At 48.4% G+C, this 123,433-nt stretch overlaps 3 protein-coding genes and 1 long non-coding RNA gene across 7 annotated transcripts; 3 read left to right on the forward strand and 1 right to left on the reverse strand.

Annotated features, from left to right (window-relative positions):
- Positions 1-268: 268 nt before the first annotated feature.
- SHCBP1 (SHC binding and spindle associated 1) lies at positions 269-26,237 on the forward strand. 2 transcript variants are annotated; one of them, XM_025420017.3, is made up of 13 exons: positions 269-496; positions 3,321-3,488; positions 3,863-3,978; positions 5,421-5,629; positions 8,165-8,257; positions 11,930-12,163; positions 12,254-12,422; positions 12,766-12,886; positions 16,194-16,325; positions 17,002-17,120; positions 22,434-22,520; positions 22,898-23,039; positions 25,040-26,237. In XM_025420017.3, the coding sequence occupies exons 1-13, from the start codon at positions 412-414 to the stop codon at positions 25,363-25,365; spliced, it is 2,001 nt and encodes a 666-aa protein (XP_025275802.3). In that variant the 5' UTR covers positions 269-411; the 3' UTR covers positions 25,366-26,237. The 2 variants fall into 2 exon arrangements, with proteins under 2 accessions (XP_025275802.3, XP_025275803.3); XM_025420018.3 differs by lacking the exon at positions 22,434-22,520.
- Positions 26,238-33,892: 7,655 nt separating this feature from the next.
- LOC112642447 (USP6 N-terminal-like protein) lies at positions 33,893-50,293 on the reverse strand. Its single transcript, XM_049094549.1, has 17 exons — positions 50,233-50,293; positions 45,496-45,640; positions 45,136-45,208; positions 44,465-44,541; positions 44,082-44,141; positions 42,741-42,794; positions 41,679-41,718; positions 41,327-41,407; positions 40,885-40,992; positions 40,320-40,429; positions 38,385-38,433; positions 37,524-37,644; positions 36,777-36,871; positions 36,506-36,571; positions 35,907-35,981; positions 35,488-35,639; positions 33,893-35,192 (listed from the first exon to the last, which is right to left on the reverse strand). Exons 1-16 carry the CDS (start codon positions 50,291-50,293, stop codon positions 35,628-35,630), a joined length of 1,227 nt encoding a protein of 408 aa, XP_048950506.1. The 3' UTR covers positions 33,893-35,192; positions 35,488-35,627.
- Positions 50,294-65,861: 15,568 nt separating this feature from the next.
- Positions 65,862-70,204, forward strand: LOC112642448 (uncharacterized). 3 transcript variants are annotated; one of them, XR_007402163.1, is made up of 5 exons: positions 65,862-66,009; positions 67,987-68,161; positions 68,323-68,457; positions 68,857-68,932; positions 69,823-70,204. It is a non-coding gene; the product is annotated as an uncharacterized LOC112642448 (long non-coding RNA). The 3 variants fall into 3 exon arrangements; XR_007402164.1 differs by lacking the exon at positions 65,862-66,009 and adding an exon at positions 67,428-67,463; XR_003125254.3 differs by lacking the exon at positions 65,862-66,009 and having other exon boundaries at positions 67,470-68,161.
- A 41,395-nt stretch (positions 70,205-111,599) lies between these two features.
- TBC1D29P (TBC1 domain family member 29) lies at positions 111,600-115,160 on the forward strand. Its single transcript, XM_049093887.1, has 4 exons — positions 111,600-112,414; positions 112,535-112,600; positions 113,129-113,227; positions 113,890-115,160. Exons 3-4 carry the CDS (start codon positions 113,197-113,199, stop codon positions 114,687-114,689), a joined length of 831 nt encoding a protein of 276 aa, XP_048949844.1. The 5' UTR covers positions 111,600-112,414; positions 112,535-112,600; positions 113,129-113,196; the 3' UTR covers positions 114,690-115,160.
- The last annotated feature ends 8,273 nt before the right edge of the window (positions 115,161-123,433 follow it).

Here is a 123,433-nt window from a genome sequence, read left to right on the forward strand (position 1 = left end):
AGGTCACCGGCACAACCGAAGGTGACCTTGTGTCAAGTGGCTTAAGGCGATCCCACCGGTGGTGGCAGAAACAAGCCTACACGCTGTGTTCTGATCCCCAGTCCGGTGCCTTCCGTGCTAGGCCGACTTCCCGGCGCGGCTTGCTAGCGTTTCGGAAAACACCCCAAAAACCATGCTCCGGCTCAGCTTCGTGCACGTCGCTCCCAGAGAGTAGAGGACCCGGGGCCTGGCGAGGAGGCGGTCCGCCCGCGCGGTAGGTGGCGCTCTGCGCGGCGTCAGCGGGGCGGGGCTCGCCGGGGCCGCGCCGCGGACGCCTCCCTCTCATTGGCCCGCCGCCTCGGCCCACGGCCCAATGGGAAGCGCCGGCGTCAGCCTGTTACCGGGCGAGGAGACAGCCCGCGGAAATTTGAAATGGCGGACGGGCCGCGGGCCATGGCTGCGCAGCCGGGGCGCCGGGGCCGGGAGGACGCCGAGGAGCCAGTGGCCGCGGAGAGGGGTGAGCCCCGCGGTGGGCCGTGTCGTGGGCCTGGGGCGTGGGTGGGCCTCCCGGCGGCGCGGAGGGGACGTGAGCTCGCGGCGTGGGCGGGCACAGCCCGGCGCGGCCCCCTCCTGCTCCCTCTCGCTTTTTAAAGATTTTACTTATTTATCCATGAGAGACACAGAGAGAGAGACAGAGAGAGGCAGAGACACAGGCGGAGGGAGGAGCAGGCTCCACGCGGGGAGCCCGACGCGGGACTCGAACCCGGGACCCGGGGTCACGCCCTGGGCGGAAGGCGGTGCTGACCGCCGACCCCAGGTGCCCCCCAATCACTGTCAGCTGCGCAGCTTAGAGGCGTTAGAGACACTCCCGTTGTTGTGCAGCTGCCCCCCCCCCCCGTCACTCCCCCTTGTCACCGGGAATGCTACACCTGGCGATGACCCCCAGCCTCCCCTCCCCCACCCCCTGGCCACCGCAGGGCACTTGCCACTCTAGGCCCCTCGGGTCGGTGGCTTCCCGCTGTACTTCTCTTGCTGTGACTGTGTCCTCAGGGCTCATCTGTGGTGTGTGGGGTGTGTGTGTGAGCATTTCCTTCCTTTTTTAAGGCTGAATAATGTTCCTTTGTGTAGATGACACCTTTTGCTTATCCGTTCATCCACTTTAGTGTGTAGATGACACTTGGGATGCTCCTGCCCTTTGCTGCTCTGAACATGGGACGTACAAATGTCTTTTGGAGATCCTGCTTTGTTTTTTCTTTTTTAAGATTTTATTTATTAGAGGGGCGGGCGGTGGGGCAGTCAGAGGGAAAAGCAGATTCCCCACTGAGCAGGGAGCCCGATGCAGGACTCCACCACAATCGGAGCTGAAGGGACACGTTCAACCTCCAGAGCTCCCCAGGCGTCCCATAGTAATTCTATTCTTATATTATTTTTTTAAAATTTTATTTATTCATGAGAAGGGGGGCAGAGACAGAGGCAGAGGCAGAAGGAGAAGCAGGCTCCATGCAGGGAGCCCAACACAGGACTGGATCCAGGGACCCCGGCGTGACACCCTGGGCTGAAGGCAGGTGCTCAACTGCTGAGCCACCCAGGCTGCCCAGTAATTCTATTTTTAAATTTTTGTAAAAATTTATTTATTTATTTATTTATTTATTTATTTATTTATTTATTTATTTATTTATTTATTTATGAGAGAGAGAGAGAGAGAGGGAGGGAGGGAGGGAGGGAGGGAGGCAGAGACACAGGCAGAGGGAGAAGCAGGCTTCATTTAGGGAGCCCGACGTGGGACTCGATCCTGGGTCTCCAGGATCACACCCTGGGCTGAAGACAGCGCTAAACCGCTGAGCCACCCGGGCCACCCATTTTTAAAGTTTTGAGGGACCACCATACTGTTCTCCATTGCCCTGTACCATTTTATTTTATTTTATTATTATTTTTTAAAGATTTATTTATTTATTTATTTATGATAGAGAGAGAGAGCGGCAGAGACACAGGAGGAGGGAGAAGCAAGCTCCATGCCGGGAGCCCGACATGGGACTCGATCCGGGACTCCAGGATCGCGCCCTGGGCCAAAGGCAGGTGCCAAACCGCTGAGCCAGGCAGGGACCCTGCCCTGTACCAGGGTTCTGTTTCTCTACATCGTCACCAAGACTCGTTTCCTTGATATTTTTCTTGTTGTTTTTTGATAATCCCATCCTAACGGGTGTGAGGCAAAAGTAGTATTTCTTTAATAAACATTTATTTATATTATTTAACAGGTACTATTGTGATCATGACCAACAAATTGATTAATCTTAATTTAAGTGAAATAGGCATCTATTTCCATCTTACCTTTATAGGACAGGAAACTGAGGCACAGAGACATTGCCACGCAGCTGGTGAGGTACTGATGTCCTCCGAGGCTCATGTGCATTGGCATTTGTGAGCAGTAGAGCCCTGAGTACCCTGTGGTCACTAGTGGGGCCTGAACAGAGGCAAAGAAGTTGAAGGAAGGAGGGAATACGAGTAGCAGGGGGTGCCAAGGTGGGCTGCGGTGGAGAGAAAGATACCCTCCCTGAAATAAGCTGTGGAGACCATTTTGCCAGCGTAAATGCTATCCTCGGCATTGTTTATTTGGTACTTGTTTTGTCTATTAAGAACATCGTATTATACAGAGTTAGATATGCCCCTGACCAAATCATGCCTCATGAAATGTCAATTACAGCCCAAACCTAATGTGATGAGCATTTTCTAATCTTTTCTCTAGACACAGTCACTGAAATTAGTGAGGAGGAACTTTTAACGAGGTGGCTTTAGTGAAGTAAACCTCATGCATTATTAAGAATCTGTTTATTGGAGGGCCATTGACAGACTCATATTGCAGAAAACAAAGGACGGCTTCACCTCATTTGCGAAGGAATGTAGGATACCAGCTCCTAACTTTAATGCAGCTTTATGGAATTATTTTGGGAAAAAAAATATCTGTAAGATATTGGACCATTATAAGTTGCTAGCTATAGTAAGAATCACGGCTTTATCCTTTAAAGGAGATCTTTAGTGATTGCCAGTGAATCAAAAACAACCCTTTCCCTCTGCCTTCTGAAAAACTTCATAGAACAACAAAGAATTAACCTATGAAAGATTTTAAGTTCTTATTGTTTTGAAGTAGAGCTTGGATTTTGAGGTGTTTTCAAGTTTGGAAAACTGATTTCTCCTGACAATGATAAAGGTAAATAAAGCATCACACCCAAATCCTTGTGTGTATTTTTTTTTAGGAATTTCTAAATGAAAATATGAAATTAGGAGCAGTCTGTAAACACTGAAGTGTCTGGGATGGTTAAGCCTGCTTATTTTCATTCTTTTAGGTCTGTTTCAAGATGAAGATTCATGCAGTGATTGTAGCAATCATGATAAGCCAGGTTCTAATTTACAAAGTTTTGTGCCCGAGGGAAAGACTCATTTCCCAGAAATATTCCAGACAAGTCAACTTTTGTTCTACGAGCGATTCAGAGCTTATCAAGATTACATTTTAGGTGAGTACGGTCTTGGGTTTTTTTTTTTTTTTTTTCTTTTTCTTTTTCTTTTATCTTTTCAGTTTACAAGTAGATTGTCTCCGTCTCCCAGACTGCCAGTTGGTTCTGGGAAAGTGGATTTATGAACTTTTCTCTGCTTTATGCAGTCTCAATTTTTTTTTAAAGATTTTATTTATTTATTCATTCATGAGAGACACACAGAGAGAGGCAGAGACACAGGCAGAGGGAGAAGCAGGCTCCATGCAGGGAGCCCAACGTGGGACTGGATCCTGGGACCCCGGGGTCACACCCTGGGCGGAAGGTGGCGCTAAACCGCTGAGCCACCTGGGCCACCCTACAGTCTCCATTCTTAACTGTGTTTAATTTGTTTGTAGCTGACTGCAAGGCCTCTGAAGTAAGAGAATTCACAGCTGAGTTCTTGGAGAAGGTCCTTGAACCATCTGGATGGCAGGCAGTCTGGCACACTAACGTGTTCGAGGTGCTGGTTGAGGTAAATTTAATTCCATTGTTAAAGACATTTGGCTCTAGCTAAAAGCACTTTCCTTCAGACTTACAGCCAAAGTGCTTATTTTTAATTAAAGTTTATGAGCTGATTGAAAATAACATGTTTTTCACATCTAATTGTCATGGTGTCTGAAGTGTTCCACGAATTTTAAAGGTGGCCAAGGAGGAGCTAACAGGGAATTGAGGTGGTTAAACTTTCAGTGTCCTTTGACAGGCAGAAGTGGATTATAAACCTATGAGGTGGAGGAGGTATTTGAGACCATTTAAAAAATAAAGAGGCCTCATTATGAAGTCAATGTAGAAAGTTCAGTTAATTTTTTACCTTCTTAGTTGTAGCCCATTAAGTAGCTCAAACCAAGCAAGACTTTTAAAACTGGCTTATTTCTTGCCTAACAAATTTGTAGGTACTTGGTTAATTTCTTGATAATGTGTCGCATTGTCAAAAGTAAAAACAATCTTATTTTTCACCTGACTGGGACTTTTACAGTAAATTTGCACTCTAATTACAGCTGTGAATTTTTCTCAGTGTTAACTGGACCACAAAAAACCCCAGTTAATCTAAAATGTTAAGCCAGGGAGTGAGAATACAAGTTGTTGCTACAGCTCCTTTACAAAATGGCATCATTTACTGCAGTGATTATGGGCGAGGCAGTGGGTGGCAGCTGTTCCTGGTGGCTTAAATTTTTTATTATGTTACTATCTTTGGTGGCAGTAAAGTCCTATTAATTTTGTTGCCATAGTGTCGTCAGTGCCCCAGTCGTCCTGTCCACGTGCAACCCCCCACCTCCACCCTGACCTATTCCCTAAAAGTTGTCTAAGTCATGGACTTAAATGTGTCCTACCCCTGCTTAACACCTCTAATGCATTGCATTTACCGAAGCCCTGATGTTGGCTTCGTGGTTTCTCATTGTCTAGAGAACATAAAGTCCAAGCTCCTTCCAATGTCCTTTCTGTCCTGATCTCTCTGCCCTTTTCTCTCACTTCATCTCCTGCTGCCCCTCCCCTGCCCATTTCTTTCTTTTGATTCCAGTAAGAAATATTGCCTGTCTGCTGCTCCAGCAGCCAATCTTTTCTCTGCCACAGGGCCTTTTCACCTTCTTGCTCTTCAGATGGCTGCTTCTCTTTCATCCCGTACATCCCAGCTAAGAAGTGACTTCGCCAGATCATCCCAGCAAAACCAGACCACCACCCCTCTGGTTATACTTTGTCACATGCTCAATACTGTCTTGTCTTGTTTGTTTGTCTCTTCAGTTACAATGTAAGCTCCATTTGGGTAAGAGCCAGGCCCTTCTTGTTTATTTTTTATATAATGGAAGAAGGCTCCCTGTTGCCATTACATACTTAAAAAAAAAAAAAAAATCAGGCTGTAGTGTTTTGTGTGTATCTTAATTTTGATTTCCATGTAAGTCACATTATTTTAATTTTCAGGTCACAGATGTGGACTTTGCAGCCTTGAAGGCAGTGGTGAGGCTTGCCGACCCATACCTCTGTGAATCTCAAGTGAGCTCTTTTACCTTGGAGTGTATGAATGAGCTCCTCGATCTGAAGGAACATCGGTTGCCCCTGCAGGAGCTGTGGGTGGTATTTGATGATTCTGGAGTATTTGACCAGACAGCCCTTGCAATTGAACATGTCAGGTAGGAAGAGAGGAGAAGGAGAGTTGATGAAAATAACCTCATGGCCAGAAATGTCAGATGAAGGGCAGTAATTCTGGTCTGCGTTATGTACCCAGATTTAAAACTCACACTGTAAAGCTGGTCATTGCAATATTTTAAAATATTCAAAGATAGAGAATTTTTTTTTTTTTAAGATTTGATTTATTTATTCTTCTTCTCTGATTTCATCTTGCTTTCCCTCTCAGTCACATTATAGTTGTTTGATCCTTCTCATCTCTTAACACACTCTCCTTCCAGCTTCTTGGTCATCCTGGCCTGCTCTTCCTTTCCTCCTCAAAACTTAAAATGTTGGAGTTACCCAGGATCCATCTGAGGCTATCTACCCTTCTCTCTCTTTAATCAGCCTTGGAAGCACATTAGAATCACCTGGGAATTGTTTTTATAGGTGTAGTCTAATACATGAAAAAGGATGATAGGATCAGAATATCAGTATTTTATAACCTGTAATAAATAAAATAAAGGTTCTAGGCGATGGTCATGATTAGCTGATTAAAAACTCATGGTAAACTTTGTAGTAGATGCATCAGGCAGGCTGACAACACCTGAATCCCCTGGTCATTCTTAACCTCATCATCAGAAGAGATGACCAGGTGTCATATACTTCCTGATTGGAAGTACATTGTGTCCCCCTTTAAGTATCCTTGCCAAAAAAATCTTCCCTACAGCTGACCAAGTCTTTAGATCTTACTATCTGTTTACCAGAAATAAAAGAAACAGATGCGATCAGTAAAATTCAGAGTATGGAAAACTCAATAAATTGCAAGGAGACATCAGGCTTCCTGCATGGAGCCTGCTTCTCTCTGCCTCTTTGTGTGTGTGTGTGTGTGTGTCTCATGAATAGATAAATAAAATCTTAAAAAAAAAAAAAACAAAAAACAGGGGGGGATCCCTGGGTGGCTGAGTGGTTGGGGCCTTCAGCCCAGGGCATGATCCTGGGTTCCCGGGATCAAGTCCTATATCAGGCTCCCTGCATGGAGCCTGCTTCTTCCTCTCCCTGTGTCTCTGCCTCTCTCTCTCTGTCTCTCATGAATAAATAAATAAAATCTTAAAAAAAAAAAATAAATTCAGGGAGAAAAGGAGAGGGGATAATCTTTAGAATAAAAGTAATTTAATTAAGTACAATTGGATACCTATTTGAAAAGCCAATGATAAAACAATAGCAATAATATCAGAAGGGACAAACAGGGTAAATTCAACACTAACTGGATATTTGGATAGGAAAGAATTATAACGTTTTCTTAGTATAAAGATTTATTTTAGAGTTACACATTAAAATGTGTGAATGATGTTATATGTTTGACATTTGCTTTAAAGTAATCTGGTGTGCAGATGGTGGGGCTGGGGAGCAGAGAAGTAAATGGGTTAGGGTAGAGATGAAGTAAGATTGCCTGTGTGTTGATAATTGTTGAACCTGGGTGATACATACATGGTATTCATGATACTATTTGCTCTTGTATATGTTTGAGATTTTCCATAATAAAAATTTGTTAAATCACTTGAGGAGGTTTAAAAAATATGGATTCTGTATCTGATATCCTCCCCGCTCCCGATTCTGATTTATTGGTCTGGAATAGGTTTGAAAACTAGTTTTTGAAAGCTTCTGAGGGGACTCTAACATGCAGCCAAGGTTGAGAACATTTAATGCCATCAATATGCCGACAACTCTCAGATTTATATCTTTAGCCCTGACCTTTCTGGTGAGCTCTGGGCTTGTTTATTCATCTTCCCTCTTGACGTCATCCACTTGGAGGTCAGATAGGCATCTCAATTCACACGTGGAGAAAACAACTCTGTTTTCAACCCAAATCTGTTTCTCTCCCAATCTTTTCTATATTAAGAAATGGCACCACCATCCAACCAATTACAGATGGTCAGTAAACAGTTCTTATTTTATTTTTTTGTTTTATTTTATTTTAATTTATTTATGTGTGTGTGTGTGAGAGAGAGAGAGCATGAACTGGGGATAGGGGCAGGCAGAGGGAGAGGGAGAAGCAGACTCCTACTCAGTCAACCTGGGGCTGGATCCTAGGATTCCAGGATCATGACCTGAACCAAGGGCAGATGCTCAACCAACTGAGCCACTCAGGTGCCCTAATAAATAGTTCTAATTAAATAAAGGTCATAATGGAACCAATATTATAGAAAAACTACTTTAGGGGCACTCAGATCATGATCCCGTGGTCCTGGGATTGAGTCCCAAGTTGGGCTCCCTGCTTAGCAGGCAGTATGCTTCTCCCTGTTTCTGCCACTCCCCCTGCTGTGCTCTCTCTCATTCTCACTCTGTCAAATAAATAAATAAAATCTTAAAAACAAAAACAAAAAGCTTTAGCCAATCCAAAGAAGTTCTATTGACTCATAACTATCAAGCCTAGCATTTATGCATCATTCTCTATTGTGGCTAATAAGGTTGTTTTGATTTACTCTTTAGCTTGCACCTCTCCAAATCCCTAACGCTGAGCCAGTGATTGAATTTGAATGATATGAATTTCCTTTTAGGTTTTTCTATCAAAATATTTGGAGGAGCTGGGATGAAGAAGAGGAGGATGAGTATGATTATTTTGTCAGATGTGTTGAACCTCGATTGAGATTGTAAGTTATTTATTAGTGACCTTGTACATGTTGGAAAAATAGCTACCCATGGTTTAATTTTACCTGTTTGGTGTATACATACTCCAGGGGCCCGCCCACACATAGAGCAAGCCATCATACAAATAGTTTAACCCATTGACAAGTTATTAAATGAAACTTGTGCAGGTGCCAAGAAGCCTACTTTTAGTTTAAGTAGTCTGCTGAGTCTAACAGCAGAGTTCAGGGACATTGAAGTTAAAGAGTTCACTGGTTTATAAATAAATAAAACTAGTTGAGCTAACATGTTTAAAAAAAACAAAAATCCTGTGTTAAATTCAAAGACAATTGTTTGAAAGATAGTGAAATTAGTGGAATTATACAAGACTTGTATACAATTATACAAGACTTCTTTTGCTTTATTTTTTAAAAATAAATAAAATACTTTAGAAAATAAAGTACTTTAGAGTACTTTAGAAAATATTTGGCTTTATTCTAAGTTCCTACAGCAAAACACCTGGTTAAACAGAATTATTTGAGGATGTACAGAATTATTTGAGGATGTTTTTGTCAAGTTCTTTTTTTTTTTTTTTTTTTTTAAGATTTTATCCACTTATTCATGAGAGACAGAGAGACAGAGAGAGAGAAGCAGAGACACAGGCCAAGGGAGAAGCAGGCTCCATGCAGGGAGCCCGACTCGGGATTCGATCCCAGGTCTCCAGGATCACGCCCTGAGCCGAAGGCGGATGCTCAGCTGTTGAGCCACCCGGGCGTCCCTGTTTTGTCAAGTTCTTGTCCCTTAAGTCTTATTTGACAAATGAATGAAAATGCTAAGCAGTTAATATCGGTGATGCATAAAAATTTCCGGAATAGGGAAACACATTCTTCTAATTTGTCAGATTATTTTATTTATTTATTTTATTTTATTTTATTTTATTATTTTTTAAATATTTATGTATGTATGTATGATAGACACACACACACAGAGAGAGAGAGAGAGAGAGGCAGAGACACAGGCAGAGGGAGAAGCAGGCTCCATGCCGGGAGCCCGACACGGGACTCGATCCTGGGACTCCAGGACCACACCCTGGGCCAAAGGCAGGTGCCAAACCGCTGAGCCACCCAGAGATCCCCTAATTTGTCAGATTTTAATAGGGAAAAATGCTTACATTACAAAAAGCCTAACTTAGCCATGCAGCCCAAGCACTGATTTTGTTAAATGTGGCATTCACATTTCCACGAGATGGAACTCTAAGACCAGGCAATTTTCCATGTATTCATGAGTGGTAATTTAAAGGCAGTGCTTCAATAAGAATAAAATTAGAACTTGCACTAAAAAAAATAAAAGAAAAATTGTAGAAGGTAATGTTTCTTTTCCCTATGTGAAGGATGATTTGGTTACATAAGATAAGGCAGTGATCCTTTACATTTTATGGAACCCAATTAGATTTAGTAAGTTTCTCTTAGTTTATATAGTAAATAATAAGTAAAAAATATGTGAGAAGTCTGTTTAGTGGTTCTACCTGATTTAGAATCATGTATAATTTCTGTTTAACCTTTCCAAGTTTTCCATCGTGCATTCCTATTTTCCCATAGTGTGTTCTATAAAATGCCAGAATTTCAAAAAGCTTGCATATCTTCTAGTTTAGGTTTTGATTGGAGTGAAATGTAATGGTAGGTGACTGTTGTGTATCTAGCAAATTTGATCTTGGAAAGGACTGTATTCTGACTTGACAGCTTTACATGTTCAAACAACAAATGATTTACATACACTGGCAGATGGGAAGGCATAAGGGAGTAATTGTTTTCAGTTGCGGAGAAGAAGCTATGGTACTCGATGGGGAAACTGGAATGTTATCAAATGTAGGGCAGACTCTTTATAAAAGGTCTCTGGGCAAAGATAGGAAGTAGTGTTATCAACAGGCAGGATTTAAAGGGAATCAAACCATATTGTCTTAATTTGGGAAGTAAATGTTTTTCCTTTTTAATGCAAGACGCTGTGCATCAAAGCTTATGGGTCTGAGACACAGATGTTGGTTCATGGCTTCCAAACCACAAAGTGTCACTTTAATGAGAAGAAATAAGCGGATTGGCATGGATATTGGAAATGCTAAGAAACTCATTTTAAAATTTGAGTCTTAAAAATAAATAAATAAATAAATAAATAAAATAAAATAAAATTTGAGTCTTAATCTTCATAACTTAATAGACCTGATCAAGCAGTCAGTGCAATTTTTTCTTTGCAAAGTGGATTTCTAGAATATCTTTAAAAGAGCATGGGTTAACCAAAGCTGACAAAATCCATGCTTTTCAAGCTTCACCTAATTCATTTACTTGAAAAGTGGAAAAAATGTATTTTTAATTCATTTTAAATACTGTTTGAATGTTAACTGTGATTTCTTGTAAATTTGTTTAGGATGTGGTTCTGTTTTTTTCCCCCCATCTTATTTAGAGCATGACTAAGTTAAAAAAACATCATCTAAGGCAATAGTTTTCAACCTTGACTGCACATTAGAATCCCCAAGGAACTTTAAAAAAACTTCTCTACTTCTAGAGACCAATTTAATTGGTCTGAATGGGGACCTGAGCATTTGTATTTTTAAAAGCTCCCAGTGATTCTAATATGCAGCCAAGGTTGGAAAACTCTGGCTTCAGGCCTAGCTAATATGCATACTTTTAACTGAGAAATAAGGCAATTATTGTAAAACTATATATGGGTAATGACAATAATATTGCAGTTTATTTTCAAATCCATTAATTTCACGTCCATTAACTTGATTGTACTACATTCATAAATTATTGCATCTAGAAATGCTTTTTGTTCTATGTATTTGAGAGGGTATATAAACTAATAAGTTGTAAGTGCCAATAAGGTTGTCTGGTACTTGTTTTAATCACTCTCTAGGAATGGCAGCTTTATGTTTTTTTTCTGAGAATCTCAAAGGCTTATGTTTTTGAAACATACTGTAATAATCTTCCTAAGGGAATATGCAGCATAATTTTGTGCTGTAGTGCTTTAAATGTGAGGAAGGACTAGAGCCAGTGATTGAATCATTAAAAATTTTGATTCTATAAATATGGTAATCTGCAACAATGTTATGAAACTATTGGGATACTTCCCTCCTCCCCTACCCCTACACCTCCAGTTTGCTCTCTGACATCTGCTTATGATTAAGATTTTGAATCTAATATATGAGAAAATAATTTTTCATTAAATAATGATTACAAATGGTAAAAAGTGAACTTTCAGTGTTTCTAAAGCATACATGCTTGGATCTGTGCAACTTCCCAAAGCAAGAAAAGTTAGTGACCTTAATGAAGTGATCCTTAAAACTTTCAATAGCTTCCACTTATAATAGAGTTCTATTCAGAAAGACGTTACGTGTATCTGAGTTGTGTAAGATAAAACGCTTTTCTTCCTGGTCTTTGAGGACTAAATGGGCTGTTTCAATGATAGGAAAATGTGTCAGAGGGATCCCTGGGTGGCGCAGCGGTTTGGTGCCTGCCTTTGGCCCAGGGCGCGATCCTGGAGACCCGGGATCGAATCCCACATTGGGCTCCCGGTGCATGGAGCCTGCTTCTCCCTCTGCCTCTCTCTCTCTCTGTGACTATCATAAATAAATAAAAATTAAAAAAAAAAAAAAAGGAAAATGTGTCAGAAAGTCAGTGGATTTCAATTTGCTTTTAAACTTTCAGGCATTATGACATCCTTGAAGACCGAGTTCCTTCAGGACTTATTGTGGATTACCACAATCTGTTGTCCCAGTGTGAGGAGAGTTACAGGAAATTTTTAAATCTGAGAAGCAGTTTGTCAAATTGTAACTCTGATTCCGAGCAGGAAAACATCTCCATGGTTGAAGGGTTAAAATTGTATTCAGAGATTGAACAGTTGAAACAAAAGCTAAAACTCATTGAGAATCCTTTGTTGAGGTATGTGTGTCTTTGTTTTTCTTAGTTAGTTGGCATCTTTTCTAACCAGCTATCTTACTAAGAACTGATTGGTCTTTTGGTTTCTCTAAGATACGTGTTTGGTTATCAGAAGAATTCAAATATCCAAGCAAAGGGCATTCGTCCAAATGGTCAGAAGGTCATGCATGTGGTCTCCTCCACCATGATGACTGGTCTGCTGCGGTCTCTGCTCAGGGACAGGCTTTCTCAGGAGCTTTGTAAGGAGGAAACAGAAATTCAGGTAAAAGTAATTTTTTGCCCACGTGGCTTTTTTTCTTCTACTTCACTCCAGGTTTTCCTGAATTCCACAGAGTGTTTACAGGAGCTTACAGAGTTGTTTTGTGTGTGTGTGTGTGTGTGTGTGTGTGTGTGTGTGTGTGTGATGGGTAGTAGTGAGAACTTTGCCTTTTATCAGCATTAGTAACTTAACAAGTGTGGGTTGGGTTCAGTGCAGTAGCTGAGGAGATACTTAAGTAAGCAGTTTTGGCTGCCTTTATAAAGTGAACATGAGGGTAGGGTACCTGGAGTGATACGTAGGTTGCCTTTTGGGGGGTGTATATTTGCAATCTGTTGTTGTTTTCTAGTTCCATAGCGATCCATTGTCTGCTATAAATGCCTGCTATGAAGGTGACACTGTGATTGTTTGCCCTGGCCATTACATGGTGCATGGCACGTTTGCCATTGCTGACTCCATTGATTTGGAAGGTGAGTCTGGAATATCATGAGACCAAAGTCTCTTGCATGATACACTTAAGAAAAAATAGTAAGTCACTGATCTTTTTGAAGCTCCAAGAATATGATTTAATCCATTTGATTTCAAATGAGTTGCCTTAAAATATTAAGAGTATTTAAAGTGTTTGGGGATTGACTCAGTGTTTGAGCAACTTGTTGGGAAGACAACATACACAAAGACAAAAAAGACCATTTAGGAAGAAGTATATTTTCTAGATTGTAGGTTTATGGGGAGGAAATCTCATTTCTAGAATAAAAAGTTTTCCTAGCAGTATTTTTTTAGAGTTTAGTATTTTTTATTTCCTGTCTACTCTTATTTCTTATATGTTACAGACATATTGATGCATGTATTTTTTGTTTTAAGTTTAACATATTTTTTCATAGGTATAGGTCCAACTTGAAAGTGGACCAAGAATCTTTATCTTATTAATTCTTTAAAAGCTTGCTGGGTGACTCAGTTGGTTGAGGGTCCAACTCTTGGTTTTGGCTCAGGTCATGATCTCAGGGTCTTGGGATCAAGTCCAGCTATGGGCTTCATGCTCTGTGAAGATTCTGCTTCTCTCCCTTAGCTCTTCCCCCAACTCATGCTCTCACTCTCTCTCTAGGGAAAAAATAAATGAAGCTTGCTGAATGTTAATTCTACACTTTGTATCTTGACCAAAGTGTACTTTCGAGAATATTAATATCAAAAGATTCTATTAAAAATAACTTTTTAACAGTCATATCCTATTGTACATTTTAAGTGTTTCCTAAATTTAGGTTACTTTACAATGGTTCATCTTGGTCCTGTGTATTTCCATAACATGTCAAATTTAGATGCACCTGTTCAACTATTTACCAAAAGAGCTTTAAGTTAGCAATAAAGCTTGTAATGCAAAAAATCCTTTATCATTTTGGGGCTTGTGCAGCTGGTCACAAACTGCTTAAGCTATGTTCTTTACCTTGTCAAAACTTCTTAATGGAAGCAAGGCTGGGAGTTTAATTTCCTTCTGTTCACTAGTACATCACCTCACCCCCTTTTTTGTTTTATGTATGTAATTTTTGTTCTTTCTCCTTTCCAATATTTGATATATAATAGATGTGTGTGTGTATAACATATCTGGAGGATAAATCACAGCAATAAAAATACTATTTTTTGGCATACTGAAAATAGCATTGATATTATAGATTGTGTGGTGGGTAAGAGATCTTCCTAGATTGGTAAAGATATTAATAATGAAATTGCAAAAGTGTAATAAATAACCATATAGAATTCTGATAGTTAAGTGTACAGATAACTAGATTTACTGCCAGAGGGCATTTCTGAGAATTTGGGAAATCCTATGGTATCTCTAGTGTGAATTTATGGAGTACTTGTTCATGAGTAATGTAAAAGGTTTTATTATAGCTTGTCTGATCTATAGCTAATGCTTATCACAAGAGATGTAATTGAGTATGTACTGTGTGTGGAGCGTTGACAGTAGTTGTAGGGTTTTACTTTCTTGTTTAGAATATATATTCACTTAAGTGATGTTTTTTTGTTTTAAACTACTAAGAATATGTAGCTTGTTTATGTAATAATCTGTTTTTTTTTCTCGGTATGACAATTATTTTTAAATTTTTTTGATGAGGGCAGCCTGGGTGGTTCAGCGGTTTAGCGCTGCCTTCAGCCCAGGCCGTGATCCTGGGGTCCTGGGATTGAGTCCCGCATCGGGCTCCCTACATGGAGCCTGTTTCTCCCTTTGCCTGGGTCTCTGCCTCTCTCTTTGTGTCTCTCATGAATAAATAAATAAATAAAATCTTTAAAAAAATAATTTTTTGATGATAAAAAACAATAGTTATTGTAGGAAATGTTCCAACTATAGACAGACACACAAAAAAAATCAAGAAAAAATAAATACATATAATCCAATCGTCCAGAGTCCACCACTGGCAGCATTCCTGGGTGTGGGGTCACCTTGCACTCTCCTCCAGTGCTCCTGAAGTCTTGTCTGTGTCTTTTGTGTTTTTTTTTTTTCTTAAGATGTTATTTATTTACTCATGAGACACACAGAGAGAGGCAGAGACACAGGCAGAGGGAAAAGCAGGCTCTCTGTGGGGAGCTGATGCGGAACTTGATCCCGGGACCCGGGCATCATGACCAGAGCCAAAGGCAAATGCTCAACCACTGAGCCACCAGGTGCCCCATGTCTGTGTCCTTTGAGTACAGAAAAACTTCACTGGTTTTGCCTTTAATGTAGTGATTGCTTTCATTTACTCATGCAAACAGTCTTCGACAAGAGTTATTTCTTACAGCTTTGTCTATTGGTTTTATTTTATGATGAGAGTCAGGCAACTTTGCTAGTTTTCTGATACTCCAGTTTTTTGTAAGCCCATTAAGAGGTCTGGCCTATATTATTAGTTTGGGATTTGTAGAGATCCAATGTTTTTTATTGGTTCACAAGGTAGACCTATTTTTTCAATAACAAATTGTTTTAAGTCAGTTTGTCAGATTCTTTTTTTTTTTAATTTTTTTTTTTTTTTTTTTTTTATGATAGTCACAGAGAGAGAGAGAGGCAGAGACACAGTCAGAGGGAGAAGCAGGCTCCATGCACCGGGAGCCCGATGTGGGATTCGATCCCGGGTCTCCAGGATCGCGCCCCGGGCCAAAGGCAGGCGCCAAACCGCTGCGCCACCCAGGGATCCCAGTTTGTCAGATTCTATGTCAATCTATTTAAGAGAATACTAAAATTAGGAAATCTTGAGAAATGCTTAGGCTTTTTCAAACCAAATTTATATTAGAATAATAGAATTTTAGAGTTGGGAAAAAATTTACAAGTGTTAAATGCTTTAAAGTTTTTTTTTTTTTTTAAGATTTTATTTATTTATTCATGAGAGACAGAGAGAGACAGAGACATAGGCAGAGGGAGAAGCAGGCTCCCTGCAGGGAGCCCGAAGTGGGACTCAATCCCAGGACCCCAGGATCACACCCTGAGCCAAAGGCAGAGATGTTCAACCACTGAGCCACCCAGGTGTCCCTATATAGCATTTTTGTAAGCAAATTTAGTGCTGAGCTGGTCTGAGATGGTTGATAGGATAGAGTTCCTGATAACAGGGGCAGATTGAGGTGTGGTTATTATTTAAAATTGTATAGCCTGGTTTAAATTAAACAAGATATGTGAGGTAGATTTTATTTAAATGCAACTTGGTTGACTGGTCTCATGTCATTTGGGGCCATTTGAAATAGAGAGATCTATTATAGTAACTTTATGTTTAAACATTTCCCCTCACCCATCTTAAATACTCTTGTTCTCTTCCTTAGGATATGGTCTACCAGATGATATTGTGATAGAAAAGAGGGGCAAAGGAGATACTTTTGTGGACTGTACAGGTGTGGATATTAAAATCTCAGGCATAAAATTTATTCAGCATGATGCTGTAGAAGGAATCTTGAGTAAGTATCTGAATATTTCCTGTGTTATTTTGTTCCAGGCTTTGAGAGAAAACTTTACTTTTCCTAGAAGATGCAATTCAATAAACCACTCTTGAGTATATGGAAGGCTGATTATTTATGTACATAACATGATGACTTAGGAAGCTTATTCTGAAGTAGAAAATAGTTCAGCCTATTGAAAATTTGTTACTTTATTTTTTATTTGTTTTAAAGATTTTATTTATTTATTCATGAGAGACACAGAGAAAGAGGCAGAGACATAGGCAGAGGGAGAACCAGGCTCCCTGTGGGAAGCCCGATGTGGGACTCGATCCCAGGACCCCGGGATCACGCCCTGAGCTGAAGGCAGATGCTCAACTGCTGAGCCACCCAGGCGTCCCTGTATTGCCATTCTTAAATTGGGTCTCCTTTTCTTCTCCCAAGATCTCATGAAAGTTACTTTCTGATACTTTTTTGGAAAATTGCTCTTTAACTTGATTTTGCATATCTGAGATCATTTCATTCGGTTTTAAGAATGCTGCTTTTACATGTTAGTCATTGTTTTGTAAATTGTGAGTTTGTAATTCCAGTAACAAAGTTTAAATGGTAGCTAGAGAAATATTTAGTATTAGAGCTGACATTTCTAATATTGGAAAACACATTACTTGAAGCATTTGATTGCATGTTTTCATCCTAGTCATCCACCGTGGTAAGACCACGTTGGAAAACTGTGTGCTGCAGTGTGAAACTACCGGAGTCACAGTGCGAACGTCAGCAGAATTTTTAATGAAGAACTCAGATTTATATGGTGCCAAGGTAGGATAATCTCTTATCCTTTGGGGAAGTAGTTTAGGTTTAAGTTCTTTTTGTTTTTTTGTTTTGTTTTGTTTTTTTAAAAGATTTTATTTATTCATGAGAATACACAGAGAGGAGAGAGAGAAGCAGAGACACAGGCAGAGGGAGAAGCAGGCTCCATGCAGGGAGCCCAATGTGGGACTCGATCCCAGGTCTCCAGGATCACACCCTGGGCTGAAGGCGGCGCTAAACCGCTGAGCCACCGGCGCTGCCCTAGGTTTAAGTTCTAAATAAGTAAACAAAATGTGGGACCAAGATGTAAATGCATACTCCTGTTCTCTTTCTTCAAAGAAGTTCAGACACTTTTATGTACTAAGCCGGATGTAGTTATATAAGGAAGAGAAATAAGAAATCTCAGTTTCTCTGTGATAACTTTGAGAAATTTAGACCCTTCACATTTGTTGACTTTATAAATGGATTTTGTAGCAATTGAAGCTCAGTTGCTTTTTTTTAAATTAGACTATTTATTTTGAGAGAATTGCTGAGATAACATGCTGTTGTAAGCAGTAGAACAGAGAGATCCTGTATGTGTGTTCTGTACTAGTTGTAACATCCTGTAAAACTGTAGTACAACAGCACAGCCAGATAGTCCATTCAGTCAAGTTGAGTATTACCATCACTTCAAGGTTCCCTGCATGTTGCCTTTTGACAGCGACAGCCACTTGCTTCTCCGTCACACCTCTTCTTTAATCACTGGCAAACCCTAGTCTTGTCTCCATTTCTGTTATTTCATCGTCCCAAGAACGTTATGTAAATGTAAATCATCATAACCTTCTGAGGTTGGCTTTTTTTACTTAGCACAGTTCTCTGGAGCTTCACCCAAGTTGTAGGTACCAAGTGTTTCTTCTTTTTTTATTGCTATTTACTATACTATTTATAGTATTCCAGCATATGGTTGTTGCACAGTTTGTTTAACTGTTCACCTGTTGAAGGATATCTGAGTTGTTTTCAAGTTTTGGCTGTTGTAAATAAAGCTACAGCCAACATTTGTGTACAGGTTACTATGGGAAACGTTTTCATTTCTCTGGAGTAAATGCCCAGGAGTGCAATTGTAGATCATGTGGCAACTGCATGTTTACTTTTTTTTTTTTAAAGACGTGGCCAGGGATCCCTGGGTGGTGCAGCGGTTTGGCGCCTGCCTTTGGCCCAGGGCGCGATCCTGGAGACCCAGGATCGAATCCCACGTCGGGCTCCTGGTGCATGGAGCCTGCTTCTCTCTCTGCCTGTGTCTCTGCCTCTCTCTCTCTCTCTCTCTCTCTGTGACTATCATAAATAAATAAAAATTAAAAAAAAAAAAAAAAAAGACGTGGCCAGGGCAGCCTGGGTGGCTCAGTGGTTTAGCGCCACCTTCAGCCCAGGGCGTGATCCTGGGGACCTGGGATCGAGTCCCGCGTCAGGCTCCTTGCATGGAGCCTGCTTCTCCCTCTGCCTGTCTCTCTCTCACTCTCTCACGAATAAGTGAATAAAATCTTTAAAAAAAAAAAAGTTAAAATTAAAAAAAAAAAAGACATGGCCAAACTGTTTTCTAGAGTAGTTACATCATTTTACATTCCCATCAGCGGATGTTTGAGTGATACAGTTTCTCTATATCTTCCCCAGCATTTGATATTTTTACTGTTCTAATTTTAGCCATTCTGTTAGGTGTGTGGTTTTAATTTGCATTTACCTAGTGGTTAATGATGTGGAACATTTTTTCATATGCTTACTTGCCATCCTTCTCTTCAGTGAAATGTCTATTCATGACTTCTGACCATTTTCTTTTCTTTTTTTTTTTTTTTTTTTAATTTTTTTATTTATTTATGATAGTCACACAGAGAGAGAGAGAGACAGACAGACAGACAGACATAGGCAGAGGGAGAAGCAGGCTCCACGCACCAAGAGCCCGACGTGGGATTCGATCCAGGGTCTCCAGGATCGCGCCCTGGGCCAAAGGCAGGCGCTAAACCGCTGCGCCACCCAGGGATCCCTCTGACCATTTTCTAATTGGATTATTTGTTCTTTTTTACTGTAGAGTTTTGAGAGTTCTTTTTATATTCTAGATACTAGTCCTCTGGTGGGTATTTGCTTTGCATACAGTTTTTGTTTTGTTTTTTTCTCTATCCTGAGAGTGTATACACCTGTGAGGCAGGCAGGGAGGGACGGGAGAGAGAGAATCCTAAGCAGGCCTCCTATCCAGCTCAGAGCCCCAAGATCATGCTCAACCGACTGAACCACCCGGGTGCCCCTGCAGATTTTTATGCTAGTCTATAGCTTGTCTTTTCATTTTATTCACATGGGCTTTTATAGAACAGAGCTTTAATTTATGATGAAGCCTAATTTATTGGATTTTTCCATTTATGGTTAGTGCTTTTGGTGTTAAGTGTAAGGAACTCTATGCCCAGCCTTAGGTCGCAAGGATTTTCTCTTATTCTTTTCTCCTAAAAATTTTATGGTTTACGTTTTACATGTAAGTCATGATCCGTTTTTGAGTAAATTTTGGTATAAATGTGAATTTTAGGTTAAGGTTTATTTATTTGCCCATAGATGTCCATTTGTAACCACACCATTTCTTAAAAAGGCTGTCATTCCTCCAATAAATTCGTTTTGCACTTTTGTCAAAAATCATCTGGGAAATTTGTGTGGGGATTTCTGTTTCTGTGTTCCCTTCTCCTAATGTGTGGACCTGTCCCTCCACCAACACCTGCTACTGTAAGTCTTGAAATCTGATAGTGATTCCTCCCACTTTGTCTTTTCCAAAATTGTTTCAGCTATTCTAATTCCTTTGCCTTTCAATATATATGTTTTAGAAAAATATTGTCTCTTTCTACAAAAAGTCTGAGATTTTGATAAGAATTTTTGTAAACCTGTATATCAATTTGGAGAGGATAGACACCGTTGTTTTGTTTTGTTTTAAGATTTTATTTATTCAAAAAAAAAAAAGATTTTATTTATTCATGAGAGACACAGAGAGAGGCAGAGACACAGGCAGAGGGAGAAGCAGCCTCCCTGCGGGGAGCCCGACACGGGACTCAAGCCTGGGTCTCCAGGATCAGGACCTGGGCCAGAGGCGGCGCTGAACCGCTGAGCCACCCGGGCTGCCCTTTTTTTTTTTTTAAAGATTTTACTTATTTATTCATGAGAGACACAGAAAGAGAGAGGCAGAAACACAAGCAGAGAGAGAAGCAGGCTCCATGCAGGGAGCCTGATGTGGGACTCAATCCTGGGACTCCAGGACCACGCCCTGGGCCAAAGGCAGTGCTAAACCGCTGAGCCACCCAGGGATCCCCCTATTCACTTTTTTTTTTAGTGCATTTTTTGTCTTTTGTTCAGATTGGGTAGTTTCTATTCTTCTATCTTCCCAGTTTACTGATTCTTTGCTCTGTCTTTTCCTTTCTGCTGGTGAGCCCATCCATGGAGCTTTTTATTTCTGTCATTTTTGAGCTCTGAAATTTCCATTTGGTCCTTTATATTTTCTGTTACTTTGCTGAGCCTTTCTGTTAATTTGTGTGCCTTTCATTTTTCATTTAAGTATGTTCATAATTGCTCATTAAAGCATTTTTATCATGGCTGCTTTAAAATCCTTGTCGGCTAATTCTAACATCTGACAGTTGGTCTTGGCATCTGTTGACAGTTTGACATCTTTCTGGCTCTTGGTTTGGCAAGAGATTTTCACCTGAAACCTGGATATTTTGTGGTATTATGAGAGCCTGGATCTTCTGTTTTAACTTCGGTGACACCAGTACAGGAAGGGTTGAGGTGGAGGGTACTGCCTCGTTACTGAGAGGTGCAGGGAGGGAGAAGTCCGGGTTCCCCATTTAGCTTCCATTGACACCCAGTTTGAATGGGGGAGCTCTTTGTTACTGCTGGGAGGGGGTAGAAATTCTGATTTCTTACATGATTTCCCTGATGCCACGGCCCAAGGCAGTGGCCTTGTTACACTGGGCAGTGGTGAAAGGCCAGGCTTCCTGCCAGGCCTGCTCTGGTACCACCCTAGTGGGGAGGAGCAGTAGCACTTTGACTGTCGGGTGGGAGTGCTGGCGCTTTGGCTGGTGGCTTCCTACTTGGCCTTCTCTGACACCACCCCACGGGGAGAGTTGCGGTGCCTGGTGATAGTCTTGAGAAGGATGTTTATGTTCTCCTTTCGGCATTTGCCAGCATGTGTGGGGACGGTCCACTGTTTTTATCTGTGGTGTTTGGCTGGCATAGAGCTATAATTGTCTGAAAGTTTTCTGACTTTCCAGGTTGCCTGGTTCTTTGGCTAGAGAGAGCAGGCTTTTCAGGAGGCTTCTGGTCTGTGTCTGGTGTTCGTGGATTGCCAGCTTCTTCAGCCTCAAGTCTGGGGAAGAAAGCCCAATTAGCAGATCTTTTTACCTAATGGAGAGTTAGATTGGTGTGTAGTGGGTCATCTGGGCATATATGTTCTCCTATCCCTAAAAGGGATATAATAATAAATTTTTCTCATGGCATACTCTCAACATACATACAGTAAATGTGTTATAAATGGTTAATAGCAGTGTTTCTTCATGTATGATATTATATATGAAATTATTCCGAAAATGATTTCTTAAATAACTAGAGGTTTGAATAAATTATTTTTACTTCCCAAAGTGCTTAGTATAACTTCAGTAAATAAATGATTCCTGTTATTGTTACTTCTTAATTGATACCATGTAGTCCCAAGGAATAATGTGAAAGAATTGTTCCATGCATGGATCTTTCTGGTTACTTTGTATAAATGATACACTTGAATTGGCTGCTAATTTTAACATGTGTGTAGTAGTGGAGGCCATTAATTCTTTAGCTCATACTGATTTTTAAGTTATGTTGAGATGTTTTAAAACTGATGGGTTTTAAAAAATATCAGGTCTATTTTCTATCCTTATATTACAATATTTTACTAGACTCAAATACTGTTCTCCAGCTAATTGAGTATCTCAGAGAAGATGTTCATTTTAAATAATTGCAAAATTGTTAAATACTTTGTTCTTTTTCTTTGGCAGGATCAGAAAACTGACTTGTCCAGAATGAAAGGGAGTGGGACAGTAATCAAGTGTTGATAATCTTAGCCAGTGTTTTGTGTGTATATCTGTGAATCATTTTTGAAAGTGATAAATGATAGAGAATTTGCTGGAAATGGAGCAAATGGAAATGTTGATTAGAAATATCTAACAAAGCTTTCTGTAAAATACTTTGTATTTGCACTATGTTAAGGTTTAAGAAGTGATTGTAATAAGCCTTCTCTTGTAGTCTTGTCTTTAAAAAACTGATTGTAACACCTTAAAACATAACTTGTAGGGTGCTGGTATAGAAATCTATCCAGGGAGTAAGTGCACCTTAAGTGACAATGGGATCCATCACTGCAAGGAAGGGATACTCATTAAGGTGAGTGCTCCTGCTAAAACACCCTCTTTCCAAAAGTTAGTTAGAATGGTTTCATACAAGAAATAATTGTGTTTCATTAAATTCTCATGTTGAGTTCTATTGTTTTCTGGTTTTGAAAGCACAAGCAGTATATACATCTTAATAATCATCTTGATATCAATAGTTGGTGATGTTCTTTTGTGAGAATATGTTGCTGCCTATAGATCTGCAGAAATGACAGAGGAATGCTATGTCACTCAGCTTGGACTGCACTACCACTTATTAATAAGCATAGCCTTCTCCTTTATTTTTAGAATAGCCGGGAAAAAGTGAGATTTTAAAAATCAGGTGGTGTTGAATGTGACAGTTCCTTAAAACATTTGTTTTCAATGTCACAGGACTTCTTAGATGAGCATTATGACATTCCCAAAATATCCATGGTGAATAATGTCATACATAATAATGAAGGTTATGGTGTTGTCTTGGTGAAACCTACAATCTTCTCTGACCTGCAGGAAAATGTCCAAGATGAAACCGAAGGTATGCTGTATTTAGTGATTTTTAAAAATAAAAACTGGATCTAGTTTGCTTTATTTCAACATTGAACTCTGATTAAGGATCCAAGTCTTCCTTTCCTTTAACAAAGATAACTGGCATATGCTTGGACTTGGGGTTGAAGAAGCTTGGGAAAGCTATAACATTGCAGACTCCCAGGGTGAAAGAAACTTTCAAGGTCAACTAGTTCACCTATTGCTTCTAAACCTTGGTGTGTGGTTGTAATAAGAATATTATTTGGTCCTGTAGTTCCCTTCTTTTTTTTATTTTTTATTTTTTTATTTTTATTTATTTATTTTTTTTTTATGATAGTCACAGAGAGAGAGAGAGGCAGAGACATAGGCAGAGGGAGAAGCAGGCTCCATGCATCGGGAGCCCGATGTGGGATTCGATCCCGGATCTCCAGGATCGTGCCCTGGGCCAAAGGCAGGCGCCAAACCGCTGTGCCACCCAGGGATCCCGTGTAGTTCCCTTCTTATCATGCTTGGCTTTCTGTATATTTATAGAATAAAGCTGGACATATGATGGCAATGGTAGCTCCTGCTGGCGTTTGTTAAGGGTGGAGGCAGAGAAGTGCGTGTGCCAGTCTGCATTTGCTGGAGGGGATCGTGAAGTTTGTTTCTATTTTTTATTGGCAGAAGTAAATGCCTCCCTGTCAACTGTCTTTCTATGGCAGCAAAGCTGAGTTAAATCGTTAGGAAATTCATGACTTTCAAGCCATGACCCAGATTACTATGAAATCTCAGTCAGAGAGGGATTAAGCATTGGCATGGGTGAGGAAAGTAGTCCTCATCATCCTCAAGACCCACTCTAGTTATCTGTGAGTTCTTTTCTTCACACAGTTCTGTAGTTAGACGTCCAAATGGGCTTGTCTGCATTATGTACTTAGGGTCTCACAAGGGTGAACACAGAGGTGAGTGGGCTTTTGTCTGAGAGTTCTGGGGGGAAGGTCGGCTTCTGAACTCATTCATATCATTGGCAGAACTCATTTGCTTGGGCAGCCCCAGTGGCTCAGCGGTTTAGCGCCTGCCTTCAGCCCAGGGCGCGATCCTGGAGACCCAGGATCGAGTTCCACATCGGGCTCCCGGTGCATGGAGCCTGCTTCTCCCTCTGCCTGTGTCTCTGCCTCTCTGTGTGTGTGTGTGTGTGTGTGTGTGTGTGTGTGTGTGTGTGTCTCATGAATGAATAAATAAAATCTTAAAAAAAAAAAAAGAATTCATTTGCTTGAGGTCATAGGAATGAGGTCTCCATTTTTTGGCTATATTGGCTGGGGATTGTCCTCAGTTTCTAGAGGCCAGGCTTGGCCTATAACCCTCTGTATCTCCAACTTTCCTCAAGAGAACCTCCCTCAAGGCAAATGTTGCTCATGCTTCAAATCTCTCTCACATTATGAATTTCTTCATGCTTTCTTTTCCTTCTTTTAAAGAGCCCCTATGACTGGATTAGGGACACCTAATTATCTTCTTCAAGTCAGCTGCTTAGTAACCTTAATGACATGTGCAAAATCATTTTGCCATTTAGCAGTCATGAAGGTAGCACCAGGGGTTGGGCGTTGCAGGAACCATCTAGAATTCTACCCCAGATACCTACTCACTGAGAATGCTGGCATCAGCTGCTGGAGTGGAGTTCCTTTAGGAAGAGTGGCACTGTCTTATTAATCTTTGCATCTAGCCCCTAAAGCCATGCGTAGTAGGTAGTAAATACTCAGGAAAGGTCTGTTAAGTGAAGGAGATTCTAGGGTAAAAAGAGAAAAGAATTCAAAATTGGTAATCCTTTTGAAAGGAGAGTCAGAAAGCTTTGGTACAAAGAGGAAAACGACTACTCGTTGAGCTACTTACAGCAAAGAGTTTGTAGAATCTACTCAGATGATGGCAGGAATCCTTGGCAGAAAAAACTTGAAAGCTCTCACAGAATATAGAAATATATATTTTTTTGTGGAGTTATTTTGTACATTTAACCTTATTTATTATAATTTATTTCTCCAGAAAATAGAGCACTTAAAGTTCCAACAAGTGAAGAGGCAGATACAGCAGAAAGGATAGATTTAGAGGAGCTGATTCAGTGTGCAACTGGCAAAATGGAGCTTTATGCAAGATCCAGCCTTTCTGAGCAAGTTGAAGGCAACTGTGAAATTGTGAATGAACTAGTTGCTGCCTCCACACAGAAGGGCCAGATGAAGAAGAAAAGGTTGAGTGAACTGGGGATCACGCAAGCTGACGACAAGTTAATGTCACAGGAGATGTTTGTTTCAATTGTGGGGAACCAGTTTAAGTGGAATGGGAAAGGGAGTTTTGGCACATTTCTTTTCTGACCACCATGATGTAAATAGATAGAAAAATAGTGGATTTTGCACATGCTGCCCTAAGAGTCACTGCTGCTAGTGGTAGTTTGCTTCATGTCTGTATTTCACATTTGATATATTTGATTGGGTGTGAGTGAAATGACATCTATTTCTGTCTGCAGGTGTTGCACAAGAGACATTTCCTCTGTATAAGGAAGGTCATAAAAACATATAAAATAGAAATATAAAATAGAAAATGAAGATTTCTTATCTGGAAAGTCTTGCTTTCTCAAACACATCCTTCTGTCGTATTATTAAGCCTATCAGTAACTTTCTAGTATAAATACACTTTAACCTAGCACTTCGGACACGAGGAAGACAGAGAATACAAGATGAGTGCACAGAAATGCAATAGGTGTCAAATGTGCAGTGTTCTTACACTTGTCTTTTTCTCCCAATTAACAGCAAGTCTGATTTCCATGCTGCATTTGCATAATACTTGTCTTAAAATAAAAGCTTTTATGATTGGGAGGTTATCTGTGTAATCAGACTTATTGAGAATCTGAGTGTGATGCATTTTTATGTTGAACTATGTAATCATCAAAACAGTAATAGATAGCATGGCAGGTTTGAAACATGAGATGTGTTATTCAGAGCCAGTGCATAAGTAGAGCATTTTCACTGTTGCTGAATATGAATGATTAAAAAGAAGTTTTTTTTTTTTCGCCATAACAGTATTCTGATCAAATTTCAAGTATCTTAGACAAAGTGATTACTTTTACAACCTATATCAGCTCTGTGTTCTTGAATATCATATTGTAAAGCACAGCTTTTAAAATATTTATATTTTTAAAAAGTGTATGTGTCATTACTGATTAAAATTAAAATGATGAAATAAAAAATTGAATCTTGTTATATTTTTTCCAGATGCATTATGGGCCATAGCATATGTGTAGCATATGTAGCATGTGTGGTCCTTTGGAATGCGCACAAAGTTTATCCTTTTAGTGTTTTTTTTTTTTTTAATGTTTCAGAAAGAGTATTAAGGTTGGGGATCCCTGGGTGGCTCAGCAGTTTAGCACCTGCCTTTGACCCAGGGCGCGATCTTGGAGTCCCAGGACCGAGTCCCACGTCGGGCTCCTGGCATGGAGCCTGCTTCTCCCTCCTCCTGTGTCTCTGCCTCTTTCTCTCTCTCTCTCTATGTCTATGATGAATAAATAAAGAAATCTTTTAAAAAAAGGAAGAGAGTATTAAGGTTTTTCTTCAGTGTGGTTGGTTCTTAAATTGCATAATACTAAATGTGGAAGAATTTATGTTGGATATCTTGTCTGACTATTGAAAGGCATTTTTCTTTTACTCTTTTAAATCCTGTTGCAGAAGAAATGCTAATTCTGCATTAGTTGGAGCCAAATACTGATTTAAAAACCATTTATTCAACTTTAAAAAAAGTCAAATTGGTTTTCCAATCAAATTTCCACTTTATCTTGGAGTTTAGATTTCATATATTGGAACTGGCTGGAGTGAGTGTCAAGAGAATGACAAGTAGCAAGGTAAGTTAATACCTTCTTTATTCCTTTTTATAGCAGGATAGTTTTTATTTTATTTTATTTTTGAAAGATTTTATTTATTCATGAGAGACAGAGGCAGGGACACAGGCAGAGGGAGAAGCAGGCTCCATGCAGGGAGCCGATGGGTGACTCGATCTTGGGACTCCAGGATCACATCCTGGGCCGAAGGAAGACCTCAACCACTGAGCCATCTAGGCGTCCTGCATGATAGTTTTTAGATTTCATTTCTATCTTAGTTTAAATTTAAACTTACATTAATTTTTATTCTCTGTGTTATTAGTATGCCTAATGCATTCTCGTCTAAGTTATGTAGAGTACATTTGGCTCAGTTGTGAAGATGACTTAGTACAGGGGATAGGGAGAGAGTTCTGGAAGGGTGTGGATTTGACGTTTGAGGTGGAAACACTGACATGGAAGAAGGGCTGTCTTCAGTGTTGATTGAATTATATGTCCTATCTCTGTGGTCTGTTCTTAGTGTAATCTCAGATTTATGGCAGATATCAAAGATACCTTGATTTCAGTATTTTCTTTGAGATTCTCTAGAAGTATCTCCTTTGGTTTTTTATTCTGGTATTATGCCGCAGATATGTACATGAACGTATTTTCATTCATTCACCCAGAGGTCATTTGTGCTCAAGTGTGTCCATACCACTTTCCTAGAACTTCTGCAACTTCTAGTTGTAGGAGGTTGGAGAAATCCCCACTTAGCAGATTTGGGTCTTTAGAGGGAGGTTGAAGAAACTTACCAATAAAACGTTGATTTTAAGATTTATTTATTCAAGAGAGACATAGAAAGAAGTGAGACACAGGCAGAGAGAGAAGCGGCTCTGCAGGAAGCCCCATGTGGGACTCGATCCCAGATCCCGGGATCACGCCCTGAGCTGAAGGCAGACAGATGCTCAACCGCTGAGCCACCCAGGCGCCCCTAGACATAGCATTTAATTGTATAACATTTTATTTTATTCTATGACTTAAAAATTACCTATGTATACAAAAATTTGTAAGTCTTAATATGTGTTAAAGTGAACATTCTCTTTTCTTAGTTCTCACTGTTAATAGAAAAATCTATATTCTTTAGAAATAATAAAAAAGGCATAGTATATAATCAGAAAATTAACTGTTTAAAACCTACTATAGAAATCTATATTTTTTGTTGTTTGTGTTATACTCCATTGTCAGAATTCTTTTATTTATAAGTGATAGGAACCCCACTCAGATGAACTGATTAGGTTGGTTCCTGCAAGTAGGAGGTCTGAAGACTAGAGCTGATTTGGGGCATGGTTGTGTCATTCTGTCCTTTAATTCTGGCTTTCCTGGTGTTGGCTTCAAATCCTCAGGTTGGCTTTTTCCATGTGGTGGCAAAAAGCCCTCAGTAGCCCCAGTTTTTATGTCCCCAGAAGGGGGAGAGATCTAGCATTTGGTTGGTTTTGCCAGTGTCTGCTTGTCTTTGACCAGTCACTAGAAACCTGAGGGATGGCGCCATCTGCTCTCATTGAATCACTATTAACCCCATGAAGAGGGGTAGAGTTTCATGATTGACTCATTCTGCAGGTGGTGAAAGCAGTTTCTAGAGGAAAAGTGTTCTGTTTCCAGAAGCAGATGGAAGGGCGGCTTTGGAGGCAAAAACATAGATGTCAGGCTAGCAATGGATGAGGCATGACTTAACCTATTCCCCCATGTTGATGGGCTTTCAGGTTTTCTTTCAATTTTTCATTATTACAAATAGACACATAAAAGGATGCTCAATGCCACACATGTGACTTCTCTAAAATTTTTTGTGGTTAAATTATTGGATGAAGATTTTTGGGTTGAGGGTTAAATTTTGATAGTTATTGCCAGATTGTTTTCTAAGAAAATGAGCACTGGTTTATACTCCTGCCCACAATATATGGAAGTGACAGTTTTACCATATTCTGATAATACAGTATATTGTCAATTAAAAAAAAATGCTTGGGGCGCTCTGCTGGCTGAGTCAGTAGAGTGTGCAACTCTTGATCTTGGTGTTGTAAGTTTGAGCCCCATTTTGGGTTTAGAGATTACTTAAGCATTTTTAAAAGATTTTATTTTTATCACATGAGTGAAAAAATCATTTGGACTTGTGTTTGATTACTATTTGATATTTTATCATTATATTTTCAACATCTATTTTTCTGAAAATTGCCCATTGATATCCTTTGCCTATTGGATGGTTTGACTTTGTTATTAACAGGAGTTTTCTATAGGGTGCTTTTTAAAATCCTTTATATTGCAAGCATGTATACTACATACATACATACATACATATGTATGTAGTGTACATGTATATATATATAAAATCTCGAGCTATCTGAGCTTTGTTGATATATTTTATTTCACTGAATTTTTAAAGTTTTATTGTCAAATTCTTCTGAGTCATGTGACTTGTTTACATAGAGCTTACCTACTGCCAAATTATAAAAATATTTCATATTTCAGTACCTTTGCAACCTTTAAATTTACATTTCTAATCCATCTATAATATGGTTTTGTGTTGAATATGGTGTAGAACTTTTTTTCACTAGATGGTTACTGAGTTCTCTCCATACATCTATTGATTCTTTCCCCTCTTACTTGGAATCATACTAAGTTCCCCTGTTTGTCTACTTCTGACTCTCTGGCTTAAGTACTACTGGCTAATAATCTCCACCTAAATGTATATTCTGTTACCAGGATCCAAATCACTAGCACTCAATCAAATGTGACTGGAAAAACTTTCCTGGCTACCCTCCATATAGCAAGATGTTTCCTAGTAAGGTGACTTGGGGGAAATGTACTCTCATTCCCTCCCACACTGTGTTCTTATTTTTCAAAACCTTGGCTATTGAGGTTTTTTTGTTTGTTTTTGTTTTGTTTTGTTTTTTTTTTTTGCTCCTATTGGTTTACTGGATACCAAAACATCATCAATTTTAAGTATACAATTCTCTGGGTCTTGGCAAACGTATGTAGTTGTGTAACCATCTACAATGTTGAATGTTTCTATCATTTCTAAAATTTCCCTCACTTTCCTTTGCAGTCAATCTCCTCCCCCAACACTTCGACCCTAGAGATTGTTGATCTGCTTTCTGTCTATATATATTGCCTTTTCTGGAGTTATATAACAAAAAGAATGACTCAGTATGTAATATTTTGTGTCTGTCTCCTTAAGCTTAGCATATATGCTTAAAATAAATAGATATTCTTTCATGTGTCACTAGTTTGTTTCTTATTTACTGTTGAGTGGTTTTCCATTGTGTGAATATAGAGTATTGTCTATTCATTCACCAGTTGTTAGGTGACATTGGGTGTTTGGAGTGTTGGGTTATTTATAGATAAATTGATGAGACTATTTGAGTGAAAGTCTTTGAACGTAGGTTTTCATTTTTATGGAGGTAAACACCTATGAGTGGGATTGCTAGGCTATATAGTACCTACACATTTTACTTTGTCAGAATGTCCCAAATTATTTTCCAAGTGGCTATAGGTTAGGGTTAGGATTAGGATTCAGGTTAGGGGCAAGGGATAGGGATAGAGTTAGGGTGGGGTTCCGGTTTGGGTTGGGAGTTAGAGGGTTTGGTTTAGGTTTTAGGGTTTAGGGTTAGGGGTTTGGGTGAGGGTTGGGGTTAGGGTTTAAAGTTTGGGTTAGAGTAGGGGTAGTATTAAGGTTGGAGCCATGGTTAGCGTTAGGAGTTAGAGGTTAGGGATAAGGGTTAGGGTTTAGAGGTAGGGGTAGGGGTAGGGTTATGGTTGGAGCCAAGGTTAGGTGTATGGATTAGGGGCTAGTGGTTCGTGTTGGGATTTCAGTAGTGATAGATCTAGTGTTAGGCTAGGTGAAGGTTAAGATTAAGATTAGGGTTAGGGTTATTGTCTGTATACAGGTAGAGATTGGATCTGGTCATGTGCCTGGCACTGGGACTCCCAGTATCTTCATGGGTTAGTTTTAAGTGTTTTGTTTAGGTTTTGGGTTAGGGTATGTGCCTGGCATTGATCCATTCAGAGGTCTCTCCGGAGAATCAAACTCCAGGCTTCTCTTGGGGTGAGAATAGCCATGGCAGGCATCTTCTGAGCTGAGATAAGGAGGGGATTTGTGGCTCTAAATACTCTTTATTTGGATTTTCAGCTTCCTTTCTGTTTTTATCTCTTATGCGCACCCATTTCATCAATACTAACAATTATTATTTTAAAGTTTTACTTGAATTCCTGTTTGTCAACACAGTATAATATAGTTTCAAATGTACACCATAGTGATTCAACCCTTGGATACAATGCCGAGTGCCCTCCATCATCCCCATCCCCCATTTTCCTATCCCCCCCCGCCACACACACACACACACACACACATTCCTCTGGTATTTATTAGCTTATTCTCTATGGTTAAGAGTGTGTTTCTTGGGCAGCCCGGGCGGCGCAACGCCCGCCACACACACACACACACACACACACACATTCCTCTGGTATTTATTAGCTTATTCTCTATGGTTAAGAGTGTGTTTCTTGGGCAGCCCGGGTGGCGCAACGGTTTAGCGCCGCCTGCAGCCCAGGGCGTGATCCTGGAGACCCTGGATCGAGTCCCATGTCAGGCTCCCTGCATGGAGCCTGCTTCTCCCTCTGCCTGTGTCTATGCCTCTGTGTGTGTGTGTGTGTGTGTGTGTGTGTGACTATCATGAATAAATAAATAAAATCTTAAAAAAAGAAAGAAAAGAAAGAAAGAAAAAAAGAAAAGAAAGAAAGAAAGAAAGAAAGAAAGAAAGAAAGAAAGAAAGAAAGAAAGAAAGAAAGAAAGAAAAAGAAAGAAAAGAACAAAAGAAAAGAAGGGATCCCTGGGTGGCGCAGCGGTTTGGCGCCTGCCTTTGGCCCAGGGCGCGATCCTGGAGACCCGGGATCGAATCCCACATCGGGCTCCCAGTGCATGGAGCCTGCTTCTCCCTCTGCCTATGTCTCTGCCTCTCTCTCTCTCTCTCCGTGACTATCATAAATTAAAAAAAAAAAAAAAAAAAAAACAAAAGAAAAGAAAAGAAAAGGAAGAAAGCAGAGCTTCCCCGGGAGCCCCGGGAGCCCAGGGAGCGGGGGCCCACACACGTGACAAGTTGGCCATTTCCTTGACCAGGAGTCATTTGACTGCCGATTTATTTAAATTGCTATTCAATGGCGAAGGTCGTTCTAGGATGGGGATACAGCGAGAACGTTCTAGGTTCGGAGGTAGCTAAAGTTCCCCGTCATGGACTCGATGTCCGCCCAGTTGGGTGCAGAGATAGGCGAGCCAGCAAAGAGATGAGAAACATGGCCCTGGGGTGCCTGGCCGGCCTGGTCAGGGGACCTTGATCTCAGGACTGTGAGTTTGAACTCCATGTTGCGTATAGAGATGACATAAAAATAAAATATTTAACAAATAATAAATGGATGAACAAATAAAGAATGACATCGAAGGTGAGTGCTCGCTTCAGGACAAACCTCAAAGTGGACTATGTCTAACCTGGAACCTGTTCTTGATCGCCCCGCTTGCACTCCTTGGCCCAGATGACGTCCTCCACGAGGGACGGTCCCGCCCCAGTGGGAGTGGGCTTCCTTCCCTGTAAGGCCCGTGCCTCCCCTCGTTCTGCAGGAGAGAAGAGCCGGGAAGGCAGGAGCTCGGGGGATCAGCATAAACCTCGGCGATGATCCTTCCCGATCCCGGGAGCCAGAACTCGGCCTCCTTTTGGGACCCGACGTCTTAACGAAGCCCGTGTGGTCAGTGGCTCGGATGCAGGGTGGAGGCGGAAGGAGAATCAGGAAGAACAAAATACGGGGAAACAAGAAGCTGAAGGAGAGGAGGACAGATGTCAGCATCCGGAGCCTTCGCGGGGACCCGGCGTCCTTTCCCAGGAGGGGCCCCCCTCTGTAAGGTGCTTCCCGCCGCCCCGCGCTCCCCGTCGGCACCCGCAGGCACATCCCCGGGCCTCCAGCACCTCTGCAGCCGTGGTCTGGAGCGTCCTCCATGCGTCGTGTCTGTAACCATCTGGCTGCTGTCTGACAACAATCAGGGGATTCCGACGTTTGTTGGGTTTGGGGTGTGTGTGTGTCTGTCGCGGTGCTGCGATCTGATCCTCGGGCCTCGTCATCCTGACGCCGAAATGGTTGAAACACCATCATTTCTGGTGCTGGCGCCGGGCGGCTAACTGGGTTCTCCTGGCCCACCCGGGCTCCCTCGTGCCGTGCCGACCCGCCGGAGGGTCAGCTGAGCTGGAAGGTCCGGCTCGGCCACATTTCCGTGGGTGGCAGTGGGTCCCCGCCGAGCGCCGGCTGTTTCTCTTCTCCCCGATGCCTCTCCAGCGGGGAGCCAGACCTTGGGGCCGCCCTGGGGGGAGCTCCTGAGGAGCCGGCTGCCCATGGGGGGAGCCCTGGGGCTGCCTGTGTGTGGGAGTTGGGGCGGGGATGGGGCTGGGGTCCCTTGGTCCCCTGCGCTGCCTGCCCCCAGGCCAAGCCCCACGCTCACCCAGCCCCTACTCTCTAGGGCGTGCAGGGTGCCCTCCACACTCTGGTGCGAGAGATCCAGCACAGGGTGGCCCAGGTGTGAGAGCTGCAAGGGCCTGCTGTCCTGACGTCCCCTCCAGGGCCACGCTGACTGCCCTGCAGGCCCTCTGTGCCCCAGGTGCACAGGCATAGGGCGGGGAGGGGAGGAAGCGCCCTGGAGCCTGGGCAGCCCAGGCCACCTGAACAGAGAGGGGTACAGACCTCCCAGGGCGCTTAGCACAGACCCTGGTGAACTGAGGCTCCCCGACTGTCACTCTGTCCCAGGCCCGTCCTGGCCGTGGGCACAGGCTGAGTCACAGTAGCCTGTGGGGTCCTGACCCTGGCGTCTGGCCGCCCCTGGAAGGCACGTGGGGACGTCAGCTGTGTGTGCCTGGCGGCACCCCTGCAGGGGCTGGTCGGGGCCTGGGCGGTGCCCCTCCTCCTTTCTGGGGGTGTCTCTGCACCCCGTGCACAGAGCTCCGGGAGACGCAGAAACGAGCCGGCCGTGCATTTTCACACAACACTTTATTGAACTTGGAACAGCAAACAGGGGCTCAGAGCCGAGGGTGCGCGCCTTCCCCTGGGAGACCTTCCTGTCCTTAGAGGAAAGCGGGAATCCCACAGGGGTGCGGGTGCTGGAGTCCCCCACCTGGGAGCCTGTGTGGACTCCGGATGGGGGCGCGTGTCCTGAGGTTGGGGCGTTGAGAGGCGGTTCTGGGGACAGCAGGGCTGACCTGGACCTGCGGCCGATGGGCTCCTGCGCTGGGTCCCCGCAGGGCAGCTGGACCCCAGCCTCGGGCCCCCTGGGGCCGGGTACTGACTGCTGGAGCCCCAGCACGTGGAGGAGCCTGCCTCCTGGTGTGGATGCGGGTGGGGCCCACGGGCCTGCCCCTGCTGCCCTGCCCTGGGGTGTCCTGGGATCCCCAGGGCTGCCCTAGGTCAGCGACCTGGATCTGTGGGGCACGCCCAGGGCCCAGGAGGCCACATCTGGCTGTGAGAGGACTCGCTCAGCCCGGGGCCAGAATGCATGCCTCTTCGTGCTGGGCCTGGCAGAGTCGCCCCTGCCCCCACAGAGTCCGGGGCCAGGCCAGCCCAGGTCCCTCTGGGTCAGGGGCTGGTGTCCTGTGCGGGGGGTGCCGCCCTCCGGGAGGGACAGTGAGACGAGGCAGGGCACGGTGACGGCGGGCCAGAGCCTCCAGGCCCCCGCACTCACCGCCACGCTCTGCCCCTGAGGCCCGCGAGCATCGAGCTGCCCCGTGGACGGGGAGGGCAGAGGGTCCTGGGCCTATGCAGGGCTTCGGGGCAGCGGGCTCAGCGCCGCCCTGGCTCTGCCCTGGCTGTGCCCGTCACTGCCCAGCGAGGGGCACGAGCCGCAGTGGCCACGGGGCAGGAAGGGTGTCCTGGGCCCGACAGCGTTGTCCCTCGGGGGCTGGGGGTACCTCGTGATGGGAGTCCCGGGGGTGCTCCAGGGCCTGGTCCGTCGCGGGGCCTCTGGGGTGGCCCAAGCAGGTGCCGAAGGGAAGGGGACCCCGTTTTTTTACTTCAAGCCCACCATGTCTGGGGGCCACCTGCCTGCACCGTCTTGTTGCACTGGGAGGATGGGGAGGGAGTTCCATCGCTGGGGGGGATGTTGGACGATGGCCTGGCCGGGAGGGGGTCCGGGCGGCTCAGGCTGGGTGGCTGGGCCCGGGGAGGCCGGCTCCTCCACCCTGGGGGGTGTCTCAGAGGCCGGAGAAGAGAGGAGAGGCCCGGACACCGGGGACACTTGCTCCAGGCCCAGGGGCCTCGTGGGGAACTCCTCAGGTCCTGCTGGAAAGAGGCCGACGGGGTCAGCGTCTCCAGCAGGCTGTGTGTCCCCCACTGGGGGCCCCGGGGGTCCTCACGACTCCCACGTGGCCCGCCAGCCTGACCCTGTGTTCAGCCCCCCACACTGGTGCCCGGGCCCTGCAGTGGGTGCCCGCCCGCCCAGGCTGGGCCTGGGGTCCCCTGGCTGGAGCAGAAGAGGAGAGCCGCAGAGATGAGGACGGGGGCCCCGGGGGCTCTGTCCCCTGTGGGCGGCCCCAGCAGGCCGAGTCGGGAGGGGCCGGGGCCCTGAGCCCACCTGGGGGGGCAGGTCACACCGCATCCTCCGGAGCTGGGTCATGGAGGCCCGAAGGCGTCTGAGCACCGCCTCGTCCTCCAGGGCCCAGGGCTGGGCCAGTGAGTCCTGCAGGAACTCCCGGAGCCCTTCCAGGGGCAGCTTCAGGAGGCGCTCTGGGCGGTGGGCGAGAGTCAGACCCAGAGGGCCCTGCCCTGTGGCCCCCGGTGCCCCCAGGCCAGCGGCTGGGGTCCTGCTGTGCCCAGGAGCGTCGTGGGCAGTGCGCTGGCGGGGTGGCCCCTGCCCGCTGCTCCTCTCAGGGAGCCCCGCTGCACCCGCCTGCCCCACCGTCCCCCCTCCCCAGGTCTGTGTGCTGCTCAGAGCACAGGGTCACCGCCCCTGCCCCCCCCCCGGCACCCCTGGGCTCCCAGGGGCTCACTTACTCCTGTGGCCGTGAGCACCCGCGCCCCATCCAGTATATACGCATCCCAGAGCTTCAGGGTGAGCGAGAAGGGGATCTAGGGGACAGCGGGGTGGGAGGAGCGGCCTGAGCAGGGCCCCTGGGGGGCTCGGCTGGGGCTAGGCTAGGCCTGCCATCTGCCCACAGCCCCTGCCGCCCCCCGGCTGCCTCCGACGAGGCCCCACAGCCCCCCCGTGCGTGCCCTCCTCCCAGGGAGATCAGGGTCCCGGCCGCTCCGGGTTCCGACCCCGGCCAGCACCGCCCGCACCCGTGGGGGCACAGACTCTGCCCCCACTTGACGACATCACGCCTCGAGAGGACCCCAGGCTGGCCGCCCGATGGGCCGAGGGCCCGTCCACACCCCGGGCTGACCCGGCCTCCCGCGGGGGAGCTGAGGCAGAGACGGCCCGCCCCCCGGAACCTCGTCCAGGGACCCTCTGGGCTTCTCCAGGACGGGCTGGGCTGCGAGCCTCAGCCTCAGGGCCCCGGGGTCGGGCCTGGCTCGTCTGGAGGGTGGGGCTGAGCTGGGCCCTCCCCGAGGGCAGGGGGCAGGTCCGGGAGCGGGGGTCCGGGGGGCCTCACCCGGCCGAGGAAGCACTGCAGGAACCACTTTGGGGTGTAGATGCCGGTGGACATCTGCTCCTCGTCCTGGCGGGAGGGCAGGAGGGCTCAGGCCCCACGCCGCGGCCCCTGGAGCCGGGTGGACGCGCTCCCCACGGCCCAGCCCAGCCCCGAGGGTGGCCCCGGGCCCCAGGGGAAGGAACGTGACCCCAACTCTGGGCAGCTCGGAGGGCCGTGCCCCCCACCGCCTGCCCCGGGCCCCGGGGACGGAGCCTCCGGAGCTCCCACTCGCCATGTGCTTCCTCAGGTCGGGGAGAGCTCTTTCGAGGACGCGCTCATGATGAGCCTGGAACCTGAGGAGCTTCTGGAAGCCTGGGACGAAGAAGCCTGAGAAGGCCCCAGGCCCCCACGATCAGGGCCTCCTCCTGCACCAGGCGGGGTGGGGGTGTCGGGGCAGGGGCCTCCCCCCACACCCTGACCCCCGCGTGCCCACCGCCCTCGGAGCCCTGACTGAACCCGCTCTTCCCAGAGGACAGGGCTGCCTCCCAGGCTGGGGGTGCAGGGCCCGGGGACCCTCGTCCTCACAGAGACGCCGCGGGGCGTGGGCTGGGGGCTGAGGACCGCCCGGCTGACCCAGCACCCTCTCTCCTGCAGGGGCCGCCGTGGAGACAGGCGGGTCCCCAGCCCCGAGGGGCAGCAGGTGCAGGCCACGGGGAGGGTGATGGGCTTGCACGGCCCTCTGTGAGGCTTGGGAGTGAGGCTGGGGGCCCCCGGGAGGGAGAGACGCTGTCCCCTGGGCCCCGTGTGGCCGTGGGCTGGCAGGGGCCCTGGGGGGCAAGCAGGCAGCCGGAAGCGAGGCTGGGGGAGCAGCAGGACTGCGAGCCCGGCTTGCAGACAGTGGGGCGGGTGGCCGTGGCTCCGGGACCCCGTGGCCACCGGGGAGGTGGGGCCCTTGCCCGTCGGGAGGCGGGCTGGGGGGTCCCCGCCTGCCCCCCCCCCCCCCCCCCCCCGTGCAGCAGCCTGCAGGGAGGCCCCCTACCGTGCATGGCGTGCCTGTCGTCGGTCATCAGCTGGGCCAGCGCCCAGGAGGCGTCCTCCTCGGGCAGGAACATGAGGACGATGGCCGCGATCTCGCTCGTGCCCTGGCAGTAGCCCTCCTCCTGCAAGAGCCAGAGCCCCACGGAGGGCGTGCCCCCCGAGGCCCCCTCTGAGCCCTCCCCGCGGGCGTCAGGCTCCCCCGGCTCCCTCACAGCCCGGGCTCCCGGAGGGGGCTCCCAGAGCACGGGGGGCAGGTGAGGGCCGCCCGGACCAGCTCGGGCGCCAGCACCCCAGGCCCCGCTACCGAGCCCTGCGGCCGCCGTGCCAGGGCCCCTGTCCTCAGACCAGCAGGAGGGGTCTCCGTGAGCTGTGCCAGGCTGCAGGGGACCCGCCAGGTCTGGAGAGTCCCCGGAGGGCAGGTCGGGGGCCTGACTGTGGCCCCTGGGAGGTCCCACGAGGGGGCGGGGCCGGGGAGTGTGTGAGCTGGGGTCCTCAGGGACTCTTCTGGAATGCGCCATGGAAGGGGGCGGCCTCCTGGGCGCCTCGGCCTCATGCCCTTCAGGGGAGTGGGAGCCTTCCCCGCCCGGGGTTCTCATCAGTAGTTCCGTCTATCAGGGTCCAGACCCGAGCTCTAGGACGGCCGCGGTGCACGCGGGGGCCCGGGGCAGCCCCAGCCCTCGGGCACCCAGGCCCTGCCTCCCCTGGGAGGTCTGCACCCCGCCCCCTGCCCGTCCCGGAGGAGAGAGACCCTCCCCGGCACCTGGGGGCCGTGGAGCTGGGGCCCTAACTGGGAGTCCCGCTGGTCACCAGCTCTCAGGACAAGGCCGCCCGTGGGGCAGGGGGTGGGGGCAGGGACACTCACGGTGTCGTACACCGAGTAGGCCGCCAGCACGTGGAACAGGGCTCGCTGCCTAGGAGGGGGGACAGCGGGGGGCTCTGCTCAGTCAGCCCCCGCCCAGCGAGGCCGCCGAGTTGCCGACACCCACCTCGCAGGCTCCGCGGCCCTCAGGGCCCCTCCGCGGGGGCCCATCTCTGGGGTCAGGTCTGCGCACGGGGACAGGCGGCGACCTCACACGTGCAGCGTGCCGGGGGTTCTGTGCACCCTGGGGTGTCCGACGCCTCCGAGCGGCTCCTGCTGTGGGGTGTGCAGCTCCGGGCTCCCCCAGCGCCGCCAGCGCCCCCTCCAGCCCTGGAGCGGCCCCCCCTGCATGCCCCCCTGGGAGCCAGCGCTCCCCCTGCCCCGGTCCCCGCAGCCCCTGACGCCTCTCCTCCCCTGCCCTGGCCTGGCCCCGTGTCCCGGGAACACCACCAGCCCCGAGCCCACACAGCCGGGGTGTCCGTGGCCCTGAGCGCACCCCCAGGCCTTCCCAGGTGTCCCTGGACTGGACTCTGTGGGGGGTACCCCGGGCCCCCCCAACCCAGAGCATCTCCAGGTCTGAGCCACCGTGAGGAGAGCAGGGAACGTCGTGCAGGTGTGACCCCGATACAGGCTGCGAACCCCTGGGGTCACTATATGAGCCCACGGCGGGGTACGGGGTGCGGGCCCCTCAGCGCTGCCAGGAGCCGCCTGATGCCCCCCGCCCGGCGACCTGAGTCTGCACCCCGGCTCCGCGGCCCCCGGGCCCAGGCTGCTGGAGGCCGGCTCCCCCTGGGCCGGGGGTCACAGGTCAGCCTGACCCGGCCGCGCTCTGAGGGCCGCGGGGGCCCCAGGGGGCAGCAGGTTCCCTGCAGGGAGGAGCACCAAGCTCTCGTGGGGAGACGGTCCGAGCGGCCCCCAGGGAAGCCCAGCCACCCTTGCCTGGCGGCTCCCCAGCCCCACCCCTGGCACCCCTGCAGGTCACCCCTGGGGTCCCGGGCTCCCACACACCCCGCCCGCTGCACACAGAGGGAGCTGCACCCTCTGCTCCACCCATCTGCACCCCCCTGTCGGGGGCTCCCTGCCTTCCCTCCTCCCCACGGCCCCTGGGGACTCTACGGGACACCTGGGCTTCTGACGGGAGCAGGCTGTCCAGAGAACCCCAAGGTGGCCGGGGAGGCTGAGCATGTCCCACAGGGGGCAGCTGCACCGCGTCCTTGTGTGTGGGGGGTGGGACCGATAGTGTAGGGGTGGGGGGTCTGGGGGTGTGGGGATGGTGTGGGGGGTGATGTAGGGAGATGGCGTGGGGGCAGTGGTTGAGGGGGATGGGCTGGGGGGCTGCTGACACAGGGCACTCCCTTCGCTAAGGTGCACACGGAGACGTCTACAGATAAAGGCAACCCCAGTCTGGGGTTTGCTGTGACCCCTGTCCCTGGGGCCCCGTGTGCTCAGCGCAGGGCCTGCCTGGACCGGGGCGGTATCTGGGGGTCGTCATACTATGTGTGCTCACCAACTGCAAATTGTTTAAAATAAAATGCCCAGAATTCAGAAGTACATAAAGCACCGAGGGTGGGTGTCACCCTGACCTGTCCGACCCTCGTTGGGTCCATGTGTCCCGGTCCAGCCGCGGCCAGGCCGCCTGGCCCCCAGATCCCCTTACTGCCCCCCATGCCCCCACCCCGGCCCCCTGCTCTTCACGGGGCCGCCCCTCACCCCCTTGGGGTTCAGCTCAGACGGTGACTCCTGGAGGCCCTGTCCTGGGGCCTCCCCATCCCCGAGACCCCGGGGGTGGGAGCCAGGGGGTCATCCCCAGCACCCTACCATGTGGCAGTGTGTTGTTGCTGCCGTCGCTCCCCCCGGCCTCAGAGACCCCGTGTCCCCTGCACAGAAGCCCCCGGGCCTCTCCCGGGCCCCCGAACCCCGCTGGCCCAGCAGCCTCACCTGACCCCGTAGCGGTCCCAGAACATGCTGTGACTGCGGAACGTCCAGTTGATGTCCAGGTCGATCTGCATGATGTCCCGGGAGGACACCAGGGCCGCCTCCTTCATTTCCTGCGGGAAGACCCTGGGAGGAGGAGCCGGCGTCAGGGACACAGACCCCGACCTGTCAGCAGCTGCCATCCTGGGCCGGGAGCCCTGGGGCCACCATGGGAGTGTGTCCTGCAGGAACCTCCTTCCTTCCCCTGGGAGGCCGGGGACGGCGGGGTGCCCACCGTGCCCGCGGGGCCTGCGTGAGGGCCTGTGCCCAGCTGTCGTGGGCGGGGAGGGGACTGAGGGTCAGCCCTGGACAGGGAGGGGACATGGAGGATCAACCCGGGTGGGGAGGAGACATGGGGGGTCAGCCCGGGTGGGGAGGGGACAAGGGGGTTCAGCCTGGAGGGGAGGGGATGGGGGGGTCAGCCTGAGTGGGGGGGAGACATGGGGGGTCAGCCCTGGTGGGGAGAGGACAGGGGGTCAGCCCTGGTGGGGAGGGGACTGAGGGTCCACGGGGAGTGGACGGGCCCCACCTGGTATTTCCCGGCATTCCTGGCCTTAACCTGGTCAATGTTCAGCAATCGCAGCCACACCTGTCCCCGCACCTGGGGCGGGACCCTCTTGTAGACCCGGCACTGCAGCTGCGGGGAGGAAGGCAGTGCTGGTGAGAGGGGCCCAGGGCGGCCCCTTGGAGCCCAGGGAGCGCGAGGCATCTAGAAGATTCTGGCTTCGGCTCCACGGTGTCTGCGGAGAGGCTGGGTCTCCCTGGAGCTGGGCCCCGTCCCCCACGAGGAGCAGGGACCGTGGCCCCGACCTGACGCTCCCCCACCGCCGTCCAGGGGCCTGGGGAGGCTCGGGCTCCCAGCAGACTCTCCCCAGGCAGGGGGCTCCCCCGAGGACGGGGCAGGAGGACACTGAGGGCGGCCCCCCAGCCCCGTCAGGACGGAGAGCCCTCGGGGGCACCCAGCGCCCCACCTTCTCGCTGGGGAGGTAGTGGTCCCATCGCTTGAGCATTTTTATCCATTTGTCCGCGCGCCGGGTCTCCTGGTGGAGTTTCTGGAAGAGGACAAGCGGGGGCCGCAGGTGAGGCTCCAGCCGCGGGAGGTGGGCGCTCGGCCGCGCCCAGTCCCCCCCGGACCCGGAGGAGCCAAGAAGGCACAGGGCCCCCCGCGGGCCGCGGCTCCGGGTCTGGGGTGCGTTCCCGGCAGCCCGTGCAGCGCTGGGACGGGGGACTGGGGAGACGCCCGGGGATGTCCTGGGGGACGGGGTGCAGACAGCTGGCCCCAGCCCCCCCACGTCCTGCCCGGGGCCCAGGACGGGCTCTCACCTTGGCCTCGGGGGGGCTGGGGCTGGGCAGCTCCTTGTCCCTGGAAGGCAAGAGACGCAGAGCCCTGAGGCCCCGGCCCCACAGCCCCCCCGCCCCCCCGTCTGCACCCAGGGGCCTGGGGAGGGCAGGGCTCCTCCAGGGAGGGCAGGGGCTGCCAGCGGCATGAGGGCTGGCGGGGGCGGCGTCTGGGGGGTCTGAGAAGCGTGTTTGCCAGGAGTGACCGTCCCGCTGAGGTCCCCCCCGCCTCCCCAGGGCCTGACTGCCCAGCGTCCAGCCGGCCTCGCCCTGCCCCCTGGCCACCCCCCTGCTGTCCCCTGACTCCCCTCTCTGCTGTCACCTCTGCCTCTGGCCCATTTCACCTCCTGTCCTGTCAGGAGCCCCTGAGCACGACCCACCCCTGAGCCATCCCAGCAGCCACTGGGCCGTGAGCAGGGCTAAGGGGGCCCCACCTGGGGTCTCCAGCGTCCGTCAGGTTCTCGTGGGGCTGTTGACCCATCAGCCTCGACCCCTGCGACCTAGGCCACTGGGCTGTCCCCTCCTCCTCTTCCCTCCTCCTGCCTGGTCGGGCCCTCCCTCTGCGGCCCCCCCTCCCTGCCCTGGCCTGGTCCCCGGCATCTACCTGCAGCCCCGCAGAAGCCTTCGGGACTGTGGGGGCCCTGGCTAGGGGGTGTGGGTGAGAGCACCCCTGCGGACTCGCCCCAGACCAGGCCATCCCCCTACAGAGAGCACGCCCCGGCCCCAGAGCCCCTCACCCGCGGGAGCCCCTGCTGAAGGGACTGGACACCCCCCCTGATGCAGGAGGCAGACACCTGGGCCTGCCCGAAGCAGGCGTGGGGGCCCCTCCTCTGAGTGTCCAGGGGCCTCCCCCAGGCCCAGCTCCCTTCCTGCCCACGTCCCAGGTCGGCCTCCGGGGTGTCTCAGCTGCAGCCCAGCGCAGACATGGCCCTCAGAGGGCTCCAGGGGACGAGGTCCCGACCCTGGGGGGGGGGGTCAGCCTCCAGAGAGGTGTTCCTGCAAATGCCACCCCCCCTGAGATGGATGAGGGGTGTCCAGGGGACTCACGGCAGAAAGCCCTGGTGGTCGGTGCCTTCCACAGTGACAGGTCCTGCGGAGACCCTGCTTGGTGCACCGTGGTGGGGACCGATCAGAGCAGGGAAATGGGGACAGGAGGGAGCAGAAGGGGTCCTCCCGCCCCTGAATCCTGAGGGAGCGCCGACCCTCTGAGATTGGCCGGGCACCAGAGAAAGGGCCTGTATGCCCGGTGGGTGCAGCCTGACAGCCTCACCTGCTTCTATCTATCAGTGACGATCCCCACCTGGGCCTCACCTGACCTGGTGACTGTGGTCCCCACCTGGGACTCACCTGGACCCGGTGACTGTGGTCCCCCACTGGGCTTCACCCGGACCTGGTGACTCTGATCCCTACCTGGGCCTCACCCAGACCTGGTGACTGTGGTCCCCACCTGGGCCTCACCCAGACCTGGTGACTGTGGTCCCCACCAGGGCCTCACCCAGACCTGGTGACTGTGGTCCCCACCTGGGCCTCAGCTGGACCTGGTGTCTCTGATCCCTACCTGGGTCTCACCTGACCTGGTGACTCTGATCCCTACCTGGCCCTCACCTGGAACTGGTGACGCTGGTCCCCACCTGGGCCTCACCCGGACCTGGTGACTGTGGTCCCCACCTGGGCCTCACCCAGACCTGGTGACTCTGGTCCCCAACAGGGCCTCACCTGGGCCTCATGTGGATCTGCAACTGTGGTCCCCACCTTGGCCTCACCTGAACCTGGTGACTCTGGTCCCCACCTTGGCCTCACCGGGACCTGGTGACTGTGGTTCCTACCTGAGCCTCACCTGACCTGGTGACTGTGGTCCCCACCTGGGCCTCACTTGACCTGGTGACTCTGATCCCTACCTGGCCCTCACCCAGACCTGGTGATTCTGGTCCCCAATTGGGCCTCACCCAGACCTGGTGACTCTAGTCCCCAACTGGGCTTCACCTAGGTGACTCTGGTCTCCACCTGAGCCTCATGTGGATCTGTGACTATGGTCCCCACCTTGGCCTCACCTGAACCTGGTGACTCTGGTCCCCACCTGGGCTCACCTGGACCTGGTAGCTGTGGTCTTCATCTGGACCTGGTGACTCTGGTCCCCACCTGGGCCTCACCTGTACCTGGTGACTGGGCTCTTCAGCTACCAATGACTAGGATCCAGGATGGACCCTTACTTGCTACTGACACCGGGACCATCCCCAGGGTCTCACTTGTTCCTGGTGACTATGGTCCTTGTCTGGGCTGACCTGGCTCATCCTTGTCTCTGATCCCCTCTTGAGCCTCACCTGCTCTTGCAGGTATGGTCCCCCCTGTCGTGGGTGTGTAGTGTCTATGGTCCCTTCTGGGCCTCACCTGATGGTACTGGGCCACGATATTGGCCCTTTGCAAGACCAGCAGGGTCTCCGGGTCCTCCTGCATCGTGCCGCAATCCAAACACATCCAAGAATGACGGCACGTGAGAACCTTCCGAGGACACATGCGTCCGGGTGCTCCCCGTGGGCAGGTGCCCCTCTGTCTGACTGGAGCCGGAGACAACCCCGTAGCCCCGAGGGGCACAGGCTGGGCTGGAGCATCACACACAGGCCCTCGCTGCCTGTCTGTCCCCTGCCCACCTACAGTCCACCTTCCCAGCCACTGTCCCAGGACACACCGTCACGCTGGGGTCACAGAGCGCTCCCACCCCGGTATCAGGAGCACACGGGCGGGGGACCCAGGGACTCCGGGGAACTGCCCACCTGATGCTCGGGGGTGACGTCTCCCAGCCTGGGGCCGGCGCAGAGATGGTGGTGGGTGGGCCGGCCAGCGAGTGTCCCTGTGGGGTGGGGGGGGGGCAGGGATCGAAGGTTTCTCTTAGATTCCACAAGCACAATGACCAAGGGGAGAAAGCGACGGACTGGACTTCATCAAAATTAAAACCTGATGCCAGCAAGAGTGCGACCAAACTCCCCACCCTGAGGGCAGCGATGTGTGAATAGCCTGAGGGGGGCCTGGCGGAGCACGAGGGACTCCACGTTCCAATGCGTGAAGAGCAAGCCTGTTCACGGGCCAGGGGGACCCAGCGAGCACAGGGCGGGATGGGGGGGTGTCAGTCACCCCTGTCAGGGTCCATGTGTCTAGGACAGGCTGGAAAGGTCATGGCTTGGGTGCCTGCACGGCACAGGGCTTACAGGGGAGCGGGGGTTCCGGGGGAGCTGCCTGAGTTCCGACTGCAGCCTCCTTCCCTGGACGAGGGGAGCAGGGTGGCCACTCGCACCCCGTGGGGCTGTGGAAGGGCTGTAGGAGCTGCTCACCGTCATCGCATGGGGGGTCGGGGTGTTGTGGACCCCAGCCCAGGAGGCCTGTGCCCCCACCCGGACCCACAGGCCCCACTGTGGCCCGCGGGGAGCAGGGATCAGCTGCCACTCACCTGTGACCTGTCGCTGTGTGAGCGCCTCCTCTTTACGCACTGGGGTACTGGGGAAAGTGGGAGGGTTGGGGTACTGGGGAGAGTGGGAGGGTTGGGGTACTGGGGAGAGTGGGAGTACTGGGGTACTGGGGAGAGTGGGAGTACTGGGATACTGGGGAGAGTGGGAGTACTGGGATACTGGGGAGAGTGGGAGGGTTGGGGTACTGGGGAGAGTGGGAGGGTTGGGGTACTGGGGAGAGTGGGAGAGTGGAGGTACTGGGGAGAGTGGGAGGGTTGGGGTACTTAGGAGAGTGGGAGGGTTGGGGTACTTAGGAGAGTGGGAGGGTTGGGGTACTGGGGAGAGTGGGAGTACTGGGCTACTGGGGAGAGCAGGAGAGTCGGGTCGCTGCGAGCCAGATCCGGAGCACGAGTGCCTCCGAAGGTCTGCGGACGCAGAGTGGCCACCAGGCAGCGGTGGAACCCGGGGGCACCACAGTTCCGCCCAGAGTGGGGTCCCGCATCATCACTGTGGGCAGGCGGGGTCCAATCAGCACTTAGCCCTTCACCCTGAAGGCCGAGGGTCCCGGGGGAGGGTCCTGTCCCCACGCCGGGCGGGAAGGGGATGCAGCACCCTCCCACATCCTCAGTTCCCATCCTCGGGCCCTGCAGGCCTCCCGCCCTTCAAGGCAGACTGGGGGTCACAGATGCCCCCCGCCCCCCAGGGTTCACAGCATGGGGTTGCAGTTAGGGACATTTGAGGGGCTCCTGGGTGGTTCCGTCGGTTCCACGTCGACTCTTGAGTTTGGCTCAAGTCAGGATCTCGAGGTTGTGGCGTGGAGCCTCGCGTGGGGCTCGGGCTCCGGTGGGTGAGGAGTCCGCTCCAGGTTCCCCGTCTCCCTCCAGCCCCCCCCCCACTGCACCCTCTCTCAAGTAAATCTTCTAAAAATTAACATGAAGACACGTGAGCATCTTGATCCCCTCTGCAGAGGTGCCTTCGTGTGCGTAACGACCATGTAAATGCCTTTCACGGACCCACCGGGAGTCCTACCGGAAACCCCTTTTCCTTGGTATTTATTGAAGCACAGTCGACACAATGTGACAGTAGTTTCAGGGCTACAACTAGTGACTTGACAATTCTGTGCCTCACTCAGCTCTCCCCACGAGAAGCGGCGTCACCATCTGTCCCCGTACAAAGTTGTCCCAACAGTACTGACTCTATTGCCAGGCTGTACTTTCTAAATTTCTGGGATTTCTTTATTTAGAACCAGACGCTTGTAGCTTTTCCTATTGCTCATCCATGTTGCCCACCTGCCCCCCATGGCCCCTCTGGCCATCACTCAGCACGATCCATCCCATTAACCAGAGAAAGGACATGGGGCGGCCCGGGGGGCTCAGCGCTTTAGCACCTGCCTTCGGCCCAGAGCGTGATCCTGGAGTCCCGGGATCGAGTCCCACATCGAGTTCCCTACATGGAGCCTGCTTCCTCTGCCTGTGTCTCTGCCTCTCTCTCTCTGTCTCTCTGTGTCTCTCAAGGATATATAAATAAAATCTTTAAAAAAACAAAAAACAAAAAGAGAAAGGACAAAACGCATACGATCCCCTCAAGAGTTGCAGAAAAAGCATTTGACAGAATACAACATAAAAAGCACAGTGGGTTTTGAGGAAATGTCTATCAACAGAGGAAAGGCCGTGTAGGAAGGCCCGCAGATGACGTCATCCCCAAGGGTGAAAACTTGAAATTGTCTCCCCTAAGAGCAGGAACAAGCCAAGGAGGTCCCCTCTCAGCGCTGGAAGTCCTACCATACTCAACAGACAGGAAACAGCCATGGGGGGGTCGCATCCACGCTGACAGGGACCCGGCCTCCTCAGGACCCGCGTGGAGGCTTCAGGACCATGTGGGGCCGCGTCTACACTGACAGGGGCCTGGCCTCCTCAGGACCAGCAGGGAGGCTTCAGGGTTAGGGTTAGGGTTAGGGTTAGGGTTAGGGTTAGGGTTAGGGTTAGGGTTAGGGGTTAGGGGTAAGGGTTAGGGTTAGGGTTAGGGTTAGGGTTAGGGTTAGGGTTAGGGTTAGGGTTAGGGTTAGGGTTAGGGTTAGGGGTTAGGGTTAGGGTTAGGGTTAGGCCGAGGGGTTAGGGTTAGGGTTAGGCCTTGGAGTCAGGGTTAGGGTTAGTGTTAGTATTAGGTCTCAGGGTTAGGTTTTGGGTTCCGCCTCAGAGTTCGTGATTAGGTTTAGGCCTCAGGGTTAGGCCTAGTGGTTAGGCCGCAGGGTTAGGGGTTAGGGTTAGGGTTAGGCCTCAGGATTAGGAGTTCGGGTTAGGCCTCAGTGTTAGGCCTCAGGGTTAGGGTTAGGGTTAGGTTAGGTTTAGGGTTAGGGTTAGGGTTAGGGTCAAGGTCAGGGTTAGTGTTAGGGTCAGGGTTAGGGTTAGTGTTAGAGTTAGGTTTAGGCTCAGGGTCAGGGTCAGGGTTAGGGTCAGGGTTAGGATTAGGGTCAGGGTTATGGTTAGGGTCAGGGTTAGGGTTAGGATCAGGGTCAGGGTTAGGGTTAGGGTTAGAGTTAGGGTTAGAGTTAGGCTTCAGAGTTAGTGTTAGGATAAGGGGTGAGGGTTAGGGTTAGGTTTAGGCCTCAGGGTTAGGGTTAGGGTTAGGCCTCAGGGTAAGGGGTGGGGGTTAGGCCTCAGGGTTAGGGTTAGGTTTAGGCCTCAGAGTAAGGGGTTAGGGTTAGGCCTCAGGGTTAGGGTTAGGGGTTAGGCCGAGGGGTTAGGGTTTAGGTTTAGGCCTGAGGCTTAGGAATAGTGTTTAGGGTTAGAGTTAGGTTTAGGCCTGGGGTCAGTGTTAGGGTTAGGCCTAAGGGTTAGGTTTTATGTTTCGGCCTCAGGGTTAGGCCTCAGGTTAAGGCCTCAGGATTAGGTTTATGACACAGGGTTAAGATAAGGGTTAGGCCTCAGGGTTAGGGTTTAAGTTTAGGCCTGAGGGTTAAGCCTAGATGTTAGGCCTCAGGTTAGGTGTTAGGTTAGGATTAGAGTTAGGCCTCAGTGTTAGGGGTTAGGCCTCAGGGTTAAGCCTTAGGGTTAGGTTTAGTCCTCAGGGTTAGGGTTAGGGTTAGGCTTCAGGGTTAGTGTTTAGGTTTACACCTCAGGGTTAGGCCTAGGGGTTAGGACTCAGTGTTAGGGGTTAGGGTTAGGGTTAGGGTTAGGCCTCAGGATTAGGAGTTAGGGTTAGGCCTCAGGGTTTGGCCTCAGCTTTAGGGTTAGGGTTAGGTTTAAGGTTAGGTTTAGGGTCAACGTCAGGGTTAGTGTTAGGGTCAGGATTAGGGTTAAGGTTAGGCTAAGTGTCAGAGTTAGGGTTAGGCCGAGGGGTTAGGGTTAGGGGTTAGGCCTAGGGGTTAGGGTTTGGATTAGGGTTTAGGGTTAGGGTTAGGGTTAGGCCTGGGGTCAGTTTTAGGGTTAGGCCTAAGGGTTAGGGTTTAGGTTTAGGCCTCAGGGTTAGGGTTCGGGATAGGGTCAGGGTTAGGCCTCAGGGTTAGGGTTCAGGGTTAGGGTCAGGGTCAGAGGTAAGCCTCATCCTAGATTTCCACTGTGGATGTCTACAAAAAAGACAGAGCCAGCTACTTGGGTCAGGAGGCATCAGAGGGCTTCTGCCCAAACTGGGCTTCCAGGTTATGGCAGATCAAGCAACTTAAACAGTCTGTGGGGACACACAAGGTCCTCCTTGCAGCATAGCAGACATGGCAAGAGAATGGCATCATGTCAAGTGCCAAGGGCCTTGAATGGCTGAATCACTGTGGCAGACGGCCCCATTTTTTTTTAAAGATTTTATTTATTTATTCATGATAGAGATAGAGAGAGAGAGAGAGGCAGAGACACAGGCAGAGAGAGAAGCAGGCTCCATGCCAGGAGCCCAACGCAGGACTCGATCCCGGGACTCCAGGATCGCGCCCTGGGCCAAAGGCAGGAGCCAAACCGCTGAGCCACCCAGGGATCCCCCAGACGGCCCCATTGATGGAGTACTACGAGGACCTCTAAGGACACAGCTCATGACCTGTTGGGTCTACCATGATCTGATGTGTTGTGGCACATGACACCTTAGAGATAAACATAGAGAATGGCTTCATCCCACCCTTCCTTTCCTCTTAAATCACCCTCTTTAGTGTGATCTTTTGTGAGGCCTGCAGACGTTGTGCAACGACAGTGGAGCTGCGTTCTACACAGGATACCTGGGGCGCGTGGGTGAAATAAGGAAAATGGTAGTGAAACGAAAGACACTCATTGCTCTGAGTGAAAAAAACCAACCACCCCCACTCCTCAAAAGCATGAAATCTATTCTGCACCATCCCAACCTAGGGGAACGGTGTCTTATCACCTCAGACGTAGCTGGATGTTAGGGGAGGAGGTTCAGGTCTCTTTGCGTTTAGGCCTGTGCGGCACTCGTGTGGAAACACTACGGGAGGGCCGCAGGTTTCTCTCCATGTTTGTGGGGGGGCCATCTCTCTGTGGAGAACCCTCTTCCCATTCTCACCTCAGAACAGCACTGCTCCTTGTTTGCCTGGTGCACCGATCATTGTCTAGGGAGTTGGAAGAGTTGAAGCCACAGAACATCTCCTCCAAGATCTCCTGGGTGCAGCTCTGCAAATACAGTGCCCCGTATGTACAGGGCCAAGAGACATTAGGGTACTCCCTCCACAACACAACAAGGAGACATCCTCTTTGGAAATCGTGTTCTCTGCTTACATCCCAGGGGCAGCTGAAGGGAAATCTGGCAAGGAGAAGCCAGATGAAAGAGACTCTTGCGCTCATGATTTACATACTTGAAGTTGAGCTTGGCCCTCAGCACTCACCTTCTCATCTTGCCTGTTATGACCTGGCGTCTGAACACCAAAGATGTGTCAGGCTCCAAACCGTGGCAGCTGGTTTCTGCCCAGGAAGGGCATGTTCCTCTCCTCTGTCCCCTCTACTCACACACACACACACACACACACACACACAGAGTCTCACACTAACACACCCTCTTACACATAAACGGACACACACTCAATGAAGGTGAAAGAGGTATGAGCCCCGTCAGCTGAGATTACAGTGTGGCCTGCTCTCCAGTGGCTTCCCCCAGGTGCCTTGCGGTACCTGTTGAGGTCTCCCGCACATAACCAGAAGCTTCGGTGAAGAGGGCCGAGCTGACGTCCATAGCAACATGAACATCTCTCTGTCTGGACTCTCTTAAGCCCAGAGCTACTGAAAGTAGGGCAACAGCAACAGAACATCTTGTTCTCTTGACCGGCTCCAGTTAAGTGAGCTGGAAAGAGGGACCTTGTTCAACGCAGCTTCCTGGTTACCAGAGTTCTAAATCCGTTACACGCTTGTCCCCAAGGAAGTGACGTCACTTTTTCAAGATTCCAGCCTTTGGGCCCCTCCTTTCAGTCAGACCTATCCAGAGCCCCTTTTTGGAAGATGACTGCTTGCCCCATGCCATCTCCTTAAATGTACATCAGGAGCCAAAAATGCCATAGCCACAACTCTCTGAAAATGCAAGGAAGGGCCTACTTTTCTGGAGATGGAGCTGGTTTCAGACCTTTCTTTCTGTGCTTGCTGTCCCAGATCTGTCACCTATCTAACCCACCATGTCTCTCACATTTTCCCCAGGTTCCCACCCTGCACCGTGATAGAAGAGGCAGAATCTCCTTCCTAGGGACATCATCTCGGTCTATGGATGATATTTGTAATGCATGTTAGCTGGTGCCCTGTGTATCTGAGGCGCAATTTTAAGGATGGTGCATTGACATGAAGGGGTGAGATGTGGCATGGGGTACCACTTGAAAGTGGCCTGGGTACCAGCAACGTAATATCACAATGGTTACTTTACCTCCGGCCTCATTTCAATGGGGGCAGCATGATGGGGTGGGAATGCTACAAGATCCAGCCATGGTCATCTTCTGTAGTCAAACTGTCCAATTGTTCCTGTTCTATTTTGAATGAGAAAGAGGTGCCTCCTTCTGGGCTCTGGGGGTCGCAGCCATCACAATGGCTCCCAGCGATAATGAACTGTGGCATAAATATCCCTGTGTTACCGCGAGGTGCTTCGTGATTGGTTTTGACCAACACTATACATCCAACACAATGGCGTGTCACACCTATGTTCCAAATGGAACTATGCTTAATGTTAGTGTTAGATTTCAGGTTGGGGTTAGCGTTAGATTTGCAGTGTAGCCTTAGGATAGGGTTAGGGTTAGGGTTAGGATTAGGGTTTAGTGTGACTGTAAGAGTTCCTGTTAAACTTACGGATTAGGGTTATGGTTTAGGGGTAGGGTTAGGGTTCAGTTTAGGGTTCAGGTTTGGGAAAGTTAGGGTCGGGTGAGGGAAATCCTTGTGAGCAGCCGTTACTAATTAATTATGGTCTGTTGTGGCCAAATCAAGTCCAGTATTTCTAGATCTTTGAATTTTTAAGCTAGAATATGCATTTTATGTGAAATCTCCAGATCTTGTAGATGTTTGCTCATTTTAATACACTAAAAACTGAACAAATTACACCTATGGGTTAAACTTGGTTCTTCTGCAACAAGTTTGCAATCTTTGTTATAGAGTAGTGGTTCTCCAGGTGGTCCCTGGATCAGTCGCATCAGCATCCCATGCAACCTTAATAGAAATGCAAGTTCCCAGGCCTCACTTCATCTCTCCTGAATCAGAATCTCTAGGGCTGAGGCCCAGGAATCATGTTTTAATAAATCCCCTGGGTGGTACTGATGTGTGTTGAAGTTTGAGAACCATTCTTCTGGAGCCTGGAAGTTGATAGCACAATTTTTATCTGGGGATAGTTGTAAAGACAAAAGTTCATTGAATACCCTCCTGTAGATTTATCAAGTGCGTGTATCAAAAATACCACATGTATATTGTTGCAGATACAGATGACTGTTTATGTATATATAGATTTTTGCCAGCATCAGAATATACAATGATTAAATCACATTTTGTTCTTTTTGTCCTTCTTCTGCTTCCTTGCCCCTCTGCTCCTCCATCACAAATGAACTGAATAGTAACTCTGCCACATTTTGACTTTACTAGAACACATCTTAGATTTTATTTACTGGTGATTAAAAGATATGTTTGTTTGTTTTAATTTTTTTAAATTTTTATTTATTTATGATAGTCACACAGAGAGAGAGAGAGACAGAGACAGAGACAGAGACAGAGACATAGGCAGAGGGAGAAGCAGGCTCCATGCACCGGGAGCCCAACGTGGGATTTGATCCCAGGTCTCCAGGATCGCACCCTGGGCCAAAGGCAGGCACCAAACCGCTGCGCCACCCAGGGATCCCTAAAAGATATGTTTGTTGCTAAATTGAGTTCTGTTTGTTAGAACTTCCATCTCTAGTTATCTTTTGAGAGTGAAGTTTAACTTATATGGTTTTATGTAAACCTGGCCTCCTAATAGCTGACCAGGTTGTTCACATTTTATAGGCCAAGTATACCAATATTTTCCTCCATTCTCAAGTGTTGAGATGATTGCTATCCTGATGATTGTCCTGAAAATGCTCCTTTTTGTGTTACCCATAAGCACAATTTATTCACTTAAAAGTCCTGAATATCTGGCTAATCAACTTAATCATGCATTACATATAGATAATTTCCTTACATTTTAAAATACACAGAAAACTTTTTATAAAAAGTAAAGCTTTTTATGATAGGAAAACTTCATGTATGTCTTGTATAATGAAGTGCTAAAAGTGTCCTTTCAAGTATTTATAATGCTGAGATTGAGAAGTTTGGTATAATATGATTTAAAGTAATGGATAATGGTATTTCTCTGACTTATTTCACTTAGCACAATAATCTCTAGCTCCATCTATGTGATTTTGCTCATACGTGGAATTTAAGAAACAAAACAGAAGTGCCTGCCTGGCTCAAAGGAGCATGTGACTCTTGATCTCACAAGGGGTCGTGAGTTCGAGCCCCACATTGGATGTAGAAATTATTTAAATAGGTAAACTTAAAAATCAAATGGGGAAAAAAAGAGACAAACCAAGAAACAGACTCTTTAGTTATAGAGAACTGATGGACATCAGAGGGGAGGGGGTTCGGGCATGGGTTAAATAGATGATGGGGATGAAGCAGTACACTAGTGATGAGCACTGGGTAATATATGGAAGTGTTGAATCACTGTGTTGCACACCTGAAACTAATACTACACTGTATGTAAACTAACTGGACTTTATTTATTTATTTATTATTTTTTTTTCTAACTGGACTTTAAATAAAAACTTAAAAGTAATGGATAATGAATTAATAAAAAATGGACCAAATTATATTTATACATAATATTTATTAATGAAAACATGCTTATATCCACCGGGTAAACCAGACTTGAATACAACATTGCCAATTAGACAAACCGCATCAATTTTCAAACAACCAGTAACCAAAGTCACAACTCACCCTAGTAATAAAGTGAAATCAGACCCACAATGAATGAATGAGCAGCCACATCAGGTAAGGATATAATTGGTTCTCCATTCCTATTTGTCAGAAAATTCTGCTATTTTTACCAGACATAGTTCAAGTAAACTGGTTAAAATGGAAGATATTTGGAAAGAAAATTGTTTTATATTCTAGGCTATTACATGAATGCTGGAGAATAACTGTAATATAATATTTAGGTAAAATGTTTTAAGAAAAAAGTTACTAGATTGAATCTAAATATTATGGACTACATTTTTATGCTTTTGTGTGGTAATGTACATCAGATTTGCTTTTGCTAATATTAGTTTTTTTAAGATTATCTTTCCAGAGGATAATATTTCCTAAGGGGATGAAGCATGCAGTTTGTTTTGCTTAGTTTAAAAATATTTTCTATTATATAAAAACTACTTTTGTTTTGATTTCTTATTATATGAAAGCTGTCCCTCCCCTTTTGAAAAACAGAATTAAATAAACTTTGTCAATATGGTATATTGTCCTGTGACTTCTTTTTGCATAAATTGAGTTTATATTTCTCTTTCTTATTGCTTCAAGCTGTATTACACCAGAATCTGTTCTTAGAAAAAAAGTATTATCTGAGACACCTCCCTGCAGCTTAATAATGTCACATAGCCAGGGGAGGGAGACTTGACAAAATGTTTACCTTTCCAATTAACCTTGCTTATTCACTCCCTAGTTGTGGTCCAAAAGTTTAGGCACTTTGGAAATTTTTAGTAGCAATTGGGGTGAGGGAGTGGAGGGAGAAACATCTGTGCCTATTTTTTCTCTCCTTTCTCTGCCTCCTCCCACTTACAGATTAGAAATGCTGATTTACCTACGAGGGTCGGTTATCTTTTGCTCTCGTATTCCCCATTTAGATGCCTCACTCCACCTTTTCATTTGAATTTTGTTTTCCACTAGCCCCTCAAGTGTCTCATCTCCAGTCTTCATAAAGGATTGGGCCAAAACTTTCAGACAGTTGCTCTAGAAGAAACTACATAAAGAAATTCAGTTCCCACATCCTCTGTAGTTTTTTTCCCTCTTCAGGTGAACCAGGAAAACAGAAGATATTTGGAACCACATTGGATCAGCATCTTGCTAGAGATGCCTCAAGATATGAAGTTCTAAACTTGCTTTACTGTTGGTCCCCAAGAGATTCAACAGGGGCCATGTAAGTGGATCACATCCAGTATAAAAGATACGTACCTGTATGTACCTTTAGGCTCTTGTCACCACTTAGGTTTTCTCTGAGCCAGTCAGCTTTCTGTACCAGGCTTTCCCCTTCTGTTTTGCTACTGTAACCAGTGATAGTCACCAAACCACTGGTGGTTTTCGTATATTCATTACAACAGGGAAGGAATTCTGCCATTCTGACCTCTGCCCACCTGACTGTAGCCATTCTCTGATTATATTCTCTCTTAGATACTGTCTAAAGTCTTGAACATCTCGTCCTTTGGCTTTTTGGTGATTTTTAAATCGTTTCCTTGTACAGATTTTTATCATTTGAAAATTTTCAAAGCATGTAATTGGGTAAGACAGTTTGCCTCAAAAATGCCCAAAAGATAAAGAAAGTGGAATAACTACTAATAACAGTTCCAAATTGGAAACTGGAGTTCTTATTGAGAATAAGTAGTAGATGGACTTTATCCTCAACTTTTCTTTGCCAAATCATTCTCAATATAGTCTATCTATAAACGCACGTATTTTACAGGCCAATTGAGTAGCAAATTATGGTGATTTAAACAGTAACTTAATTGTTTTCTGTACCTAAGTTCAGTCACAGATTTTAACAACTGTACTAACTGTATTTGCCGGGTATTTACCTGGCTCTAGAGAATGCTGGTAACAGAGAGTTTCAAAGCTGAAATAATCAGTCAGTTGTTCCTTATTCACTGATACATTGAGTCGTTTTATATTTTCCTTCTTTTATTAAAGTTTGTGGCATTGTGCTCAGATGAAAAGAGTATGTCAGAAAAGCTAAATCCCTCCCCTCCCCATCTGTACCCAATCTTATGTCATTTTAACCCAGATCTTTTGAGGATTTTATCTTCCTTTTAGCTTGCATAGACAGGAAGTGTTAAAAATATTTAGGAGGTCAGCTCTCCAAATGTTTGAACTGTTTTCCCTTTATCCTCATGTCACCTGACAGTTTTGGCTGTTTTTGATTATAACGAGGCATTAGTTGTCTTTCCCCTGTCTTTACCTTCAACATAAGAATTGAGGTAATATTTGGCTACTGTTCCACTAATAGGATTTCAAAATAAAGGACGGGGCATTGGGCAACTGTAGGAAAATAGCAGAGACAACTTTTACATTAATGTTTTTAAAAAACAATCTGTCAATCTGATTATTCCAGTATAGATTCAGGTTTTTAAGTAAAGGAAAGATGTTGATTCAAAGTATATTTTGACAGATATGTGCTAATCAACTGTTGTTGTTGAGGAGATAGGTGACCAAATATTTTGACAAATATAATTCTTGCAACTGTGCTTTTACACAGCCTCGTTGAACTAGATTGGCAGTATAAATTGCCAGATATTCCATTTGGAGAAGTTATTTTGATCATTCAGAAAAAAAAACTAGACAAAGAGGTTTTTATTTTTTAGACTCCTGTAGATACAAATGTTTTTATTCCTTTATGCCACAGTCTTTTAAGAAGGCACTCAAGATTGTGGTACTATAATTATTTTTAGAGGGTTGAATTTTGAGACCCAGAACTAGGATTAGATTTTTGGATTTTAACTAGGTTCAACCTTGAATAGGATAGGTTGAGGTGATTAACTTAGATGTGAAGCTATCATAGAAATTAATAATTCTGTCTTATAAAACAAACATCTTATGCTTGCATCATAATATCGCAGTTTGATTTGAATTCTATAAATTAGATGACATATGAATTTCTAATGCATTGATTACTTGAAAAATGCCTTAGCTTTAAAATTGCAAATTTGGGGAGAGGGGGAGGGGCAAGATGGCGGAAGAGTAGGGTCCCCAAGTCACCTGTTCCCCCCAAGTTACCTAGATAACCTTCAATCATCCTGAAAATCTACGAATTCCGCCTGAGATTTAAAGAGAGACCAGCTGGAACGCTACAGTGAGAAGAGTTCGCGCTTCTATCAAGGTAGGAGACGGGGGAAAAAGAATAACAAAAGGCCTCCAAGGGGGAGGGGCCCCGCGAGGAGCCGGGCTGAGGCCGGGGGAGTGTCCCCAGGACAGGAGAGCCCCGTCCCGGAGGAGCAGGAGCTGCACCGACCTTCCCGGGCGGAAAGGGGCTCGCAGGGAGGTGGAGCAGGACCCAGAAGGGCGGGGATGCCCTCGGGTTCCCTGGGGCAGTAACAGACACCTGCGCCCCGGGAGAGTGCGCCGAGCTCCCTAAGGGCTGCAGCGCGCACGGCGGGACCCGGAGCAGCTCGGGGGGCTCCGGCGGCGGCTCCGCGGAGGGGGCTGCGTGCCCGGGAGCGAATCCAACAGCGCAGGCCCCGGAGCACAGGGCTCCGGGGACACAGCCCAGGATCCAGCCTCCCCCCCGGGACAGGCAGAGGCCGGGAGGGCCCAGGACCGCAAGGACGCTCCTGCTCGGAGCTGAGCAGATCAGCGGCCCCGCCCCGGAGCCTCCAGGCCCTGCAGACGGAGACCTCTGGAGTTCCTGCGAGGGCTGACTCCAGGGCTCCAGAGCTGGCCCCGCCACTGTGGTTGTTCCTCCTGCGGCCTCACGGGGTAAACACCCCCCACTGAGCCCTGCACCAGGCCGGGGCAGAGCAGCTCCCCCAAGGGCTAACACCTGAAAATCAGCACAACAGGCCCCTCCCCCAGAAGACCAGCTAGACGGACAAGTTCCAGGGGAAGTCAAGGACCTTAAAGTATACAGAATCAGAAGATACATCCCCATGTTTTTTTTGTTTTGTTTTTGTTTTTTTGCTTTTTGATTTCTGTTTGCTTCCCCACCCTTTTTTTCCTTTCTTTTTCTTTCTCTTTTTCTTTTCTTTTTTTCTTTTTTCTTTTTCTCTTTTATTTCCTTCTTTCTCTCCTCTGTTTTTCTTCTTTTCCCAATACAACTTGTTTTTGGCCACTCTGCACTGAACAAAATGACTAGAAGGAAAACCTCACCTCAAAAGAAAGAATCAGAAACAGTCCTCTCTCCCACAGAGTTACAAAATCTGGATTACAATTCAATGTCAGAAAGCCAATTCAGAAGCACTATTATACAGCTACCGGTGGCTCTATAAAAAAGCATAAAGGAGAATTTAGATCTAATCAGGCAGAAATTAAAAATCAATTGAATGAGATGCAATCCAAACTAGAAGTCCTAATGATAAGGGTTAACGAGGTGGAAGAATGAGTGAGTGACATAGAAGACAAGTTGATGGCAAAGAGGGAAACTGAGGAAAAAAGAGAAAAACAATTAAAAGACCATGAGGATAGATTAAAGGAAATAAACGACAGCCTGAGGAAGAAAAACCTATGTTTAATTGGGTTTCCCGAGGGCACCAAAAGGGACAGAGGGCCAGAATATGTATTTGAACAAATCATAGCTGAAAACTTTCCTAATCTGGGAAGGGAAACAGGCATTCAGATCCAGGAAATAGAGAGATTCCCCCCCTAAAATCAATAAAAACCGTTCAACACCTCGACATTTAATAGTTAAGCTTGCAAATTCCAAAGATAAAGAGAAGATCCTTAAAGCAGCAAGAGACAAGAAATCCCTGACTTTTATGGGGAGGAGTATTAGGGTAACAACAGACCTCTCCACAGAGACCTGGCAGGCCAGAAAGGGCTGGCAGGATATATTCAGGGTCCTAAATGAGAAGAATATGCAACCAAGAACACTTTATCCAGCAAGGCTCTCATTCAGAACGGAAGGAGAGATAAAGAGCTTCCAAGACAGGCAGGAACTGAAAGAATATGTGACCTCCAAACAAGCTCTGCAAGAAATTTTAAGGGGGACTCTTCAAATTCCCCTTTAAGAAGAAGTTCAGTGGAACAATCCACAAAAACAAGGACTGAATAGATATCATGATGACACTAAACTCCTATCTCTCAATAGTAACTCTGAATGTGAACGGGCTTAATGACCCCATCAAAAGGCGCAGGCTGTCAGACTGGATAAAAAAGCAGGACCCATATATTTGCTGTTTACAAGAGACTCATTTTAGACAGGACACCTACAGCCTGAAAATAAAAGGTTGGAGAACCATTTACCATTCAAATGGTCCTCAAAAGAAAGCAGGGGTAGCCATCCTCATATCAGATAAACTAAAATTTACCCCGAAGACTGTAGTGAGAGATGAAGAGGGACACTATATCATACTAAAGGATCTGTCCAACAAGAGGACTTAACAATCCTCAATATATATGCCCTGAATGTGGGAGCTGCCAAATATATCAATGACTTAATAACCAAAATTAAGACATAATTAGATAATAATATACTTATACTTGGTGACTTCAATCTAGCGCTTTCTACACTCGATAGGTCTTCTAAACCAACATCTCCAAAGAAACGAGAGCTTTAAATGATACACTGGACCAGATGGATTTCATAGATATCTACAGAACTTTACTTCCAAACTCAACGGAATACACATTCTTCTCAAGTGCACATGGAGCTTTCTTCAGAATAGACCACATACTGGGTCACAAATCGGGTCTGAACCGATACCAAAAGATTGGGATCGTCCCCTGCATATTCTCAGACCATAATGCCTTGAAATTAGAACTAAATCACAACAAGAAGTTTGGAAGGACCTCAAACACGTGGAGGTTAAGGACCATCCTGCTAAAAGATGAAAGGGTCAACCAGGAAATTAAGGAAGAATTAAAAAGATTCATGGAAACTAATGAGAATGAAGATACAACCATTCAAAATCTTTGGGACGCAGCAAAAGCAGTCCTAAGGGGGAAATACATCACCATACAAGCATCCATTCAAACACTGGAAAGAACTCAAATACAAAAGCTAATCTTACACATAAAGGAGCTAGATTTAAAACAGCAGATAGATCCTACACCCAGCAGAAGAAGAGAGGTAATTAAGATTCGACAGAACTCAACGAAATCGAGACCAGAAGAACTGTGGAACAGATCAACAGAACCAGGAGTTGGTTCTTTGAAAGAATTAATAAGATAGATAAATCACTAGCCAGCCTTATTAAAAAGAAGAGAGAGAAGACTAAATTAATAAAATCATGAATGAGTAAGGAGAGATCACTACCAACACCAAGGAAATACAAACGATTTTAAAAACATATTATGAACAGCTATACGCCAATAAATTAGGCAATCTAGAAGAAATGGACGCATTCCTGCAAAGCCACAAACTACCAAAACTGGAACAGGAAGAAATAGAAAACCTGAACAGGCCAATAACCAGGGAGAAAATTGAAGCAGTCATCAAAAACCTCCAAGACACAAAAGTCCAGGGCCAGATGGCTTCCCAGGGGCAATTCTATCAAACGTTTAAAGAAGAAACCATACCTATCCTACTAAAGCTGTTTGGAAAGATAGAAAGAGATGGAGTACTTCCAAACTCATTCTATGAGGCCAGCATCGCCTTAATTCCAAAACCAGACAAAGACCCCACCAAAAAGGAGAATTACAGACCAATATCCCTGATGAACATGGATGCAAAAATTCTCAACAAGATACTAGCCAATAGGATCCAACAGTACATTGAGAAGATTATTCACCATGACCTAGTAGGATTTATCCCCGGGACACAAGGCTGGTTCAACACTCGTAAAACACTCAATGTGATTCATCATATCAGCAAGAGAAAAACCAAGAACCATATGATCCTCTCATTAGATGCAGAGAAAGCATTTGACAAAATACAGCATCCATTCCTGATCAAAACTCTTCAGAGCATAGGGATAGAGGGAACATTCCTCGACATCTTAAAAGCCATCTACGAAGCCCACAGCAAATATCATTCTCAATGGGGAAGCACTGGGAGCCTTTCCCCTAAGATCAGGAACAAGACAGGGATGTCCACTCTCACCACTGCTATTCAACATAGTACTGGAAGTCCTAGCCTCAGCAATCAGACAACAAAAGAACATTAAAGGCATTCAAACTGGCAAAGAAGAAGTCAAACTCTCCCTCTTCACTGATGACATGATACTCTACATAGAAAACACAAAAGACTCCACCCCAAGATTGCTAGAACTCGTACAGCAATTTGGTAGCGTGGCAGGATACAAAATCAATGCCCAGAAATCAATGGCATTTCTATACACTAACAATGAGACTGAAGAAAGAGAAATTAAGGAGTCAATCCCACTTACAATTGTACCCAAAAGCATAAGATACCTAGGAATAAACCTAACCAAAGAGGTAAAGGACCTATACCCTAAAAACTATAGAACACTTCTGAAAGAAATTGAGGAAGACACAAAGAGATGGAAAAATATTCCATGCTCATGGATTGGCAGAATTAATATTGTGAAAATGTCAATGTTACCCAGGGCAATTTACACGTTTAATGCAATCCCTATCAAAATACCATGGACTTTCTTCAGAGAGTTGGAACAAACCATCTTAAGATTTGTGTGGAATCAGAATACCCAGGGCAATTTTAAAAAACAAAACCATAGTTGGAGGCATCACAATGCCAGATTTCAGGTTGTACTACAAAGCTGTGGTCATCAAGACAGTGTGGTACTGGCACAAAAACAGACACATAGATCAATGGAACAGAAGAGAGAATCCAGAAGTAGACCCTCAACTTTATTGTCAGCTAATATTCGACAAAGGAGGAAAGACTATCCAGTGGAAAAAACACAGGAACAAATTAACAAGGCAGGAAACCACAAATGTTGGAGAGGATGCAGAGAAAAGGGAACCCTCTTACACTGTTGGTGGGAATGTGAACTGGTGCAGCCACTCTGGAAAACTGTGTGGAGGTTCCTCAAAGAGTTAAAAATAGACTTTCCCTACGACCCAGCAATTGCACTGCTGGGGATTTACCCCAAAGATACAGATGCAATGAAAGCCCGGGACACCTGCACCCCGATGTTTCTAGCAGCAATGGCCACAATAGCCAAACTGTGGAAGGAGCCTCGGTGTCCATCAAAAGATGAATGGATAAAGAAGATGTGGTTTATGTATATAATGGAATATTACTCAGCCATTAGAAATGACAAATACCCATCATTTGCTTCAATGTGGATGGAACTGGAGGGTATTATACTGACGGAAATAAGTCAATCGGAGAAGGACAGACGTTATATGATCTCATTCATTTGGGGAATATAAATAATAGTGAAAGGGAATAGAAGGTAAAGGAGAAGAAATGGGTAGGAAATATCAGAAAGGGAGATAGAACATAAAGACTCCTAACTCTGGGAAATGAACTAGGGGTGGTGGAACAGGAGGAGGGCAGGGGTTGGGGGTGAATGGGTGACGAGCACTGAGGGGGACACTGACAGGATGAGCACTGGGTGTTATTTTGTATGTTGGCAAATTGAACACCAATAAAAAATAAATTTTTTAAAAAATAAAAATTTAAAAAATTTAAAAAAAGAAATTTATGAGTTTAGTGTCATCATGATATGTATTCAGTCCCTGTTTTTGTGGATTATTCCATTGGACTTCTTCTTAAAGGGGAATTTTAAGAGTCCACCATAAAATTTCTGCAGAGCTGGTTTGGAGGTCACATATTCTTTCAGTTCCTGCCTGTCTTGGAAGCTCTTTATCTCTCCTTCCATTCTGAATGAGAGCCTTGCTGGATAAAGTGTTCTTGGTTGCATGTTTTTCTCATTTAGGACCTTGAATATATCCTGCCAGCCCTTTCTGGCCTGCCAGGTCTCTGTGGAGAGGTCTGTTGTTACCCTAATACTCCTCCCCATAAAAGTCAGGGATTTCTTGTCTCTTGCTGCTTTAAGGATCTTCTCTTTACCTTTGGAGTTTGCAAGCTTAACTATTAAATGTCGAGGTGTTGAACGGTTTTTATTGATTTTAGGGGGGGTCTCTCTATTTCCTGGGTGTGAATGCCTGTTTCCCTTCCCAGATTAGGAAAGTTTTCAGCTATGATTTGTTCAAATACATATTCTTGATCTCTGTCCTTTTCGGCGCCCTCAGGAACCCCAACTAAACATAGGTTTTTCTTCCTCAGGCTGTCACTTACTTCCCTTAATCTATCCTCAAGGACTTTTCGTTGTTTGTCTCTTTTTTCCTCAGTTTCCCTCTTTGCCATCAACTTGTCTTCTATGTCGCTCCCTCATTCTTCCTCCTCGTTAACCCTCGTCGTTAGGATTTGTAGTTTGGATTGCATCTCATTCAATTGATTTTTAATTTCTGTCTGTCAAGATCTAAATTCTGCAGTCATGAGTCTCTTGAGTCCTTTATGCTTTTTTCTAGAGCACCAGTAGCTTTATAATAGTGCTTCTGAATTGGCTTTCTGACATTGAATTGTAATCCAAATTTTGTAACTCTGTGGGAGAGAGGATTTTTCTGATTCTTTCTTTTGAGGTGAGGTTTTCCTTCTAGTCATTTTGCTCAGTGCAGAGTGGTCAAAAACAAGTTGTATTGGGAAAAGGGGAAAAAGAGAGAAGAGAAAGAAGAAAAGAAAAAGAAAAAAGGAAGAAAAAAGGGGAAAAAAGAAAAAAAGAGAAGAAAAAGACAAGAAGAAAGAAAAAGGAAAAAAGTGAGGGAAGCAAACAGAAATCAGATAGCAAAAAAGGGGGGGGGAGTATCCTCTGATTCTGTATACTCTAAGTCCCTTCACTTCCCCTGGAACTTTCCAGTGCTGCTTGGTCAATAATTTGTTTTTCCCCTATCCGTCTAGCTGGTCTTCTGGGGGAGGGGCCTGTTCTGATTTTCAGGTTTTAGCACTTGGGGGAGCTGCTCTGCCCCCCGCGTGGTGTAGGGCTCAGTGAGTAATGTTTATCCTGTTTTTTTCCTGAGAGGCCTCGTGAGGCTCAGTGGTGGTGTTTACCCCGTGAGGCCCCAGGAGGAACAACCACAGTGGCGGCGGCCAGCTCTGGAGCCCTGGAGTCAGCCCCTGCAGTAACTCCAGAGCTCTCCGTCTGCAGGGCCTGGAGGCTCCGGGGCGGGGCCGCTGATCTGCTCAGCTCGGGGCAGGAGCGTCCTTGCTGTCCTGGGCCCTCCCGGCTTCTGCCTGTCCCGGGGGGAGGCTGGATCCTGGGCTGTGTCCCCGGAGCCCTGTGCTCCCGGGCCTGTGCTGTTGGATTCGTGCTCCCAGCCGCAGCCCCCTCCGCGCAGAGCCTCTTCCTCTGCCAGAGCCGCCTCCGAGTTTATCCCAGGTACAGCCATGCGCGCACTGCAGCCCTTTAGGGAGCTCGGACTGGGGGTGTGGAGCGTGCTCTCTGGGCCCAGGTGCTCTATTAGTGCCCCTGGGAGCCTGAGGGCATCCTCGCCCTCCTGGGGTCCCGCTCTAACTCGCTGCCAGCGCCTATACATCCAGGGAGATTGGTGAAGCTCCTGCTTCTCTTGCTTGGGGCTTTCCTGCCTGTGGACACTCACCCCGGCCTTAGCCCGCCCCTCGTGGGCCCCTTCCCCCTTGGATGCCTTTTGTTTCTTTTTTTTTTTTTATGATAGTCACAGAGAGAGAGAGAGGCAGAGACACAGGCAGAGGGAGAAGCAGGCTCCATGCACCGGGAGCCCGATGTGGGATTCGATCCCGGGTCTCCAGGATCGCGCCCTGGGCCCAAGGCAGGCGCTAAACCGCTGCGCCACCCAGGGATCCGGACTTTTGTTTCTTTATTTCTTTTTTCCCTGTCTTCCTACCTAGATAGAAGCCTAAACTCTTCTCACAGTAGCATTCCAGCTGTTCTCTCTTTAAATCTCAGGCCGAATTCTTATATTTTCAGGATGATTTGAAGGTTATCTAGGTAATTTGGTGGGGACAGGTGACTTGGGGACCCTACTCTTCCGCCATCTTGCCCCTCCTCCACACAGTTCACATTTTGGACTCAATACCAGGGCAAGCAGTAGGCACAGGATTTCTTTTATTTTTGTTTTAAGGTTTTATTTATTTCCCCATGAGAATGAGAGGCAGTAACATAGGCAGAGGGAGAAGCAGACTCCCTGCAGGGAGCCCAATGTGGGACTCAATCCCAGGTCCCCAGGATCAACCCCTGATCCAAACACAGAGCGGTTGAGCCACCCAGGCATCCTAGAAACAGGATTTATTATCTCAGGGGAAATTTTTTAAACTCAGATACCAGTCAGAAACCTTTCCAATTCTTAGTGACGACAGTTGTTTTACTTCCAGATAAGCAGCAAAAACCAAGCCCCTAGCAGTTAACAAATTTAATCATCTGCACACCACCGCATCCTAGCCTGCCAGTAACATAAACTCAAGTGCTCATCTATCCTTATTTTTTACATCTGGACATTTCCATTTCCTTTTCGTATTCTAGGATTGACGGCACCATCGTTTTTTTATATAAATTCATTTTTTATTGGTGTTTATTTGCCAACATATAGAACAACACCCAGTGCTCACCCCATCAAGAGCCCCCCTCAGTGCCCTTCACCCAGTCACCCCCACCTCCCATTTCACCCCCCCAGTTCGTTTCCCAGAGTTACGAGTCTTTCATGTTCTTTCTCCCTTTCTGATAGTTCCCACTCATTTTTCTCCTTTCCCCTTTATTCCCTTTCACTATTTCTTATATTCCCCAAAGGAATGAGACCATATAATGTTTGTCCTTCTCTGATTGAATTATTTCACTCAGCATAATACCACAGTTCCATCCACGATGAACCAAATGGTGGGTATTTGTCATTTCTAATGGCTGAGTAATATTCCATTGTATACATAGACCACATCTTCTTTATCCATTCATCTTTCGATGGACACCGAGGCTCCTTCCACAGTTTGGCTCTTGTGGACATTGCTGCTAGAAACATCGGGGTGCAGGTGTCCCGTCGTTTCATTACATCTGTAACTTTGGGGTAAATCCCCAACAGTGAAATTGCTGGGTCATAGGACAGGTCTATTTTGAACTCTTTGAGGAACCTCCACACAATTTTCCAGAGTGGCTGCTCCAGTTCACATTCCCACCAAAAGTGCAGGAGGGTTCCCCTTTCTCCACATCCTCTCCAACATTTGTGGTTTCCTGCCTTGTTAATTTTCCCCATTCTCACTGGTGTGAGGTGGTATCTCATTGTGGGATCGATTCGTAGTTCCCTGATGGCAAGTGATGCGGAGCATTTTCTCATGGCTGCACCACAATTTGCCTAAGTCCCTATTGACGTGCATTAAGGTTGTCTCGCATATTTCTCTAACTCTAATTAAAAAATCTCACCATGAACAGTCTTACAGGTATTGAGAATTATGGGTATTATTTTGTAACTTCCTCGTTGTATGACATTTTTTTTTCAGCAGCATTCATCAACATCAGAATGTCAAATTGTTGGAATCTGTCATACTGGAGATTTTCTGCCCAAGAAAGCAGAATAAAGAGATCTGGCAAGAGAGCATAGACTTTGGTAAGGAAATCATTGAAATTAGGAATCCTAGATTCTGTAGTGGGTGAGGAGAGAAATCAAGATAAAAGGAATCAGAATCAATAAGAAGAAAGGAAGGGTCAGTGGTTGTGGTCCCCATGAAGTAGGAACAATTCAGTGATTACATTGTAAACTCAGGTAGTACTAGTCTGAAGATTCAATGTATGAGTACGATTTCAGAAGTGGGATAATTCTTGGGTACTGGGAAACACCAGGTATGGCCATAAGCAGCTGAGGTAGAATGGATGGGTGGATATTATTGATAAAGGAATCAAAGGAGAAGCCAAAGCATTGAATCTACATGGACACTGTAGATTCAACGAGATCATCTACATGGACGCTGACGTCACTCAAGATGATGGACTCAAGGGGTGCGAAGGTTGCTCAGTGCATTGAGCATCTGCCTCTGCTCCAGATCATGTTCCTGGGGTTCTGGGATCAAGCCCCATGTCAGACTCCGCACTGAGTGGGAAATCTCCTTCTACTTCTCCCTCTGCCCCTCCCCAGCTTGATCTATCTCTCACACACTGTTTCACCTCCTTCTCTCTCTCTCTCTCTCTCTCTCTCTCTCTCTCCCTCCCTCCCTCCCTCCCTCCCTCCTGCTCTCCCTGTCATTCTCTGTCTCTCTCTCTCTCTGGCTAACTCTCTCTAATAAATAAATATTTTTTAATAAAAAAAGATGATGGACTCAAGACCAAGACTTTGAGATAAGCACAAGTTTTTCATAGAAAAAACGGGTATCTAGACCGGGAGTGCCAGGGAAATGGTGAGTAGCAAAGTTTCTAGGGAACAAGAGATTTCCTAATGAGGAAGAGGAATAATAGCTTGAAGGTGTCAGAAGAAACAAGGAAAATACTCTTCATCCTCACCTCAAGGAACTGTAGAGTTTGGGAGGAAGGGTCCCTATTTAAGACATATGCAAAGGAAGCAGTATTTTAATGGAAAATCCAGGTTACAGTTAAAGCCAGGAGATTCAAGAAAGAGGAAATCAAGAAACCGTCTAAGGAAACAGGAAGTTTTCCAGGTATTCACCTGGACTTCTTAATAATATCACTGATATTCATGGAGTGACCTAAGTGATGTACGAGGGCTTTGGAGAAGGGAGTAAGTTAACTAGCCGAAGGCATGCACTTCCCACTTTACCCACACCTGCTTCCGATGTATTCTCTGGGTGCCCAGCCCCTGACTGAAGCACAGCCCTTTGATCGATCTTTGTCTAGTGAGGGGCAAAACTACATGTTCTCCCAAGGCCCAGGGACGCCTATGACATTTCTTCTGTCTGCTATTTCCTGGGATCAGTCTCCAACCTCGCACCTGGGGCCATGTCCCTGGCTGGTGAGCCTGCTGACGTGCCCAGAGGGAGGGGCACACACGTTTCATAATGGGCATTGAGCCAGGGGATGATGAGTGGGCTGGTGTGGGACATAAATAATGGGGTAAATCTGAGCTTATGTCCAGTTACTCATTTGGGCAAGATGAGTAACTAGCCAAATGCCGTTGGAGAAATGACAAAAAAACTGCCTCGGATTTCTTCTTCTGGACCCCAGGCTCCACCTACCTACTCTAATCCTTCCTCCTCCCGACCCCGGGCTCCACCTACCCACTCTATTCCTTCCTCCTCCAGACTCTGGGCTCCTCCTATCTACTATATTCCTTCCTCCTCTCATTGTCCAAAGCCGTTTCCTCTCGTGTGTAACTCTTTTCGTCCACAGAACACTCCCCAGTGTCAGCCACCTCTCTCAACTCATAAGAGGATCTCTTTTCCTCCTGTTCATAGTACTGTCCCTCCTTGCCGCCCTAACCTACAGGTTTCCCCACCCAAATCTTGCTCTTCCAAAACGTCCAGCCCCCGCTCTTTTTTTCTCGATCCTGTTCCCCGTTACTCCAGTTTCTTCTTTGCTCCTACTCCCCCTCCCAGCCCTTCGTAGACTTTAAAGTCTTATCCTCCCCACATTCCAGCCGACTCCAACCAGACCTCCGTGATTCACAATTCCTATTCTGTGGAGAGATGATTTCCCTGTGAGTCGGATGGTTCTGATATCATCCAGAATTGCCAGAACAATCGATCCCCAGGAGCTTGACTTGGTGAATGTTGGGAACTCAAGACAATGCCAATCAACATTTAGCTTGGAGGGTAAGCCTTGTCCATGATGGTGTTTTCTCCCACAACATGGTTATCGTACTATTCTCTGTATGTTACCTTCATCCTTGCAAATCGCCTTCAGATGCCAGAGATGCCTTTAGCAAGATCATCTCTGCCAGAAAACCAGTTTCTTTCCTCTCTTTCCTAATTAGGCGGCCTGAATGAATTCTACATTTATAACTGGTTTCTCCATGGAATTTGGTCTGTGACCACAGAGCAAACAGCAAGACCAGGGACACAAGGTAGAGAAGAATGAGTGGAAATCATGTCATCTGATCTCTACATGGGTAAGTCCTATTGATCTGCCCAGGATGAAAGTGAATGTGAGAATGGGTGACCTCTAAGAACTCCCACACAAGCACAAGACCCCTATTATAGACATAGAAGGATTCAAGGTTCTTTGGTCTGGTTCCTCCAAGACTTTATTGTTCTGCACCCTAGGATTTGTGGAAATGGACTAGGGACTTTCTGCCTTTGAGAAATGCCTCCTGCAAAAAAGAAGGGGCCCCCCATTATGTTGTCATGGAAGCTCTGACCCTTGAACCTCTGAAACCCAGAAAATGGCAGGCACCAAAGCCTAGAAGGAAAGTATACATCCGTATCCTTTCCAGATGATAGCATCCTCTTCATAAACCAATATATAGATCCAGTGGAATCTCAATCAAAATTCTAACACATATTTTTAGGAAACGTGAGAAGCTGATGATACTTTGCAATGACAGGCAAAAGAGCGAAGAATACCCATGACTCCTTTAAGAACTGGTAAGAATAATTTTCCTACCAGATACCAGACTTACCACAAGAGCCCACATCCCATAGCTCTTGGCTTTCTACCTTTCTACTGTGGGGCGTGGCCCTTTCTCCCCCTTCTCCAACTCTAATCCCGGCAGGCGTCTCTGCGACAGGACTGCCTCAGGGGAATTGGAGTAAAGAGCTCAGTTCTAAGAAAGCAAGGGAGGGAGGGAGGGAGGTGTGGACCGAAGGCGAGAGAAAGGAAGGGAGGAAAGAAGAAGGGACAGAAGGAAGGAAGGAGGGAGGGGAAAGGAAGGAAGCAAGGAAGAGAGGAAGGAGGGAGAGAGGGAAGTAGGCAGGGAAGAAGGAGTGAGAGAGGGGAGGAAGGAAGGCCTTAGTATAAAGCTCCTCATTTACTGGAGCTTCTCTTTGCCTGTGGGGAGAGCAGACTGGGAGACCAAAGGGTCCAGCGGGGACTCCCAACCTCCACAAGGGGAGCTGAGCCTGAGAGAGCTCCATCAGCCCCAATGTAACTTAGCGCCCCCTGCCCCCCACTCCAATATCAGAGCTTCCTGCCCCCCACACCGGACCTGAGACCATGCCACTCCCGATGTGGGGACACTGGGGAAGCCACACTCAAATACCTGCAACTGGGGATCCCTGGGTGGCGCAGTGGTTTGGCGCCTGCCTTTGGCCCAGGGCGCGATCCTGGAGTCCCGGGATCGAGTCCCACGTCGGGCTCCCGGTGCATGGAGCCTGCTTCTCCCTCTGCCTGTGTCTCTGCCTCTCTCTCTGTGTGTGACTATCATAAATAAATAAAGAAAAAAAAATATTAAAAAAAAATACCTGCAACTTCTGCCCTCCTGGTAAATTTGAGGAAACTGTATCCATTCAGTTAACTGTGTAAGTTAATCTTACAGCTTCTCTACGATGGACGTGTCAGAGCGCTTGCTGTTGCTTCTCCGTGGAACCACGTCAACAACGTCAATTCTTTCATCCTGTGAACCTGTGCTGAGCCCCTGGGGTGTGCTGGCCCTGGCCCCTCGGACTTTGAACCCAGGTCGCCCTCCCTCCCTGGAGCGTCCTTCTGATGCCCACGATCTCCTCTCTGCATCCCCCCGAACGTGATGACCGCAGGCTGAACCACATCAGGGTGCACAGCGATATCGCGCTCCACAACGCTAAAGGGTGGCGCTTGGGAGAAGATGATCGCCACACGGAGTGTTCAGCGCCCACCTCAGCCTCTTCCTGAAACCCAGCCTGTGTGCTGCGTGGATGAATAAAGAGGACTTTCAAGCGTCAGTCGGACCTTTCCTTTGTGGAGTCTCCCATTTTTCTGCCCGCATGCACTGCTTCCAATCCTTCATCTTGGGGATCCCTGGGTGGCCCAGCGGTTTAGCACCTGCCTTCGGCCCAGGGCGTGATCCTGGAGTCCCCTCCAGTTCCATCCATGTTGAAGCAAATGGTGGGTATTTGTTGTTTCTAACGGCTGAGTAATATTCCATTGTATACATAGACCACATCTTCTTTATCCATTCATCTTTCTATAAACACTGAGGCTCCTTCCACTGTGTGGCTATTGTGGACATTGCTGCTAGAAACATCGGGGTGCAGGTGTCCCGACATTTCACTGCCTCTGTATCTTTGGGGTAAATCCCCAGCAGTGCAATTGCTGGGTCGTAGGGCAGATCTATTTTAACTCTTTGAGGAACCTCCACAGTTTTCCAGAGTGGCTGCCCCAGTTCACATTCCCACCAACAGTGCAAGAGGGTTCCCCTTTCTCCGCATCCTCTCCAACATTTGTTGTTTCCTGCCTTGTTAATTTTCCCCATTCTCACTGGTGTGAGGTGGGATCTCATTGTGGTTTTGATTTGTATTTCCCTGATGGCAAGTGATGCAGAGCATTTTCTCATGTGCTTGTTGGCCATGTCTATGTCTTCCTCTGTGAGATTTCTGTAGAACTCAAATTGTTTCAGCATGTGCAAATGTTAGGAAACTCTTCCAGAGGGACTCCTGGGTGGCTCAGTGGTTAAGCATCTGCCTTTGGCTCAAGGCGTGATCCTGGGATCCGGGATGGAGTCCCACGTTGGGGTCTCCCAATCATCAGTAAAATGACTACTGGTGAGGAAATTGTTATCTTCTAACATGTTGGCCCCTCTCCCTGGGTATCAGGGAAACTATGCTTTCTTTACCATTTATCAAGATCCAATGACTCCACCAAACCTGAGAGTGTGGGCTCAATTTCTGCCCTGACACATGCTGTATGTCTGGTTGAATTAATAGGTATCAATCCATCAGAGGGAGCCTGGCTGTCTCAGTGTGATTGGTAAGAACAGGTGACTCTTGATCTTGGGGTAATGAGTTCAGGCCCATGTTACATGTAGAGATTACAGAAAAAGAAACTCATTAAAATATCACTCAATCAGTTGATCTGTGGAGACACAGATCCAGATCCCATAGGGGCAGGGAGCTACCTTACAGGTCTCCGCACAGGATCGTAATCAGCACAGCACAAATTCAGAACTTTCAGGATTTGGCTAGCGTGGGAGACATACCAGCCTTAACGGTGATCGGGTGACAAAGTGAGGGTCAGCCCCACGAGCCATTGGGTGTGCTTAGGGTCCCTGGGGCCACTAGGACAGTGGCGCCACCTGTTCTCAGGCACAGGAATGGTCAAACCGGCTGAGAGCCCTGGGTCTAGAGGACCGCTTTCTGGTCTGTTTGGCCATAAACTGCACACCCCTGTGCAGTCCCCAGGGACTGCTTTACTGGGACAGAAGAGGGAGGCGACCCTCTGGGGAAGGGAGAGCAAAGATCTCCTCCAGGGGAGGCCCTAAATTTTGGATTTTTGAAACTCAGTCACTCATTTGAGATTTAAATAAAATAAAACAGCTCAGACACAGGGAGGGTGAACGCAGGCTTCTGACACAAACTGCAAAGACAAGACGGCGTGATGGCTCTTCTGTGAAGGCTCACTGCAGACGGAAGGGCGGGATGTTCAGCTCCAGGGCCAGCGAACCCAGGGCCCCCACCCTCATCCCGCCCATCAGCCCTGTGACTCTTCAGGGAGGAGCACAGCGCCGCCTGGTGGATGCCAGAGGCACTTACACCAAGCCCCGCCTCTGAGCCCTGCAGGTGCATCTCTACTAAGGCAAGTGCTCATCTGACAATCAGCATAACAGGCCCCTCCCCCAGAAGACCTGCACCGACCACTGGCTGCCACCAAGAGTAATGATCACAGAGGCCTGCAAAGCTTCAGCTCAAAGGGGAATGTAGGATCTGTCTTCCTTTGTACTTTTTTCTTTATTAATTATATTTCATTTATTATCTTCAAGTATTTTTATTGATTTCTTAATTTTAATTGTTATGTATATACTTATATATTTCTTATTTTTGATTACTTTCATTGTACTTTAATTTTTTCTTATTTTCTGTCTAGATTCTTCTAATAATTAATTAATAATTAACACACCCAGGATCTTGTTTTGGGGGCTTTTTTGTTGTTATTGTTGTTTTCCCTGTTTTTTCTTTTTCTCTCTTCCTTCCTTTCTGGAAAAAATAATGAGGTGGAGAAATTCACCTCCAAAAAGAACACGAGGTAGCACTCAGAGCCAGGGGTTTACTCAATGCAGATAAAGGTAGATGTATGAACTAGAATTTAAAACAGTGATTATAAAGATAGTAGCTGGGTTGAAAAAAGAGCTTAGAAGACAGTACACAATCTCTTACTGTAGAGATAAAAGAACTAACATCTTGTCAGGCTGACATTAAAAATGCTATAACTGAGATGCAGTCCCAAGCGGAAGCCCTAAAAACAACAAAGATAATGGACCTCAGAGGCAAACGTAGGGAACTAAGCCTCTTATTAAACAATAACATTCACATCATAGGAGACTCAGAAGATGTAAAGAGATAAAAAGGGGCACAAGTTTTGTTTGAACAAGTTATATAAACTTCTGTAATGTGAGGAAGGACACAGACACTGAAACCAAGAGCACAGAGAACTCCCACTAAATTCAACAAAAGCCAACCATCGCCAAGACACATCGGAGTCAAATTCACAAAATACACACACAAGGAAAGACTCCTGAAAACGGCAGGGCAACGAGAGTTCTTAACCTACATGGGAAGGCGAATCCAGTTTGCAGGAGATGTCCACACATGGAAGTTTGTCCACACAAACATGGAAGTCCAGAAAGCAGTGGAAGGAAATATTCAATATATTGAATGGGAAGAGTATGCAGCTGAGAATTCTTTATAGAATAAGGCTATCATTCAGGATAGAAAGAGGGATTAAGAGTTTCCCAGAGAGACAATAAATAAAGGAGTTCATGACCACTAATCCAATTCAGCAAGAAATTTTTAAGGGGGACTCTTCTAGTGCGGGAAAAAACGACACCAAAAGCAACAAAGACTAGAAAGAACCAGAGAACATCACCTGAAACACCGACTCAACTGGTAACACCAAGGCACTCAATTCATATCTTTCAATTATCGCTCTGAATGTAGATGGACTAAAGGCCACAATCAAAGATATAGGGTATCAGAGTGGATTAAAAGACAAGATCCATCTATATTCTGCTTTCCAGATACTCACTTTAGACTGATAGACACCAACAGATTGAAAGTCATGGGATGCGAAATCATGTATCCTGCTAATGGACTTCAAAAGAAAGCTGGAGGACACATATTTATATCAGAAAATCTAGATTTGATACCAAACATTGGAGACACCTGGTGGCTCAGTGGTTGACCATCTAGTATCGGCTCAGTGTGTGATCCCGGTGTTCCAGGATTGAGTCCCACATTGGGCTCCCCTTGGGAAGCGTGCTTCTCTATCTGCCTACGTTTCTGCCTCTGCTTCTCTCTGTCTGCATCTCATGAATGAATAAAATCTTAAAAAAACAGAAAGAGAAAACAAATACTGGACCAAGAGAGCAGAAGGGCCTTAATTCATAACTAAGTAGATTATCCATTAAGAAGATCGAATAACTGTAACTGCTTATGCCTCCAACATGGCAGTACCTAAACATATAAACCAATGAACAACAAACATACAGAAACTCACTGATAATAATGCAATGACAGGGGATTTTAACACCCACTTATGACAATGGACAAATCATCTAAGCAGAAAATCAACAGGGGAACAATGGTTTTGACTCACTGGACCAGGTGGACTCAACAGATATATACAGAATATTTAATCCTACACCAGCAGAATACACATTCTTTTCAAGTGCACATGTGACATTCCCCAGAACAGATCACATTGTGGGCCACAAATCAGCCTCAACAGGTACAAGAAGATTGAGATCATACCAATAACTTTTCAGACCAAAACACTATGAAACGTGAAGTCAACCGCAAGAAAAATTTTGGAAAGACCTCAAATATGTGGACATTAAAGAACATCCTACTAGAGAATGAATGAGGCAACCAGGAAATTAAAGAAGAAATTTTAAAAATATTTGGAAATATATGAAAATGAAAACATATTTGTCCAAACCTCTTGGATGTATCAATGGCTGTCCTGAGAGGGAAGTACATAGCAATACAGGCTTGCCTCACGACACAAGAAAAGTCTCAAATACACAACCTAGTCCTACACCTAAAGGAGCTAGAAAAGGGAAAGCAAACAAAGCGTAAAGCCTTCAGAAGAAGGGAAATAATAAACGAGAGCACAAATAAGCAAAACAGAAACAACAATGAAATAGTAGAATGGAATAACAAAACTAAGAGCTGGGACTTCAAACTAATTAATAAAATGGATCAAACCCTAGCCATACTTATCAACAAGAGTAAGGACCTAAATAATAAAATCACAAATGAGAGAGGAGACATCTACACCACAAAAGGAAACAATTAAAAGAGAATAACTATGAAAAACTATATGCCAACAAGCTGGGAGACCTGAAAAAAATCGTATAAATCCCTAGAAATGTACAAACTACCAAAATTGCAATAGGAAGAAATAGAAGGGCAGCCAGTGGCTCAGCTGTTTAGTGCTGCCTTTGACCCAGGGTGTGATCCTGGAGACCCGGGATTGAATCCCAGTTCAGGTTCCCTGCATGGAGCCTGCTTCTCCTTCTGCCTGTGTCTATGCCTGCCTCTCTCTTCCTCTCTCTCTCTCTCTCTCTCTCTGTGTGTGTGTCTCATGAGTAAATAATTTATAGAATCTTTTTTTCTTTAAAAAGGAAGAAATACAAAATGTGAACAGACCAATAACTGGCAAAGAATTTGAATCAGCAAGGCACCTGACTGGCTTAGTGGTTGAGCATCTGCCTTTGGCTCAGGTCATGATCCCGAGATCCTGGATCAATCCCACATCAGGTTCCTTGCAGGAAGCCTGCTTCTGCCTGTACCTCTGCCTCCCTCTCTGCGTCTTTCATGAATAAATAAATAAAAGCTTTTAATGCAATCCCTATCAACAGAGCAATAGCATTTTTTTCACAAAGCTAGAGCAAATTATCTTAAAATTTGTATGGAACCACAAAAGGTTCAAAATAGCCAAAGCGGTGTTGGAAATGAAAACCAAAGGTGGGCCATCACAATTTCAGACTTCAAGTTATATTACAGAGCACTAGTGATCAAAATAGTATGCTGCAGGCAGAAGAAGAAGACACGCAGTTCAATAGAACAGAATGGAAAATCGAAACATGATACAAACCTGTAACTCGATGCTCAATTAATCTTCAACAAAGCAGGAAAGAATTTGCAATGGCAAAAGTCTCTTCAACAAACGGTGTTGGGAAAACTAGACAGCCACATGCAGAAGAATGAAATTGGATCACTTTCTTGCACCATTTGCCAAAAATAAATCAAATGGATTAAAGACCTAAATGTGAGACAAGAAACCATAAAAAGAAGAAATGATAGGCAGTCATGTGTTTAACATTGACCATTGGATCTTTCTAGATATGCCTCTGAGGCAAGGGGAAACAAAAGCAAAAATAAACTATTGGGACTTCATCAGGGTGAACAGATTCTTCACACTAAAGGCAACATGAAAAATGAAAGAAGATATTTGTAAAGGACATATCCAGTAACGACTTAGTGTCCAAAATACATAAAGCAAATATAAATCTCAGCATCCTAAACACAAATGATCCAACTGAAAATGGGCAGAAGACATGAATGGACACTTTCTCTAACAAGATATCCAGGTGGCCACCACACACATGAAAAGACACTCAACATCACCCATCAGCAGCGAAATGCAAATCAAAACAACAATAAGATATCACCTGACACTCGTCATAATGGCTAAAATTAACAACACAGGAGACAACAGGTATTGGTGAGCATGGGGAGAAAGGGTAATCCTCTTACACTGATGGTGGGAATCAAACAGGAACAGCGTGTTGCATACTGTGGAAAACAGTATGGAGATTATTCTAGAAGTTAAAAATAGAACTACCCTATGATTCAGAAATTGCACAACTAGAGGATCAAAAATACAGATTCGAAGGGGGACATGCAGCCCAGTGTTTATAACAGCATTATCAACAACAGCTAGCCAAATTATGAACACAGCCCAGGTGCCCATCGACAGATGAATGGGCAAAAAAGATGTAAATATACACACCGCGGTATCACTCAGTCATCAGAAAGAATGAAATGAAGCCATTTACAACGATGTGGAAAAAGAGACTATAATTATGCTAACTGAAATAAGCCAGAGAAAAACAATTACCATACGACTGCATTCATATGTGGATTTAAAGAAACAAAACAAACTGGCAAAGGGGTGGGGAATGAGAGAAGCAAACCAAGAAACATTCTGAACCATAGAGAAGAAACTAATAAATATCAGAGGAAGGTGAAGGGGGGATGGGAAAATGTAGGATGGGGATGATGGAGGGCACCTGGGCTGAGTACCAGGCATTGAATCCAAGGGTTGAATCACTATTTTCTATGCTTGAAACTAATATTATACTGTGTTAACAGGAATTCAAGTAAAACTTTAAAATAACAATTGTTAGTATTGATGACACCGGTGCACACAAGAGATAAAATGACTAAGGAAATTGAAAATCCAAATAAAGCCTTTTAGAGCCATATATCCTCTCCTTATCTCAGCTCAGGAGATGCCTTCCATGTCTATTCTCACCCCAGCAGAAGCCTGGAGTTTGATTCTCTGGGGAGGCCTCTGAATGGAAGGATGCCAAGCAAAAACCCTAATCCCAAACCTAAACAAAACACTTAAAACTAACCCATTGGAAATACTAGGAGTCCCAGTGCCAGGCACATGCCCAAATCCAATCTCTACCTGTGTACAGACAATAACCCTAACCCTAATCTTAATCCTAACTTTCACCTAGCCTAACACTAGACCTATCACTAACTGGAAACCAAACACGAACCACTAGCCCCTAATCCATACACCTAACCTTGATTCGAACCCTAACCCTAACCCCTAACCCCTAATCCTAAACACTGAAATGTAACCCTAACCCTTTAACCCAAACCCTACATCTATTGTAACCCTACCCCAAATCCGGAACCTAACCCTAACCATTGCCATAGCCGCTAACCCTATGGGTTAGCCATAACCCTAACCCAAAACCCCCAACCCTAACGCTAACCATTAGCCCTTAACCCCCATTACTAAAGCCAAACCCCCCCCAACCCAAACCTCTAACCCTAACCCCTAACCCAAATGTAACACTTACCCTGAGCCCTAACACTAAAACCTAACTCCTAACCCAACCCCAACCCTAACCCAAACGCTAACCCTAAATACTAACCCTAACCCTAAACACTAACCTCAATCCATAACCCTAACCCTAAACCTCACCTTAACCCTACCCGTACCCTAACTCCTTACCCTAACCAGAACCCCAACCCCCTAACTCTAACGTTAACTGTAACATTACTCTAACTCCCTTACCTGTGGTTTGAAGTCCCTGCTGATATTGGCCGGGACCCGACCAATGCCTCCAGAAGCCTCCACAGCGGGTCCTGAAAGGCCAATTTCTGGAGGCATGTCGGGCCCTATGTCAGCCCCCATACTCACCACCATGGGTCCTGAGGAGGCCAGGCTCCCCCCTGCGTGGACGCTGCCCCATGTCTTCCCGAATCCTCGACAGCGGGTTCTGGGGAGGCCAGAGGCTCCTGTCAGCGTGAACGCGGCCCCACCTCTGCCCGAAGCCTCACCCCGGGGCCGGAGGAGGCCAGGGCTGCTGTCAGAGTGGCCGCGGCCCACGTGCTCCCCAAGCCTCCCCAGAGCGGGGGCTCCTGTTCCTACAGGTGGACAAGGCCCCCTGCACCTGCCAGCCAGCTGGGGCAGCGCCTGCCCTCGGGCGCCCCCTGCAGGGTGTTCAGACACTGCAGGAGGCCTGCAGGAGGCGGGGTCCTCACTGCCAGGGCCCCACCTGCCTCGTTCCAGGCTCCAGCTGAGTCCTAGAAGCTTTGCAATGGCTCACTGACATGCGCTACAATGTCCCGGCTCCTCCAGAAATACTGAAGGAACAACGAATTGGAAACCATAGGATATGAAATGAAATGTGGGCAAAACCTTTACAACTTCCACCAAAAGTCACTCAACATTTTATGTAAACTTAATACACACCGCTATCAAACATCAAAAAGACAACATAAAAGAAAATCTATGAGACCCTGAGTGTGGTGGTGCGTTTTAAACACACATCAAACATGATCCAGAAAAAAAAACAAACCATAATGTGAACTTTACAGATTTCAAACTGCTACTCTGTCAAAGACATTGCCCATAGAACCTAAAGACCATTCACAGACTGAAGAAAATATTTGTTCAAAACACACATCTGATATTCAAACTATTTAATTTTATTCAATGTACACAAAAAAAACCCCACATAACAATAAGAACACAGATAACTTAATTAACAATGGGTGGCTATATGAGCAGACACCTGGACATAGGTGATACACAGATAATAAGCAAGCCTACAAAAGTAGGCTCTACATCCTCTAGCATTAGGAAGTTGCCAATGTGAACAGCAGTGAGATGGTGCTACACACCTTTTAGAAATGCTATATATATTTTTAAATTTTACTTATTTGACAGAGAGTGAGCAAGCATGTAGGGGTAGAGGTAGGCAGAGGGAGACAGAAGCAGGCTCCCCCCAGAGCAGGGAGCCTGATACAGGGCTTGATCCCAGGACCCAGGGATCATGACCTGAACCAAAGGCAGATGCTTAACCAACTGAGCCACCCAGGCACCCTAGGAACTGAGCCACCCAGGCACCCCAGGAACTGAGCCACCCAGGCGCCCCTAGAAAGGCTAGAGTGCCAAAAATTAGGATACTAGTTGCTGGAGGGTGGTACAGGACAGGAATACTAATTCATACTGCAGATATAAATACGGATGCTTTGGAAGAGAGTTTAGCAGTTTTTTCAAAGTCTAAATAAATCTCACCTGAGGGTCCAACAGTCACACTACTAGTATCTAGACAACTGCTTTGAAAAACCTTTTCCCCACAGTTTTTGTAAAATTTTACAATCACTCCTGGGAAAGAGTTTAGCAGTTTTCTCAAAAAAATATTTTGCATACAATTACCACATAATTCAGCAGTAGTACTCCTGGAAATTTATTCCAAAAAAAAAATGAAAATTAAAAAAAAGCAATTACACAGTCATTACACATATGAAGGCATCTGTGCAGAGATGATAAAGATTTTTCAAATGTCTTCAATTTTGATTTTTAAAAGTTTTGAGAGAGTGTGCAGTGGGAGGGGCAGAGGGCAAGGGAGACTCTGAAGCAGACTCCCCACCCAGCCAGGGCCGAGCCCACGTGAGGCTCCACACCACAACCTCGAGATCCTGACCACAACCAAAATTAAGAGTTGACGTTTAACCTACTGAACCACCCAGGGGCCCATCAAATGTTCTTAAGTGCAAAATCCATGCTATGAACCCTTGGGGGTAGGAGGACTGCTGGGACACCCAGTCTACCTAGAAGAGTGGAAGGCCCGGAGGGCCTGAGGAGGGGAACTAAGGACATGGGAGGGTGCCTGCATCCCCTTCCCACCCTCCATGGAGACAGGACTTCCCCCTGCACCCTTGGCCTTTAGGGTGCGGGGCTAAGTGCTGACTGGACCCCACGGACCTACAGTGATGACACGGGACCCCATTGTGGGCAGAACTCTGGCATCCCAGGGTTCCACCACTGCCTGGCGCTACTCTGTGTCTGCAGGCACTTGGAGGCACTCATGCTCCGCATCTGGCTCACAGCGCCCCAACTATCCCACTCTCACCAGTACCCCAGTGTGTAAAGTGTGGGTGCTCACAGAGCGACAGGTCACAGGTGAGTGGGAGCTGCTCCTTGCTCCCCTCAGGCCACTGTGGGGCCTGTGGGTCTGGGTGGGGGCGCTGGCATCCCGGGCTTGGGTGAGAACACACGACCCCATGTGATGCCCATGAGGCAGCTCCTGCAGCCCTTCCGCAGCTCCACAGGGTGAGGGCTGGCTCCCTGCTGCCCCAGGCCAGGGGAAGGAGGCTGTGATCAGAGCTCGGGCAGCTCATCTGGGACCACCACTCCCCTGTAAGCCCTGATCTGTGCAGGGGCGACCCAGCCATGACCTTTCCTGCCCATCTTAGGTGCATGGACCCCAACACGTGATGACCAATCTCCCCAACCTGTGGTCCCGGGTGGACAGTCAGGGCTCTCTGGGTCCTCCTGGCCCATGAGCAGGCTTGCTCTTCACGAACTGGAACATGGAGTCCCTCATGCTCCCCCAGAGTCCCCCTCAGGCTATTCACAAATCTTTGCATTCAGGATGAGTAGTTTGGTCACACTTTTGCTGGCATAAGATTTTAATTTTGATGAAGTCCTATTCATTTTTCCCTTTGGTCATTCTGCTTGTGGAATCTAAGAGAAACCTTCCGTCTGCCCCAAGCCCACAGGAACACTTGCTGGTAGGCTCATATACCGCCATCTCAGCGCCAGCCCTGGACTGGTAGACATCACCCCAAGAAGTTCCCCACAGCCACCTGGGCCCCTTTGTCCTCCTGATAAGGGGATGGGAGAGTTCTGTCCTCTCAGCATGATGGCATGTCCTGGGACAGTGGCTGGGAAGGTGGGTGAGCTACAGACAGTGAGTGCCCATGAGTGATCCTCCAGCCCAGCACACCCCCCTTGGGGCTATGGGGTTGTCTCCACCCTCCGGTCAGACAGATGGGTACCTGTCCACAGGGAGCACACAGAAGCATGTGTCCTCTGAAGGTTATCATGTGGTGTCATCCTTGGATATCTTTGGTTTGCAGCACCAGGCAAGAGGAACTGGAGACACTGCTGGCCTTGGAAAGGGCTGATATCATAGCCAAATACCATCAGCTGTGTCCCAGACAAGCACCATAGACGCTAGAGCACCCACTAGAGGTGGGGACCACCCCTGCAAGAGCAGGTGAAGCCCAATAGGGGATTAGAGCCAAGGATGATCCAGGTCAGCCCAGACAAGGAACACAGTCACCAGGAACAACTCTGATGCTGGAGACGGTTCTGGGCATCAGTAGCAAGTGAGGGTCCATCCTGGATCCTAGTCATCAGTACCTGATGAGCCCTGGTGTGGATCATAGTCCCTAAGTCCCAGTGAGGCCAAGGTGGTGAGTATATTCAGGTATGTAGCAGCGGGTATGCCCCAAATGATATCATAAGCAAGAGCAATTATATCCGGGTAAGGGTCATAGGTGAGTCCAGCCAATGAGAACCAAGTGGGTGTTGTTGCCAGTATAAGCAGGTAAGCCCAGGTGGGGATCATAATCCTCGGGTGCCCAAGATGTCCAGATGTATTAGCCAGAAAGTAGAGGTGAGACCCAATCAGGGATGTGAATCTAAGCTGAGCAGGGAGGGCCCAAGAGAGATGAAAATCAGAGGAGCAGAGCATGAAGAAAGGGCTGGGGGCATCAGAGCCAGGTGAGGCCCAAAAAGGCTGGGGGCATCAGAGTCAGGTGAGGCTCAGGAGGGGATCAGAGCCAAGAATGGGCCAGGTCAGCCCAGACAAGGACCATAGTCACTAGGAACAAGTGAGGCCCTGGGGGACAGACCCGGGCATCAATAGAAGTGAGGGTCCATCTTGGCTCCTAATCGGTAGCCAATGAGCCCAGGTGGGGACCATGGTCACCAGGTGGTGAGGCTCAGGTGGGGACCATGGTCACCAGGTCAGGTCAGACCCAGGTCAGGATTATCTCTGGTAGAAGCAGGTAAGGCTGTCAGGCTGCTCCCATTGGGCAGACAGGCCCTTCCCCTCATGCCCGGCCAATCTCAGAGGGTCCTGATAACCCTCAGAAATCAGGGGGGAGGAGCCATTCCGCTCCCTCCTTTCCCCATGTCCCTAGCACTGATCGGTCCCCTCTGTTTCAGGCATATCAAGTATGGTCTCCACAGGACCCTTGGGATGATGCTGACCCATCATTGTGGAAGGTCACGGACAATCTGAGATTTCTGCATTGAGTTCCCTGGACACCCCTTCATCCATCTCATGAGGGGGTTTGCATTTGCAGGAGGAGGTTGATGCATCCCACCGGATCAGGACCTCTTCCCCTTGAGCCCTCTGAGGGCCATGTCTGCGCTGGGCTGGAGCTGAGAGACCCAGGAGGAAAACCCTGGAAGTGGGTATGAAGGGAGCTGGGCCTGGGGGCCAGCCCCTAGGCACTCAGAGGAGGGGCCTCCACGCCTGCTTTGGGGAGGACCAGGTTCTGCCTCCTGAGTTGGGGTGGGGGTCACGGCGTGGGGGAGGAAGCCCCTGCCAGGATGGCCCCCCTGCCCACCTGTTGCAGGAGAAGACCCTGATCTTTGGGGGTCTGGGCACTTCTCAGGCTTTTTCATTCCAGAGTTCCCCAAACTGCTGTGGTTCTAGGCCCATCACGAGCACATTGTAGACAGAAGTCACCCCAAACTGAAGAAGCACATGGCGAGTAGATGCTCGAGGGGTGCCAGCACAACCCTTCAGACCTGCCTGTTTGGTATCAAGTTCCTCCTCCAGAGGACCCGGGGCACCCTCGAGGCTGGGCCGGGCCATGGGGAGTGTGTCCACCTGTGTGCAAATATCTTCTCCTATTCTGTAGGCTGTTTTTTAGTTTTGTTGATTGTTACTTTGCTGTGCAGAAGATTTTATCTTGATTAAGTCCCAATAGTTCCTTTTTTACTTTTCTTTCCCTTGCCTTTGGTGATATGTCTTTCAAGAAGTTGCTGTGGCCGAGTTCAAAAAGGGTGTTGCCTGTGTTCTCCTCTAGGATTTGGATAGATTCTTGTGTCACATTCAGATCTTTCAACCATTTTGAGTTTACTGTTGGGTCTGGTGTAAGAGAATAGTCTACTTTCATTCTTCTGCATGTGGCTGCCCAATTTTCCCAATACCATTTACTGAAGAGACTGTCCTTTTTCCAGTGGAGAGTCTTTCCTGCTTTGTCAAAAATTAGTTGACCATAGAGTTAAGGGCCCATTTCTCGGTTCTCTGTTCTATTCTCTTAATCTATGTCTCTGTGCGAGTTCCACACTGTCTTGATGATCACAGCTTTGTAAGAAAGTTTGAAATCCGGCATTGTAATGTGCCGGGCATTGGTTTTCTTTCTCAATATTCTTCTGGCTATTCGGGAGCTTTTCTGATTCAATACAAAATTTAAGATTAATTGTTCCAACTCTGTGTAAAAGTTCATGGTATTTTGATAGGGATTGCTTTGAATGTGTAAATTGCCCTGGGTAGCCTAGCCATTTTCACTAGATTTTTTCTTTTTCATTTTTCACCAATTTTTTTCTTCCGATCCACCAACACAGTGTTCCACTTGGTTCTGGGTGTATTTTGGCCATGTGGTAGAAGGTCCTAACTTCCACCATTGTAAAATAAAATAAGATAAAGCAGGAGCAAGATGGCTGAAGACTAGGGCCCCAAGTCACCTGTCCCCACCCACTTACCTAGTTAACTTTCAAATCATCCTGAAAACCTATAAATCCAGTCTGAGATTTAAAGAGAGAACAGCTGGAATGCTATAGTGAGAGGAGTTTGCACTTATATCAAGGTATGAAGACGAAAAAAATAATAATAAAAAAGCCTCCAAGGGGGAGGGGCTAAGGCGGAGCCACAAGTGCCCCCAGGACAGTAAAGCCCCGTCCTGGAGAAGCAGGAGCTGCACCAATCTTCCTGGACAGAAAGTCGCTCACAGGGAGTTGGAGCAGGATCCCAGGAGGGCGGGATTGCCCTCAGGCCCCGGGGGCACTAATAGAGGAACTGCGCCCCTGGGAGAGCACGCCATATACCGTGGCCAAGCTCCCTAAAGGTCTGCAGCGAGTGCCCCTCAGGGCCACGAGAGCAGCTCCAGTGGGGACTCGGGCGGGGGCTCCGTGCGGAGGGGGCTGCGCGGCCCAGGGAGCGCGATTCCAGCGGTGCAGGCCCCGGAGTCCAAGGTGCTTGGGGACACAGCCCAGGGCCCGGCGCTCCCCGCCCCCCGCCCCCGGGGACAGACAGAGGCCGGGAGGACACAGGACAGCAAGGACGCTCCTGCCAAGGGGCGGCCCAAGCTGTGCAGATCAGCGCCCCCCCCCCCCCCCCCTGAGAATCCAGGCCCTGTGGACTAAGAGCTGCTGTATTCACTGTAGGATCTGACTTGAGAGCTGGACAACTGGCCGCTGCCACTGTTGTTGTTCCTCCTGGTGTCACCTTGTACCTGGGACTGAGCAGGGGCCTCACAGGATAAACAGCTCCCACTGAGCTGTGCACCTGGCAGGGGGCTGGGCAGCTCCATCAGGTGCACACACCTGAGAAGAGGCACAGCAGGCCCCTCCCCCAGAAGAGCAGCTAGAAGGACAGGGGGAAAGCAAGTTATTGACCAAGCAGCACTGGAAAGTTCCAGGGGAAGTCGAGGGTTTTTCAGTACATAGAATCAGAGGATACACCACCTTGTTTTTTGTTTTCTGTTTGTTTCCCCTGTCCCCTCTCCCCCACCTCTTTTCCCTCTCTTTTTCTCCTTTTTCCAGTACAACTTGTTTTTGGCCACTCTGCACTGAGCAAAATGACTAGAAGGAAAAACTGACCTCAAAGGAAGAATCAGAAATAGTCCTCTCTCCCACAGAGTTACAAAATTTGGATTACAATTCAAAGTCAGAAAGCCAATTCAGAAGCACAATCATAAAGCTACTGATGGCTCTAGGAAAAAGCATAAAGGATTCAAGAGACTTCATGACGGCAGAATTTAGATCTAATTAGGCAGAAATTAAAAATCAATTAAATGAGATGCAATCCAAATTGGAGGTCCTAACGATGAGGGTTAATGAGGTAGAAGGACAAGTGAGTGACATAGAAGGCAAGTTAATGGCAAGGAAGGAAACTGAGGAAAAAAGAGAAAAGCAATTAAAAGATCATGAGGATAAGTTATGGGAAATAAATGACAACCTCAGAAGGAAAAATCTACATTTAATTGGGGTTCCCGAGGGCGCCTAAAGGGACAGAGGTCCAGAATGTGTATTTGAACAAATCATAGCTGAGAACTTCCTTAACTTGGGAAGGGAAACAGGCATTCAGATACAGGAGACAGAGATTCCCCCCCCCCCCTAAAATCTATAGCATATATCTGCAAATCGAACTTCAATAAAAACAAAAAGGCACAATAAAAAGTAAAGCAAAAATAACAGTAAAAACAAAACCCCCCAAAAAATAGATCCTTGGTGTGCTTGGCCTGCTTTTTAAAGAATCTAGATCCCAAAATAAGAAAGAAATTTAAAGTACAATGAAAATACTCAAAATAATTTAAAATAAAGTATATACATAACAATTAAAATTAAGCACTTTATAAAAAAAGAATTGCAGAAAATAAGTGAAAAATAATAAAGAAAGAACAAAGTATATAGGAAGCTAGATCCTACTTTCCCTGTAGAGCTGACGCTTTGCCGGCTGCTGTGATCAGTACTTTTGGTGGGAGCCAGTGGTCCATGCGGGCTTCTGGGGGAGGACCCATTCCTCCGGTTGTCAGGTGCCCACTTGCCTTAGTGAAGATGCACCTGCAGCGCTCAGAGGCGGGGCTCCTTGTAAGCGCCTCTTGCCTCCACCAGGCGATGCTGCGCTGCTCCCTGAGGACTCTCAGTGCTCCTGGGCAGGATGAGTGTGGGGGCCCTGGGTTCCCTGCTCTGGAGCTGAACATCTCGCCCCCAGTCTACAGTGAGCCTTCACAGAAGAGCCATCAGGCCTTTTCTCCGCAGTTCGTGTCAGAACCCCGCGTTCACCCTCCCTGTGTGTGAGGGTTTTTTTTAATTTAATATCAGACCCAGGACTGAGTTTCAAAATTCCAAAATTTAGGGGCGCCCTGATGGATGTCTGTGCTCTCCCTGCCCTGGAGGGATCCTCCACTTCTGCAGTAGGTGTCGCAGAAAGGGACAGGGGGCAGCCAGGAGGAATGTGTGCTGAAGGGAGCCGCCTGGCCGGCGGGCGGTTGGCGGTTCATGCGCATCTGGTCACGGCGGGCGGGAGCGCGCGTGTGTGTCGGTTCCAGGAGCCCCAGGGTTGTGGCTCAAGGGCACCTCTCTGCAGAGATGGAGGGAAGGCGTCTCCTGGAATGCCTAGGGGTGCCCCCGTGCAGGGTAGCGGGCAGCTCTCCGCCGTCCCTCTGTGCGGGGCTGCAGCGCAAGGAGCTGGGAGGGCGGGGCGCCCTCACCGAGGGACCCAGACTTTCCTGCAGGAGGCGTCCCAAATGCAGAGCCTTTCAGAGCAGGTGCGCCCCCCGAGGGAGCTCCAGAGTCCAAGTCCTGATTGGAGCTGATGGCGGCAAAGGCCCATGGGCATCGCTAGGTGCTCCTTGCAGGGCCTTTGCTCTTCCCACGGTGCGGGTGGTCGGTCGCCAGGCAGTGCCTGTGGAGGACTAGACAGGGCCGGGCGCAGCCCTCCAGCCTCCAGCCTCCAGAAAAATGTCTGCCGGCACCGTGTACCTTGGTCCTTAGTTCTCAGGCTGGACTGGAACCATAGGATCATTTGGAGGGATTCCCATTTGGGTGGACGGTGGGGTGAGGTGGTTCTTACCGATTCAAGGTCCTGGGTCCCTGCCTCCAAGGCCACGACCCACAGCCGTCCTGCCAGCTCTAACCTGGACATTTTCTAATCCAGGCTCATTCCCAGCATGGTGGCTACGGTTTGCACAGATGCCAAGGCCCCTGGAAAGCTCATGGATAGGGATGGCCCAGGCCACCCATGGGTGGGACAGGCTCCAGGGCTGACCTGTGGCCTTGAGACCCAGTGTGGCTGTATCCGCAGCCATACCTCACCGACATGGGTGTAGACGTGCCATGGCCGAGGGTCCAGGGATCTCCCCTCAACACTCTGAGACAGCAGTCCTCCCACCTCAGCAAGAGGGCCATGCTTCCCCAGGGTTTCCCTAGACCAAGTTCAAGTGCCATCTGTCCCGAGGCCACCCTCGCCAGATACCATGGATTCTGACGCCGCAACCCATTCTTAGCAGGAGGGAGCCGGACCCACCTACTGTGTCTACAGAAGCTACTGGTGGAGGGAATCTAGCATTGGCTGTACCAACAGACAGGTCCACACAATCCCCCCGTGGGGGCCAGATGCACATAGAAAGTGACATCCCGAGTGCCTGGGCGGCCCCCTCGCTTGGGTGTCTGCCTGGGCTCAGGTGGTGATCCTAGGGTCCAGGCTGGAGGCTCAAGTGGGCTCCCTGTTCAGTGGGGCCTGCTTCTCTCCTGCCACTGCATGAGCTCTCTCGCTCTCTCCCTCCCTCTCTCTCTCTCTCCACACCTCCCCCCAAGAATAAATACAATCTTTCCCAAAAAAGGAAATGCAGATACAGATATTTATTTACATGCATGTGTGCACAGAGGTGGCTACGGAGGTAGACGGGTTGGGATATAAGGGCCAACTCTCAGAACTCCGCTTCCTTGCAAACGCTGAAATATACGTGTTGGCTCCGGGGGGCCTCAGATGAGGATGTCAGCTCTCATCTCCAGGGTGTGTGGGACATGTCAGGGGCAGAGTAAACCCAAAGGGACCTACAGCCCCCAATCCCCTTATTCTTCCAAGTATTTTGTCCCACGTTCCTCTCCCGAGGTTAAGGAACCAGACAGTAATTTGTTAAGGCCGTTCTCGTGACAGTGTGACCTCTGTGTGTGTCTACCTGTGAGCGAAAGTGAAGTAGAGGAGTCAGGAGACAGAGATAGACAGAGAGAGACAGAGGAGAGACAGAGATTTCGAGAAATAGGGAGAGACAAGGAGAGAGGGAGGAAGCGACCATGAGGGAGGAGTGCGGAGATTCACTGCCCGCCTAGGAGGATCAGGGTTAGGAATGAATTGGGCCTCAGCTGAGAGCATCGAGGTCAGATCGTGTGCGTGCAGTGTGTGTCCCTGTGCATCCCCATCCAGCCCTTGGAGGAGTGTTCCCACCAGCAGCACCTCCTCCCAGTGGTGAAGTTGGCTGAGTGCGGGGAGGGTGAGTGAGGCCTGTGCACATGTCTGTGCCAAGGTAGGAGCTACAGGTGGGCGTCGTGGTGTCTCCACACCCCATCCCAGGCACGGGCAATGGAAGCATTGTGAATATCCCATGACACACAGAAATGGCAGGACCAAAGCCCCGGGGGACAAATTAAGCCAAGAGATCACACAGGGGAGGCAGAGATATGTTTACTGTAGCCATGGGTCATCCCATGTAGCTTGCACAGCCAAGATGACGTTTCCTCAAGTGACCCTTGGCAGGGAAGAGAGGTGACCCGGCTAAGGGAAGATCTGCGACAGACTGACAGCTAACATCTGCTACTTCCTGAATAGCCAAGGACCCTTGAGGGTCCAGGGGCCTGCTGATGGGTCCCACAGAAGGAAAGCACACGCACATACGCGCACACGCGGCTGAGGTTGTGGAATGCACCCCAGTGTGATTGTCTCAAACTGACCACCCCGAGTGCTGTGGCCCGCCCTTCTGGCTGCCATTTGCTGACCGTTGGCAGTGCTCTGGGTGAGATGCCAGGCCGAGGCCCCAGGGCATTCCAGCCGTAGCCTGGGACAGGAGGCCTCTAGTGGGAGACCGCAGGCTTTGCCCCTTGGGCCAGTAACCGCCCTGACAGCCTAGAGGCATCCGTGTTCCTGGATGCCATGATCCAGACCCTGAGTGCCCCACCTTTGTTTACGGGCTCCCTAGTTGAGACAGGACACTGTGTCCTGGGGCTGAGAAAAGCCACACGGAAGAGTCCTTCAGACCTGGTCTCCCACCTTGGTCGGGATGCCAGGTCCGGGGTTTCCCAGGCTCCAGAGGGAAGGGCAATGACAAGGAGGAGTTTCTGTGCATTCTGACCATGCCCCTGATGGTTCGGGTGTCTGGGACAATGTCCTTGGCCCAGGGACATGGCCTGGGAAGGCCTTGGGGGCCTGGAGGAACATCAGAAAGGCCATGGAAGCCCACCCAAGGGGCCAAAAGGAGCCCTTCCTTTGTCTTGGCTACTGATGACTGCTCCTTCTGGCCTCCGGCTCCATCGGGCCCGGGCCGTGCTGCAGGTTCCCCTCCTCTGGGTCACTCAAGGGCCACATGTTTCCTCGGAAGCCCGAATGAATGGGTTGGGCATCGTGAGGATGGGGCCTCATTGCTCCTAGGCCTGAGGCCACAAGAAGTCATGCACCATGTCCAGCACAGTGTGAAAATTGTCCTTGCTGAGGGGTGGTTCCAGGGGTCCTGGAGGCTCGTCCTCCTGCAGAGGCCTCATCCACAAGGGATGCGAGTATTCATCCACCTCATCGGCTGAGTAAAGCTTTTGTAGGAAACGAGATATCCGCACATAGCTGGTGGTGTGGGGGCAGCGGGGCACAGGGCCCTGCACGAGGGAGGGCTATTACCAACAAGCAGGGCTCTCCCCATGGGCGGGCTGCTGCACTGTCCCATCCTGGAAACCTCCTGTGTCCGTGACTTCCCGGGACCCCTGGACCCTCTTCGGCATGGCCTGGTCAGTACCTGAGGGACCTGCATGGCTCCAGTGTTGAGGGGGATCAGCGAGTGGAGGCTGCCGGTCATCTTGTGAGGGCAGGGGTGCCTTGCCGGGGTACTCATTCAGATGCTAGCCTCTCCCTCGGGAGTGGAGGCCAAGGTCAGTGTGACCTGGTGAGAGGCCCAGACAGAAATGAGCAGCCCTGAGCAGAAATGGCTCTCCAGGTCTCTGCCAGTGGCAGCACTTCCCCCTTGCTCATCTAAGGTGGGTGGGACCAGCCTGGCCCCCAGACTCAGGTTCCCAAAGCCCCCACAGGAAACTGGAGGGGCAACATCCACGGAGGGGAGAGGACGTGTCCCTGAAGCCTGTGTCTGCATGCTTCCCAGGGGATCGAAGGGAGCTGATTCTGAGACCTCTTGGGACCCTGGACAGGCGGCATTGGTCCAAAAGGACCATTGCGGGAGAACTGGTTTTGGGGTTTGCCGCCAAGGCATTCATGGGGCCACTTGGGCTCTGCCCTGGGTGCCGAGGTCGTCCGTTCTGAAATCAAACCTGGGACAGAAAAAAGGGGTCATGGCCATCAGAAGGAGGACGGGAGGCCAAGTCTGCTTGCCCGTGCCCTGCCGTGTCCCACCTCACCCACCGCTCATGGACCCCATCCTGTGCTCTCTCCAGGGCAAAGGCAGTGAATGTTTGGGGCTGAATCTTGGGGAATGGCTGTCCCTGCCTTTCCACGGGCCCTTGAAAACCAGGTGCACGCCCTGGGCGACCTTGGCCACCTGGCCGGGAGAGGACTGGGCCTGAGTCGCTTTGCCTGGCAGATGCTTCTCCTGCTCTTCCTTCTCTGCCTTGCCCTCACCTTCCTTGCCAATTGCAGCCTGGGGATCAGCCGTGCCCTGAGTCTGGGACCGAGACTCAGCCGATGGTCTTCCCCACTTTATCCAGGATACCCCATGTCCTGAGGTCTGCTCCCGGCTGCCTTCAACACCTCTGTCCCTTTGTACTCTTGGTTGTGAATGTGTGGAAAACCACATCCTCTGCCTCGGAGGCTTGGCCTCACGGCTACAGTGTCAGACTGCAGGCACATCTCTGCTGGGCTGAGGGCAAGGCATGGGCAGCCAGTCGTCCACATCCAGAACAGCTACGTAGCATCTGCCCTCCCTCCCCACCTGGCTGGAGGAAAGAGGAGCTCAGGCCAGTATCTGGAGGATCCTCTCTGACCCTGGACGAGACTTGTCAGAGGACATCCGAAGCGTGCCACCTGAAGCAACCTCCGCAGGCTCTTGCACCAACCGAGAGTCTTTCGGAGAGTCTGCCTATACCTCCCTAAAAGCAAACTCTCACCTCCCATCTCAGAAAGCGCTGTGTGCAGAACTAAGGCAGAAGAGCCGAACACAGCTGGGCTCCCTGACGCCTCTCCCTCACCTGGATGAGGGCCTGTAATCCAGGCTGATTAGGTTATCCACACAAGGTGTGTCTCCTGGGCAAGATCCATTCCAGCCCCAGGATCCTGGCGACCAGGGCAGCATCACACCCTTCTCCACACTCAGGACAGCAAGCCCAGGCACACTAAGAGCATCTTGGGGGCCTACCCAATGGATAATTGGGCTGAGCGGTTGAAGCACTGACACTTTGGCTTCTCTGTAAAGCGGGCAACTTGGACGTCTTCCCACTCTGGTCCGGTCACCGTTTCTACAAGCATGTATGTTAACCACCCATTGAGTTTGGAAATTCTTCCTTTAGACGGGTTCTCACTGCCATGGGCAACACTCTGGCCCTGGTGCCTCTGCCCCACACCCCGGGCATAATCCCCAAGAAGCTCACGTCTCTCCGGTACCATCTAAGGGCTACAGTCCCTTCCACAGGGAACAATGCCCATGACACACTGTAAAAACTCACCTGAATTCTGGCTTCTGGAATGCCTGTTCTTCTGGCCAGGCTCTCCCTCATAGCAATGCCAGGAAATTGCTCCTCCTCAAAGGCTCTCCCTCAAAGGGGAGAAAGGGGAACCCTCTTACACTGATGGTGGGAATCAAACAGATGAAGCCTGTTGCATACTGTATAAAATAGTATGGTGAATCCTCAGGAAGTTAAAAATAGAACTACCCTACGATTCAGAAATTGCACAGCTAGTTATTTACCCAGAGGATCAAAAGTACAGATTCGAAGGGGAACATGCAGCCTAAGGTTTATAGGAGCATTATGAACAACTATCCAAATTATGAACACAACCCAGGTGTCCATCGACAGATGAATAGGCAGAAATAATGTGGTAAATAAGTCACTCAACATTGTATGTAAACTTAAAACACACAGCTATTAAAACATCAACAAGACAACATAAAAGAAAATCTACGAGACCTTGAGTATGGTGGTGCGTTTTAACACACGATACCAAACATGACTCAGAAAAGAAAAAAACATAATGTGAACTTTACAAATTTAAAACTGCTACTCTGTGACTTTGCCCAGAGAACCTAAAGACAACTCACAAATTGAAAGGAAATAATTGCAAAACACACATATGATATTCAAACTATTTAATTTTTATTTAATCTACACCGAAAAACCCTCTTAACAATAAGAACACGGATAACTTAATTCACAATGGGTGAATATCTGAGCAGACACCTGGACAAAGATGATACACAAGTAATAAGCAAGCCTACAAAAGTATGCTCCACATCCTCTAACGTTAGGAAGTTCCAAATGTGAACAAAAGTGAGATGGTGCTACACACCTTTTAGAAATGCTGTATTTTTTTTTTAATTTTTATTTATTTGACGGAGAGTGAGGAAGCAAGTGGGGCAGAGGCATAGAGAAGCAGGCTCTCGCCAAAGCAGGGACCTGATGCGGGGCTTGATCCCAGGACCCAGAGATCATGAGCTGAGCCAAAGGCAGACGCTTACACAACTGAGCCACCCAGGCACCCCTAGAAATGATAAAGTCCCAAAAAGGAGATCACTAGTTGCTGGAGGGTGGAATATGACAGGAATGCTCCTCCATGCTGAGGATATAAATATGGTTGCCTTGGAAGATAGTTTAGCAGTTTGTTCTGAGGCTAAATAAATCTCACCTGAGGGTCCAAGAGTCACACTTCTAGTATCTAGACTACTGCTTTGAAAAAACTGTTTCCACACAGTTTTTGTAAAATCTTACAATCACTCCTGAGCAGAGTTTAGCAGTTTTCTCAAAAAAATATTTTACATTTAATTACCACACAATTCTGCAGTACCACTCCTGGGAATCTATAGCAAAAAAATTAAATAAAAAAAATCATTTACACGGCCATTACACATATGAAGGCACCTCTGCAGAGACGATAAAGATTTCGCAACTGTATTCAATGTTGATTTTTAAAAGATTTGAGAGACCGTGCAGAGGGAGGGCCAGAGGGCAAGGGAGACTCTGAAGCAGACTCCCCACCCAGCCGGGGCCGAGCCCCACATGAGGCTCCAAACCACAACCTCGAGATTCTGACTTGAGCCAAAATCAAGAGTCGATGTTTAACCAGCTGAACCAACCAGGAGCACCTCAAATGTTCTTACGTCAAAAACCATGCTGTGAACCCTTGGGGGTGGGAGGACAGCTGGGACCTCCAGTCTACTTAGAGTGTGGGAGGCCTGGAGGGTCTGAGGGTGGGAACTAAGGATGTGGGAGGGTGTCTGCATCCCCTTCCTACCCAGAGTGGTGACAGGACCTCCCCTCACAACGTTGGCCTTCAGGATGCAGGGCTAAGTGCTGACTGGACCCCGCTGACCTACAATGATGACACGTTCCCCATTGTGCGCGGAACTCTGGCACCCCAGGGTTCCACCGCTGCCTGGCGCTACCCTGCTTCTGCAGGGATTTGGAGGCACTTGTGCTCCGGATCTGGCTCAAAGAGTCCGAATTATCCCACTCTCCCCAGTTCCTCAGTGTATAAAGTGTAGGTGCTCACACAGTGACAGGTCACAGGTGAGTGGGAGCTGCTCCCTGTTCCCCTCGGGCCACTGAGTGGCCTGTGGGTCTGGGTGAGGGCGCTGGCCTCCTGGGCTGGGGTGAGAAAACGCCAACCCCCATGTGATGCCCTTGAGGCATCTCCTGCAGCCCTTCCACAGCTCCACGGGGTCAGGGCTGCCTCCTTGCTGCCCCAGTCCAGGGACGGAGGCTGTGGTCGGGGCTCAGGCAGCTCATCCGGGACCACTGCTCCCCTGTAAGCCCTGTTCTGTACAGGGGAGACCCAAGCCATGACCTTTCCAACCCATCCTAGGTGCATGGACCCCAACACGTGATGACCAATCCCCCCAACCTGTGGTCCTGGGTGGACGGCCAGGGATCCCTGGGTCCTCCTGGCCCATGAGCAGGCTATATCTTCATGAACTGGAACATGGAGCCCCTCGAACTCCCTCCAGAGCCCCCCCTCAGGCTATTCACAAATCATTGCATTCAGGGTGGGTGGTTTGGTCACACTTTTGCTGGCATAAGTTTTTAATTTTGATGAAGTCCAGTTCGTTGCTTTTTTCCCTTTGGTCGCTGTGCTTGTGGCATCTAAGAGAAAACTTCAGTCTGCCACAAGCCCGCAGGAATACTCTCTGGCAGGCCTATCCACCGCCATCTCGGCGCCAGCCCTGGGCTGGGAGACATCACCTCAAGCATCAGGTCAGTTCACTGTAGCCTCCTTGGCCCGCTTGTGCTCCTGATAAGGGGGTGTGAGAGCTCTGTCCTCTCAGCATGACGTCATGTCCTGGGACAGTGGCTGGGAAGAGGGACTGTAGGTGGGCCAGCTACAGACAGTGAGTGCTGATGTGTTAACCTCCAGCCCAGCACATCCCCCTCGGAGCTACTGGGTTGTCTCCACTCTGGTCAGACAGATGGGGACCTGCCCACAGGGAGCACACAGACGTATGTGTCCTCTGAGATTTTCATGTGGTGTCATCCTTGTATGTGTTTGGTTTGCAGCACTAGACAAGAGGACCTGGAGACCCTGCTGGCCTTGGAAAGGGCTCATATCATAGCCAAATACCATCAGCTAAGGCTCAGACAAGCACCATACACTCTAGAGCACCCACTAGAGGTGGGGACCACACCTGCAAGAGCAGGTGAAGCCCAAGAGGGGATCAGAGCCAAGGATGAGCCAGGTCAGCCCAGACAAGGACCAGAGTCACCAGGAACAACTTTGATGCTGGAGACGGTTCTGGGCATCAGTAGAAAGTGAGGATCCATCCTGGATCCTAGTCATGAGTACCCAATGAGCCCAAGTGGGGATCATAGACACAGGTCCATATGAGGCCCAGGTAGTGAGTATACTCATGTATGTAGCAGCAGGTATGCCCCAAATGATATTATGAGCAGCAAGAGCAATTATATCACAGGTGAGGATCATAGCAGAGCGCAGCCAATGAGAACCAATTTGGTGTTGTTGCCAGTATAAGCAGGTAGGACCAGGTGGGGATCATAGTCCTCAGGTAGACCAGATGTCCAGATGATCTGTTAGCCAGAAAGAAGAGGTGAGACCCAATCAGGGATGTGAATCTAAGCTGAGCAGGGACGGCCCAGGCAGAGAAGAAAATCAGAGGAGCAGAGCATGAGGAAACGGCTGGGGGCATCAGAGCCATTTGAGGCTGGAAAGGGCTGGGGGCATCAGAGCCAAGAATGGGCCATGTCAACCCAGACAAGGACCATAGTTACTAGGAACAAGTGAGGCCCTGGGGACCAACCCGGACATCAGTAGGAGTGAGGGTTGATCTTGGCTCCTAGTGATTGGCAGCCATTGAGCCCAGGTGGGGACCAGAGTCAACAGGTCAGGTCAGACCCAGGTCAGGATTATCTCTGGTAGAAGCAGGTAGGGCTGTCAGGCTGCTCCCATTGGGCAGAAAGGCCCTTACCCTCATGCCCGGCCCATCTCAGAGGGTCCTGATATCCCTCAGGATTCAGGGGAGATGAGCCATTCTGCTCCCTCTTTTCCCATGTCCCTGGCACTGATCGTTCCCCTCTGTTTCAGGTATATCAAGTATGGTCTCCACAGGACCCTTGGGATGATGCTGAACCGTCACTGTGGAAGGTCACAGACAATCAGATCTTTCTGCATTGAGTTCCCTGGACACCCCTTCCATCCATCTCAGGACAGGGTTTGAATTTGTGGGAACGCCTCTCTGGAGGCTGGCCCATCCCCCTGGGTCAGGACCTCTTCCCCTTGAGCCCTCTGAGGGCCGTGTCTGCTCTGAGCTGGAGCTGAGAGACCCAGGAGGAAAACCCTGGAAGTGGTAGGAAGGGAGCTGGACCTGGGGGTCAGCCCCTGAGCACTCAGAGGTGGGAACTCCACACCTGATTTGGGGAGGACTAGATTCTGCCTCCTGAATTGGGGTGGGGGTCAGGGCATGGGGGAGGAGGCCCTGCCAGGATGGACTCCCTGCCTGCCTGTTGCAGGGGAGACCCTGATCTTTGGGGGTCTGGAGACTTCTCAGGCTTCTTCATTCCAGGGTTCCCCGAACTACTGTGGTTCTAGGCCCATCACGAGCACATTGTAGACAGAAGGCACCCCAAACTGAAGAAGCACATGGCGAGTAGATGCTCCCCAGAGGCTCCGTCTCCTTGGCCCTGAGGCAAGGGGTGCCAGCACAGCCCTTCAGACCTGCCTGTTTGGTATCAAGTTCCTCCTCCAGAGGGCCTGGGGCACCCTCGAGGCTGGGCGGGGCCATGGGGCGTGTGTCCACCTGGCTCTACGGGGCCGCAGCGTGGGGCCTGGGCACCTCCTGCCCTTCTGCCAGGACGAGGACCGATGTGCACTGGTATTTACATCCCCAGTGATTCCTTCAGTGTTTCATCAGTCAGGTAAGGCCACCCCAGGACCCCTGCTCCCTCATCCTGCCCTCTGACCTTGGGAATGCTGAGCTCAGCCCCACCCTCCAGACAAACCAGGCCCGACCCTGGGGCCCTAAGGCTGAGGCTCGAATCCCAGACCGACCTGGAGAAGCCCAGAGGTTCCCTGGAGGATGTTCGAGGAAACAGACTGTCTCTGCCTCAGCTCCCCCAAGGAACGCCTGGTTAGCCTGGGGTGTGGATGAGCCCTCGGCCCATCTTGCAGCCAGCCTGGGGTCCTCTTGTGGAGTGTTGGCAGAAATGGGGGCAGAGTTTGATCCCCCCAGTTCTGTGAGTAGTGCTGGCCAGGATCACAATCCAGAGAGGCCTGGAGCCCTCATCTCCCTGGGAGGAGTACATGCACAGGAGGGGCTGGGGTGCTTCATCGGACGCAGCCAGGGGGGCGGCAGGGGCTCTGGGCAGATGGGACACACCCAGGAGCTCTGCTCAGGATGCCCTTCCCACCTCCCACTCCCATAAAACCCCTTATCCCTCACCCTGAAGCACTGGGACTACATCCCGTACGGGGAGGGCGTGCTCACAGTCAAGGCTTACATGATCCTCAAAGTGCAGAGGAAAAAGTGGGTCCCTGGGAGCCCAGGTGTACCTGAGCCTGGGGCGGGGGGGCAGGGACGTTGACCCACTGTTTTGAGCAGCACCCAGGCCTGGGGACAGGGGGATGGTTGAGCCGGCAAATTTTTCATGGCTCCCTGAGTGGAGCAGCAGGCACAGCACTCCCTGGGCCATAGCACTGCCCATGGTGCTCCTGCACAGCTGGACCCTCAGCTGCTGCCCTTGGGAGGCAGCCAGAGGCCACAGAGCAGGGCGCCTCTGGGTCTCACTCACACCCACTGTGCAGAGAGCCCCTTGAAGCTGCCCCTGGAAGGTCTTTGGGAGTTTCTGCAGGACACACGGGCCCAGCCCTGGGCCCTAGAGGATGAGGTGGTGCTCAAACACCTTTGGGCCTCCATGATCCAGCTCCGAAGGATGAAGTGTGACCTGCCCCCGCCCAGGTGGACCTAGGGCCCTGTCCCCTCCCAATTCATCTTGTTGGGGCTCCTAACAGTAGATAGAGCCCCCGGGTTTTCTTTTTTCTTTTTCTTTTTTTAATTTTTATTTATTTATGATAGTCACACACACACAGAGAGAGAGAGAGAGAGAGAGAGAGAGAGAGAGGCAGAGACACAGGCCGAGGGAGAAGCAGGCTCCATGCACCAGGGAGCCCGACGTGGGATTCGATCCCGGGTCTCCAGGATCCCGCCCTGGGCCAAAGGCAGGCGCCAAACCACTGCGCCACCCAGGGATCCCCTCCCTGGGTTTTCTACATACAGTATCATGGCATCTGCGAAGAGGGAGAGTTTGACTTCTTCTTTGCCAATTTGAATGTCTTTTGTTTCTTTTTGTTGTTTAATTGCTGAGGCTAGAACTTCTAGTACTATGCTGCATAGCAGTGGTGAGAGTGGACATCCTGGCAGTTCCTGATCTTAGGAGAAAGGCTCTCAGTTTTTCCCCATTGAGAATGATATTTGCTGTGGGCTTTTCATAGATGGCTTTTAAGATATTGAGGAATGTTCCCTCTATCCCTGCACTCTGAAGAGTTTTGACCAAAAATGGATGCTGTATTTTGTCAAATGCTTTTTCTACATCTATTGAGAGGATCATAGGGTTCTTGTTTTTTCTCTTATTGATGTGTTGTAACACACTGATTGTTTTATAAGTGTTGAACTACCCTTGCATCCCAGGGATAATTCCCCCTTGGTTGTGGTGAATAATCTTCTTACCGCATTTTTGATCCTGTTCCTAGTGTCTTGCTGAGAATTTTTGCACCTGAGTTCATCAGGGATATTGGTCTATAATTCTGCTTTTCGGTGGGGTCTTTGTCTGGTTTTGGAATCAAAGTAATGCTGGCCTCATAAAACAAGTTTGGAAGTGTTCCATCCTTTTCTATCCTTTGGAGCAGCTTTAGTAGTATAGGTATTATTTCTTCTTTAAACGTTTGATAGAATTCCCCCGGGAAGCCATCTGGCCCTGGACTTCTGTGTCTTGGGAGATATTTGGTGACTGCTTCAATTTTCTCTCTGGTTATCATCCTGTTCAGGTTTTGTATTTCTTCCCGTTCCAGTTTTGGTAATTTGTGGTTTTCCAGAAATGCATCCATTTCTTGTAGATTATCTAATTTGTTCGCATATTGCTGTTCATAATATGTTTTTAAAATTGATTGTATTTCCTTGGTTGTGATCTCTCCTCTTTCATTCCTGATTTTTAATGAGTCTTTTCACTTTTTTTTTTTTAAATAAGGCTGGCTGGGGGGTCTATTTATCTTATTAATTCTTTCAAAGAACTAACTTCTGGTTTGGTTGATCCATTCTACAGTTCTGGTCTCTATTTCATTCAGTTCTACTCGAATCTTTATTATCTCTCTACTGCTCGGTGTAGGTTTGTAGGCTTTACTCGCTGTTCTTTCTCCAATTCCCTTAGGTGCAAGGATAGCTTGTGTATTTAAGTTTTTTCCAATTTTTTGAGGGAGGTTTGTGTTGTAACGTATTTCCCTCTTAGGCCCGCTTTTGCTGTATTCCAAAGATTTTGAACAGTTGCATCTTCATTTTCATTAGTTTCCATGAATCTTTTTAATTCTTTTCTAATTTCCTGGATGACTTATTCATCTTTTAGGAGGATGCTCTTTAACCTCCATGTGTTTCAGATTCTTCCAAATATCTTGGGATTGAGTTCTAGTTTCAAAGCATTGTGGTCTGAAATTATGCAGGGGACAATCCTAATCTTTTGGTATCAGTTGAGACCTGATTTGTGACCCAGAATGTGGTCTATTCTGGAGAAAGTCCCATGTGACCTTGTGAAGAATATGTATTCAGTTGTGTTTGGATGGAAAGTTCTGTTCATATATATATATGAAATGTACTTGGTCCAGTGCATCATTTAAGGCCCTAGTTTCTTTAGTGATGTTCTGCCTATAAGATCTTTCCTTTGCTGAGAGTGCCATGTTGAAGTCTCCTACTATTAGTGTATCCAAGTGTCTCTGTACTTTGGTTATTAATTGATTTATATACTTGGTAGCTCCCACATTATGAACATCAATATTCATGATTTTTAGGTCTTCTTGTTGGATAGACCCTTTAAGTATGATATGGTGTCCCTCTTCATCTCTTACTACAGTCTTTGGTATAAATCTAATTTATCTGATATGAGGATTGTTACCCCAGCTTTGTTTTGAGGACCATTTGAATGGTAAATGTTTCTCTACCCTTTCCTTTTGAAGCTGGAGGTGTTGTTAGGTCTAAAATGAGTCTCTTGTAGACAGCATATAGATGGGTCTGCTTTTCTATCCAGTCTGATACCCTGCACCTTTTGATGGGATCATTTAGCCCATTTACATTCAGAGTAAGTATTGAAAGATATGAATTTAGTGTCCTCGTATTATTTATTCAGGCCCTGTTTTGTGGATTGTTTCTTTGGGCTTCCTCTTTCTTATACAGGGTTATTTATTGCAAACTACATATTTTTTCAGTTTCTCCTTATCCTGGAAGGTCTTTATTGTTCCTTCTATTCTGAATGACAGACTTCTCAGATAAAGTATTCTTGGCTGCATGTTTTGCTCATGTAGTACCCTGAAAAGATCTTGCCTGCCCGTTCTGGCCTCACAGGTCTCTGTGGAGAGGTCTGCTGTTAATCTGATATTTCTCCCCATATAAGTTATGAAACTCTTGCCTCGTGCTGCTTTTAGGATTTTTCTCTTTCTCTTTGAAATTTGCAAGTTTCACTATTAAATGTCGAGGTGTTGAACAGTTTTGATTGATTTTGGGGCAGGTCCTCTCTATCTTTTGGCTCTGAATGCCTATTTACTTCTTCAGATTAGGCAAGTTCTCAGCTATGATTTGTTCAAATATACATTGTGGTCCCCTCTCCCTCTCAGCCTTTCTGGAATCCCTATTATACATAAATTCTTCTTTCTAAGGTTTTCGTGTATTTCCCTAATCCTTTCCTCATGGTCTCTTAATTGTTTTCCTCTTCTTTCCTCAGCTTTCTTCCAACCATCAACTTGTCTTCTATGTCATTCACTCTCTCCTCCACCTCATTAAACCTAGCAGTTTAGGTCCTCCAGTTTGGATTACATCTCATGTCATCTATTTTTATTTCCGGCCTAATTAGATATGAATTCTGCAGTATTGAATTCTCTAGAGTCCTTTAAGCTTTTTTCCAGAGCCACCAGTAGCTTTATAATTGTGCTTCTGAATAGATTTTCTGACATCGTATTGAAATTCATATTCTCTAACGCTGTGACATAGAATTCTGTTTTCGGTTCTTTCTTTTGTGGTGAATGCTTCCTTGTAATCATTTTTCCAGTCCAGAGTGGCTGTATGTGCAAGCTGAGTCAAGAATATCCACCACAACCTAAGTAAAATACATTATAGATGATTCTGAAGAGGTCAGAGAACAGAAAATGAAAAACAAGAACACAACAAAATAAAAGGTGCACTAAAGTGAAAAACAAATTTTAAAACAAAGTAGTCAATATAAAAAACCAAAAACCACAAAGAAGAAAATAGAAAAAGAAAAAAAAAGTAAAGAAAAGAGGAAAAAGAAAAAAAGAAAAAAAGGAAAAAAGAGAAAGGTGGTGCGGCCAATGGTGGTGGTGAAGAAGCAGTAGTGGAGAGAGAATGTAGTCTACCTGAGGGGTCCTAGATGGCAATTCTCTTGGTCCTGAGTGTATTGTGTTCTGTATGTTAGAAGTTGCTCAACCCCAAATATATATAAACCAGCAATACTTATAGAAATGCCCAACATTGACCACCAAAACATAAATGAGATAAAAGAGGGGGGCAGAATGGGAAGGAAGAGAGAATATAATCTCACAGAATGAACCCTGGGATCACAACCTGAGCCAAAGGTGGACACTCAGCCATTGAGCCACCCAGGCGTCCCTCTTTTCCTTTTTCTTATCCATCACCTTCCACCCTTCTGCCTACACCTGTTCCTTCTTCTCAATATCCTGTCTTTTCCTGCAAAACAGGCCTCTGGAAGAGGTGGAAGAGCAGGCAGTGGTTTGGGCATCAGTTCTGGTGGGTTCCTCTGTGTGTGCTTAGGGAGGAGGAATGGATTTCAGATTTCAGCATCAGCCTACTTCCCCTTCTTCTTCAGGATTTTGACTGTTGGCAAGTGGGAATTTAGTTGCAGAAGCCATCGCGAGTATGCCACCACCCTCAGCACCCCCCCACACACACACATGCACAGGCACATGCACACCCTGTGCAGCAGCTGCAGTCCAGTCTGACCCTAACCCATTAACTGTCCAAGCTCCTGGGCCCTAACCATCACACTAATTTGGGTGATGCCAGATCAAGTCCTAAGGCCTGGCTATGACCGTTGAAGGATGGGGGACTAATGAGTGACACCATAAAGGTCGGCGACACCTGGTTGGAAAAAGTGCCATTTGTATGAGGGGCAGATAGGAGGAGCCATAGATAGACTAAGGGCTCCCTGAGCCTAGGCCAATGTTCAGTGCCTGCCTGAGCCTCACTGAGTCTCATCCTCAACTCAGCTGTCTCGGGAGGTCTCCACCTGGTAGGCAGATAGGACCATCCAAGCTCGTGGGCCCTAAACCTAACCCCTAATCCAAACCATAATCTTAAACCCAACACACACTCACTACTGGCAGATATATCCCTCCAAATTCCTGGGCTCTAATCCCAATTCTAGCTTTGCATCTACATTTTGTACCATGTCATATCTTGCCAAACAACCAGTCTTATTTATTTCAAAATTTCCTTCTTTTACCTTCAGCTTGAATGCATTTCCATTCCTTAGATCTTTGTAACATATCTCCTGGTTTTCTACATGCAGAATTCCTCCCTCATTCTTATCAGCTTATAGACATGTGGCAGAATTTTAATTTTTAGAAACTTTAGTCTCCCTTGAAAACAATGTAGTGAGCAAGTGTGAACCCTTCTATCAGAATTCTTTAAACATAAATTTATGAAACAACAAAGCATAAACCATGTTTACCAGCAGACTCAAAAATCCTTAACTTCCTTGCAAAAAGAAACAAACACCACAAATGTACATTTCCTAAGCAATGCTTTAGTACTTTCCCTAAACCACAACCCCAAACACGAACCCCTAAACCCTAACATGAAACTTGAGCCTGAGCCTGACCCTAACCTTAACCCTAATCCTAATCTTGATCCTCACCCTAACCCTGACACTTCCCTGACCCTGACCCTAAACCTAATCTTGAACCTCACTCTAACCCTGACACTTACCCTGACCCTCACCCTTTCCCTGATCCTGTCCCTGATCCTCGCACTAACCTTAACCCCAACCCTGAACCTGACCCAGACCTTAACCCTAAATTCGTCAAACAAGATGCTAGTTTATTTATTTATTTATTTATTTATTTTAAGATGCTAGTTTAAAACTGCATTCTAGTAACACTTCTTTCTCAGGATAAGTATACAGCACTCGCCTTATGTTTTCACACATACCATTGAGATAGTTTCTACTGTCAACACACAAGAGTATAAGTAAAACCTGCTTCCTGTGTGTGATAACTTCTTTCTCAGAGTTAAAAATATGTCAGTTGACATACAAATACGCAAATATATTTGGTACGGGTTATAAAGGTTCCAGCTGAAAGCTGCATTCTAGTAACGCTTGTTTCTCAAAGTATATATCACGTGCCCTAAGCTTTCTCACCTCCTTTTGAGAGAGCTCCTCAAGTGTTATCACTGGTGTGGTGCTGACCCTGTGCCGGTACTAAGAGCTTCATGCACGTTCCCTAGGTGCTCCTCCTGACAACACTATGAGCTGCCTGTGAGTATTACTACCCTTTGTGCAAGTATAGAAAGGTGGAGCCTTTCCTTACAGGTATATGGAGGAGCTGGGATCTGACCTTGGGCCCTCTGGTTCTGCTTTGACATGTGAAGTATGTTCTCAGGACAGCCCCCACAAAGTAACCAGAGAAAAGGGGATGTGCTGGAAATGTGATCCCTATACAGCCAGTGAAACTCCTGAGCCAGGGGTTATATGGGTCACATGTGTGTGGGATGCTGTAGAGGTGAGCCGCATCATCACCGGTGTCCCTGTGTCTTCGATGGCATTGCTCTCCTGTTGACCTTCCTCTGGGAGGTATTTCCAACACCTCCATTCTCACCGAGGATATGATGCTTCACTCATTATGGTCTCTAATATTCCCAGAGGAGAGACGCTGCCTGTCCATTTGCCCCACAGGGTGGGCTCACAAACCCATTCATTCTCCTCTGTCTTTGTTTCTATTACTGAGATGGAAATTTGTCTCTTTCATCAACTTTCTTCTTGTTTGATAATCCCACAATCTCCTTCCCTTCTGAGACCTTCATCAAGGGGAATTTTTTACTTCTCAGTTATGAGCTACATCCATCTCTTACTAACAGAATGTGAAACACACAGATATAAGTGTGTGTGTACATTGACGGAAGTGCATTCCCTTTTTATATGTAATTAAAGTCCAGAAATACCTGGTGGTTGGCATTGGTTCCATGGCTCAAGTCTTTACAATCTTCTTGGTCCCAGAATGGCTGCTGTAGCTCCACCCATCACATCTTTGTTCTACGCAACAAACAAGAGGGGGTAAGGAAAGGAAAGAGGAGCACCTACCACTGTCCCTTTGTACAGTAGCAGTCTGTAAGTCCCACCCCGCCACTTGCACTTATGTTTTGTTAGATACCCTGGCTGCTAGGAAGCCTGAGAAATGTAGAATTTGCTGGGCATTTTGCCACTTAAGTAAAGTTAGGTTTCTGTTAAGAAACAAGACAAGGAAGTAGATAGTGGGTGCCTGTCTCTAGTTTCTCGCTTTCGAAATTGAATTCTTTGCCCAGTTGAGGGTAAGTCATTAGCTGACCAGGGGATGCTCTTGGGCCTCCATTGCCTGACTATCATATGAAATGGGGTAGGTATTCATAAGTTTTGTGTGAGCCATCGTTATGTGTGTGTGCGTGTGTGTGTGTGTGTGTGTATGTACAAGGGAGAGCTGGAGCACAGGGAAGGCCACCTGATGGCCAAGACTGGCTAGTACCACTCTCTGTGGGCACTGACACTCTGTCCCAAGGAACTGGGGAGGCATTTCCAGATTATCTCCATGGTGCAACTGGAGCACATCCTGAGAGCCAACAGGCTGTGGCACATTCACGACCCACCTGGACAGAAGAGGCCACATCTGCGTGATGTACCTATTTCCTTTCCCCTGCCCTGGACTCACTGATACAAAATGCCTTAGCCTGAGTGTAAAAGTAGTCCTCCCAAGGGGATACAATAAATCATGCTTCTGCAGCCTAGAAGTATAACATACACCTGGGCAATTTCTTGAAAGGGAAGGTAGATAAGGCTGGTGATGGATTAAAAGTTTTAAAAAGCTTTAAAAATAAAGTAACTCCATAAGATTAGAGAAATTTCCTTTTTTAATATTTTATTTGCAAAAGAGACTGAATGAGAGAGAGAGCATGAGCAGGGCCAGGGGCAGAGGGAGAGGGAGAAGCAGTCTCCCTGCCAAGTAGGGAGCCTGATGCAGGGCTCAATCCAGGACCCTGGGATCATGACCTGAGCTGAAGGCAGATGCTTCCCTACTGATCCACCCAGAAGCCAAGTTGTTATGAGATTGTGCTAGTTACTCCATTCTCCTCATTACACTACTTTCACCTCTCCTGAAGACCTTTGACTTCTTGTGTATCCATTTCAATTGTTTGTCTCTCATTTTAAAAACTAGATTCACCTTTGGAGAAAGGATGAGCCAGTGTCTCAGAGCAAATTCATCAGCTCTAAACTAGGGGGCCTAGTGGAATCCTTGGGATTGTGGGAAAGGTGTGGACACTGGGCCCCTCAAAGTTTGGTCCCAGAAGCCTGTAGATGTCAGGAGACCTAGGGCATTTGAAGGTGCCCAGCAGGGCATGGCAGTGTGTAGGCTGGCAATAGGTTTTAGTAGGGTGCTGACCTCATTTCTGGGCAAGAGAAACAAATTTAGACATGTCTTTTCCAGATTCATCCTATTCCTATTCAAAATGTTAAGTAGAGTCATAAAGACAGAAAGTAGGATGCTTAGGATGCTGTTTGCCAAGGGCTGAAAGGTGGCAGTAATGGGAAGTTTCTTTTTTTTAAGATTTTATTTATTCATGAGAGAGAGAGAGGCAGAGACACAGGCAGAGGGAGAAGCAGGCTCCATGCAGGGAGCCCAACATGGGACTTGACCCCGGGTCCCCAGGATCTTGCCCTGGGCTGAAGGTGGCGCTAAACTGCTGAGCCACCTGGGTCACCCAATGGGAAGGTTCTGACTCACAGTAGAGAGTTTTAGTTTTACAAGATGAAATGTGTTCTGAAGATGGGTTACAGGAAGGTTGTACAAAGCTATTAATGCTATTAATACACTTAAAATGTACTCCATGAACTTAATGTAGTTAATGAAATATAGAAATGGTTGATTTGTAGAAGGTAGGTTTTTGACATGTGTATTGTACATCAATAAAGTATATTTTATTTAAAAACTGCAAATACAGAGAAATGAGCACAGGGCAATGTAGTCTTCAATTATACCCTCTCATTTTGCTGCTGCTATTTTATCTCAGCCACTTTCCTTGAGACAACTTTGCTCAAACAAAATATTCTCATCACATGCCCAGATACCTTAAGGATTAAAATCAAATTTTCCAAAATATGGAAGAGCTTTAGAAAAGGTTGTTTTCAGGGTTAATTTATTCCTCCATCAATTTTTTAAATCTCAGGCAAATTAAGAATTCTTTTGCATTGACTTCAATTTTAATTCAATGATTTTTAAAACCAGAATCGATTCTATTTAGGCAAATGGTTGGATTTTTTATCCATATCATTATCTACTGACTACAGACAGTGTCTGCTATTATAAGTTTTGTTTAGGTGTCATTATTTTTGCCAAGTCAACTTTTCTGATCTTATGAATATTAAAATAATGTTTGCCCCAGTTTTATTGATATAATTGACATACAGCCCTATGTATGTTCAAGGTAAACAGCATAATGATTTTACATTCCTGTATTGTGACACGATTACCAGAATAAGTTTGGTTAAACACCACCATCTCTTATAGATACAAAATTAAAGTAAATAAAAAAGCAAACGACTTTCCTTGTGATTAGTACTCTCAAGATTTACTCTCTTGACACCTCTCAGATACACCATAAAGCAGTAATAACTCTAGTCATTATAATGTACTGTAAACTGCTATTACTTCTTTATCTTAAAACTGAAAGTTTGTATCTTTTCACCATTCCCTCAACCACCATTCTGGTTACCTCAATCTGATCTTTTTTTCTGAATTAGGCTTTTCGTTTTTTGTTGTTGTTGTTGTTTTTTAGATTCCACAAATAAGGGAATATATATATATAATTACATGCATGTGTATGAAATCATAATTTGCCTCTCTCTGTCTCACTTATTTCACTTGGCATAATGCCTTCAAAGTCTAATATGGTTATTACACGTAACCGGATTTCCTTTCCTATGGCCAATTCCTATTTCATTCTATAGCTAACATTTTTATACATTCACAACTGATGGGCACAGATGTTTTCTTGTCTTGGTTGTTGAAAATAGTGCTTCCTCTGTTGGGGATTTACCCCAAAGATTCAGATGCAATGAAACGCTGGGACACCTGCACCCCGATGTTTATAGCAGCAATGGCCACAATAGCCAAACTGTGGAAGGAGCCTCGGTGTCCATCGAAAGATGAATGGATAAAGAAGATGTGGTCTATGTATACAATGGAATATTACTCAGCCATTAGAAACGACAAATACCCACCATTTGCTTCAACGTGGATGGAACTGGAGGGTATTATGCTGAGTGAAGTAAGTCAATTGGAGAAGGACAAACATTACATGGTCTCATTCATTTGGGGAATAAAAATAATAGTGAAAGGGAAGATAAGGGAAGGGAGAAGAAATGTTTGGGGAAATATCAGAAAGGGAGACAGAACATGAAAGACTCCTAATTCTGGGAAACGAACTAGGGGTGAAGGAAGGGGAGGAGGGCGGGGGGTGAGAGTGAATGGGTGACGGGCACTGAGGGGGGCACTTGACGGGATGAGCCCTGGGTGTTATTCTGTATGTTGGTAAATTGAACACCAATAAAAAATAAATTTATTATTAAAAAAAAAAAGAAAATAGTGCTTCCTGATAATGGAGGTGCAAATATTTCCTGGACATATTCTTCTATTTTCTATGGATACAGTCCCAGGAGTGGAACTGCTGAATCATAATGGTAGTTCTATCTTTGAATTTTAAGGAACCACCATAAGTTTTGCATAGTGAATGTACCAATGTGCGATCCCAACAATAGAGCCCAAGGGTTCCCTTTTCTCCACATTCTCAGCAGCATTTCTTGTCTCTTGTCTTTTTTATGCTAGCTCTTCCAATGGATGTGATGTGATATCACATTGGATTCTTGGCTTGCATTTTTCTGATGGTTAATCAGGTTGTCTACCTGTTTATCATTTGTTTATTTTCTCTAGGAAAATGCCAGAGCACTGTACACCGCATCTGGGTTCCAAGGGACAAGACCAGTCTCCACAGGGCCTTCAGGATCCTCATTTAGATAGGCATGGGTGGGAGCAGGGTCCCTCTTCTGACTGAGGTGAGGTTCCTTATTTGTAAAGTAGACACCAATGGAGAGGACAGGAAAGGAACAAAAGGGAGGCTTCTGAGGTCCTTTTCTTTGCCCTTGGAGCCCATAGGTCCTGCTCCTTTGCCGCTGTGATCTGGAAAGCCAATGCCTTGAGGACACCCAAATAAAGCTGTCCTTTTCTTTGGTGGTGACCTGCCTGGGGCTGTAGCTAGAGTTGGAGAACATGAGGCAGGAAACCTCCTCTGCAATGGTACCTAGGGACTTCTGCTGGAGGAATTGCAGAGGAAAACTCATTGTGGTCATCTCCCTACCCAGAGACAACTTGAAACTCTTTGTGGCATTTCTCCCTACAGTCTAGCTGGTTAAAAGGGGAAGTGGGTTCAAAGAACTTCTCATTGATTCATTCCATAACTAGGCACTAAGTACTCGCCCTATGCCAGGTACCTTGGTGGGCCCATGGATGAAGCTAAAAACACCATGAGCTCCTGCCTAAAGGAACTGGAGGTGGACAAAAGCACAAAACCAAAGACACATGAAAGAAAAGAGCAAATGCTATATGATACACAAAACTGTATGCCGAGAAGGAAAGTTGGGGAATTATTGGAGAGAAAAGTATGAAAGGTCTCAGTGAGGGTGACATTCCTGAGAACAGAATAACAAAAGGGAGTTAGATCTGGAGACACTGTGTTGGGAAGAAAGGACCCCAATGCAGATACTCAAAACAGACGCTGGTTTGGCAAGAAGAGGTTAAAAGGACAGCCAGCGTGGCTACGAGGAAAGGAGGAGGAGATGTGAGGAGAGGGAAGAGTGCAGGGATGCTGAGGCCTGGTAGACTGTTAGTTATCTACTGTTCCTCCGTTACCGTGTTGCCCCAATACCTTGCATATTACAGTTCATTATTTAATTTCTCATCAGTTTTGTAGTCATGTGTATCCAAGTTCTATACAGCGATTTCCAAACACCGTCTTCCATTAGACTGGAGCTAGGTTCTAACTGCCATAAATGAGCACCTAGCGTATGCCTTACAAGGCATACACACTTGTGCTCATAAATGAGCACCTAGTGTATGCCTTACAAGGCATACACACTCCTGAGAGTAGAGCTTATGGCCTGTACCTCCCACATGCTGACTGCCTTTACGCTTCTTTCCACAGGATTTCGGTCAATGCGGGACAGAAGTTGTGTGAGCAGCAAGTGTATCCAAGTTCAATCCAGCGACTTCCGAGGAATTCCTCCCTTAGGTTGGAGCTACATACTAACTTCCATACCTGAGAAGCCAGTTGAAAGCTGTCTCCATGGGGAGCTTCCTTCTGCGAGTTGAGCTGACAGGCAGTCTCCCAGTTCCACACTGCCTGCAGATGGAGTTTCGAAAACACCCTCAATAGAGGTGTTGGTTAGAAGCTGGGGGGAGGCAAGTGGCAAGCTGCGGTCTTGGAAGGATTGTGACTCTGAGTCCAGGAGAGCAGAATTTATGGAAGTTCCTCAGGATGCTGCTGCATTCTCACTCCATGGGAACGCACCGAGTTGAAAGCTGGCTTCTAGGCATGCTTGCTTGTGAGAGCTGAGCTCAGGGCAGGACCCGCCCGTATCCTGACTGCGTGGGGACTTAGCTCCTAAATCCTTAGCTTCGGTTCTCACACAGGTTGGGTGAAAAAGCATGTGGAAGTGGCAGGCATGTAGACATTTTATCCGAGTTCAATACAGCGACATCCAAACACCATCTTCAAATCGAGAGGAGCTATGTTCTAACTGCCATAAATGAGTGCCTAGCGGACAGCTGTCTCCCAAGCATACAGACTCCTGAGAGTTTAGCTTATGGCCTGTAACTCCGACATGCTGACTGCCAAGATGCTGGAGCCCCGAGATGCTCTGGGATGGGCAGGCACGCGGTCCCCCCACAGAGTCCAGCCCAGGGACACCTGCAAAGGCCTGGGGATGCGCTCAGGGCCACAGACACCCCGGCTGCATGTCCTCAGGGCAGGCAGCCACATGGGGCTGGTGGTGTTCTGGGGACAGGCCAGGACAGGGGAGGAGAGGTGCCAGGGCCTGCCAGGAGCAGGGTGCGGGGAGCGCTGGCTCCCAGGGGGGCGTGCAGGGTAGTGGCCTGCTCCAGGGCTGGAGAGGGCTCTGGCGGCGCTCGGGGAGCTGGGAGCTGCACACCCCATGGCAGGAGCCACATGGAGGCACACGGAAAACCCAGGATGCACATAACCCCGGCACGCTGCACGTGTGAGGTCACCGCCTGTCCCCGTGCGCAGACCTGACCCCAGAGATCGGTCCCCACGGACAGCACCTGAGAACCGCAGGGCCTGCGGGGCGGGTGTCCACACCTCGGCGGTCTTGCTGGCCAGGGGCTGACTGAGCAGAGCCCCCCGCTGTCCCCCCTCCTAGGCAGCGAGCCCTGTTCCACGTGCTGGCGGCCTACTCGGTGTACGACACCGTGAGTGTCCCTGCCCCCGCCCCCTGCCCCACGGGCGGCCTTGTCCTGAGAGCTGGTGACCAGCGGGACTCCCAGTTAGGGCCCCAGCTCCACGGCCCCCAGGTGCCGGGGAGGGTCTCTCTCCTCCGGGACGGGCAGGGGGCGGGGTGCAGACCTCCCAGGGGAGGCAGGGCCTGGGTGCCCGAGGGCTGGGGCTGCCCCGGGCCCCCGCGTGCACCGCGGCCGTCCTAGAGCTCGGGTCTGGACCCTGATAGACGGAACTACTGATGAGAACCCCGGGCGGGGAAGGCTCCCACTCCCCTGAAGGGCATGAGGCCGAGGCACCCAGGAGGCCGCCCCCTTCCATGGCGCATTCCAGAAGGGTCCCCGAGGAACACCAGCCAACACACTCTATGGCCCCGTGGGGTGTCCTGGCCCAGCCTCCCTCGTGGAACCTCCCAGGGGCCACAGTCAGGCCCCTGACCTGCCCTCAAGGGGGGGTCTCCAGACCTGGCGGGTCCCCTGCAGCCTGGCACAGCTCACGGAGGCCCCTCCTCCTGGTCTGAGGACGGGGGCCCTGGCATGGTGGACACAGGGTTCGGTAGCTGGGCCCATGGTGCTGGTGTCCGAGCTGGTCCGGGTGGTCCTGCACCTGCCCTCCTGCCCTCTGGGAGCCCCCTCCGGGAGCTCGGGCTGTGAGGGAGCCAGGGGAGCCTGATGCCTGCGCAGGGAGGGCTCAGAGGGGGCCTCAAGGTGGACACCCTCCGTGGGGCTCTGGCTCTTGCAGGAGGAGGGCTACTGCCAGGGCACGAGCGAGATCGCGGCCATCGTCCTCATGTTCCTGCCCGAGGAGGACGCCTCCTGGGCGCTGGCCCAGCTGATGACCGACGACAGGCACGCCATGCACGGTAGGGGAGCTCAGGAGAGCCTCCCTGCAGGCTGCTGCACTGGGGGCAGGTGGCGATCCCCCCAGTCCGCCTTTACACGGACAAGAGTACCGTCTCCCCAGGTGGCTCGGGGTCCTGGAGCCATGGCCACCTGCCCCACCATCTGCAGACTAGTCTTGCACTCCTGCTGCTCCCTCAGCCCCTATCCGCTGCCTGCTTGCCCACCAGGTCCCACTGCAAGGCCCAGGAGGCAGCGTCTCCACCTTCCCAGGTGCCCCCAGCCTGACTTCCAAGCCCCACAGAGGGGTGTGCACACCCATCACCCTCCCCATGGCCTGCACCCGCTGACCCTCAGGGCTGGGGACCCTCCTGTCCCTGCGGCGGCCACTGCAGGAAAGAGGGTGCTGGGTCAGCTGGGCCTGGTCCTCAGCCCCCAGCCCACACCCCAGGGGGTCTTTGTGAGGATGAGGGTCCCCGGGCCCTGCACCCCGACCTGGAAGGCAGTCCTGTCCTCTGGGAAGAGCTGGCCCAGTCAGGGTTCAGAGGGCTGTGGGCACACGGGGGTCAGGGCATGGGGGAGGAGGCACCTGCCAGGACACCACCCCCACCCCACCTGGTGCAGGAGGAGGCCCTGATCGTGGGGGCCTGAGGCCTTCTCAGGCTTCTTCATTCCAGGGTTCCACAAACTGCCGAGGTTCCAGGCCCATCACGAGCACGTTCTAGACAGAGCTCTCCCCAAGCTGAAGAAGCACATGGCGAGTGGAAGCTCCTAGAGGCTCTGTCCCTGTGGCCCGAGGCGAGGGTTGGGGGGCACAGCCCTTCTGAGCTGCCCAGAGATTGGGGTAACGTTCCTCATCTGGGGCCTGGGTGCATCCTCGGGGCTGGGCAGGCAATGGGGAGCATGTCCACCTGGCGCCAGGGGCCACAGTGTGGGGCCTGAGCACCTCCTGCCCTTCCGCCAGGATGAGGAACAGATGTGCACTGGCATTTACACCCCCAAGTGGTTCCTTCAGTGCTTCATTGACTGGGTAAGACCACCCCAGGGCCCCCGCTCCCTGACCTGCTCCCTGACCCCGGGGAGAGGCCAGCTCAGCCCTACCCTCCAGACAAGCCAGGCCCGACCCTGGGTCCTGAGGCTGAGGCTCGCAGCCCAGACCCATCCTGAAGAAGCCCAGAGGGTCCCTGGAGGAGGTTCCGGGGGGCGGGCCTTCTCTGCCTCAGCTCCCCCAGGGAAGGCTGGTTCAGCTGGAGCGTGGACAAGCCCTCGGCCCATGCTGTGGCCAGCCTGGGGTTCTCTTGAGACATGTTGTCATCAAGAGGAGGCAGAGTCTGTGCCCCCAGGTGTGCATGGGGTGCTGGGCAGGATCGGAACCCAGAGTGGCTGGGAGCCCTGATCTCCCTGGGAGAATGGCACACACAGGGGGTGCAGTGGGGCCTCGTCGGAGGAAGCCAGGGGGCGGCAAGGGCTGTGGGCACATGGGAGTCCTAGCCTAGCCCCAGCTGAGACCCCCAGGGGTCCTTGCTCAGGCAGCTCCTCCCACCCCGTTGTCCCCTAGACCCCTTTCTCGCTCACCCTGAAGCTCTGGGACGCCTACATCTGGACGGGGAGCAGGTGCTCACACTTATGGCTTACACCATCCTCAAGGTGCACAGAAGTGAGCCCCTGGGAGCCCAGGTGTGCCTAAGGGAGGGGGACAGGGGTGGTGACCCTGTGCTCTGAGCAGCACCCAGACCTGGGTGGGGGGACGGCAGGGCAGGTGGGTGTAGCGGGACTCCCTGAGAGGAGCAGCAGGCAGGGGCCACCCCAGCCAGCGCACTGCCCATGGTGCTCCTGGGCACAGCGGGCCCTCTGGGTCTGACTTACACCCACCGCCCAGAGCGCCTCCTGAAGCTGCCCCTGGAAGGGCTCCGGGAGTTCCTGCAGGACTCTCTGGCCCAGCCCTGGGGGTTGGAGGATTAGGAGGTGCTAAGACACCTTCGGGCCTCCATGACCCAGCTCTGAAGGATGAAGTGTGACTCCCCCCCCAAGTGGGCTCAGGGCCCCATCCCCTCCCTATTCAGCCTGCTGGGGCCACCCACAGGGGACAGAGCCCCGGGGCTGTCATCCTCATCTTGGGGCTCTCCTCTTCTGTTCCAGCCTCAGGGAACCCAGGCCAGGCTTGGGCCTGTGGGCACCCACTGCAGGACTTAGGCACCAGCAGTGTGGGGGGCTGTGGACAGTGTCAGCCCGGGGGCCACCTGGGAGCTGTGAGGACCCCTGGGCCCCCACTGGGGACACAGCCTGCTGGAGACACTAACCCAGTCTGCCTCTTTCCAGCGGGACCTGACGAGTTCCCCAGGAGGGCCCTGGGCCTAGAGCAAGTGTTCCCAGTGCCTGGGCCTCTCCTCCCTTCTCCGGCTGCTGAGCCACCCCCCAGGGTGGAGGAGCCGGCCTCCCCGGGCCCAGCCACCCAGCCTAAGCCGCCGGGACCCCCTCCGGGCCAGGCCATCCTCAAGGCCGAGGAGCCGCTGCAGGAGGAAAGATCCTCAGAGCCCACGGCTGCACACCTGTGTCCGGGAACACTGGGGGCTCCGCTTCTGGCCCAGCTGCCCCCAGCCCAGGACCCCTCGTTGGCCCGGCTGCCCCCCCAGCGATGGAACTCCCTCCTCATCCTCCCAGTGCAACAAGACAGTACAGGCAGGCGGCCCCCAGACATGGGCTTGAAGCCAGAACACGGGGTCCCCTTCCCTTCAGTGCCTGCCAGGGCCACACAACAGACCAGGCCCTGGAGCCCCCCCGGGACTCCCATCACAGTGTCCTCCCAGCCCACTAAGGATGACGCTGTTGGGCCCAGGACACCCTTCCTGCCCCGCGGCCACTGCAGCTCAAGCCCCTCACAGGGCAGTGATGGGCACAGCCAGGGCAGAGCCAGGGCAGCGCTGAGCCCACTGCCCCGAGGCCCTGCACAGGCTGGGGACCCTCTGCCCTCTGTGCCCACGGGGCAGCTCGATGCTCGCAGGCCTCGGGGGCAGAGCGTGACAGTGAGTGCAGGGTCCCGGAGGCTCTGGCCCGCCGTCACCGTGCCCTGCCTCATCTCGCGAGCCTCTCACAGCCAGATGTGGCCTCCTGGGCCCTAGGCGTGCCCCACAGATCCAGGTCGCTGACCTAGGGCAGGCGGGGGAATAACGGGACACCCTGGGGGGAGGGCAGCAGGGGCAGGCCCGTGGGCCCCACCCGCACCCACACCAGGAGGCAGGCTCCTCCACATGCTGGGGCTCCAGCAGTCAGTCACCTGGCACCAGGGGGCCAGAGGCCGGGGCCCAGCTGCCGTGCTGGGACGCAGCACAGGAGCCCATAAGCTGCAGGTCCAGGTCAGCTCTGCTGTCCTCAGAACCGCCTCTCAGGCCCCAACCTCAAGACCTGCACCCCCACACGGAGTCTGCACAGGCTCCCAGGTGGGGGACTCCAGAGCATGCACCCCCGTGTGATTCCCATTTTCCCCTAAAGGACAGGAAGGTCTCCCTCCCCAGGGGAAGGCGCGCACCCTCAGCTCTGAGCCCGTTTGCTGTTGAAAGTTCAATAAAGTGTTGTTGTGTGAAAAGCACGGACGGCCCATTCTGCGTCTCCCGCTAGAGCTCTGTGCACGAGGTGTGGAGAGACCCCCAGAGAGGAAGAGGGGGCACCGCCCAGGCCCCTGATCAGCTCCTGCAGGGGGGCCACCAGGCACACACAGCTGAAGTTCCCATGTGCCTTCCAGGGGCGGCCATACGCCAGGGTCAGGACCCCACAATCTCTACTGCAACTCAGCCTGTGCCCTGCGGGCCAGGAGGGGCTGGGACAGAGTGACAGTCGGGGAGCCTCATGTCACCAGGGTCAGTGCAAAGAACCCTGGGAGGTCTGTGCTCCCTCTGTCCTGGGATCCTGGACTGGCCAGGTTCCAGGGGCAGCTTCCTCCCTTCCACGCCCCGTGCCTGTGTGCCTGGGGCACAGAGGGCCAGCAGGGCGGTCGGTGTGGCCCTGGAGGGGACGTCAGGAGAGTAGACACTTGCAGCTTATGCACCTGGGCCACCCTTACCAGGCGGGCTCAGCCTACATACCTTGTGCTGCTGGATCTCTTGCACCAGCATGTGGAGGGCACCCTCCACGATCTCGTGAGTGGGGGCTGGGTGAGCGTGGGGCTCCGCCTGAAGGCCAGGGCAGCGCAGGGGACCAAGGAACCCCAGCCCCCTCCCCACCCCAACTCCCAACATGGGCAGCCCCAGGGCTCCCCCCATGGGCAGCCGGCTCCTCAGGAGCTCCCCCCAGGGCGGCCCCGAGGTCTGGCTCCCCACTGGAGAGGCATCGGGGAGAAGAGAAGCAGCCGGACCCACTGCTGGACACGGGAATGTGGCCGAGCCGGACCTTCCAGCTCAGCTGACCCTCCGGCGGAAAGTCACTGCCCGAGCGAGCCCCGAGTCGGCCAGGAGAACCCAGCTAGCCGCCCAGCGCCAGCACCAGAAATAATGTTGTGTCAACCATTTCGGTGTTAGAGTGATGCAGCCAGAGGATCAGATAGCTGCACAGTGACAGACACACACACCCCAAAACCAACAAAAGTCGGAATCCCCCGAATGTTGTCAAACAGCAGCAGGATGGTTACATACATGTCGCTGTGGTCACACGATAGAGTACATGGAAGATGCTACAAACCACGACTGCAGAGGTGCTGGAGGCACGGAGATGTGCCTGCCGGGTTCCAACAAGGAGCGCAGAGGGGCAGGAAGCACCCTACGGAGCGGGGGCCCCTCCTAGGAAAGGACACCAGATCCCTGCGAAGGCTACGGATGGTGAAATCTGTCCTCTCTTTCAGCCTCTGGTTTTCCCCCTATTTTGTTCTTCATAATTCTAGTTCAGCCTCCATCCTGCATCCAAGCCAATGACCATACAGGCTTCGTTATGACATCGGATCCTAAAAGGAGGCCGAGCTCTGGCTACCGGGTTCGGGAATGATCATTTTCTAGGTTTATGCTGATCCACCGAACTCGTGCCTTCACAGCTCTTCTCTCCCTGCACAATGAGGGGAAACACAGGTCTTTTTTTTTTTTTTAATTTTTATTTATTTATGATAGTCACAGAGAGAGAGAGAGAGAGAGGCAGAGACACAGGCAGAGGGAGAAGCAGGCTCCATGCACCGGGAGCCTGACATGGGATTTGATCCCGGGTCTCCAGGATCGCGCCCTGGGCCAAAGGCAGGCGCTAAACCACTGCGCCACCCAGGGATCCCGGAAACACAGGTCTTAAAATGAAGGAAGCCCACTCCCACTCAGGCGGGACCGTCACTTGTGGAGGACGTCATCTGGGCCAAGTAGTGCAAATGGGGACGATCAAGAATAGGTTGCAGGTTAGACATAGTCTGGTGGAGGTTTTTCCTGAGGCAAGCACTTACCTTCAATATCATTCTTTATTTGTTCATCCATTTATTATTTGTTAAATATTTTAGTTTTATGTCATCTCTATGCGCAACATGGAGTTCAAAGTCACAATCCTGAGATCAAGATCCCCTGACCAGGGCAGCCAGACACCCACCCCAGTACCATGTTTCATATCTCTTTGCTTGCTTGCCTATCCCTGCATCCAACTGGAACATTGAGTCCTTGACGGGGAGCTTTAGTTACCTCCAAATCCTAGAGCATTCTCACTATATCCCAATCCTAGATTCACACTTGCCATTGAATAGCATTTTAAGTAAATCGTCAGTGAAATGACTCCTGGTAAAGGAAATTGTCAACTTTTCACGTGTGTGGGCCCCACTCCCTGGGCTCCCAGGGAAGCTATGCTTTCTTTAACATTGATCAAGGTCCCAATGACTCCACCACACCTCAAAGCATGGGCTCACTTTCTGCCCTGATACATGCAGCGTGTCTGGTTCAATTAATACATATGAATCAATCAAAGGGAGCCTGACCGCTCAGTGTGGCTCGTAAGAACATGCGACTCTTATTCTTGGGGTAGCGAGTTCAAGCCCCATGTTGGGTGTAGAGATTACAGAAAAATAAAATCTTAAAAAAAATCAATCAGTTGATCTGGGGGAGACACAGCCCCGGATCCCACAGGGACAGGGAGCCAGCTGACGGGTCTATGCACAATATTATAGGCAGCAGAGCACAAAATCTGAACTTTCAGAAATCTGCTAGAGTGGGGGACACACCACCCTTGAGGGTGCTCAGGTGGAGAAGTGGGGGGCAGTCCCGGGAGCGACAGGGTGGACTCAGGATCCCAGGGGTCCCAAGGACGGTGGCGCCAACTGTTCCCAGGCTCAGGAGCGGGGAACCTGGCTGAGAGCCGCGGGTCTAGGGCCAGCTATCTGCCCTGTGTGGCCACAAGCTGCCAACCCCGGTCCAGTCATGGGGCCGCGTCCCTGGGCCAGGCCAGCAAAGGCCAGAAGTGGGAGGAGACCCTCCCGGGCAGGAGGAGCACAGGTCTCCCCCGTGGGAGTCCCTCAAAATTGAAATTTTGAAACTCAGTCACTTGTCTGAGATTTGAAAAAGAACGAAAGAAAAAGCTCGGACGCAGACAGGGTGAACGCAGGGTTCTGACAGAAATGGCGAAGACGCAAGGGCTTGGTGGCTCTCCTGTGGGGGCCCCTGCAGACAGGGGGGCGGGATGCTCAGCCCCAGCCCCAGAGCCAGAGAACCCAGCGCCCCCACCCGCATCCCGCCCGTCAGCGCCGAGTCGTCGGGGAGCAGCACAGCGCCGCCTGGTGGACGCCGGAGGCGATGACACCGATCCCGCCTCTGACCCCGCAGGTGCGTCTCTATCTGCGAGTTGAGCTCACCCGCGGTCCCTCGCAGCTCCACACAGCCTGCCAATGGAGTTTCGAAAATCCTCACTAGAGACGTTTGTCAGAAGCTCCTGGGAGGCAAGTGGCAAGCGGCAGGCGTGGAAGACTTTTTTATTAAAAAAAAAAATCAACTAAATTTATTTAAACTCACTAGGAAAAATTTCTGAATATAAAACACCATTTTCCTCAATCATAATAGCTAAAATTTATTTTATTTATTTATTTTCTTTGCTGGGCTATTAATTCACTTTTATTTTTTAAATACTATTATTATTATTTTTAAAAAATTTATTTTTTATTGGTCGTAGGGGAGATCTATTTTTAACTCTTTGAGGAACCTCCACACAGTTTTCCAGAGTGGCTGCACCAGTTCACATTCCCACCAACAGTGTAAGAGGGTTCCCCTTTCTCCGCAACCTCTCCAACATTTGTGGTTTCCTGCCTGTTAATTTTCCCCATTCTCACTGCTGTGAGGTGGGATCTCACGGTGGTTTTGATTTGTATTTCCCTGATGGCCAGTGATGCGGAGCATTTTCTCATGTGCATGTTGGCCATGTCTATGTCTTCCTCTGTGAGATTTCTCTTCATGTCTTTTGCCCATTTCATGATTGGATTGTTTGTTTCTTTGCTGTTAAGTTTAATAAGTTCTTTATAGATCTTGGAAACTAGCCCTTTATCTGACACATCATTTGCAAATATCTTCTCCCATTCTGTAGGTTGTCTTTTAGTTTTGTTGACTGTGTCCTTCGCTGTGCAAAAGCTTCTTATCTTGATGAAGTCCCAATAGTTCATTTTTGCTTTTGTTTCTTTTGCCTTCGTGGATGTATCTTGCAAGAAGTTACTGTGGCCGAGTTCAAAAAGGGTGTTGCCTGTGTTCTCCTCTAGGATTTTGATGGAATCTTGTCTCACATTTAGATCTTTCATCCATTTTGAGTTTATCTTTGTGTATGGTGCAAGAGAGTGGTCTAGTTTCATTCTTCTGCATGTGGATGTCCAATTTTCCCAGCACCATTTATTGAAGAGACTGTCTTTCTTCCAGTGGAGAGTCTTTCCTCCTTTATCGAATATTAGTTGACCATAAAGTTCAGGGTCCACTTCTGGGTTCTCTATTCTGTTCCATTGATCTATATGTCTGTTTTTGTGCCAGTACCATAGTGTCTTGATGACCACAGCTTTGTAGTATAACCTGAAATCTGGCATTGTGATGCCCCCAGCTATGGTTTTCTTTTCTAAAATTCCCCTGGCTATTCGGGGTCTTTTCTGATTCCACACAAATCTTAAAATAATTTGTTCTAACTCTCTGAAGAAAGTCCATGGTATTTTGATAGGGATTGCATTAAACGTGTAAATTGCCCTGGGTAACATTGACATTTTCACAATATTAATGCTTCCACTCCATGAGCATGGAATATTTTTCCATCTCTTTGTGTCTTCCTCAATTTCTTTCAGAAGTGTTCTACATAGTTTTTAGGGTATAGATCCTTTACCTCTTTGGTTAGGTTTATTCCTAGGTATCTTATGCTTTTGGGTGCAATTGTAAATGGGATTGACTCCTTAATTTCTCTTTCTTCAGTCTCATTGTTAGTGTATAGAAATGCCATTGATTTCTGGGCATTGATTTTGTATCCTGCCACACTACGAAATAGCAGTTCTAGCAATCTTGGGGTGGAGGCTTTTGGGTTTTCTATGTAGAGAATCATGTCATCGGCGAAGAGGGAGAGTTTGACTTCTTCTTTGCCAATTCGATTGCCTTTAATGTCCTTTTGTTGTCTGATTGCTGAGGCTAGGACTTCCAGTACTATGTTGAATAGCAGTGGTGAGAGTGGACATCCCTGTCTTGTTCCTGATCTTAGGGGAAAGGCTCCCAGTGCTTCCCCATTGAGAATGATATTTGCTGTGGGCTTTTCATAGATGGCTTTTAAGATGTCGAGGAATGTTCCCTCTATCCCTATGCTCTGAAGAATTTTGATCAGGAATGGATGCTGTATTTTGTCAAATGCTTTCTCTGCATCTAATGAGAGGATCATATGGTTCTTGGTTTTTCTCTTGCTGATATGATGAATCACATTGAGTGTTTTACGAGTGTTGAACCAGCCTTGTGTCCTGGGGATAAATCCTACTTGGTCATGGTGAATAATCTTCTTAATGTACTGTTGGATCCTATTGGCTAGTATCTTGTTGAGAATTTTTGCATCCATGTTCATCAGGGATATTGGTCTGTAATTCTCCTTTTTGGTGGGGTCTTTGTCTGGTTTTGGAATTAAGGAGATGCTGGCCTCATAGAACGAATTTGGAAGTACTCCATCTCTTTCTATCTTTCCAAACAGCTTTAGTAGGATAGGTATGGTTTCTTCTTTAAACGTTTGATAGAATTCCCCTGGGAAGCCATCTAGCCCTGGACTTTTGTGTCTTGGGAGGTTTTGGATGACTGCTTCAATTTCCTCCCTGGTTATTGGCCTGTTCAGGTTTTCTATTTCTTCCTGTTCCAGTTTTGGTAGTTTGTGACTTTCCAGGAATGCGTCCATTTCTTCTAGATTGCCTAATTTATTGGTGTATAGCTGTTCATAATATGTTTTTAAAATCGTTTGTATTTCCTTGGTGTTGGTAGTGATCTCTCCTTTCTCATTCATGATTTTATTAATTTGAGTCTTCTCTCTCTTCTTTTTAATAAGGCTGGCTAGTGGTTTATCTATCTTATTAATTCTTTCAAAGAACCAACTCCTGGTTCTGTTGATCTGTTCCACAGTTCTTCTGGTCTCAATTTCGTTGAGTTCTGTCGAATCTTAATTACCTCTCTTCTTCTGCTGGGTGTAGGATCTATCTGCTGTTTTTTCTCTAGCTCCTTTATGTGTAAGATTAGCTTTTGTATTTGAGTTCTTTCCAGTGTTTGAATGGATGCTTGTATTGCGATGTATTCCCCCTTATGACTGCTTTTGCTGCATCCCAAAGATTTTGAACGGTTGTATCTTCATTCTCATTAGTTTCCATGAATCTTTTTAATTCTTCCTTAATTTCCTGGTTGACCCTTTCATGTTTTAGCAGGATGGTCCTTAACCTCCACGTGTTTGAGGTCCTTCCAAACTTCTTGTTGTGATTTAGTTCTAATTTCAAGGCATTATGGTCTGAGAATATTCAGGGGACGATCCCAATCTTTTGGTATCGGTTCAGACCCGATTTGTGACCCAGTATGTGGTCTATTCTGGAGAAAGTTCCATGTGCACTTGAGAAGAATGTGTATTCCGTTGAGTTTGTATGTAAACTTCTGTAGATATCTGTGAAATCCATCTGGTCCAGTGTATCAGTTAAAGCTCTCGTTTCTTTGGAGATGTTGTGTTTAGAAGACCTATCGAGGGTAGAAAGCGCTAGATTGAAGTCACCAAGTATAAGTGTATTATTATCTAAGTATATCTTAACTTTGGTTATTAAGTCATTGATATATTTGGCAGCTCCCACATTTGGGGCATATATATTGAGGATTGTTAAGTCCTCTTGTTGGATAGATCCTTTAAGTATGAGATAGTGTCCCTCTTCATCTCTCACTACAGTCTTCGGGGTAAATTTTAGTTTATCTGATATGAGGATGGCTACCCCTGCTTTCTTTTGAGGACCATTTGAATGGTAAATGGTTCTCCAACCTTTTATTTTCAGGCTGTAGGTGTCCTTCTGTCTAAAATGAGTCTCTTGTAGACAGCAAATAGATGGGTCCTGCTTTTTTACCCAGTCTGACAGCCTGCGCGTTTTGATGGGGTCATTAAGCCCGTTCACGTTCCAAGTTACTATTGAAAGATAGGAGTTTAGTGTCATCATGATATCTATTCAGGCCTTGTTTTTGTGGATTGTTCCACTGAACTTCTTCTTAAAGGGGAATTTGAAGAGTCCCCCTTAAAATTTCTTGCAGAGCTCGTTTGGAGGTCACATATTCTTTCAGTTCCTGCCTGTCTTGAAAGCTCTTTATCTCTCCTTCCATTTTGAATGAGAGCCTTGCTGGGTAAAGCATTCTTGGTTGCATGTTCTTCTCATTTAGGTCCCTGAATATATCCTGCCAGCCCTTTCTGGCCCGCCAGGTCTCTGTGGAGAGGTCTGCTGTTACCCTAATACTCCTCCCCATAAAAGTCAGGGATTTCTTGTCTCTTGCTGCTTTAAGGATCTTCTCTTTATCTTTGGAATTTGCAAGCTTAACTATTAGATGTCAAGGTGTTGAATGGCTTTTATTGATTTTAGGGGGGCGGGAGGGACCTATTTCCTGGATCTGAATGCCTGTGTCCCTTCCCAGATTAGGAAAGTTTTCAGCTATGATTTGTTCAAATACATATTCTGGCCCTCTGTCCCTTTCGGCGCCCTCGAGAACCCCAATTAAACGTAGGTTTTTCTTCCTCAGGCTGTCGTTTATTTCCCTTAATCTATCTTCATGGTCTTTTAATTGTTTGTCTCTTTTTTCCTCAGTTTCCCTCTTTGCCATCAACTTGTCTTCTATGTCACTCACTCGTTCTTCCACCTCGTTAACCCTCGTCGTTAGGACTTCTAGTTTGGATTGCATCTCATTCAATTGATATTTAATTTCTGCCTGATTAGATCTAAATTCTGCAGTCATGAAGTCTCTTGAGTCCTTTATGCTTTTTTCTAGAGCCACCAGTAGCTGTATAATAGTGCTTCTGAATTGGCTTTCTGACATTGAATTGTAATCCAGATTTTGTAGCTCTGTGGGAGAGAGGACTGTTTCTGATTCTTTCTTTTGAGGTGAGGTTTTCCTTCTAGTCATTTTGCTCAGTGCAGAGTGGTCAAAAACAAGTTGTAAAAGGAAAAGGAGAAAAAGAGAGGAGAGAAAGAAGGAAAGAAAAGAGAAAAAGAAAAAAGAGAAAGAAAAAGAAAGGAGAAAAGGGTGGGGGAAGCAAACAGAAATCAAAAAGCAAATAAAAAACAAAACAAAACAAAACACACGGGGGAGCATCTTCTGATTCTGTATACTTTAAGTTCCTTGACTTCCCCTGGAAGTTGTCCTTCTAGCTGGTCTTCTGGGGGAGGGGCCTGTTGTGTGATTTTCAGGTGTTAGCCCTTGGGGGA

Source organism: Canis lupus, chromosome 15 (genome assembly GCF_003254725.2).
Source record: "Canis lupus dingo isolate Sandy chromosome 15, ASM325472v2, whole genome shotgun sequence".
Taxonomy (NCBI): Eukaryota; Metazoa; Chordata; class Mammalia; order Carnivora; family Canidae; genus Canis; species Canis lupus.

What these genes read in the sequence shown, in the direction of transcription:
- LOC112642447 (XM_049094549.1), bottom strand. Translation starts at nt 50,293, where the DNA reads ATGGACGTCAGCTCGGCCCTCTTCACCGAAGCTTCTGGTTATGTGCGG. An exon ending in GACCACCAGGGCTTTCTGCC is followed by an intron (nt 41,719 to 42,740) that starts GTGAGTCCCCTG and finishes CTTGCCTTCCAG; the next exon opens with GGACAAGGAGCTGCCCAGCC. An exon ending in CGACAGGCACGCCATGCACG is followed by an intron (nt 36,872 to 37,523) that starts GTAGGGGGCCTC and finishes GGGCCTTCTCAG; the next exon opens with GCTTCTTCGTCCCAGGCTTC.
- TBC1D29P (XM_049093887.1), top strand. Translation starts at nt 113,197, where the DNA reads ATGGCTTACACCATCCTCAAGGTGCACAGAA. An exon ending in CATCCTCAAGGTGCACAGAA is followed by an intron (nt 113,228 to 113,889) that starts GTGAGCCCCTGG and finishes GCCTCTTTCCAG; the next exon opens with CGGGACCTGACGAGTTCCCC.
- SHCBP1 (XM_025420017.3), top strand. Translation starts at nt 412, where the DNA reads ATGGCGGACGGGCCGCGGGCCATGGCTGCGCAGCCGGGGCGCCGGGGC. An exon ending in GTTGAACCTCGATTGAGATT is followed by an intron (nt 8,258 to 11,929) that starts GTAAGTTATTTA and finishes TTAAACTTTCAG; the next exon opens with GCATTATGACATCCTTGAAG. An exon ending in ATTGAGAATCCTTTGTTGAG is followed by an intron (nt 12,164 to 12,253) that starts GTATGTGTGTCT and finishes GGTTTCTCTAAG; the next exon opens with ATACGTGTTTGGTTATCAGA.